Below are 141,480 nucleotides of genomic sequence, written 5' to 3'. Positions count from 1 at the left end.
AGACAGTGCGTTTGGTGGCCTCAAGTTAGGGTCCCTTTTGAGAGGTCGGGCTGAGCTACGACATCCACACTGATGCAGTGTTTCATGTTGAACTGACGTTTATTGTTTGCACATCCATATTTATTCTTTTACAACTTTATTGACGTTACAAGGCACCCAAAGAACGTCCACATTTGCCGCCTTAAGGAGGCCACCGTATAAGTGCTATAGATCTACATGTGAGCCCCCGTTAGAACCCGGAATACTTTAAAAGACAGAGGTGAATTTTTGCTGTGCCACAACCTGAATTTGCACTGCACCACAAAGGCCCACAGGCCAAGGGCCCAGTCTGGAATTGCTCACACCTCATTCCAAATATAAAAACCCCGCAACAGTGGCCCTTTGGGATCTCTTTCTAAAAGGACCTCAAAGAGTTACAAGTAACAGTGACGCATGTCTAATTTTCCTTCACGTTTGTCTTAATTGCGCTGCTGGGATGTCGCCGGGTGTCGGACAGCCCCATTCACCCCCTCGCTGTGGGCACAGCCCAGCGGTCCCCAGCAGAGAGGATTTCCACCCGTGCTGCAGGGACAGTCGCTGCTGTTCAGCCCTACTCAACATCAGCTCCCTTGAGCACGCCCCACAATCAGCTGTCCCCGGTTTAAGCAGGTTCCAGCCCAGCACGGGCTGTTGAATGGATGGAAAGCAGATCATACTTTCCCTTTCCCCTGCCGTGGGAGGGATCGTGCATTTCACCGGGGAAAAAGGCCAACGTGGTGCCAAAGTCCAGGGCTCACCTCGTCCGGGGAAGCAATGCCACGGGGGTTTTCCGAGGATAAAAGCCTGTGTGTGATTAGGAGGTGCTTTACAACGGCAGTGGTATCATCTCCCGGGGTCAGCCAGAGCTCTAAGGACAGAAGGAAACCTTAGAGCTCCTCTCCAAGACACAGAACTGGGGTTACACCACGTTCTGATGAGGAATGGGAGCCCAGATAAACCAGAACTGCTGCTGGAGGGCAGGAGTAGGAGAGCAGGTCATATGCTCCCATTTCCAGCTCTCCAGTGCATGATTTATCAAGTGGTTATGAAAAAACCCCCACAAACAGCCAAAAAAAAAAAAAAAATCCACAACCAAAACCAAAAAACCAAACACAAAAAAACCCCACCAAAAAAACCCAAACCCCCCCAAAAAAAACCCAAAAAACCCCCACAACCCACAAGGAAAAACAAGTAAAGAAAGAAATAACTGGATAGAGGTTGTATAGCCTGGACTCCTCTTTGTCTTCCAGCCTGCTCACGTAAATGTCATTCTGGGAAAGGCTGGAGATCGGATACAACCCTCAAGTTCAGGAGCTCTAACAGGGGATGAAAGAAAAGGCTCTGGATGAAGATAACTGCAGCAGTTATATGACTAATCCTAACATTTTCAGATGTTTTCCCCTCTGCCTGTAAGAGTTATGTGATCTTAAATATCCTCAAGGGAAACAAACCCATTCTGGCTAGCAGATGACTAACTGCTTGCAAATAACACAGATATCTTACACACGACAAAAAACCAAAATATCCAAAATGACAGTGCCCCAGAGGAAGGCTCAAGGCAGGCACCCCAACACTGCTCTTTCCAAAAAGCAAGTGGGAGCTGGGCAGTGCAAGAGCCTGGCCACAGCCAGCATGAGCCTTTTGTTCCAGCGGGCCACTTGCCACCTCGCAGCAATGCCCCCAGCAGCAGGGTTGGGCTGGACAGCCCCAGATCTCTCTGGAAAAGAGGCCCAGTCAAAATTCTATCTCTGAAAGCACTCTGGCTTTTGGAGAGAGGCATCTCCAAGTTGAGCTCAGAGCTGGTTTTCATCTCCACTTACATAGCACTTGTTCTCCAGTTCCACTAGCAACATGTTTATGTGCAGAGCCCATTTGTGCAGGCAGCATAAAGTCCAACTCGCTGGAGACCCCTGGCCAAAATGCATTTTAAAGTGCATTATTAGCCAGACATTACCCCCAGCACATGTGCAGAGGGACGTTTCAGTGGAAGTTTCAGTTTTCCAAAGGCAGAATTCTGTCCTGCATGCCTGAGGTTTTACCCCCAGCCTTTACCTCTGTGAGTAGGGTCATCCTGCTCCCCATCCTGCTCCTTTGCTGGTCCTCCCACAGTGGGAGAGCCAAGTGAGTGGGACTCTTGCAACAGCAGCAGCAGAGGCCAAGGAAATCAGCCTTGAAAGGGATGCTGCAGAGAAGGAAAGGGATAAAGTAAAGATATCACTCCAGCAGCACTGGTTTAAAAGGTTTTAGGTCTGTGTTGCCATTGACAATTAACTGTAAGTCAGCAGAGGAACACTGTTCTCTAACATAAGCCCTTGTATTTTTAGATAAATACATTCCAGAAATGTTTTGTAAAGGAGGTTTCTTTGCCTAAAGGATCTACTTCTTCCCAAGCCTCAGCAGTATGGCATAAACCACGTTACCAGTCACAATTGTTCCTGCATTTGTTTCTGGAACACAGATCACAAAACACAGTTAATGTGGGAGTGTCTGTGTACTCTTCTCTTTCTGTCCTTCTTATTCAGCCTTACAGAGTACAACAGGCAACTGTGAGTCTGGGGCAGGACACAGCCTTGCTCTGGAGAGATTACAGTCTCCCATCAGATAATACACTGCAAATTACACATGGTGAGGCACAGACTTCAGATGAGCAGGAGGGGAGAACAGCTTGGTTTGAAAAGGAAACTAAGAAAAGCAAGTTTTAAGGGAGACATTGAAGGAAAACAAAAAGAAAAATCAGGAGAGGGAAGCCTAGAAATTTCAAGGACTAAACAAGGTAGGAGAGAGGTTGTAGAGCAGAACACTGGAAAAAGGACTGATGTATACACATGAGATCCAGATGCTGAATTTATTCAGATCTTCTGGTATCTTACTTTGGGCAGGTCAGAGACTTTAAACACTGAATACTTAAAATCACAGAAATGCCAAGAAAAAATTAAAGACAACTTTACTGACCTCCAAAAGTTCATCACCCCTAAATGAGTGCTAACAAAATGATCATCCAGCCAGCCTTGCTACCAGCTCTCCAGTGTCACCAGCAGCTACTCTTACCTGCCACCAGCCCCTGCCAGGTGGCCCTGGGACACAGGTGGGATGGGCAGTGCAGAGGGAGCAGCTCCAGTGAACAGTGCCTGTGCTTCTCCCATGAACAGGGCCAGTAGAGCACCTCCCATAGCAGCTCCTTGAGGCTGTGCCTTCCTTGGCAGGCTCAGCCCAGCAGGAACAAGCCTGGAGGTGCAGCAGAGGTGTCAGAGTGAGGACAGGGCAAGATGGAGGTGAGGCAGGGGCAGGGAGAGGGGACATAGACATCGTTTATTAGGTCATTGGGCACACTCAGCAAAACTACACATGATTGCAGGCACATCAGGCTGCTTCAGATCTGATATAGAAGCAATAACCTTAGAGCTAAATACAGGTTGAGCATAGTTGTTCTGTGTTAAAGTTCATTATATTAATGAATTAGGCAATTTGAGATTGGTTTGCATCAAAGGGTGATTAGTTGTTGTTGATCAAAGGGAGAATGCTAGCCAGAGGACAGCTGATGATGTGATTTATGGCACAAAGAGAGAGTAAGAAAGATAGGAATAATTATTGCCTAGGAATGTCTGGTGGTTGCAAAAACAGTAATGTAATATGCAATCAATGTCTATGTGATTTGCTATCCTGGAGTCAGGAATTTTAGTACTTGGATTGCCTTTTGAAGCAGTTCTTGCAGGTCAAGAGAGAGAGGTTGGAGATGCAGTTGATCTCTTTACTAAGTGCTTCTGTCCCTTATGAGTTAGTACAAGTCAGTTTGAGGCGGTTGCCTGCAGTTGTTGCCACCAGCCTGTCAAATCTGTCATGGAAGGCACACAGGCAGGAGGGTGGCAGCAAGTCTCAGTCCTTCTGTGTTACTTAGAAATCTGATTCCATTAAGCAGCTGAGGTTAATTGCCAGCACTTCTGAGTTCATCACTATCCTTTCAATATTGTTTCCTGTGCAGTGACAGTTCTAGGGAAACTGTGATTTCCTAAGGACCTAAATTTTCACATAAATATAAGTTCTTAGTGAACTTGTGGACAGAAGAAAACTCTGAAACCTATTTAACTCTATGCCCAGAAGATAAATTAATGTGATGTGAGGTGGATTATTATTTATGATTACCTCATAATTTCTAAAATATTCTTGGAAGACTGAATCACAATTTGTCAAGTGATTCAGTTTAGCAATGCTGAAATGAATCTTTAAGGACAGCACTGTAACACTCTAAAGGCAAAAGAGCAGAACATCTGTACCCATTACTCAAAAATGGAATAGCAATTTTCTCATGTACTATGTCTCAAAGCAGTTAATAAATACAACATGAACTTCAATATGTAGTATTCATATACCTGTAAAGTAGGTAATTGTCCCAGGTGTTGGTATTTTCAACAGTAATTGGACTTTCGCACTCTTCCACTCAGTTGCAGAGGTGCTGTATGTACCTGGTTAACCCTGAAACACAGATCTCTGGGCTTCAAAAACACATAGCAGCTACCTACAACATCCGAGACTCAGCAGGGAGTTAAAGGCTCAAATATGGGCTTAAAATCACCAAATCTACTCTTGCCCTGTCAGTCTGTGGAAGACTCACACTTCTTAGCACGGCTGTGGCAGAGCCCAGCAGTCCTGTGTCTCTGCTGGCACGTGAGATGAGGATCTAATCAAAATCAAGGGGGAATTTGTTTTAGTTTGTAACATCTGTTTGCAAATCTAATTTTGACCAGCAGCAACTTCAGTGTGTAAGCTGCTGTAAAATTTTCACATGATTCATACTGGAGGAAGATATACTTTCATATCTATAGAAACATCCATAGACATTCTTTTAGAGAATCACAATAGTCAGTATGTGAGATTTCACTGCTTCAGAGGCCTTCTGCTCTGACAGGGATGAATCAGACTCCACATACCATGGACAATGAGAACCCAGTGCCTCACTTTTATAGGCATTCCTTATTTCAAAACACAAAGGTCACCTAATCCAGGTTAAGAGAGAACTGTGTGACAAAGGAGACACTCCAAAGTCACAGAGACTAAATGCAATAAAAAGAGGGAATGGCAGGTCAGCCTCAGAGGACGTTCCTGTGGCACAGAGAAACTGGATGAAGTTCCTTAAAGCAAACAGCCAGGGAAAGTCTGACACTTACTAACAGTGGATTCCAGTGCAGACAGAAGCAGAAACAACACAGAAAACAGCAGTGACTTGCCCAGAGTCAGCTCTGCACCCTGGGGTGCCTGAGCTATCATCTATTACACCATGCTCCTCTATAACCTGCCACCTCTGGTTTCCATCAGTGTGGCTGAAAACTCCTGGGCTGTTGCATTACTGAGGCCGCCCAAGCAGCAAATTCACCCCATTCCCTGGGACTGAGAGCACCTCCTGCAACCCTTCCCCGTGTCCTGACATTCCCAAGCTCTTCACATTGTGTCTTTGAAGTAAAGCCAAGCAAAGCCTGAGGCCAGGAGGTGCTGGGAGAGGGCATCCTGTGGCTGGAGCCTCGAGTGCCGTGTCTCCCCTGGCACAACAGCTCCAGCACCACACAGTTCAGAGCTGAGGTCAGGCACAAGTAGACTCTGGGTGAAGACAGAAGTAGCATCAAAGCCTGGAGCAGCACAGCAAGTAGCAAGAGGTGGTGAACAAAGGGAGCAACAGAACTCAGTCCTGCTGAGGATGCTGTGGAAGGCAGAAAAGCCATGGTTATGGGTGTAGCAGGGAATGAATACGTTCTGCCAAGAAAAGAAGGAGGATTTCCATGCCTGGTTTTAAAGGCATTAGCCAGTTGATAAAAAATTCTCAGAGCAGCTCACAGGAGCACTAACCAACAATAATCAAGGCTTTACATTCTCAGAGTCATCTTTTCTTTCATGCTCTTGGTAATCCTGAAGCCAAGGGGACACAGGAATGCAGCACGATGAGCTCCGTGGCAGACAGACTGTAAATGTAAGAGTGTCCCAAAGCTCAGAGCAAAGGAGCTCTGATTCCAGGCCACTGAAGTGCTAAATCACCAAATGTCAACTACAACAAGTTCCACCAAAACTGCAGCCATTGATACTATAGATTGTTTATAACAAACCAAAGCTGACAGAATAAAGGATGCAGGGATGTCTGCACTGCCAAGGTTTTTTCTAAAAATATTTTACACCTGCCATTTGTTCTGCACACTGATCATATTTTGTCTATGAGGTAGAGAACTCGTAGTACCAAAGGGAATGTGGTTTATGTTCCCGAGTCTTAATGCCTTTTCCCTTCTGTAAGGCAAAACTCCTCACTACTGTCACAAAATAAAGCCAAGAGGAAAAGTCACACAGGCACTGTCATGGTAACAGTTTAACTGTTCCTCTCACTGATCTTTGGAAACAGTCCCTTCAGCAGGATTTTACAGCTCTAGCACTTTGATTTAGCAAACTTTTTTATGCAACTCATGAGGGGAATGCAGCCAACTCTGTGCACTCAATTTAAATCAACTTGCTGATGATATAAAAAAGAGTGCTGAACCACTGGTTTGCTTCATCTGCTCCAAAACTACCAACACAAACCCTGAGGTATTTACTCCTGAAACGCTAATAGAACAGTCTGGGGCATCAGATCAGTACATGAACACTGCTTTGATCCCATGTCAGTCCAAAGAGCTGATTTAACAACTCATTGTTTAGTTACTTGATAGCTCAGAATGCAGCTGGGCTTTTTGCTCCCACCAGGCTTTTGCAGGTTGGGATGCAGTGGGAGCAGCACTGGGGGATAATCTGCCCTGGCTGTGCACCAAGAGATTGTACAAGCAATGTTCAGCAGCTTTCTAATTTTGCATCACCAAGGAAGGATGATCTTCCCATGGCTTAGAGAACCACAGAATGGTTTGGGTTGCAAGGACCTTGATAGCTCACCTAGTCCAACTCCCTGCAATGATCAGACAGCTTCAATTAAATCAGGTGGCTCAGAGCCCCATCCTCACTGTGTATGAATTACCTGAGCTGAAGCTGAGAACTGCACAACTTGTACTCACTGAGCTGCAGTGCCAGGCCCAGGACTCAGCTAGAGAGACTCTGGAGAACAAGACATAACAAAGCACTACTCTGTGAACTCCACCCACGATTCAGCTTCCCACGGCAGAAATAAGCAGATCAGTTTAATTTTGGTGGCCATTCCCAGGCTCCTGATAAGGAGAGAGGCCTGTTCCCTACCCATTCCCACAGAATGAACACAGCACAGACTGTAGCTGTCCCCTGATCCTTCTGTGCAGCCATGCAGGAGCCTCTGAGCAGCTTCAAGGATCCTAGACTGCAATTCTGAAAAGTTATTGACCTGTGCTGAATTAAGTAAACTCTACAGACCAAAAGTACCTTAAACTTGTGCTTGGGTGGGGACCTGGGGTGAGGTGACAGGAGGCACTAAGCAGCACTGAGGGGGTCACATATTTCTGCTATTTCCTTCACCGTAAATTAAAGTCATCTTCCAAGATTTAACTCACACTGGCAATTCTAAGGAAGCAAATTGCATGTTCACATGAGAAAATACAAAACAACTTGCACACCTGAGCAAATGCTTCCGTTTCCCCATTTTTATGTCCTTTCTATCCAAGCAAGTGCATTTACCTGACAGCTAAATACTGAGTGTGCACAAATGACCCCAGCGACTGACCCGGCTCTCGGTGAGAACAGAATGTTGCAATGCAAATGTTTGGTCTCAGAAATTCAGCATGAAACTTCAGCAGAAGATAGATAACTGGGTGAAGTACACTGAACACAAAGCAGCCATCTCTCATTCCTCTCAGAAGATTAAAAAATCATTCATGCTTAAACATTAGAAGTCATTAAAACAAAAAATCTTCGCACTTGCATTGAGAGAACTTGAAGCTCTCTTTCCGACTTGTCTCCTTTCAAAGCACAAGAACCAAACCCTGCCTGTCAAATCTTTATATTGAAAGGTGCTGCAAAAAACGTGAGTTCCAAAAGACTTTTCCTTGCATGGCCCTTCAGACACAGAGCTGGTTACAGTGGAAAGGAACAAATCAGCCTGGGAGGAGGAAAAGCTCATTGACCTTTTAACAAATTATCTCAATTCAAATCACAGGAATTGAAATATTACAGAACACATGAAGAGTCCCCACTGTCAGAGTTGCTTAACCTCTTGGGCATTTTAGGTATTAGTATCATGCTGTAAATAGTAAAATTGTAGTAAATCTTAAGTCTAGGCATTCAAATAGGAGTAATACACAGAGCTGGCATTCTCTGCTTTCCAGCAATTGATCCAGCATTTTTCTAATTCCCCCTAAAAGGAAAATCATCCAGTTAAAATGAGGTACCAAATGATGCGCTTTTAAGGCCGGTGCTGTCCATGGCTGTGCTGAGTGGAAAGATAAAGCAGATGGCAAACTCAATAAAAGGGAGCCAGTTAAACAGAGACAGATGAACGCCGAAAAAAGCCCCTTCGCTCCATTACTGCTTTCGAACTGGTTGTCATGGCACTAGAAATGGATACCACTGTCAGCCTCCCACCTCTGCCCAGCCAGCACTCCCCAGCCTCTGCTGAAAGCAGGGAGCTCACGCTGCTGGGAAAAGCACAGGCTGCTCCCACCACAGCTCCACTTCCACCAAAGAGGGGAATGGAGTCACACCTTCTGTTACGTCAAGCGCATCCAACAGGGAAAGACTGACCTTTGGTCTCAAATTCCAGTGTCAGAACACTGAAGTTCATTTTAATCCTGTGCTCTGTCTGTAGCTCACAGCTCACTGCCAAGGACTAGCCACTCAGCACTGGGTCTCTGTATGGCTGGAGCTGCCGTGGAACATAAACTGACCTTTGTCAGATTTACACATTAAAGCAGTTTCTCTTCCCCTTGACAATGTCCATTAGCAAGGAACACTATTTGCTGAGCAGATGGAAAAGAATAAGAGATGCAACTTCAAAATAGCCCTGGAAAAACTGAGTTGTTTTGTCAGCTTCTGAATTCTTTCCCCTCCCACTTTCATTTGATTTTGAGAATATTCTCAGATAAAACTGGTAGTATCTGCTAAAATACAGACCTTAGAATGTCACAGAGTAGTTGCATTACATTTCTCTTTCTAATAGAGCATATAAAATGTGAGTTTACAATGGGTTTAGTAAGCTGTAAATCAGCACTTTTATTCAGTTTAGCTTCTGAGCTATTAATCCCTAATACAGAGGCAGAATGCTGGTTTGCTGGTCTAGGCCTTCCCAAGAGAATAGTTCCAATAATCCCGATGACGTGGAAAGGAGATGTTACTGAATCACCTGAGTCCCTGCTAGACACATCCCACTGCCTCATAACTCAATGTTCACAGAGCTTAGAAGTCTTAATTATCAAAGAAAAAAAAATAGAATTCCAGTTTGGCTTCAGTGAGCCGCAGTTATAAAAAACAAGTGAATTTGTTCAAATAATGGCAGGCAAATCCCTAATGGGATTCTGCAATCCGTTAGGGGTGTTTTGGGTAAGGAGCCCCCCATGAGGTGCAGCCACAGAGCCACCCCTCCCTTTGCTCCTACGTCAGACTCTGGTGCACCCCCAGCAGTGCCAGCGTAAGGAACACGGTGCTCAGATCATCAGCAGGACACAGAACACACACACCACCACAGCCAAGTTAATTTTAAAGAATTTTAATACAAACTTAATATAAACTATTTCAGTCCCTCTTAACATGTAAGACACTGACTCAAAATACTTTTATACCTTTTTTCAAGTATTGCACAATGTAGGTACAAAATTAATATTTACGATTACATTTTCTTCCATAATATATAGCAAAAATCTTTAAACTTTTAACAGAAAATACAATTTGTGTTTCTTTTGAAAAAAGCAAATATTTCGTACATTTTAATTCCACCACTAAGGAATATTCTGTACACAACTTTTTAACTTTTTTTTTAGAATTGATGTCTTTAAGATGGATATCTTACAATTTCAGTAAAAAAAATACAACATGAAGCTGCTGCAGCTGTCACAGATCACTGTAGTAAAAAGATATAAATGCAATACCATGTTGTAGAAACAATATATATACTCTGATATTTTACAAACTTTGTACTAAATTAAATTATACAATTAGAAAAAGACCAATAAACCCACCTATTAGTGCCAATTTTTGAATATATATACATATATGTCTTAGCACATATATATATATAGACACATGAAAAAATTAGCCACTTCCTTGCTATATCTTAAATACTGTAAGAGGCCATATTTTTGAGAGTATATTTTTGTAATGCACAGTCAGTATAAAATAATTTTGTGCTTGGTTGGCAAATGAAAAAATGATGCATGTTGTATTTATCTAACCAAGCTTGAATGTATTCATACTACAAGCCTTAAAAAAAATCTCAAGAGGTGGGAAAAAAGATACACCCTTGGGTACGTGCATTTTAACTTGTACAATAGTATTTACTTGGATTTCACTTTCGTTTTATTTTTAGTTAGCCATGACTGGCTGGAATTGCTGGTTAGAATACTGCATGTTGTTTAAACTAAAATTCAAGCCATCCACAAAAGACTTCTCATTTAGACCTCCATAGGCTGCAAACATATCAAAGGCATTACTGTACTGGAGAGGACTGAGGTTAAGGGAGCTGTCACCAGGAAAGATGCTACTGGTACTACCTTGACCCTGCATGTTGGGGAAAATGAACTCTTTTGCGTTAGGAGACAGGGCAGAAGTCTTCTGCTGTTGCTGTTGCTGACTGCCCAGGCTGAGCCCATAGAGAGAGTGCATGGAGGAGGAGAGGGATTTCTGCTTCAACAGGTCGTTGACATTCAAGCCAAGGTTGGTGGGAGAGGTGCGCGCGACCTTGTTGCCACGGCCGCTGTTCTTCATTTTGGTTGAGCCAAACTTGGTGGCAGCAAATGTGGCAGTGGTGAAGGTTAAAGGCTGAGTGGAGCGGGGCATGAAGGTCGGGCTCACAGCAGCTGAGTGACCAAAGGGAGGAGAAGGAGAACTGGACACTGAAGATGCTGGGTCATTAATAGGCATGAACACTTGGGCCTCCGGGTTAAAGCTGTTCTTGATTTCCTTATCCAACTCACATCCATTTTCATTATCATCCACATAAAGCACTTTCACTGGTCCCTTTTCACCGATTTGGTATGAAACCTCAAACGGGTCAATCCAAACACTAAGATCCTGAGGCAAGTTGCCACGAACATCATCAATGTCCAAACCACTCTCTTTGGATGCTTGTTCCACGACTGGGTCCACTTTCTCCCCTATGTGAATACATCTAAACCCTGATCCTTTGTATGGCTTTTCTGGATACCAGTGCCCTTCATACTTCTTTTTCAGAAGTCTTTCAAGCTCTTCACCAAAAATGTTGACACGTCGTCTGGGAAGCTTATTGTACAAATATGAAATAATAAAATTGAGTGCTACTTGGATTTCAAGCTGCATAGCTGCTGTGCCAGAGAGTTATAAGTCTGTTTCAAAACCCAAAGAAGAACGTGTTCAAGATGCCACAGGGAAACAAAATTTCATTCAAAGTGCTGATTCGAGTTGATTATTATCCTTCACCTTGAGTGCTCTTGTTCCTTTAAGGAAAAAAAAAAAAAGCAAACACATCCAAATAAGAACAGTGTAAGACCAAGCTCCAAGGCCTATTCTTTTAGCTTCACTTTCTGCAGAAAATAGGTTATTTTTCAAGTGAAAAAATGTGCATCAAGCTATTTCTGTTCCTGCCTGCAGTAGGTGAGGATGTCAGCTCCATTCAGCATGACTTACAGCCAGTACTAGAGAGGATGGGCTTGTGTTTACATATACAGCATGGGGCACTTCCAAATCACAAGAGCTGGGTGTTTAGTTATTCACAAATCAGGAAGGATAATTTTTAAGACATCACAGAACTGCCAAGCCTGTCGAGGGTTCAATTACCAAGCTGTATTTGGATGATTTATAGTACTCAGCTGCAAAATTTAGTACCAGACCATTAGTTTAGCCTGAAAGGTCTTAGTCCAAGGGTCATTTATCACTTTAAAGTTTGGAAACATATTGACTGCAACTGTAGGCTGCAGAATTTTAAAAATGTTAACAATGGCTTTTTAAGGTTTCATACAAATAGCTAAAATGATGCAACGTTTAAGTCCAAGCAAATCCTCTCCCTAAACTCTGCACGGGTGAAATGATGCAAACTGAGGAGAAAATGTCCGCTGTGCACATCCAACAGTTCACACTGAAATGCAGTTAGCACCTACACAAAAGCTGCATGTATATTCTTGTGACTAGGATGGCCAAGACTGATAAATTAATTCACAAATTTTTTGCTCTCTACAAAATATTTTCTATTTTCAGATGCGAGATGCAATTATATACCCAGTTATTGTATTGCACTGTCTGTAGCTCAGATTTCAAAAAGTTCCTGGGCTAACAGGCTTTTGACAGCCTCAAACCGGATTGCCTTTCTCCTTCCCCAAGACTCCATTTTCTATTTAATGTAGTTGTCACTCCTTCACAAAGGACAAAAGAGAAATTAGCTGTCTGAAGTTAGAGAAGGGACAAGAATCAGGTATTAGCACACGAACTGCTAACACAAATCCTGCAGTATCTTGGTATAAACACACACACCCCACACACCTTTGTCAAAAAGTTCCAATACAACAAAATATGGGTTGTTTTTTTTTTTGGCTCAAGCTAAAAGCCCGAAGAGAATTTCAATTAACAGTGGGCTTTTCTGCACTGCATCACTAAGAACAAAATGTAGCGTACCTGTCACTAAACATTAGAGAAATCAAAGTTAAATTAACAACGTGACTAAACGGCTTTTTTAATTCTTGCTCCAAATAATCTCCTTTTAAAGTCTGGAACCCTGTTTCCAAGCCATTTGGTTGTCCCCAAACACGGTATGGGAATACTTTGAAAGGCGGTGTGATAAGGCGACCTTTAAACGTTTGCTGGATCAGCACCGGGTAGGGATAAGGAAAAGATCAAGGGCAAACAGAAGATATTTACAAAAGGGGCACAATCAGTACCGAAAAGCTGATTGGGTGGTTAAACGGGACATTTAAAAATGATTTATTAATCCATCTGTGCTGCTTCCCTTCCCCCATGTCCTTTACGAAAGGAATGTTTCTTTCAGGGCGCACCAGGCTGACGCTGTAAATTTCCCAACGCGAAACGGATCCATGGTACAAAAGCAGCTGATCAAACACATTAGCTTGATCATTTCGAACTTGTTCTTTGCATGTATTTATGGGAAGTCGGCAGTATTTCTGGGGGGGCCGAGCCCATACGTGGCCCGGCAGCAGCCTTAAGCAGTAGGAGTTACATAACCGAGCAGTTGGGTCTCATTAGATTTCTGCTCACAGCCCCGGAGCTCCGGCGGCAGCGGGAGGAGAAGAAAGAGCATTTTCTGAGCCCGTAAGAAAGCGAAGGAGGAGAAGGCCGGGGGCTATCCGGAGGGCGGCGGGAGGCTGCAGGCCCCTCTGGCGGCGCACGGTGGGGCAGGTCCCGCAGGGCGCTGCCGGCGCTCCCGGAGCGGCCCAGCGCCCATCGCTCAGCCAGCGCCGCTCCATCCTCCCCGCCCGAGCTCGGCCCGCGGGGAGCGACCCCTCACAGCCCGGCTTCCTCCCTCCCGCAGCCCTCTCCCCAGGAGCCCCCGCACCCACCGAGTGCCCCCCGGGCCCCGCGGGGTCGTGCCCGCCTCAGCGCAGCCCAGGGCCCGGGCGGTGCTGCCTCACAGCCCCGCCCGCGCTCCCCCGCGCCTCACGGCCGGTACTCACCCGGGGCTGCGGGGGTAGTGCAAACAGGCCCGGCGGGGGTGTGAGGGCGGGTGGGTGCGGCTCAGCACCCGACCCCCATCGCCGAGCGCCGGCTCCGTCGGCGAGGATGGGAGGGGAGAGGAAAGAGAAGACAAAAAAAAAAAAAAAAAAAAGGGAGGGGGAAGGGTCGGAAAAAAAAGGGGGGGAGGGGAGGGGGGAGGGCAGCGCTGCTCACACCCCCACGACGGGCGCACTCGGCGGCCGCAGCCCCACTCCCTCTGCTTCTGCCCCGCCGCCCGCCGCGCCCCTACTTATACCCTCCCTCGCCCCGCCCACGGCCGCGCCCCTACCGCCACGCCCCGCGCGGCCGCACTGCCCGAGCCCCACCCTCCAGGGCACGGCGTCACGGTGGCCCCGCCCCAGCGGCCGAGGCTCCGCCCCCCGCCCGGGGTTCTCCGCTGCCTCTTCCCCCCACCCTGGCGCTGCGCGCGAGGCCTCTCTAACGTCAACGCGCAGCCCCACTGCGTCACTGTCGACGTCAAACCGTGCCCTTGCGCCCCTCGGCCCCGCGGGGAAGGGAAGGGGGGAGCGCTGAACTACATCTCCCATGACCACCGTGGCCCACGGGGACCTCGGCAGCGGCGATGGTGGGGCTGGCAGGGGCCGCCTGCACGGCTGGCACCCCTCAGGCTCTGGAGTAATCCGGCCGGGCTCCTTCCTGAGCGGGGCGCGGGACGAGCCCTCACATCACCACCAGCCTTCCCCCTTCACCGCGCCCGACGGCTAAAAATACTCGCCACAGGTAGCAACGCCCGGCGATTGGCTGCCTGCCCGAACAGCCGCCGCTGATTGGTCACTGGAAGCGGGGGGGCGGAGCCAGCCGGGTTTTGGGGGCCAAGGGGTAGTGGCCGGTAGCGCCGGCGGTGCGAGCCGAGCCGAGCCGAGCCGAGCCGAGCCGAGCCGAGCCGAGCCGAGCCGAGCCGAGCCGAGCCGAGCCGAGCCGAGCCGAGCCGAGCCGAGCCGAGCCCCAGTATTCCTTAAAACATCCTCGGGTTTGCTCTCGAACACCCCTTGGGGTGTTAAGGGTTAGCGCTGGGGCAGTTTCCCTCACGCCGCCAGCAGGGCCTGGTTCTAGAGGACAAATTGTGAAAGGCTTTTTTTTTTTTTTTTTTTTTTTTTTTTTTTTTTTTTTTTTTCATTCTCCACCTCTTGCTCTGTCTGTATAATAATAAAGCATTTTGTCATGAGCGCTGCATGGATCCCGGGAGAGGTTTGGAAATGCCAGTCGGAAGAAACGCAAGGACTTTTAACTTTTAACCCTTTGCAGCTGAGAGTGTATATGAGAATGGGAAGCAATAACCCAAAAGCTGAAATAATAATGGAAAGAAGCGGGTAATATTTAGGTTTTTCCACGGCTTAATTCTTCTGATGGAAGGCTAAATTAATTGTAAAACATAGATTTTATTCAGATGTATCAATGTTGATGCTACTGATTAAGACTCAAAATATTTATGATTTCCCTCTGTATTTTTGACCCATTTTTAAATAGAAAGGGTTGAACATGCCTTCAAGGAAAACTGGATCACTTGCCACTATGTACCCCAAATGGAAAATAATAGGTGAAGATTACAACATTACAAGGGCTGACAACTGGGGGAACACTGGGAACTGCTGTAGCATCTCCGGGTATCTGAAAGAGAGTCCTGGGTGTTTGTTTTGATCAAAAAGAGACAAAGCGAAGCAAGTCCTGAAACAGAGACGGTGCAAAGACAAACAGAGGGGGTGGGTTTGTTTTGCTTTTGTTTTGACGTTAGAGCTCAGGAGTCTCTGTGGAGCAGCAAACGCACACTGACAGGTGACATCGGCCAGCGGTGACCCTCTCCCTGTGCTCAGTTTGGGCTGGCAGCAGCACATCTCCCTTTGAAGTCAGAAAAACTGCAGAGCGCTGCAGATCAGTGTTTTCAGGTGAGATTTCAGAAGGAGCTTTACAAACCTGGAAACTGCTGCTGAGCTGCTAAAAAGTGCCAGGTTTTAAAAGCAGAGACTTTTTTTTGAATGGCTTTAGTGCTACATGAGAAGCGTTAGGAAGTGAATTAAATGTGCAGAGCTAAGACATTGGTAATCAAGGCAACCATGGGGTCCTAAAAATTGAGACATGCTTTTCTGGGGCTTATGGAAAGGAAACTTCTCATGCAGCCCATGCTGTAGACAAATTGGGTGTTACATCCAGCTAGACCAATTTTTAGGTCAGTACCACCCCATCATTCTGTGATTCTAAATGTTAATGACGGGTCATTGGCCCAGGAATAGCATCTTCAAGGATCAATCCCAGTTCTAGTGTTGCAGTGAAAGTTTCAATTTATCCTTTTTTTGTCTGAAAAAATAGCTTTTGAACTGCAGTGATCACAGCGTGGGCCACACACGGCATGTCAGAGGTAGGTGGCCAGACTCTAGTAGTGTTAAATTATTAACACCTAAACCCAGAGCTTAATCCAGGATCATTTGTGTTCTTAAGCCTAGACTGGCTTTTTGAGCCAGTCAAAGGGTCAGAGTTGGGGCTGCAGTGTTTTTCAGTCCTTTTGGTTAATACACAGCAATAACAAAATGTCTGTCTCCCTGCTAGAAAAATCTTTAAAAATGCAATCAAATACAAAATAACTCCAAGCAGCAACATTTTACACGTGTTGCCAATTCTGTTCGACTGGAAGATTAATCTTAAAAGAAAAAAAAAACCTATATATTCTCATCTCTCCTGACAGACCTTGACAAGTCTTCCCAGCAGAGCAAATCAACACAAGTATTTCAGAGCAAGGCAGGAGGCAGGAGTGAGATTAAAAGTAAGACTTTCTTAATCTACATTAAATAAGAAGGGTTTGATCTCATGCCCTGTTCCTAGCCAGATCCTGCAATGCTGGCCAGCAGACAGCCATCAGCAACTGAACTACAATTTCCACAGTCTGTGTGTCTGCAGAATAATCTCTAAATCTAACATCTCTGCATTGTAAAACAACTTCATTACCACAAAACCTTGCAGAGATTGCACAGACTTTACAAAGAGATTTTGTTTTCTGCTGAAGAAACCTAAATTTGGTTCCTCAAATAATAACTAGCACTCTTTAAAAATCTAAATTCGTATTTTTTATTCATCAAAACAATGTCCAAATTCAAAATACAGTTTGTTAATCTTAAAAGTTGTTTAAAGCAGTTATACATAACCAAGGAAATTTTTACTAATTATGTCAACAAGGACAAGAATTTTAAAGCTGCAGGAAGATAGGCTCAGAATTTCCACCACCCATCCTTTTCAAAGAATGAAACCCATCCTTCTCTGCTAAATAAATGTTGCTGACCAGAATATATAGGATTTATCCTGACGGTGGACATAGAGTTTTGTATCATGCATTCCCAAATAGGGTGCTGTCTATTTTTTAACATTTTTCTTTTTAGGATCACAATTCTCCTTTTAGCGTGGGCAGCTGGGCTTTGATCTTGAAAAAATGGAAAGCTTTCCCTGTTCTGTTCCTCCCTCTCTAGCCAAATTTTATCCATTTTCTGATTGTAACATGTGTTCCTTATCCCCACCATCTATCAGTGTGAGCAACCAGGCCCAGCTGCTCTCCAGCAGATATCTCAGCACTGGGTTTGAAATGGAATGCAGATTCTCTTACAATTCACTTTACCAGCAGCGATTTTTCCATAAATACTGATTAGAAAGGGGGTCTGGACTTACCAAGTGTTGCCTGGTGCCAAGAGCTCTCTGACCACAAGGAGAAACCACAAAATCACCTTGTAAGTGATCTTGTTTCAATGGAGTGAAAAATAAGCAGGAGCAGAATTCAGGCAAAGTGGCCAGGTCATGTTCTAGGAGAGCCCCAAGCCTGTGTCTAATCCTGTGACAGTGCACGTGTTGGTTCCCAGCGGTGGAGAGCAGCTGGCAGGCAGGGGCTGGCACAGCTCAGGCTGCCAAGGAATGCCAAGGAATGCTGCACATGGCAGGATGTGTGCCATGACTCTCTGCCTCCTCCCTGGGCCAAAGAGCCCTGGCTGTGTCCCTGCTTGGCCCTCTGCTGCTCAGGGAGCTGAGGAGTGGCAGTAGTGTCCTGGGAACACGCAGGGAAGGGAGGGAGGCAGGAGGACCTGGCAGTGTCTGTCAGTTTGGGCAGAGGGGGAAAAACAGCCCTTGAAGTGGAAGGAGGGAAATATTGCAGTAAGAGGGGGAGAACAGAGGGTACAGGAGTACTGATGGGCTGAGAACAACCCAGCATTGATCACCTCATCCTGGAAACCCTGGAAGTTTGGGTGTCAATTCCTGTGGAGTGTTCAGGGTCTGGTCTGCCCCACAGCTTAGCTGGGCAGGCAAATCCAAACAGCAGCAACAGGACTTGCTCTGCTGTTACACTGATGTTGGTGTCTCCAGTGAAGAAAGTTGGCTACCAAGAGCTGGAGGTTGAATGTCACAGATTGAAAGGCAAGTTCCAGATCTGGATATCTACACCTTTGTGTAGAGAGTACACTAAAAAATCTTCCAAGTTGGTTCTTTCTTAGTGACTCTTCTTAATTAAAAAAAAAACCAAAAATCAAACAAAACTCTCTCTAAATATATAATTTTTCTAGGCCAACATCAGTAGAAGGGACTGATCTGCAGGAGATTAGAGTTCAGAACTCACAAAGACATCACTCTCTCTTAAGTGGAACGCTGCCAATATTGTAGCTTACCTGGGAAAAGTTGATAGAGTCAACTCAGAAAGCAGCTGCTGGATAAGAAGGAAAAATAAAACCAGGAGAAATAAAAACTTTACACAACAGCCTTTTTCTTCCCAAAGTTCCATCCACCTTGAAGGATGGAACTTCAATAAAAATGTGGGTTTCTTGTTTTGCCTGAAGGTGATATGAGGTAGGATCTGTTCTTGAAGAGGAGCCTGATAAGCAACATTTTCTGAATGGGGTACAAATTCTGAGAAGGTGAGTTAAAAAAAAAAAAAAATAAATGAGGAGTAAATAATCTAAAACTGCTGTGAAAAGTAATGGTCACAAGTAGATAGAAACTGTAATAGGGGGGGAAGGGAATGGGAAATATTTTATGAGCATCACAATTTCCTGTAGCTGTGAATAAATGGGCTGAAAAAGGAGGAAGGAGGATTGATTTCATACGTTAGAGAGGGTTGACCTTTAAAGAAAGTTTTATTAAAATCCAATATAGTTTTTTCCTCGAGTTCACCTTTGTGCTGGGATCCTGCCAGTTTAATGTCAGTTAGTTGTGCAGTATCTGTTAATAGATAAAATTATGAGGTGAGGACTGTCCTAGCTGATAGCCATAGAAATTCTTAGTTAATCAGCTTCAAATTCTTTATTAGGCTCATTCCAAACCGTGATTCATAAACAGTTTTAAAGAGACAGAAAGTTGCTTTTTAAACTGTTAGTACTTTCATGGGGATCAAAAATAAGCACTGAAGATGAAGGGCTGATCTTTTGCCCTTTCAGTTTCTGAATAGATGAAGGTAGCTTGAAAACGTCTCACTAGGAATTCACTTAAGAATTTTGTGTACATAGCATTTTCCAGGAAGGCAAGTAAATCTTTTTTTTTTTCCTGAAAAGGGAATTCCAGGAAAACCTTTCAGTCTTATTCAAGTGAGATACTGAATCTGAAAAAAAAATTAAATAGATAATAAAGGGGAAAAAAGTCAGTACAAAGAAATAGCTTTCATTCAGTCTGTTTCAACTGAAAGAAGGAGCAACAGAGGGGTGACTGTTTGCCAAAACAGTCCAATGAACAAAAAAACCTTTTTGACGTTCTGATTATCATCAGCTTGGGCGAAAAAAAAAATCATCTGAGAATTTCCAGGGGTCTCTTTTTGAAATAAATGGAAACTCAACTTTATTTAGGCAAAGATCCAGCCAATACCTTCCCTGACTAACCACAATGTCCTGTAAGCCAAATCTGCACCCTTTGGGTCTCCCAGCAATGCTTTTTGTTTACTTAGGAAGGATCAGTGAAGCCTTCACTGTTTTCTAGTTCTTCAACAAAGTGATGTAGATGCATCTGGAATGAGAAGGGGAGGAAGGATATTTCCCTGCACTGTCAATTTATTGTCAAGATTGGAAGGTGCCTCAATTTTTTGCAATAAAATCCTGAACAAAGTATAGTTTTAACATCCTCAGAAGATCTCCCTTGGTTCTTGCTTAAGAATTTAAAACAACCAGGAACAGTGCAGCTCAGTAAGAAGCCACCCATATTTTAAGCTTTCAGGCAATCCCTTTTCTCTGGAGCATGTGGTTGTTGGCTGGGTTCCTTATGCCTTTCTGCACACTATTCCTATCAGTAACAGTGTTTTATTCTGAGCCCAGGACTTGGAGAGTTTAATTAGTGACTACCAGGTGACAGGCAGAATACCACCTTTAGGAAAGGCACTGGTTAGAATTGTTGATACTGGCTCTGAAGGCAGTCTGATTTGAGAAGTGCTGAGTTAACCTGCTGTGCTGTCACATTGTGACAGTGTGAGTGATGGTGACTTCAAAGTGAATGAGTTCAAATGTCTGGGTCTTGATAATACAACCTTAAAATTGTCCTCATGAGAAGATCATGAAAACTATCTTCATTAAAAAACAAACAAAAACCAACAAGAGCGTTTCTTTTCAGCTGAACAGGAACCTGGTACTTGTGCAGACATGAAGAGCTAGTTGAGTGGAAAAATGTCAGGATATGACAGCTGGAGGTTTGATCCTGAATCTTTTAGGGTATTATCCATGAGGGAAAAAAAGCTGGTGGAAATTTCTCTTTGAGCTTGCTGTGCTACAGAGCTGGTCCTTACTCAGCTCCTGTTAAAGTCCATTGAGTCACTGAGACAGAGTAAAGGAAGGGAATGAAGATTCAAGCTGTGTGTTTGTTCTTGAGACATATAAAGTGGATTTTACAGTTTGTGCATCCTGTTATGTAAGGAGCAGTCCCTGAGAGACTCAATCTGTCACTGGCATTGAAATGATCACTCGGTTCAAATAGTAAATCACTCATTTGCTCCCCAACTTCTGATTCCTAAAGGTGTTATTCCCAACATGGTATATATAGTAAGTCCCTTAAAAGATTAAGCAAAAGGTCATATTAGCAAAACATCTTTCCTGAACTGGTGTCAAAATGCTGCATAAAGCTACACCTTGAAACCCCCCAGGATAGTGCTCATGGGATTTGCCAATAACACAAATTCACAGAGGTTCTTCTGTCTCCCAAGTCTTTACCCTGTGACAGATACATCGAGCCACCCTCGTGTACCTACATATATATGACCCACTTCATCAGAACAAAATGTTTTCTCTAGAACACACTACCCAGTAGGAGCCATTATCTCATGTGCTATTATTAATGCAAAAACTTGAGACAGCCCCTGCACACAGCAGTGGATCTGTGCAGTCTCAAGAGTAGCTGTAACTAAGATCTTCAGAAGCAGGGACGAAACAGCCATGTCACACAATTACATGGTGTTTGGGCATGGCAAGAAGAGATTCCTTCTTGATCCCACATGACAATTATCTTCCATGCTGGGGAAATGAGCACTTGGAGTGACATACTTTTTATGGTAGCTAATGGAACTCAGATTTGTAAAGAAAGTGATTCTGCTGTGTGACCATATTATCTAAATTGCTTTGTCACCAACGCATAAAAAACCTGAATATAAAATTGCCTGAGCATAATTCAGTGCTGACTCATCTCCCGATCAGGGTAAATGGTGCAGTGTTCCAGGGTGCCTTGGAGCTTTCCATAGTCTCACAATCCTGTGTGAAATCTCCTGACTGATTTTTTTTCCTCCTCCAAGCAAACTTATGTTTCGTGCTCCTATTTGAGGCTAGATGCTACAAATCCAGCTGCTGCCACAAGACATCTTCCCCCTGCTTTGTTATCTTGATCAATTTTCTGCTGAAAATCTCATCTTTCATCCTGGCTGGTGCAGTTGCCTCCCTTGTGATTATTCCAACTCCTGGCTCTCCATATTCATAGCCACTCTCTGAGCTCCAACTCTAACTATCTAGTTTGTAAGGCTACATAGTGAGGATGTTTTATCACAAAATGCTTTTCCATAAATTTTCACTATTTCATTTCAGTCTATTCCAAGGCTGCATACGCACCTGACATGGCTCAGAACAGAGCCATGGAACAGAGTACTTTCAATATAAGTACCTGCATACATGAACAAGAAAATACTGACCCAAGTATTTTAAATGGATTTTTTAAAATCTTGAAAATAGCCTCATACTCATTTGGAGGTATAACTGTGTGATTGTGCTTAAAACCAGAAGAATTCTCTGGTTTTAAAATATAAGTATAAGAAGGGCAATTGTAAGAAGCAATGCCAGAGACCTGACGTGAACTGAGCCATGGATACTGGGCAGAGAGCTCAGATTTAGCTGACTGTGGCAATAAGTCAAACCAGCACCTGTGCCTTGGGTGATCTCTGTTTCATCTCTCCCCCAGGTAGTGAAAAGAAAGAGCAGAGGAAGGGCTATGACCTAAATGAATCACAGCAATTCACCAGCAGTCTCACCCACGAGGATTTGGAAAAGATGCCAACCCTGAGCTGGAGGAACTGGGAGTGAAACCAGTCATAGAAGTGGCAGAAATTGGTTTTGTTTCCAGTTCTCTATGAACATCTCCTTTCTGGCTGGCTGAAATACTGCATGAGCAGCTGTTGAAAACCAAGTAAGGAAGAGGCTGAATTTGTTTCCTTGATACATGGGACTGGCTTCATATCAGAAAATAAACAGTAACTTCAGTACATACATTGGGCTTAAATTCTCCAGAAGCACTTGTCACTGCACAGCCCAACCTTGCTCCTTACCAGGAATTGTAACTTTTGTTGTCTGATAAATGCTTTGCCTCAAAGAGGATAAATCCCATTTATCTCCAGCTCCAGAGAGATAATAATGCAATTGTTCCTTCACATCAGGAGATCTGCTCCCTGGAAGTTCTCCTCTGAGTTGGATAATATTTTCTCCAAGAGCTTCCTTCTGTAGAATAAAAAGAAATTCAGTTGAAATTTGTTTACAGAGACAAGCCCTTAAGAAAAGAACTAATTGTAAAAAAACACTATAAATATGGTAAGGAGAAGTAAATCTAAAATTCAGGGCTGATCTAAAGCTGGGTCAGAATCCAGCCAGAGTTAAGGATCTGGTCTCTTCTGGTTGATCAGCACAAAGTCTGTACCTTTGTGAAATAAAGGCACATTTAAAAGATATAATGGAGGAATAAAATGGAATCTCTAATGGTAAAGAAAGCAACACATTCTGAGATTTAAAAAATGCTGTATGAATCCTTCAAAGATAGGAGGAAATACCTAAAAGCATCCATGGCTTCCCCAGGCAGGTTAGTGTTGGTTGTTACTCCCAGCCCAAGCTGCATTTGACAGCTCTCTCTCACTTATATTGCCAGAAGTGTGTTTTGAAAGCCCAGTATTCCTATCCAGATGGTTCTTGCTAAATGTTTGACAGCAGCCAGCCCAAGTGACATCCAGATGGGCACAATTAATTGTTAATGTCCCCGAGTCAGCTGAATCAGGGAAGTGCCTAGATGACAAGGAAGAACATCACTGGGAAGACTCAAGGGAGGCACAAGGGGATTTGCTGAGGGGAGTGATGGATTCAATATCTGCAGCCATTTCAACATTTAACCTCTTCATTTACAGCAACTGGTGGTTACTCAGCTGCCGTTTACTGTTACCTTGCCAGGAGGTGTACGGGCAGAGCAGGAAGCAGACAACCCTTGGCTGGAAGTCCCAGCCCTTTCTGCAGCAAAGATAAGCCCTTGGATAGAAATTCTTCAAAGGATGAGGCCGGGCAGACTGTCATCATGGGCACCTTGGAGCAGGCAGTCAGTCCTCTCAGTAATAAATAGAGATACAAGATGGTCATGGGAAGGTCATGCTTCTTAAATGTGTTAGAAAAACAATGCTGGGACATCTCTCATCTCTGATCCACAAAGCAATGGAGGTTCCTGAAGAAGCAGCAACATCTGCACAATCAAACAGGAGCAGCTCTGCTGGTCCTGCCCTGCAGCTTGTGCTACAAAACTATAACTAATGAGTGTAAAGGCCCTGAGAAAAAAAGCTTACACTGAATCTGCTTTTTAAAGCCTTTGATTTTACTGGAACATGCAGAGCAGTAAAATTCATATGGCCAATGGGAAAGCCATGTCCTGGCCTGACCCTGCCACAGAAAACAGCAAAACGAAAGGGCAGGGCTTTGGGGTCACGTTTGGGGAGGATCCATGATTCAGCAGGTCTGTTTACTAAATCTCCTCTGATTTGTCATGTAATGAAGGAGTGGGGCAAACACCTGCAGCTCCAGGCTGCTGCTTCATTGTGAAAAGCTACAACCCGGGCAGTGACAAGCATCTGAGGAATAAATGAGTTTCAATTAGGACAGTAGGTCAGAAAGAGCAATATGATTCATATCCAAGATGCACTCCAGCCCTCTACAATAATACTCAGCAATTCTGTTCAGCTTTGTTCCTTCAAAGTGCCCACAAACACCCCATCCTTTCCATGGCACTGGCTGGTAACAGGCAGAGAGGCTTGGGTGTGCACTGAGACCTGCTGATTCCTGGAATAATTTAGCTAAGCTGGGGAAAAATGCCTTCCACAGCAACAGGAAGGAATGAGACAGCTCTGTCCTAGTCACAGCATGCCACTGTTTGTTTAGAAATCAGGGAACATAAAGATTCACACCCTAAAATTAATAAAGAAGGTACCCAGAATTAATAGCCTCTTTTGGGGAGCCATCTACATGCAGTTTTCCCAGGAGTAAGGAACAGGTCGTGACAGATGGGGTTTAGGAGTGCTTGGCTCTTAGGTTAGCACCCTGACAATGCCTCTGTTCAGCTGTGCAAATCGTATTTTACTTGCTTGACTGTGAGTTGCTGGGCAGTGGGATGTAATTTTCCATGTTTTCTGTTGGCACTGGGTTTTATCTTGACTTGCATCAGACAGTGCAAGCTCTGTCAACATTGTTTTGCCTCGTGGAAAATAATAATTAAGAAGCCTGAATGATAGGCATGTCTTAGTACCCAAGAATTCATGGCCAGCTCCACTTTAACCTAGTCATGTTTTTTCCAGGTTTACCTGAAGACTGGGATGGAAGAGAACCTTAGGGGTTCCAGACATACATTGGGCTGACTTTGATCTCTCTGAAGACAAATCTTTTAAAGTTTAGATCAAGGAATCTTTTAAGGAAACAAAGAAATCGTGTCACTTGTATCAGTTCCAGATATAAATAAATCTGCTAGAAATTAGCAGGAGCAAGGCAAAAGGAGACAGCCACGCTCTGCAATGTCAGTGCAAAGTGACTGTCTGATGGATGATGATATGGCTGGCTGGGAAAAAAGTCAGACTTTTAGTCTTGCTGCCAGCCATCTGACAAATCTTCCAAAGGATTTTGCTGTACAATGGCACTGAATTGGTACCTGCTTTGCATCTCCTCTATCAAGACAGGCTGTTTACTCCTTTAATGAAAGGAGGATTATGAAATTTCTACTATGAATCTCACCCTAGGGACTCATTGTAGACCTCCCCACAGCCAGTTAGTTCCCTGTTCCTTCCCCTCACCAGTCTGCCATGGATGTGGAATCTTATCCCAGGATCCTTTAGGATGGAAAGATCAAGTCCAGCTTTATGCCAGCACTGCCAAGCCCACCACTGAGCCATGTCCCCAACTGCCACAGCTGCAAGTCTTTTAGATACCTGCAGGGCTGGTGACTCCACCACTGCCCAGGGAAGCCTGTTCCAATTTTTGGCCGCCCTTTAGAGGAAGAAATTTCTCATAATATCATCACAGGATCATGGAACAGTTGGGGTTGGAAGGGACCTCTGGAGATGTCTGGCTTACCCAGGTTGCACAAAGTAAAGATGCTTTTATAAAAGATCTTCCCATAGTAAAGATGCTCTTGGACATTTAGGGCATCAGTACAACACAGGGCACAGCTGACTCCATCTGGGCTATTCCAGACTCTGCCTGTTCACAGCTCAGAGCTCTGTTCCCTTGTCCTGCAGGGGAGGCAGAAGTTCACAGCACAGGCATTTGTAGCATATCCATCCTCCTGATCCAGAAGCATCATTATTTCATGCTTGGAGCTGAAAGGCCACATTTCATACTTCTGAACAGTGTGCTTATTTTCATGACTGAGTCATTTAGACTCTGTGATGCAGAAGGCAACAAGTATACATCACCACTGGCCATTTCCTAATCAACATAAAGCGGTAACAATTTCATGTCATTTCAAAAAAAAACCCAAAATACTTTCCATGAAAACAAAAAATCTCCTAAAGAACAGCTTGTCTGGATGAATATTAATGATTTTTTCCCTGTTTCTTCAGCTCCTTCTGTGTGGTCCATAATCAGCTGCAACTGAGTTCACAACCTTCCTGAGTTGTGATGAAGCACAATGGCTTGAGACCATGGAACTGGGAATACCCATGGATAACTCTGCCTGAGGAGCAGCTGGGTATCTGTGACCAGACACTTCTGGGTTTTAACATGGGCCCAGTAAAAACTATTTTCAGCCTACATGATCTTTGATACTGAACCTGGAGTTAACCTGGATGGGGAGTGTAGGAGATCATCTACTCTGAGAAATAAACCAAGGGAGAAGGGGGTGGGAGAAGAGTGGGAAGATAACAAAGGAGAGGGACTCTTCAGGGACAGGAATTAATTTGGAAACATGCAGTGATGGAAAAAGGAACACATGAAAAACTGACGTTGCATCTCCCCATCACTCCTTCTCAGGTCCCCATCCCCACTCAATTGCCAGCCACATTTGTCATTTGTAATTCTCAGCCTTCTTAAATAGATGGGGCTAAGAAGCAAAAGCTGTCTCAAAGCAGCTCCTCTCACCTTTGCTACTGCCAATTTTAGTAATTTTTAGTCAATTTAGTTTGGTTGTTAATAAGGACTTGATTCTAAATTTCACCATGTCCAGCAGTAACTTGTTAACAGGCTGCTCCAGGAGATCTTTATAGGACAGTGGAAACCAGAGAGAGGAAATAATTACAGTGTTTCCACCTATGGTAGTCTGCTTCAGGCAGGTATAAATAGATCCATAAGTGTTTGTTCACTTAAAAGTTCAGCCCAACTGCTTTCTCAATTGCCAGCAGCAGAATTAATGGACGGGGTTTTTTTTCTTTAAAAATGAGGGCAAAGGTCATCTACTAAATATCACCCCTCCTTCCCTCTAGACTGCAAGGGAGGGTGAGTATTTAAAAAGTTACAGATTTTTTACCAAAACCAGATGTTGGGTGTATAAAAGTATAGGCAGTTTTTCAAAGTCATTCTATTTGTTTGGAAAGGGAAGGACAGTTAGATGAGAAAACTCAATTCAGCTTCAGAACAGAGGAACTTAATGGAGAAAAAAAGGAAGGAATTTACATTTCATTCACTTGGTGCTTCCAAAAATCTCTGGACTGGTGCATACAAAGAGTAACTCCCTTTGGAGCAGCACCACAATCTTTGAGAAAGCAGTAGCTAAAGGGTCTTAAAGCACCCTGTTTCTTGTCCTCTGCTCTCTGAAGAGAACAGGGAGCCCAATACAATGCCCAGATGGGGTGGAACGAGGATCCCAGCAGGTTATGGGGACACTGGTCTTTGAGCTGGGCAGTGGGACACTTGCATACAGTTTGAGCATCCCAGAAATAACCTACCTGACTTAAAGAAGGTTTGGAAACAACTCCTCAGGGCCCAGCACACCTTGGTGCAGGAGGAAAGAGCCCAGTGGGGGTGGCCTGGACCTCTCTCTGGTCCAGATCCATCTACTCGTGGCTGGAACCCAAAGCCCTGCCAACATCCATTTTTCCCTACACAAAATAATTTAAACAAACTTCCCCAGTGTGGGCTCAAAGAAGTGCAATAAACATCGTGTGTGTGGCTCCTTGGGAGCTCAGATAATGGGTTGTCTGGAAGGACTTTCTAGGCAAATGTATTACCTCTGGCTTCCCACACTGAAACCTTGCACTCCATAACAGCCTATCAGTGCAATGCCGTGCTTGGGTCTACTGTTCAAGCTGCAGTTACCAAATTTAACCAAACAACAGCTAAGAAACAAAAGACATTTTAAGTGATTTATGGTGTCTGCTGAGCACCGACTGCCCTTTTTGTGTTCTGCTGTATCTTCGATCCTGATGCTCTGTGCTCAAGTCTCCTGGGTCCCATTCAGCTGCAAAGCCCAAAGCTACAGTGAGAGGGACAATCTAATCTGGTAGAGAAATAAAACAGTTAGTTGATTACTCATAAAAGCAAAAAGGGCAGATATTTGAGAAGGAAAATAGCAGAATGGATTAAAATGTAATTGTGAGTCCTACCACAGGAGTGCCTGGAGAAGTTCTGCTGCTTCTTCCACTTGAGCCCCCAGCCAGCTTCAGTGGAGCCAGGACTCAAACCTGTGCTTCCAGGTAGCCTTAATAAAACTTGGATCTGAATTAAACCACTCTTCTTCAAGCTTAGGAATGTGCTGGCATGTGCCACCCTTGGGTGTTCAGGCTGCCCTGGAGCATCTGAAGGAACCTGTTCATGTCCAAAGCAGTGGGATAGAGCTGTGTGCAGTCACAGGAGCTGGGGCTCTGCTGGAGTCTGAGATAGCCCGAGGGAGAAGGAGCTGTTCACAGGTTTGCCACGGGGAGCTGACTCCAAAATCAACTCTTTTGAAGGCAGCAACAACAGCAGATGACCCTGGGCAGCACAGGGATGCATGTAGGGCTCCAGGAGAGGAGGATGGGAGGCTGAGTCCACTCACCTGAGCACCCACCTTCCCCTGGAGGAGCAGCAAAGGGAGTCAGTGGCTGCTTTTCAGGGGCAGAAGGACCACAGACTGGCTCAGATACCCCTGTGATGGGGAAGGGTGGGATATCATCCCTGGGACTGATGGGACCCTCTCACAGCCCAGCTGTAGCACTTGGGGATGTCACCTCTGTGGGTCCCTTCTCTCTCCCCAGGACAGCACAATGAGGCCAGTGGAAATCTGAAGAAGAGAGATTTCCTTGACTCAAGGATTCCTATCCAAAGCTACAGCTATTGACATATTTTTTTCTATTCCTACACTTGGCAGAAGCTGATAGTATTTATTTAGCTGATCTCAGGCACCAGAGCTGGATCCTGACTCTTGATACGCAGGCAATCATCAGAGTCTGTTGTGTTTGCATAAATCTACTAATCCTGTCTCTGCTTCCTGAATGCAGAAAGTGATGTGTTGGACCACTCAGTTCTGAGAGACTTGGAGATGGCTGCAGAGGGTGAGACAATGTTTTTAATATGGAGAACTCCAAGGCAAGCTATTTTAGTACCTCAGGATCATTAACATTTTTGAATGTCTGAGAAGCTGCTAACATTTATAAGACATTACAACCAAGATTCATTCTCCCAAATGGAGAAAGAGCTCCTATTTTTCACATACACTCTAGATATTGATAATTTTCTCATTTTCTGATATGACAGGGCTTGGGGATTTTTTTCCCCACTGAGACAACCTGACTGACAGATGGAGATAAGAATTTCTCATAAAGAGAAGCAATGCATTTTTACGTAGCTGAGGCTGGAAGAAAGCAATAATTGTCCTAATACATAGGTACAACCCTCCAGAATGGCTGATTATTTACTTCAAGAGTCAGTCATGCCAGGTCTGTCTTCCCAAGCCAAGAGGTGAGCTGAGATCAGTGCAAACATCCCTCACCCCTCTGCTGTTGGTGCTGTTGGGTGATGAACACTGGTCCTGGGTGGTGATATCAACCTGGGATACCCCAGCCATGGGGGGTCAGACCAGCAGAGATTCACCAACACCTCTGTCATGGTCAGCCCAAGTCACTGTGGCATTGCAGAGGTGGAATTTGGCTCAGGCTAAGGTCAATTTTAGGGTCGTTCTCAGCAAACCCTGGGGTGCTTGGAGAGCCCAGGGAACCTGGGGCAGGAGTTAGAGCTGCCACTGCAGAACTCATCTGGAATCTGTCTTTAAAAAAATGACAACAAAACCAACTAAAATCCCCTCAAAAAAATAACAATTAAAAAAATCAAAACAAAAAAATGAAACCTCCACCAAAACCCCTGAAAGAAAGCCAGAGAAAGTGCCTCCAGCTCTTGGGCCAAACAAAGCCTTAGAGAGCAGGAGTGCCTATTCTCAGTGTCACCACCACTTCTGTCCTCCTAGAGCAGCTAGGCAGTTTGGCTTCCTGCAGGGGTCCTCTGGAACCATCTGGCTTTTCCTGTGCTAGACCACATCTTGCAGCCTTGTAGCTGTTGTACTGGTACACACAAGCCAAAATTTGCACCCGTTTACTTGCTTTCCTCCCAGCCTCCTCTTCTGGCTGTTCTCTCTTACTATCTGCATATTTTGTTCAGACCCTGGGCAGAGCTTTTCTTCATTCATCTCTCAGCCAGCTTTTGTCTCTTTGACATCTAGATTCTCTTTGTTTGTGCTTTTCTCTCTGGACCTGGGAATTATTCTGCTTCAGCTGATGCATGGATCCAGGCCCTGATATTTTGTTGAGCTCTGTGGGATATCTTCTGCCTGGCAAGTGCAGTGGTGGGTATGACTGCTCCTGGCATCAGCAGCACCCGTGTTGTTGCAAAGGCCTTCAGAGGCTGAGGTGTAGCTCAAGCAGTAGGAAGCTTACCCTGTGCTAGACACTGGCTTGAGAGAGACATTATCCCTGGCAGATAGCAACTCCAGAGAGACATTTTCCATGGCATCCCTGCCCAGGAATAGAACCTGACTTCATCTAACAGAGGAACTGATTGGACAGGACTGTGCTGCTCACTGGAGGATGGCACAGCCAGAGGAATGGCATGGGTCACCCCTGCAGCTTTTGTTCTCCTGATGCCTCAGATTAGGATCTCAATAAAAAGCCTCGGATCTGAGCAGCCTCTGTCGACAGCAAGTGCTCCCCCTGGAGCACGACGTGTCCCGGAATTATATGCACCAAGCGGATCTTTTATTTGGAAAACAAATGGTATTGACTATGAACCTCGGCTTAAAGTAAAGCAAGGCCAGCCGGAAAAAATGCCACCATGGGGGACTGAAGGTGCTTAGTGAGGAGTAGGGCAGCCCTGAACTACAGGGCAGCAGCGAGCAAGTGACTTTACCTTTTCTTTTTCACCTCTTAATGATTTATTCTGGAAGCATTTCAGCAGGCACTTTGACCTGTTATATGGTGATTAAATCCTGGACTCAATAACTGGGATCTGCTGTCTGGCATCAGAGCAATACAAATAACAAAAAAAAAAAAAAAAAAAAAAAAAAAAAAAAAAAAAAAAAAAAAAAAAAAAAAAGCAAAACAGAGGTGATTCAGGCTGATTTTCACTCATAAAAATATCAGTTATCATTATTACTCACCAGCTCTCCTCCAGGGTACTCTGCTGGCCACTATTGAGGCTGCAGTTGTAGGGAGGCTGTATTTTGCTCAGGTCCTCCTAAAAAAGGCTCTCCCTGGGGTTTTGGAGGGTTGGTGGGTGCATATCTACATCAACAGGACCATGAGTACAAACAGCCTTTTTGCAGACCAAAGGCCTTTTAGCAGCTGAGCCCAGTGGAACCCCAAGGCCGAAGAAACCACACAGCATGGAGAGGCCACAGCCCATGGTGGGATGGACAATCCTTGAGGCCCAGGTCTTCACCTGGGGGCCAAAACCAGAGGAGGGAGCCTGGAGGAGGCCAGCCTGGCCCCCTGAGGCTGGCTGAGCTCACCCATGGGCTCCTGAGCCGTGGCTCTATCATAGCATCATCAACAGCCCTGATGCATCCAGAACACAGACAAGCCGCCAAGTCCCGCTGGAAGTCGATTCCTGCTATTGAGATTTGTATTCATTAATTTGTAGCCCACTTGCTTTCTTTTGGCACCATTCTCTGCAAGTGAAAAACTTCCCCTGAATCACTGTGTCTTATTTCCACTTGTCAAGATAAAGGTTAATGAAATACCAGTAAATGCATCACAAATCCAGCTCCATATCTATCCAGGATTTTATATGACAAGTTATGCTGCACAGCCAGTTCTTAGAAAAGGCTGGGATTAAAAAAACTAAAACTGTCAGGGGTCAAGAAATTCATAGTTAGAGCGGCATAGCCTCTGCCTTCACTCTGCAGGGCAAGGGATAGAAACCTCCTGGAACTGGCACAAATAAGTGTGGGATGAGGTTTCCTCCAGCACACAAGCTTCTGCAGGACTGTGGTATTTAAACAGCATTTTCGCTTGCAAATGTTGGCTGCATCTGGGTAATGGTTACTTGGATATTTATATACTACATAAATAATATATAAATACACAAATATCATAGAATCATAAGTATCTTTAGTTGGAAAAGACCATCAAGTCCTATAAATATATGTAGAATTTAGAAGCAACATGATGCTATAATTGACATGTATCTATCCTCAAAGAGATTTGCACCAGAGGCACGAGGAGAATTTGACATACTTGCTGCAAAGAGGTTTTCATGCCCCAGACGTGAAACCGCCAGGACTGGCTGAAGGACACTCTGTGCCCAGGGGAGCTGAGACCAGTTTTACAGCTGCAAACACCCTTCAAAAGCCACTGGCACAGCCTCAGTCCCCAAGTTAAACACTTGGAAACACAGAAGATGCCCCTGTCCAGCAGCAGCTGGGGCACGTGGGGTTTCAGGAAGGAAGGGAGGAGCTGCTTTGTTTTCTTCCTAGGGTAGGCCAGCAATGGGATAAGTGTTGGGGACTGCCATTTGGGGTGAGTCAGGACATTGGCATGGGGTGTTTTGCATTAATACCAGCTTGAGCACATGCCAGAGAGGATTTCCAAAATCCACAGCCAGTTATTTCTTGTCACAGAGTTAAGAGATCCTGTAGCCTGTTCTTCCACTCTGAGGCATACGATCAAAAGCCTGCAGAAATTATTTCAAGAAGGTTTGTTTGTTCTGTAAATATGTATTTAAAATCTTGAGTAAAGATGACTAAGTTTGAAGAAGAGAAAACAAAACAAAACAATACCAAAAACAACCCAAAACTTCTAATAGAGCAAACCCTCACACAGACAATCTTATCTCACCTTGGAGGTGGATTAAAAAGCATTCTTATGAAATTCCAGTGCAAATTTTATTATGAGATAAATCAAAATGCTTTGGAGTTTATGGAAGTTCAGTGTTTCAGCCCATATGCTTCATATAAAAGTAAGATAAATGAAATTATGTACTTTTTCTTCCTTTTGATATGCAAAGATTCAGATGAAATGCTTATTTTCCAATTTGCTTTTTCAGTAGAAATTCACTAGAGATCCTATCAACATTGAATACTCTATGAAGCCTGAGGAGCTCCTGAAATGATGGATGTCATCAAGAGCCAAAAGAACATGTACAAAGCATCTGCAGAAAGAGATCCTTAATGACTCTGTGAAGCCTGTTGATTTGTTGCCAACTGCTTAACTTAAAGCTTGTGTTGTCATCTATCTAACTTTAAAGTTTAATGAACCAGTTGGAGAGAGGAAATCTCTGTTAAAAAATTCAGTCCCATCCTTTCAGCTGCAGTGTGAACAGTAACACACTTCATTGGATGCTCTCAGCAAGTTCCTCATTAAAACAGCAGCACTAGATGAGATCTAATTTTCCTAATATTTCTAATATCTCTAATGCAATAAGGGAAATATTAGAGATTTTATGTATTCCTGAAAAATAGGATAAAAAACCCCCAAAACCCAACAAAACAGTGAAAGCTGCTCCCCAGGTTATTTGCTGGACCTCTTTCATCTACAAGTATTTTACTACTAAAATTAAATATCAATTTTTAAAAAAAATTTCCCCACTAGATGGCTGTAATTGTTATGGCCATGCTTAATTTTTGGTATCAAATACCCATCATTAAAAAGATCTGTTCTTCCTTTCTGCAATTCTTCAGCACGTGCTCTCACTCTCCAAGGCAGTGTTTGCAATGACGGGATCCTCACCTGGGAAATTTCATCTGTTTATAGAAAGTTTAGGTGTTCAAAATGGCTACTGCAATGGGCTTGTATAACCTACAAGGCACAGGAATCCATTTTGAAGGATAAAGTGGGAATTAATTTTTCATTATTGAAAGAAATACTTTGTTTAGTGCTATTACAAGGAATGATCGAAGACTCAGAGGCCTTTGGAAAGAGTTTCCAATAGTGTGGCATTTAATGCAAGCAGCTTGGGATTACTGTTGGAACACAAAAACGTTGTATATCTGATGAAGGAGAGCCCAGAAGGGAGGATTGAGCATCTCCTGTGTCCTAGATTCAGCAGAGGAGCTGATGTGAAAAAGAAGCAGGATCTGCTAGAAGGAAAGCTCAAATGATGTATCACAGGAAATACAATTTCCCTGCTGTTTGCACGGGCTCTAGTCCAGGAGCAGCAGTGCATCTGGGTAGTGGATTTGTGAAGTGTTTGCTGGCTGTGGTTCCTGCTGCAGTTTTCCATAAGATCCACCCAAAGGGAGGAGGCTCCAGTGCTGAGGGACACTTGCCCCATTCAGCGGCAAACAGGGCACCGATGCTTCCTCTGAACAGAAACGCCTGAAAATAAACATCTACACATCTTTGGCAGCTCTTGACTACAAGATATGAAAGGGGAACTGCCACCCTTGTGTTTTAAGCCAAACACAAGTTTTCAGCAGCATGCAGAGACATTTGTAGGAATTCTCTATGAATCACTGAGGCCTCGCTGACCCTCGGGCGTGGGGCATGGTCCTGCCAGGAGCCCAGAAATCTGCCCTTGATGGGAATGGCTTCATTCCCAGTGAGGAGTTTGCCCACCAGTTCAGCATTTCACCAAAGGGGTTATCAGAGGCCGTCAGGTTTTGTAAGACTTAAGTGCAACTTCATTAAAAGTCTTTGAAAGAGGGTTTGTTCAGCTGGAGTGAGAGCAGCTCGGTCAGGACAGTGCCTGTGGTTCACCTGAGAACAGCCCCCAGCACAGCACCGAGCTTTGTGGATCATCTGGAAGAGAAGAGAGGGCCTCTGGTGAAAAAAGTGCTGTGATAAGATTGAATTCTGAGAAATTCAGGACTGCTGTAGTGCACCAGTTTAATACCAGTCAAGTAGATAATTTCACTTATTGCTCACTCTTCCAAAAATACCCCGCTGAGGCGCTCAGAGGGCCCAGATGCAGTCTGACCAGAGCATGCATCTGCTCTACCTGGATTTCTTCCTAGTTCAGTAGAAGTGGGTACTCTCCTTCTGTTGGCACAAGTAGATCCCTGCCAGCACGTGTGTCCCATGTGCTGTGGGTTTGTCAGCTGAGGCTGTTTATGGTCTGTGCCCCTCCGATCAGCTCCAGGCGTTGTCCCCAGCCCTACCTTGACCCAGCTGTCTTATGGTGGGTGTGGAGTCTGGTTTGCCTTCAGTCTTTTCCTGGCACATGCAAATCCAGGCTACCTAGATATTTAAATCAAGTTCATTGTCATGCTAGCTGAACACATTATAAAGGGATGTTAATCAAGAAAGGATAATGAGCCTTCAAATTCCCCGAAGTTGTAAGGACAAAGTGCTCAGGTAAAACATCCCTCATTCAAAATGGGTCCTTACTTCTAAGTCTTCTGCATCCACAAAACAGGGTAAACACTGAGACAAATGGATGAGAAGAGCTAAGTAGACTGACATTTGTTTTACACTCTCTTCCTGTTGCCTTCAAAGCAATTCATGCCATCATCCTGTGAAACAATCTGAATAGGTCCCTGGAACTCAAGCCATTTCATTGAAATCCTCTGACTCATCCACTTTTCTGTCTTTCTGTGTCTACAGTGAATCTTGCTGAACAGGTTGAACCAAAATGGTCTTGCAAACATTCTGCAAATAGATCAATGCCATATCCTGTATCAAACACCCTACCTGGAGCCCATTGAATAAATGGATGTCTTGACTATGAAATAATAAACCAAAACTTCATGTGGCATCATACCCATATAGATTTGAAATAATTTCACTTTCAGCAGTTTTCAGCATTGCAATAAGAGCAGTATAAATAGCCACAGTCTCTGAGCACTGGAAAGAACAGGGATTAAGGTCAGCAGCCACACTGCAGTGGTTGGCCTTTGAAAACTGTCTGGAGCAGACTACGGAAGGTGTAGAGTACCTGGAGCTCCCATTTACTGTGATGGGGTTGTGGATGGCTTGTGTTTCTTGATCATCGCTCTGGAGGGATTTGAACAAGAAACAGAGGTGTGGAAAACTGCAAGATACTTTTGAATGACAGAAGCTCTCTTGCAGAGAGGACAAGGCTGGTTCAAGACCACAGCACCTGCTCCTGCATGGAGCAAAATTCCCTCTTTGTTCCATTTTGCCCCGGTGGAGCACAGCTTCCCACCAGCTCACTTGCTCAGAGGAAACTCCACACCACGGGGGTTTGCTGGCTAAACAATGAGTCACCCCTGAGATATCAGCACTGGAGAGAAATAGAGGAAGAGCTGCAATGGGTGCTCCTCACTTCATGTGACTCACCCCAAGGAGATGTTTGGGTATTGGGTATTTTTAAAGCTGACAGAGGGCAGGTTAAATTAGGTACAAATAAGAAATTCTTCCCTTGAGGCTGGTGATGTCCTGGCATGGATTGCCCAGAGAAGCTGGAAGTATCCCAGGCCAGCTCAAATATGGCTTAGAACAACCTGGTCTGGTGCAAAGTTGTCCCTTTCCATAGCAGGGTTTGGAACTGGATGAGTGGTAAGGTCCCTCCCAGCCCAAGCCATTTTTTGAGTCTGTTTGGGAAAGTGACGCACATAAGATGCTGAAATACATTCAGGTACCCCAGAGAGTCATCTGGATTGTGCTAGAGATATACCACTTAGAGTCAGAGCTTGAGAAGACCATGAAGGCTGAGAGCACCCCTGGGTCAGGTGGCTGCTCACTTTCTCAGGCTGAGTTGTGCTCGCTCCTTAGGCAGAGCCCCCATGGCCGGGGGAAGGCTCTGGACAGCACACCTAGCATCAGATGGGCCTTGGGGTGGCTCACGTGCTTTCTGAGAAGGCACTGGGTCACCTTCATTAGCCTTATTTGGGACTGGCTCTGAAACAAAGCATTTTGTGAACAAAAACCCTGGGGAGCGCTCAGCGGCGAATTCTTTCGCATGCTGCCTTTTTGTTTTGTATGATTTCCAACGTTTCTGTCAAAAACATTTCCTCTGACTGTTTTCCTTCTAGAAACAGCCTGCTTCCAGACTGCCACTATTTAGCTGGGTAGACACAGGGCTATTTAAAACACAGAGCTGGAACATTAGCAAAAACACTTGTCTCATTCCAAGACAAGCAGGGAAGGGGAGGGTGCACATCACCAAGTCCAACCTCGCTCGTCCCAGGGAGGTCTGTGCCTGCGTCATGCCCATTCGTGCTGAATTTAAGGCTTCTGGGGATGAAGTCTGTGGCAAAATCTGACAAGATTTTTTAGGAGCTGCTCGTTCACAGCCGGGAGTATTTATGATTTTTGGCTGCCGGCTCTCACACACATTGTGGTCAGCAGTTTAATTATTTACAGGCTCTGTACAGTACCGTTCAAGCAGCAACCAGCAAATCTGCTGTTTTGATAATACGAGGGTGACTGGGTAATTGTTTTTATTTCTTCTCCTCCCACCAGCTCCAAGCCCCTATTCTGCTGGGAGATGCAGAGTCATAGCTCTGCTGGCTTGGCTTTCTGCCACCTCACTGCTCCTTTAAAACCCCATACCTCCCATTGAAGGAACTCAGTGTCCTGTTCACCAGGGGGACGTCAGTGTTTCTATGGAAACTCTTCCCAAAGATTCTTGCTCCGCGCTGCTGCTGCTGCTGCGTATTGTATGACTGCCTTTGTACACTGCAATTCATTATCCAGGCTGTGACGAAAAGGGAGCAGCTTTCTGCCGACAGGAAAAAGCATTAAAGGGAAAAAAAAAAAAAAAAAATAAAAAGACCCAAAACACTAAACCCCCTGCACCACCACCATCTTCATATTAATAAAATAAGCCACTAAAACCAAAGGTGCTAAAGTCGTTTGGCATTTGAGCTATGAATGGAATCTGCTCCCTTGTGCTCATTGCAGTGAAAAATACCCTTTCCTGAATAATTAACTCAGCTGAAGAAGCTTATAAATTCTTTGTAAGGTCCTTTTTTCCTTCTGAGTAGCGAGAAGAGAATTTTCCACCCCTCACAATTACAATCCCGATGATGGATGAGTGTCATGTAGGTAACAAATGTGCCTGAGCAGGAACCCTGTGCATGAACTGTGTGGGGAACAGGGGAGGCTCAAACCCAGGGTCAGATTTTGCATTTGAATTAATGTCTGCAAAGGGGATGCAGAATTAATAGGCTGAAGGACAATTCACAGTAATTTCTCATTTGCTTCAATAACAGGAAATTTCTGGGACTAGCAGAGAATGTGGTGACAATGTTTACATACATGTCCCTTACTAATGCTGCCCAAAGTTGGCCAGATTCCTCACCCCTCTGCAGATGAGCTCCCAGTATTACACACTTGACAAGCAAAACAGTATAGATTTTGTTCCCACCTCTCTCACAGATTTCCTGTTGTTTTGTATTCAGACATCACTGGTAACTTTGACAATCTGAATTTCTAGGTGCTGCTCTGAAGGAGCTCAGAATCTGATTTTCTTGACTCCACTGGACCATTGATGGGCTCTTGGCACCTCAGACAACCAGATTTCAGGTGTCCCAAAGCATATACTTCAAAGGTACTCAACTCATGACACTTGCGGGAAGACAACTCCTCAACCCAGAACTTTGAGATCTGAAGAAAAACATTACACTCTTCTACTATGCTGGGAACCAGCACGGAGTAAAAACCTGAGTACAGATGAGGATGAGAGGAGACAAGTATTTTATTTTTAAACCATATTAATTTCTGAGCAGTTCTGCTTTGTCACTTTCCAAGAGAAGAAGATCAGAATTTCAAACTCCCTCCCTGATACCATGCTAAAGACTTGTATTACCTTTAATTGATGTTTCTGATTGCATCCTCATTGATTTACTCCAGCCAGGCTCTTTATGCGAGGAACGTCCTATTCTCAGATCATATTCTAGACCCATATGAAAAATATAGATGTCTCCTGATAAGGTAAGTTAGAAAGAGGAGATATAATTACTGCCTGTGCTGAATGCACAGCATCTCTCTGCTTGCCAGAGCACTGCAAACCCATGACCTCTTTCAGAATCCATACAAGGAGAAAAGTCCCAAATCCTTCATTGTGATTCTCACTTTACCATTTCCATCTTATTAAATATGCTGGTCCTTGTGCCTTTGATTTTTACTTCCTAAGGATAGCTCATGCTGAAATTATTTAGGAGGCTCTCAAAGGGTCTTAGATGAAATTCAGGGATCATTCCTGTGGAAATGTGTCTGTTTGTGGGATGTGGGACAGCAGCAATTTGGGCATCTGCTGCAGAAAAATGGGGAGGGGGCCCAGCAAATTCTTCCTCAGGTAACTTGCTCTTTTAAGAAGTGCAACAAAGCAGGTTCTTGTTGTTAAAGACTTCCCTTAAATACTTGAAGTGGAGGTTGGAACTCATCTGACATGCTCCAAAACCAGTTGACTATCAATTGCTGTGATTGAAAATGAGTAGTTGGAGTGCTTTTGTTTTCTAAATCATCCCACAAGCACTGTGCTTCACTGTCTTCTCTCTGATGGAAGGATATCCAGGGTGAGACAATACAATTCAAATATTCATCTTTAGGATCAAATCTGCCCCAGGTCAGTAATACCTGGAAAGCACTGCTACGCAGTTGGGTTTAATGTGGAATAAAAACAGGTCCCTGCACGGCACAGTCAATCAAGATCCACAGCACAGAAAAAACACCACTTGTAATTGCTCTCTGTATCAGCTGCCTCAGGAAAAAATAAAATAAAATAATAAATAAATAAAAATCAGTGACTGAATTGGCCCTGGACACTGAGTCACTCTCCTTTGATTTAGAGAGTGGTCCCCCCTGAACACTTTTCCACATTGCAAAGCCACCACATAATGGAAAAATTCGCTTCCACTGACAGCTCTAAAATAGCCCTAGAGCAAGATAGGGAAGGTGGTGTAGGTCACTGTGCTTGGCAGGGCTGGCAGTGAGAACCGTGCCCACACTGAGAGTTTTTCAAATTACTTCAGTGAGACCAGACTTAGCCTGCAAGTCTGATTCAACTGTTCAGAGAGAAGCCGTTTTGTATTTTGGATTCATGCTCATCAAGTATCAGCTTCTCCCTGTGCTCTGCAGCAGCAGGTTCCCTGTTGACATCCATGGTTAATGGTCAGGTACAGGGTGGCCCTTGTCAGAGGAGAGGGCCCAACTCTCCAGCCTGTTTCCTTCCTGGGATCTGATGGAGCCTGAATTTAATTTGCCTTGTGATCCTGGCTAAAGTCCCGCTACACATAAAAATCATCTACTGCTTTAAACTCTTTCAACATGGCCCTCAATAGGTCTTAAGAACAAGGTATATCCATTATGATTGTTTAACATTATCTGAATTGGACGTGAGGGCAGCAGGAGTTGAGTTCAGCCACCACTGGGATTAAGAGAGAACAAGAAGACCACCTCTAAGGAAAATAACAACAACTAAACACATATCAAGTGAGAAGAAAACACAATCAAAGAGGGACCAGTTGACAAAGACGAGGCTAAATATCACTGGTACTTAGCATTACTCTTCTTGGTTTTGCCTTGCTATGCATCCTCCCCAGTCTCATGTCTGGTGGGACTGGACAACCCAGAGGATTTGGTTTAAAATCAGTTCAGGTTAAATCTGCAGAATGAACATGGGTGAGACTAAACCATACAGCTCATGACATTACAATATCACTCTGTTCCTGATAAGAAAGAGAATTGAAGTTCAATTTGTTAAAAAAAGTGCCATTTCTAAGGCAGAAAAGCAGCGAAATCTACAACTGAGAGAAGCTAGAGGTGAAAGTTGAGAAAAAGGTATAAATACACTTACTTTTAAACATTTGAATTTCAAGTCACAGGAAAACAATTCAATGTGTGTCCTGGGGTTTCTTTAAAGAGGGAAAGAAGATTAAAATACTAATCTCTGCCAATTTCCCTGTGCAGCAGCAAAAATGAGTGTGGCTCAAAAGACTGACCTATGAGCAAAAACTAAGAGCAGCTAAATTTGTATAGCTCAGCTAAGCAGCAACCATGGGGGACACACTGGCAGAGTGCAAAACCAGAGAAAATGGAGAATTATTTGGAAAGACAACAGAGTCTGGATGAAAACTAAAGAAAGATCAGGCAGAATGGTAAAGTCTCTAAGACTCTGGCCTGTATTTTAAGGAATGAACACCAGAATACTCCAAGCATACAAGTACAAGGATGAACTGGACACCGGTGTGAGGATTGTTGGATGTGACCAGTGACTTTAAGCACGTCTATTCCTGAGTTTCCAAAGAAAATCACCTTTAGAGAAGGGACAGCTCAGCTCATACTATAAATCATTTCTTCTCAAGCTCAGCACCCAGCAGCCACCAATCAGTTCTTAAAATCTTGAGTGAAAAATAAATCACAAGGAACAATCCTGTGCTCTGAGGGAATGGACAAGCTAATCTAATACATCTTTGTCATCTGTGGTTTCCATGACAGTTGCATAATCAGGCATTTATGTAAGTAGAGGTTTCCTCCTTAAATAGCAGCCTATGATCTCATCTGCACCTACGGTATAACCCATTTGAATGGAAATGATGTGCCAGTCATGTGTACAACTAATTTTTTAATGCTTCTCTCTTATTTTTATTTATTTATTGTGGCACATCAGCTTGCAGAGTGCTGCTCACACATGACTAACTCTTCTTGCTGTGGTCTTATTGTGGTCCAGAAATAACCACAGTCCCCAGGTCTGATTAATGGTTGGGCTCACACTTGCTCAGCAATTCAGTGTGAAAAGTGATGGTGTATCCACAAAACCCAGTGCAGCCTCCTAGAAACACAGAAGGGTTTGGATTGGAAGGGATCTTCAAGACCATCTAGTTCCAAACCCCTGCCATGGGCAGGGCCAACTTCCACCAGACCAGGTTGCTCAGAGTCATATCCAACCTGGCCTGGAGCATTTCCAGGGATGGGGCAGCCACAGCTTCTCTGGGAAACCTGTGCCAGGGCCTTTTCACTCTCACAGGGACAAATTTCTTTCTGATATCTAAACTAAACCTTCCCTGTGTCAGTTTGAAGTCATTCCTTGTCCTGCCACTCCAGGCCCTTGTCCATAGTCCCTCTCCAGGTCTCTGGCACTAGAAGGGGCTCTAAAGTCTCCTCAGAGCCTTCTCTTTGCAGTCTGAACACCCCCAGCTCTCCCAGCCTGGCTCCAGAGCAGAGCGGCTCCAGCCCTGATCATCTCTGTGGCCTCCTCTGGATCTGCTTCAGCAGGTCCACATCCTCCTTATGGTGGGGACCCCAGAGACAAAGTATTTTGGGTGGGTGATTCAAGAGTCACTTTCCTGAACCTACTGGGGAATCTTCTTGGGATGCACCCAAGGTGTGGTTGGCCTTTGGGACATGACATTTAGGGTCATGTCCACTTCTCATCCCCCAGCAGCCCAAATCCTCCTCACAGCTGCTCTCACAGCATCCCCCTTCTGCTCTAACCCAGAGGTTGTGGACTGCCCTCAGACCCTGTTACAGATTCTCCAGGAGGTTGGGATTTCTGTGCCATACCTTTCCCCTGAGGGCTGGGGTGAGGACCATAGAAGGAGAGCTCCAGGGGTTTGTCTTGGCCAATTTGGGATTTCTCAGGGTCAGAGGAAATCTCCCAGGACACCTCCACTCCTGCTGCAGAGACTGCCTGGAGACTCCTCTGAACTTATGCAGAGTACCATAAAGCAATGCCAAAAATGTGCATCTCCTCCTATTTGCCATACTAATTGAAATTAAGAAAAGCAGACCCAGTCCATGAAATCTCACTCCTACTCCCATCTAAGTTCATGTAACAAGAGTGAAGCCAAGCAAACATAACTGCAGTTAAATCTGCATGCAGAAATTCTCAAAAACATCTTAAAAAAACCCCCAGCTACCTGGAAGGAGTGACTTTTATTTAAAGGCTGCAGACATCAACAGTCTAGGGAGCTGATCCCAGCAGGCTTAGTTCTTAATATGGATGTTCAGGGGTATCAGACATTTTTTAAAATCTGTCCAGAAACTGTGTCCAGTGAGTTGATCCTGAAATGTAAGCGGTTCTATTTAGACCATCCTCTTAGTGCTTTTTTGCATCACTCTGCATCAACCACTGTGCACAAAAATATGCCCCAAGCAGAGGAAAACAGGCAAGAACAGAAACCTAATCCAAGCTGGCAGCTTTTGCAGCCTCAGATTTGCAGGAGTCTTGCCAGCCTTTGGATGTTGTAGCACCTTCTCTCAAAAATCCCACTATTAGAACAAGTATATTATGCACTATTGTTCCCAACATCAAACAATTAGCAAAAATATCTCCTCTTTCTCTTCAGCCTGATCTCTCTTCTCCCACTGAAGCTGATTTAGTGACAAAGATAGAGAGAAATAGAGTGGATTGTGGTTTGCAGGCGATTGTCAATTGGATTTTGTGAACCCAGCAGTACCTCAGAGCAGGCTTTAATTTTCCCTGAACTCCCTACAGCTCCTATTAGCCTCGATAACTGCTTCTAATTTTGGCCAGGACATTTGCCCAGATTTTGGAAGGAAGGAGGGTGAGGGGGGTGTCTTTCCCTGGTGCCGAGAGACTCCCACCTCTCTGCAGCAAATGTGGGCTGAGTAATGACTTAATTACAGTGAGAATTCCTGCCCTGTCCAGCCAGGCTCTGACGCACGTTACGTAACTGGATTGTTAATGCTTTTTATATGTTGGCGGAACTGATATTAAAAGAGGAAATTATTCTCCTGATGCTCAACTCTAATCCCCATCTGTCTGTGTTTTTACTTTTCTGCACTTGCAAAGCTCCCTGATCAAAAGGTCTTGAATAGATTCCAGGTTTCCAATTTAGTTTGCTTATGCAACCCAAAATATTATGGCAGCCTTTCCTGGGGGCGATTAAGCATATATTTTCAGATCCTCCAATTCTCTCTGTTCCAAAAGTGCTAAAAATGGCATGAAGCTTTAGCTCATTCCATACCATTAGCACCACGAACAACTTTTTATTTTTTTAAGACTTTTTAAGAAGATAGGAATAGTCAAGAGCTTTGCAGGGAAGGAATATATTCTGGGAAAAAAAAAAAGGGGGGGGGCGGGAAAGGGGAGAGACTTATTAAATGTCCCCTGTGCCTTGGTGAAAGCAAGCAAGGCATACAGGGGCACCAGACAGGTGAGGAGGGAACTACATCTTCTGCCAGGGTGGATTCCTGAATCAAAAAATCCTCAAGAGCTCTCTGGATCCAGACTTTTGCTTTGTCCCATCTAAAGGATGAGCTCCAGCCCCAGCTTCAGCTGGACAGCTGGGAATAGGTCTGATCTTTCCTGTGTTACTTGGATCATCCCCATCTGAAAACTGACACCAATTTTTTTTTTTTATCCATTTGCTCTTTTTTCCCAATCCTTCCCCTGGTGCTGGAACTACAGGATCAGCAGCTGGTTTTATTACTGGGAACAAGGAGGCTCCCAAGGAACAAGTGGAAAAATGAAACTTTTACCCAAATCACCAACAAGTGAACCCCAAGTGGTGCTGTAATAGTTGTGTTTCATCGTTTCTTTGGTTTCTGAGTGCAGGATGGGAGGCAGCACTCCCAATGCTCTCCTGAATCTTCATCACTCTGATGATGTCCCACTGGAGAGAGCAGTGGGGAGAACACTTGGCACCACTGCTGGTGGGCTCACTGTTCTTCAGGATATTTTTAAATTTTGACTACAGAAGGAAAGTCTTTATTTATCCACAGCTGATGTGTACCTGCTCACGTGGAGCAGGCAGCAACACACAGGATGGGGCCACCTCTTCTGGCCACTGGTCCTGTGTTTGTGGCAGTGCGTCTCTGGGTCAAAAATCTGAATGGCACTTTCTCCAAATTTGGATTAGGGAAGCTGTGAGTTCAGGCAGATGCTGAGTCCCAGAAAATACCGTGCTCTGGCTCAGTCAAAGCTTGGAGCCTTTCTGCTTTCCAGGATAACTTGATCTGAGAGTCCAAGGGTTTGTCAATCTCCCGTGTTTCAGAAAAACTCAGCACGTGAACCAAACAAGTGATTCTGGGGGAAGCCCTGCTGATCCCAACCTGCCTGGTTTTGCTAAACTCAGCATCAGACCATTTCTGCTGACTATTTTGACAAAGTGCCAAACCCTACCCTGAACATCTAAGCTTTCCCTGGCTGAGTTTTCCCTTCAGTGAGGTCCAGTCTTAAATACACCAACACACTTGAAACCTTAGAGCAGAAAGGGTGTTGGAGAAGCCCCATCACAGCCAGCACACCCAGGAAAAGCAATAGGCCTTGGATGTACTCAGCAAAGTGGCTTCTGGCAAATCACACGATTTATTACCTGTATTTCAGCATCACCCACAGGATTCAGGCAGGGCCCTGCACTGTTCTGTACAACATCTAAATATAGAGCAAGGCAACAGCACAGGCACAAAGCTTCACTCACTCCAGAGCATCACCCCCTTCCCTGCCCTTAAAAAAGTCCTTCCAGCCCCAAACTAGGGAGGAGCTGCTCTTGCTTTTACCAGAAATATCATATTATAAAGTGCTTGGGTTTTTAGTAGTGTGACAGATCCACCAAAGGCAGGAGGGTGATCATCTGCCAGAGCTGCTCAGGTTCGAGGTTTGAGGAATATTTAAGCATATGCTCAAACTCCCTTGTCTCTGGTTAAAGCCAAGCACGTGTTTAAATGCTTTGCTGAGCAGAGGAGGACTTAAGGACATACCTTGCTGTAGGCATGTGCTTAACTACTTTGTAAAATTAAACTGAAGATAATCAAGTGCTTTTGCTGAATCAGCCCCAAGTGCTTTGCAAACCCCCATCCTCTTAAGCAAGGCAGCTTTCAGCAACATTTAATTTGAGAACACGCTCAGAAAATACCATTAAAAATGTTAAAGGGCCAAGAGCCTATAGAGAGTGGAAATAAATAACTAAAAAGATATCTAAGGAAATCATTAAACTGCACAAACCAGCACTGGGGTTTAAAAAAAGAAACTTTACTTGTGCCAGTTCAGCATTTGCACATAGATGAGAGATGCTTCAGCTGCAGGGACCTGAATTGTGTTGGATTTTCCCCCCAGCTCATGCCAACAATGCTGCTACCAAGACAGGCAAGTTCAGCCTCACACATTTGCCCTTCAGCCCAGCCCCAAAGGGGGTTATTTTGGAGAGGATGGGAGAAACCCTGCTGGCAACAGACACACTGTGGGTCAGGCTGTGTGTGTCTCTGAGTGCCCAGGGTTCCATCCAGGAGAGGTTCCCAGTCAAACATTTCTGCTCTCAGCCATGAGTACCCCATGTATAAATAATCCCATATTCCCTTTCTCCCTGACCTTCATGTCTCAGCCCTGCCAAACCAGTTCTGTGCAAATACAAACGTATCACAGTCATACCTGTGTCCCAGACAGGCATCCCTGGGGCTTTTGGGCTCCCATCCCAGCTTGGGGTGATGGTGATGTCCCCTACATAGGAAACTGTGGCTGCTGTTAGGAGCACGAAAGGACGAAGCAGGCAGCAGGAGGTTTAGCAGGAAAAGCTCTACTTTATTTTTCTGACTCCGTAATATACAATTTTACCAACAGGCCATGACTGGCTACACAGGTAGCCTCCTGTTCGACCTCACTGGTGAACATCACCATCAATCATCTTCCTCCTCCCAGAGGAGAAGTATGAAAACAAAGATAATTTTCTAAAAACACATAGTTTACTTGAAGCTGCGTGAGAACAAAATGCAAACAGTGAAAAGCAGGCAAACTTGAGGCAACAGGGAACCAGGCCCCACCAATGACAACATGGCAGAGTTGGCCCCAAATGACCACAGCTCAATTGGATTCGGTGTCTGGCCTTTAGGGTAGCTTGCCAGATTTTTCATGGAAAAAGGAGGGTTTTCATGGAAAAGCTTTGATAAAGGTGTTTACACATTCTCAGATATCTTAATACAAACCAGCAAAGTTTGGGTAGAAAGGGAATGAATTTAGGTAGAAATTAAATGTTCTTTGCTTTGCAAACCTTTACCTTTTTTTAAGTGTTCCTTTTGAACAAGACTCACTGCAAGACTCACTGCAGATAGAATTGTTGAAACTCATACAGCACAGAGATCCTGTCCTCTCCCCTCCCAATACCTTTCATCAAGAGATTTCTGAGTTAGACTTAGAGTTGCAAATCTTAGGCCAGATTTGCAACATTTCGAATCAACTTGGGCTGGTTTGGAGTTTAGGTACATAAATGCAGTGACCTGAAACAGGAGAAAATGTGGCTGTTCCTGTCTTGGTCCCAGCCTAAAGCTACTGACCTGGCCATGGAGCTGTGGGCCAAACTCACCCTGAACATGCACCCAGGGCATCCCAAAAACCTCCCAGCCAAATACCTTCCTTACACACACAGCCTTCTTGTCCTTTATGGTTCCTGCAGCATTCCTCAAGGGCTCAAAAATAAAATGTCATTTCTTTTGGAGAGTTACATTTCCTGTTAACTCTAGTGTCCCAAATAAACCTCAGATATTTCCACATCTGATCTGGGCTTTTTCCTTGCCATAAAGTGTCTATTACCAAGTGCTTTCCTCAAAGTTTGATTTTGAAATTTTATCATCAGTGAAAAAGAATGGCAAAGAATTCCTTCCTGAGTGACTTGGTATAAATATTTAAAGGGTTAAAAAAGAAAACTCAAAGTCACCACTGATACTGCTGAAGCTCACAGTGCCCTGCTGTCCCACTGCTGGAGTGGCATAATCTGTTTTCTGTTGGGTTTTTTTCACAGGTGTTTGGGGGAATGGAAATTTTTAGGATTTGCTTGATGCCAGCATTCCCAGCATCAGCTTTAAAATTGTCGGCAGCACAAGGTTTTGCAGAAGGCAGGTGACAGGGAGCCCTGTGCTGCCACTTCCCAGCACACTCTGGGATGGAGATCCCTTCCTGCTGGGACTGCTTGTCTCCATGAGCAGTGGAACAAATGCTCAAGTGCATTTTCACATTTCCCACCACAGGAAAACCCCATTTTGAAGTCTCAGTGGTGTCCCATGGAAAACCTTTTGAGAAATGTGCTGGATGAAGACAACACTGCTTATTTTGGGATGACAGACCCCTGCTTCAGTGGCTCTTCCCATACAGAACATGGGCTTAAACATCAAGTCTCTGGTAAACCCACTGGCCATCAGCCCTCCAGCATCCAAATAAATAAGAAATGTGCTGGGTAACCACCTTCTGAGGACATGGAGAAGTGAAATAGCCAAAAAATGGCCTTGCAAAAATGATGGAATTTGGGGTTTGTACCTGCACACCAGACTGTCAGGCACAGCAGGATCAGGTGTCTGGCAGGGGGCTGAGCCAGGAGCAGGGATGAAGCCAGCGGGGCAAGGTGGGTACCTACACATCCTTCAGGGGGATTGAAGTTAAACCCTAACACTAAAGACCGGAGGAAGAGCAGATGCTGATGTTTTCTCTCTGTCAGCAATTCTTGAAGGCTTAAAAGCTTTGCTTTGGTTTTAAAATGCTTCTTTCAGCACTGATAATGTCCAGGGATGGTTTTTAAATTAATTAAATAAGTAAATTATACATTATAAAAGTTAGGGCAGAAATTCCCTTCCTTCATGCACATTTTTTAAATTTTTTATGCCAGTTTTTAAATTTATTTTTTTCTTTTTTAATGGAATGCTCTAAGCACAACAAACTATTCAGAGGCTGCTTGCTCACAGCCACAGCTTTAGGGCTTGGCCTGTTTAAGAGACCAGAGTATTTGGATGAAGCCTGGGTTGCTCACTATTTATTTGGAGAAGTAGGTTTCAAAATGAGGTATTTTGCAATTCTTTGTCACCATCAGTATAGGGCTGAAGCTGTGCTGTGGTTTTGCTGTACAAGAAACACCAAATGGATCTGGGCAAGCTCCAGAAGGATTCTAAACTCAACTCATCTTTGTGGGGCTCTGAACTTCCACAAAATTGACAAAACCTTTAATTCTGATAGCTCAGTGCTGCAGCTGGATAAGGAACAGCTGAATGGGTTTTTGCTCTGCAGTGTCAAATTCATTTTAAATAGAGACACTGCCTGTGCTATTTAGGAGCTCAGAGGGAATCCCAGCTTATCCCAAAAATATTTCCATCATTGGCTCTTCCTGACCACCCTCTGAACCCATGAGATGTGGTAGTCCAAAGGGGTTTGTGCTGGTGCCAAAGCAGAGAAAGTTCAGCTCAGCAATATCTACCCAGAGCTTGGGTATTGAGCAGCAATATTTAGGAAAATATTGTCCCTTTTTCCCCCCTTCCCAGGTAGATATTCAAAGATCTACTAAATTGGAAGCTGTGACCATGCTTGCTGGTTCAACTTCTCTGGTTTTAGATCAGCACCATAATATTAATAATATTACAAAAACCGGACAAACAAAGTAATTGAATCTCAACCACTATTAAGTGTAACCCTCCCTTTAGGAATCTTGCATCATTATTAAAAAGTGCATAATAGCAATATCCCAGGTCAGACTGTGACTACCAGAAATAGTGTGCAACTGCATTTCAAGCAATTAAAAAATGCTTATAGAAATCAATATATAGGATACTGAAACAAGCTATGAAACTTCTGATCAAAAAACTTCCTTTGTTTTCCCTTTTGCTCTTGATACCAGCACTGTCCAAAACCACAGAGAGGACAAACTCAGCTGTCAGTGTGCCATGGGCACCTCTGCGTTTCCAAGGAGGGAAAACCTCATCTCATCCCCCAGGGACTTGCCTTGGGAGTTCTCTGTTTGAAATGGAGCCCTAAAGCAGTGCAACCCCTTGGGTAAATACAGTTTTGTAAAGATTATTACTCTCAAGAGTAAGTGAAGCTGCAGCTGCCCTGGGGACTTTTTATGGATTTCAGCTCTGGATCAGCCCTGTGGATCTGGTTGAATGGAACATCACCTCAGTGCCTGGGGAAAATCTGTTATTTCCCAAAGGAAAAGCACTGATCCCTCTAGAAGAAGCTGATCTGCTTCACACACACTTTTTCTATCACTAGAAACCATCAGAGCTGGACAAGAGATATTTGTCACTGGTTACAGTACAGACCCTCCCATGCAGATAAAACAAATTCCAAACACACGGCCCTTCCCTGCTGCAAAATAAATATATTGCTATAAGTCTCTCCACTTTCTCCCAATGCCCACTGCCATTTGCACACAAGGGTTAGCAAGAATAGCTAATATGGAAGAACAACAAACTCCTCCCCTCCTTTCTTCTGGAATTAATTTCCAATGAATTGGCATTTTAAATTTTTGATAGTAAAGCCTTAAAGAAATATGTCTGCAGTACGGCCTCAGTGCAATCTAATGGCACAGTAAATCTATCAAAAACCATGTAAACTCTCACTTGTGATTTTCTGTGTTGGTAGGAAAAAAATTACATAGTAAGATAAACTGAACCATTCTCTTTGAACCTTCCCTTTGTTTGAGTTAAACACACTGCAAGCCACCAAGTTAATCACACTGCAAAACCCATCAGGTTTCCAAGCTTAGATTATTTTTTTTTTAATGAGCAACTGTTCCTTGTGATAACTTGAATTATACTTTCTGAATGGTGGGAAAATACATAGTTGTGTCACATCCCCCCAAACTAAACACCCTATTCAGGAATCACAACAAATAGTTCTTCTTTGCTTCTGTGCTGGAGAAATTCATTTGGGGATGATAAATCCTTTTGAAATGTTCCTTTTTAATGATGTCGCTCCCATTAATGTTGCTTTTACAGCATTTTCTGAATTGTTTTCAGTGTTTGGATCTGATTACTTGACTTGAAAAATGTATTTTCCTGCTTCTAGAGTAACACTAGATCTAAAACCCTTTCTGTTCCGATGTTATGAAGTGGATGCTCACAATATTAATTGTGATGCATTTAATCATCTTGTTTCATTTCCAAGGATAATTGCTATTTATGCTACAGTAAATCACTCCTTTGCATTGACTGGCGGGTCTTGGGAGAACTGCAGGTTTCTGCTCTCCAGTCCTGATGCACAGTCCAAGGCTCAGCACCACAAAACTGAGGCCTCACATCCCCTGAGCTGTGCAGGAGGAGACCAGAACAGTAGTCCAATCTCTTTCAGTGCCTCTGCCTTTAGTTTGTACCCTTTGGGCAATTTCCTACAGAATTTTTCTCCATAAAAGCCTCAGGAACAATGCAAGGTACACACAACCTTATAATTGGCAACAATTGGGGCTTGAGTGGGGCTGTGGGAAAACAGCTGAGCATCTTCTGCAGAGCTCCCTGCACAGCAGCACTTTTGTTCAGCTTTGAATCCCTCAGATTAATTTTTCCAGCAAAATTTATTACGATGGGGTGTTTTCCTGTTGCAACAAAAAGCCATGCCAGCTTCAAGAGAAGCCAATCCACTCCAACTGGAGGAGAAAAAAAACCAAACCATGTGCAAAACGCAAAACATGGCAAGTTTTCCTGGATGGAACGAGCCCAGATGGATTCTCCTGTTCCCCTTGCCAGAAGCAGAAGTGACTCAGAGCTGATATGTTTCATGGAGTTTCATATGTTTCATAGTAGGGGCTCAGCGCCCTGCAACTGCCCCAGGAGCAAGCTGGGGACAAGAGAGTGAAGGCAGGTTCAAAAATCAGACTCTTTTCAATTCCAGGGGACCAAAGAACATACCCCAAACACCCAAGCTGAAGGATGTGTATAGCACTTGTTGCTCATTAGGAATGTCCGTGTTTTTCCCAGAAATTTGTCTCCTGGTTTTCTCAGTACCCCTCTTGGTAGAAGCAAATGCACCTTAGCATGGGTTAGCAGTTGGAAGGTTCTCCATCCATTGCTCCATCCTTTCCCATCCCCACTCAGTGTCCCCAGGAGCACGTTTTGTGTTGCCCCACCACTCACTGAGTGCAGACTGAACGCTGGGGGAGGAGCTGCACTTGGAGAATGAGGAACCTGCTAACCAAAAAGTCTTAGCAAAGAGCAAAAATAAACCCTCACCAGTCACTTCTTGCAAATGTTGTTCCCAAAGGATGGGAAGGGGGGGGGGAGAAGAAATTTGTACTCCAAGATGTACACGAAGGAGCTGCCTACGCCGCTGCGTGGGAAGGGGTTTAATAGGGAGCCGAGAAAGAGCCTGCACGTAGGAGGAGAAAAGAGCAGATGTTAGCAGTGCCTTTTTGTTTTCCTGGATGGCATGGGAGGCAGGGAAGATGGAAAGAAAAGCTCCCCTTCTTCAGAAATAGAAGCTGAAGGTTGGTAAGGCTTTTTCCACTTGTCCGGGCAGGCCTCAGAGGTGGTTGCAACATCTGTAAGAAGAGGATCAGGGGCTCACTTACAGCACCACACACTGACCATCCTGGAGCACCACAAAAAGAAAAAGCCTTGTTGTGAGACACCAGACTTGGGAATGACTCCACTGTGCTTATGAAGGCTGGAAGAGGGCCTCTTCATCCTCCCCCACGCACTCTGGAGCTGGAGACAGTCAAAGGCTGCCAGGGGCATCTCCCATCAGGAACACACTGACAGGTTGCTGAAAACATCAGTGATTCCAGTTCCACTAGAAAACTTTAGTGATTTTCCAAAGAATCATCTCTCTCCCCAAAATAGCCCTGTGACATGCAAGTGCATGCAATGTGATGTGTAACACACCAAGCAAAGGAGGGCTGGGTAATTCACCACATCAGACATGCATGTTCTGTTCCCAGGCCGTGTTATCGCACTTAATATCTTGAATTTTTATGCCAGGCAATTTGATAATCTCCAGTAGAGATTCCAGGTGAATAGCAATGCCTGCTGAGCTACTGGACACACACAAACCCTGCTCCTTGTGTGAACAGAGAGGCTTCTTCTCAGGAGAAAGGACTTGCAGGTAGGATACCAAGTGGAAAATTAAGCTAGAAGAGGAGCAAACAAGTGTCTACAGGACAGGAGCTTGGGAGGACCAAATGTCTGTACTTACCACAAACATCCTCTGTTACTTGGTTTGCACTGTCATAGGTCTTAGAAGCCCTGAAGTTAACCTCTGGCACTGCACTGCACAGAAGATGCCTTCTTGGAAGACTTTTGACTCAAATATTTGACAGAATTTGTTTTTCTGTAACTCAGAGAAGGGCTGGGACTGCACAGATCCTTGAGAAGTGCCTCAGCTCTGCATGCAGAGACCATTTCAGTGTCCAGCTGACTGGTTTGTGTGTGTTTTTATGTAGTTTTGTTTACTGGCAGAGGCTGCACAGACTGCTCACTCCTTCTCCCCACATCTCCCCATTCTGAGCAGGGCACACAGACAGGGGCCCTTTAAACTCTGCATGAATGAGGCTCTCATAAATTCCATATTTGAGAAACTCTGGCTTTGGTCATAAAAAGAAATCAAAGCTGCATATAACATACAGTACCCTGTAATCCTGCTGCACAGCCTTGTGCCTGCATAAATCAGCCTCTCATGAATATGGCACTGTACCTGCAACTGCCTGACCCAGGAGTTTAAAAAGGATAAATCAAAGGGAAACAAAGTGACAGTCACAGAAAGGCTTCACAAACAGCACCTGCTTTCTGAGAGCCTTAGAGGTCATGAAAAGCAATCTGAGAAGTGCACAGATTTCAGGGACCCAAGCAAAGCTGCAAAAGGAGGAGAGAGCAGATATTTTTCCTCCTCTCTTGCCACAGTGAAGCAAACCTTGGAATACACAGCAAATCCTCTGGCAGGAGTTTCCTGGTCATGGAGAGGGACAAGTTGTGGAACACCCAGAGTGTGGAGAGGAGCAAGGAAGAAAAGTTATTTTATAAACCTTGGAGGCGGAGGAGGACCTGAGCTTCAACAGTGCTTTTCTACCAGGAATAACTCACACAAACTTAGGATTTCAAATTCTGTCTTGGTTAAATATAATGAACCACTGCATGTATTTTTTTTTTAACTTAAAATAAGAAAAAGTCTATTTTGTCCAGCTCAAAAAACAGAGAGCAGCAACAGCTTTTATTAACAACTTCCTCAGAGACCCAGAAAACACATCACAGTGCTCAGAGGGAGTTTTTTATTGCTGAAATCTTCAGTAATGGGAAAGAAAAAAAATTCAGCCAAGACATCTCCCTCTGTCCCCTCCATCCTTCCCAGTTTATTTGCAGCCCAGCAGGTCACCCCTCACAGAATTTGTGCATGGGAAGAGCACAGTGGCAGGAAAGGGACAGGGAAAAATACAGTGTGTGTCCACTCTTCTGAGTGGATTCAGAGACCACGGGCTCTCGGGTTGGGTTCTCTTGGCTCACCCCAGGTTCAGGTGGTGGTTCCAGAGAGTCTTTTGCTTCTGAAGGTCCTGAGCCAGACACGAGAATGAACAGAGTCTTCAAGGTCTTGGTTTTTTCTTGGTTTCTCACGTTGTTTATTAATTCTTATCTCACAATGTTCTCTGTGCCCAGCTGAGGCGTTCTCTGCTTGGATACAGGACAGCTCCCCCTCGATGGGAGGTCACTGCCCTCTTATACAGATAATTCCGTGTGTTTTATTGACAATGATGTGCCAACACCTGTCACCTGGACTAACAGGGTCACCTCTGCTCTGACCCAACCCCCTTAAACCCATTTGTGCCACCATCACAGGAGATGGAGGCCAGGGGAGAAGAAGAGGAACCCAGGGCACCACCCTAAATCCCCCATCTTAGCTCCATACTAAGAACCCAAAACTACAAAACTTTCCACCCTGTGATACACTACACTACTGTCTTCACACCTTTGTGACTTGTAATTCTTCTCTCAGTGTTAGAAGCTTTTTTCCACGGACTGAGATCAGAGGCTGTGTCTCCCTGGGCTCTGTGCCAGGGTCTACAATCCTCCTGTAGAGATGCAAGACCCCCCTGTACAGATCTCAAACCCTCTTGCTCAGGTCCCTGACCTCTCTGCTGAGGTCTGTGACCTTCCAGGGCATCCAACAATGGGCCAAGATTGTCACTCCCTGGCCATTAAGTTGCTTTGCAACCTTTACCAAGTGAAGCACTCTGCCTCAGTTTCCCCACTTGGGAATAGTAAAGTTTTGTATTTCAAACTCCATGGTATCCACCAAGCACTTTATGAGAAGCCACTTGAACTTTGACCTGCAGAATTTTACACAGGAATTTGCACAGATTTGCTGACTGCCACCTTCCCTCCAAACTGTGGATTTTTTCTTTCACAGCAGCATCCCCCTTTCAGCTCCTCTGCACTACTTATGTCAGCCAGAAACACAATATACCTCGTGCTCCCTGTTCCTGTGATTCCAAATCCTACATCTTAAGACATTCAGAAAAGGTTTGTATTGCAGCCAACAAACACTGTTAAATGGTATTGAAAGCTTCTTCCATTGCCATTAATTGAGTGAAGAGAAAACAGATTTTGCTGCTGTCATAGCACATCAAAATAACTAGTTCAGCTATAAATAGCTCAGCTTACTCACTTTTTTCCTGTTCCTCTTTTTTAAGGTCAAGGCTGCAGCCAAAAGGAGTAGCAGCACATCCCAGAGGAGCATCCCTCTCTTCTGCTTGAATTCAGGCAAAACAGCAAGACAAGGAGTGCATCTGTAATCAATGATCCCATGGCTACACAATTACATCATAATTAGAGGAATGATTAGTCTCATTTAGGTAGGAAGAGGGGGGAAAGAGTATTAGCAAGCCCACATATGTGCAAATTTACCTTAGCCTAATTAATAAGTATTTTCAAACCAATTTTAGCTAAACTGGCTTTATTTTTGTGGGGTGATGCTTCTGTACTGACTTAGCTTTATTGTTAATAATTTCTGTATTATGTAGAGCTTCTACACTAGAAAAGCCAGTGGAACAATCCGTGACACCAAGATGTTTTCATCGCCTTAATTAAGGGCTTTCAAACCTCCCCTTGTGCAAGCCCTGCTCTTCCATTTACTGCAGCTGACCCTGTCCAATCTGCTGCTTGTCAGAGTTGATAACCTGAATATCCAGGCACTCTGATAGCACTAGATCAAGACACCCTGAAGATCAATAAGAATAAGCAGTTGTAGCTACTGTGATCCCAGTGCAGATCAGGTCAGCATATCTGCTCTGCTCCTAGATGTATATAATAGACACTGCTTTAGAAAGATGTGCATTGCTTGGCACAAACAGCAGCCACACCATGTCGCCTCCACTTCACCTTTCCTACTGGATTAGTTTTGCCATCATTTCAGAATTGTCACCATATTCCAGTGATTAACACCTTCAGTATACAACAAATCAAATCTACACTAGATGAATATGTTTTATAGTTGCATTAATTATATCTCTGAATTTCTATAAGAATGCTCCAACAGAGCTGTTTGTGTGAGGTTATTGTTATCCCCAGGGAATATGGGAATATTCCCCTGATGCTCAAGGATGCACTTAGGTATTCAGCTACTTTTGGGTGATCTTTGTTTTATGCAAGTCACAGCCTCAGTTCCAGACCATGAGCTGCACAATGGTGTATTTAGATCCATCTCTAGCAACTGCATGAGACCTAAAATATTCCTTTTCTTCCTTCCCAACTTCTCGACTCTTAGTAACATCATCAGTCACAGAACCCTCTTTCCCCATCCTCACTCAGGCCTCTGCAAGTGGAGGCTGGAGTCTCTCTCTGCTGTTGAAAGCAACAGAAGGTTTTCTGCAATTGTGGGGTTTTCAGGGGAGCCAGTGAGAGTTAAACATCCAGCCTGAAAAATTTATTTGCACTCAGGCAGGTCTGGCAAGCCTTCAAGTGGATCCTGATCTACTGGCAGATGTTTTTTCCTGCCTAGTCTCACGTGAAACCATATTTTCCAGGCACACTTATCTACCTGTCACACACAGTGATGTATAACCCTGAAGAAAGCAAAGCAGGTGATTACCTTCCCCAGTCAGGTGCAGTGGAAAGGTCAGATTTAATGTGAAGCTGAGGGGCAATGAAATGACACAGAAAACATAGAGAAATAGAGATTAGCCATGCTGGGAGGGACGCAGGTCTGCTCATCCCAATGGAACAACCAGCAGCACGGACACACCATTCATCTCTGCACAGGCTCTATATTTCTCACTGGTCTTTGATTTGGGACTTGGCTCCACTATAATGGAAGATATATTTTTGGGAAGATGTGAATTAGGCAGGTGAATAATTTCCTTTTGCATGGCCTCCAGCCCCCTGTGGTGGCTGCCCAGGCTCTGCACAGACCACTGACATCCAGCACCATTAGATCCTTGAGTCTCCCCAAAGAAATTGGATTGCTCCAGGCTTTTATGATGGAAAAGATATTTTTCCTCAATCCCACCCTTCCCATGGCTGGGGAGCTGTTCCATGTTGTATACACAGTCACGCAGTTACTTGTTTTAATCTTGGAACTGTGTTTGAGCACTGCTGGACTCTTACAAAATCAGCACCTAAATGGAAATAAATGCACAATGCTGCAGCTCTCTGCATTCAGGGGAATTCAGTGCAGCCCCTTCCCATGTCCTAAATACAACTGGGCATTTCACAACTTCTGTATAAGGTTTTTCCATGAACATTTTTTTTCCTCTGATCCTGCCCAAAACCCAGAGCAAATTCCAAAGCAAAATTCTCCTTGGACCACTCACTAGGGCTTGAGCCCCACACCCAAAGCATTTAGCCTGAAGATCAGCTGCAGAAAACAGAAGTTTCATCGTTTCGCTGTTGAAAACAAGGTTCTGCTTTTACTCCTCCACGTAATTTTGAGTTCAGGATTCCAGGTGCCTTTCTGCACTGTTCAGGTCCATGCAGACCCATTTGGATGGATGAACGCCTTGAAGGTTATGGGCAAGACCTCAAACCTGGAAATGATTATTCTCAAAGCTGAGAAAGGAAAATTCCTGAAGGTCTCCATGATAAGATGATAAGAAATAATGGAGGATTGTTTCATTTCAACACAAAGAACAATTCAGCCATAGCATGACTTGTGATGGACATTGTGGAAGTTATCAGATGAAGGTCTGCATGCTGAACTTTTTTAATATTGAAGAGAAATGTAACTATTTACTGTCCATGATGAAGCCTGGGCTCCCTGGAAGGGTACCCTGCCTTGCTGCTTCTTCATGTTCCCCATGTCTGCCTCTGCCTTTCAAATGAGTGCCATTAAAATCACCGTCTCATTGCAACATTTTAAAGAACTACTTCTTCTCAGGGAGTCAGAACGATCCCACTTAAAAGTGAATTCTGTGAATGTGCCAAATATTTAGAGAGTAAATCTCAAACCCAGGAGTGATCTGTTTCCTTTACCTGAAGTCCCTGGGTGTGATGCAGATACCAGTACTCCCAGCATCTCTTGCAGGCCCACGGTGTGAGCTCATGAGGGGAACTAAGAAGAATTATATATAGAATCAAGAATAGATTCAGAAAACCCCCCACCAGCAGCTAATTCTGGCCAGCTAAACAAACAGTATATCATCTAAACTAGTCACCTAGACCTTTCCTGTTGGAAGTTTGCTTTCCTCACAGGGCCCCTTTGAGCCACTCCCTCCATCTGAAATGCAGCACCACTGACTGAAGAGCTAGTTTCAAACCTCTTTAGGACCCATAGGAAGAGTCTGTGCCCTGCAGCAAGTTTGGCAGTCGGCACTTTAAAAAATAAACTCGGCTCCAGAAGGATGATTTGCATAGTGCATGGTGACTAAAATTAGCCTGCCTCGACTCCATTGCAGGAGGAAGTCTGAGTTGTCACTGCAGTTTCAGATTTCTTGGCTTTCAGAGAAATTTGTAGCATCCGAGGAACACAGACATGTCTTCTGTGCAGCCCTGCTCCTCTTGGCTGGCACTCTTCTCTCAAGCTGCATCTCAAAGCTGTCCTATGGCACCAGCAAAAGCCTTGTCATTCCTCACATGGGAAACCAGAATGTGCTGAAACCTATGAAAGCCTTTTTTCCAGTGTGAAAATGTTTGAGAGATGAATTAGTTAGGAGAGAACACACTGCAGGCCACAAATGGTCTGTCCTAAGGGTAGGAAGGGTAAAACCTCGAGAGTTAATGATCACATAAGAAGGAGGTTTCTCAAGGCAGAGGTATACTGGAAGGTGCTCTGCAGGACATATACACCATGTAAAGGTGAGTTAGGACTGGTAGTTTAACCTTCATTAGCTGCTGGATGAAGGTGAGATCCTCAACTTGATTCTCAGCCACTGCCCCACAATATCATTGCCTAAGAGCTTGTGTTCCTCTGTCATAATTTAATATTATCATTTGACTGGCCAGAGAGCTCACACACTCCCTCAGCCTCGTTTTATTCTGCAGATGAGCAGATATCCATAGGAGGTCATGCCAGTCTACCATGGATGTCCCTGTTGAACTTAAATTATTCAACAAGTCAGACATTGGCTAAGTGCTAAACTGTTGCAGCTTTTTTGGGTTGGTTTTTTGGGCTTTTTTCAGCTTGAGATGTGGCTATAGCTTCTAACCCCAAGTTATGAAGTGGGGTCACTCAGGACCTGTGTGAAGAGTGCTGCTGACTCAGATCCCCCTGTCACCTACTGAACAAACCCAGCTCAGCTCCCTTCCATCATTCACTGTCTGCCGTGGGTCAGGCCATGGGTCCTCAGGCCACATTGCACAGAGTTTGGATTCCTCTATCCCTGCAAGATCCCAGACACCTTTGAATCCAAGATCACAGCTACCAGAGCTTAATATTTGTAGCAAATTTGTACAAAATAAACTTGCCGTAGCAACAATCCAGTAAAGTTTTTGGTTTTATATTTTATATGGACACAAGCCGGCAAGTAATTTCATCTTCTGCGGTGTTGTAGAATTGAAAGGTAATAATTCACCCTTAAAAATGTATTTAAAGTTATTTTGTAACTTCTCTGACTACAGTACATATCTTATGGAGGGATCCCAGGGTGAAAACTCGGTGATATCCAGAGTCCTGGCTGGATGGGATTAGGAAGAGTGCAGACCCATGACATGAAATCTGATGATACATTGAACTTCTGACCTATAGGAGAAATCTGATCGTCACAACCCACCTCCTGCCTCATTTCAGCTCTGTTCAGGAAAACAAAATCTTCATTCAGCATGCAATTTTCTCCCCCCTCCATCACTGGAATTTTTATATGAGCTGTATTACATATGCCAGACTTTGAAGGTAAATGTCCTCAGTGGTTCAGTGTTATCCCTGATGTCTTTCTGTTTCTTTAGCCATTGTCATTAAGCCTCATTTGGTTCTGATGAGGGCCTACAGGAAAGAGAAGTGCTCCTGAGTCCTGCTTCACTGTGGTTTAGGCAGAATAAAATACTGACTCTACTACTACTGGATTACTTTTTGTCTGAGCTGGAGGCAGTCACTGGGTTTTGCCTACTTTAACCACATTCTCTGCTCTGAAGCTACTAAGTCTTAACCCTGAAGTCCTTATTCAGGATTTCCACCATCCAAGGCAAAGTTTGAGCCAGACACAGACCACACAGAGTTTAATGACCATGAGGAGATGGTGAGTCGGGGTGGAAACACCCAATAACCTGCGGTGTGTCACCACCGTGGGGCTGACATATCTGCAGTGTGGTTGGAGATAATTAGGCCTTAAAAGACATGGCACCATGGCTGGATGGAGGCCAGCTCAGCAGTGCTGCTTATCTGAGCTCCTGCTCAGCTTCAGGCACACAGTACTTTGCTCATCCATGCCTGAGCTCCCCGGGCGTGCGTAAGAGGACAAGGGCTCTACCCAACCCTGCTCTGATAAGCTAAAAACAGATTGAAGGTCTAAGTCAACTACACTTGAGCATGTGATAAAATTCTTTGCTAAACTGGGGCCTAAGTCAGTGTGCTCTTAGGGTGGAACTCAAATAGCTGCTCTTGGAGGAGAAAGAACAGGCACACAAATGGAGCCAAAGGTTCTCCTGGGGTGATGGGCTGGGGTGAGCAGCAGGAGCCCAAGCAAATGGGGAAACGGCCTGATGCAAGAGGAGGAAGGATTGTGTGGCTGGCTGTGTGGCTGTGGCTTGGGAGGAGGAATTTCCTCGCAGGAATGTTGCCAGGAGGGTGAGGAAATTGCTTGCTTTTCCACGCTGAAGCAACTAATGGAGAAGCGGTGAGAACAAAGGTTCTGTGCTGCTGGCAGTGTCACTGAGACACAGCAGGAGAGGTGATTTGGGTTGTGGGCTCCAAAACAGCACATTGGCTTCAGACCTTGAAAACTCCAAAAGGGTAAAGTTATAGAGCTCTTCATCTGTGGAGTGTTTTCAACCACTACTCAATGTAATCCCCAGGGTCTGGCCTCGGCAAGACAGACCCCAGCTCCCCCTCCTGCCTGAGGGGATGCTTCCAGTGTGCTCTGAGCACAGTGGTTTGGTCGGTTCTGTCTCCTCTCAATGACCTTGGCCTTGTGGCTCCTTCCCCCTCGGTGTGTCCCCAAAGGCTTCAGGTCAATGTCCTCACCTGCCCTTTGCCCCCAGACCCTCCACTTAAGGGGAGATGGAGCTGCAGTTCCCTCTGCCACCTGTCTCGCCTCTTGCCCTCTCTCTTTGCCTTCTCCTCCCTCCCTGGCTCGGGGTGAGGGGGAGAAATAAAATGGACCATCGTGCTTAAAGAAGAGACCTGGCTCATCTATTTCCCTGCTGGTGCCTGCACCTCCCTGGACACTGCTGTCACACGATGCGACATTCAGCCCACATAAATATCTGTGGTAACCATTCAGGAGGTCTAGGGCAATGGCTTGTGTAGTTGAGGATATAAATAACCCAGGCCTAAGATACCAGCTTCAGATTTCATCCAAAGTTCTGGAGACCAAGTGTTAGCTGAGCCCCTGGAGCTCCTCAATACACAAGCTTCTACTGCTGGGCTGCTTGTTCTCTCTGTTTGTGCTTCCTTTGGGGCTTTTGGGCCACCTCACAGTTCCTTGTCCTAAAATGTACTGAAACTTCAACAAAAAATAGGGGAGAGCTTCTGCCCTTCTGGAAGAATTTGTGGAAAAGGCATGGAAGGTCTAGAAAGAAATGGTTCAAGGTTTTGTCTCTTTTGGAAAATAAGTAAATTCTAATTTGGGTGGAGGGGACCATAACTTCACAGGAAAATATTTCAATACATCAGGAACTACACTCTGAAAGTGTTAGAGCTATGTGTGCAAGAACCCAGCTTCTCCACTCACAAAGAATCTTCATCTACAGCCAAAAAATCTGTGAAAAATAGAACCAACCAACCTCCCCAAAATGCATTCACCCCAAGGGAGGCTTTGGGCACTGTGCTGGCTGAGAAGAGGCTCAAGAGCTGTGTAGAAAAGCTGTTTCTGGAGATATTCCTACTACACAGAGGGAAAGAAGATTTCATGCCTGAAGGATCTCCTTGATTGCATCTCCATTTCATAGGCACCATCTACAATTTGTTAGAGCAATTTCTTCTGCTTAGAAGAGACAGCAGCCTCTTTTCTCTTCTTATACCAGAAAAAATATTGTTTTGAGCAAACCCTTCTAGATAAATAGCCCATAGAAGTAAGTGTAGGGCTCATGATGAATCTCATGTAGGGATTTGCAGTTACTTTTCATGCCACAGATCACAAATTAATTAAGAAAATCTTGTCTCTTGGAAACTCTTCACAGTCACATCAAGTCGCTGTAGCAGTAACTTGCATGGAAAAATAACATTAGGGATAATTTTATTTTTAGCTGTCTTAATGAAATATAGCAGATGGAAATAAAGAGGAGAAGCCCGTCCTATGTGACTAGCCATCTGTCTGGGGATCAGCAACAAGTGTTTCATGGATCACAGCTAGAAAATTAGTGGGTAATTAACGTCAGTCTTCAAGCTACCCTACAATTCTTCACACTCATTATTCTGCTCTATAGAGTTGCTTGCAAATGCCACCCAGAGCTTCCCCGGTTGTGAGAGATGTGCTCATAGCTCCTCCCCTGGCTTTAGAGCACTGAACCTTGGGCTGAGCACCAGCAGTTCCCTCCCATCTCACCCTCCCTCTCACACAAAGCTGACAGTGATCACATAAAATCCACTCTCCCAACGACCAAGATCCCAAGGACTATTCCACTCAATCTAAATTTGCCTTTAAGGTGTTCCTATCCCACCCTCAGCTCTCCAGCACACCAAGCACTGGGATTTGCACTGGGCATGCCACACAAACCAGGTTACCAACTTGAACACAGGGTAAAGAGCTATTATACTATTTTTGTGTTGGGTTTATTTCTGGCATGTGGATTTTCCAAGCCCATTGAGTAGCTGGTCTGGAATCTCACTCTCCAAGCCTGCTTCAGTAACTTCCATGAACTTCTCTGCTGGAGGAAGCCTGCCTTGTTTAATGACATCCTAAACAGACACACAATCCTGAGCACTGCTAAAGGTCAGGCAGCCTGAGCTTTTGGGGATGAGATACTTACTCAGTGTTGTCATCATTACACCCTCTCGGTGCCCACACATGCTGCATTTACATCTCTGGATTGTTCTCGCTTTCCTTTTTGGAAAAAATCAATGCCTTCTCACAAGAAAGGTTTTGTATTTCACCATTAGAAAGTAATGCTTATTCTTCTTTGGTAACAGGATATTTTTATCAGGCTGTTTTAACTTTGTTTATTACCTCTGTTCCTCCAGCTGCTACAATTCACTTGATGCTGGTTTGGTTATTTCTATGCTTTGATTAAAGAACACTGTGCTCCAAGGCTGCACTTAAAGAAATGCCCAGGGAGTGGAGCCAAGGGAGTTGTCAACTTATTTACTGGACTGAGCTGAGCCCAACATGATGCCTTAGGAAATAACCTCTCTTTCTGGAAATTCATGGATAGCTGTTAAACTCCACTGTATGGAATAAACATAATTAATCTTCACAAAACCCTTGGCACACAACATCTGAACATGACATAGCAGGTGGAAATTGCGTTGTTCTTCATACAGGGAAAGTGGCCCCACTGACAGAGCTTAAATCTTGGGAATCCTCTTTGTAGACCTACTTGAGTTTTGGCTGTGTCTATTACTTTTATGGCCTTTTTTTCTCCCACTTGTGAACAAGTAAGCAATCAATCACAGTTTGCTGGCAAATGACAAATATTTGCAAACGTCTTTCAGTCTGCCCTTTCCAAGCTTGAAGGAAGATTTACAAGCCATGGAAATGTTCCCTCCACTCTACATCGATGCCATCACCATCTTCCCCCTCTTCCTTCCAGCCCATCTCAGAAGAGATGGAGGAATCAGGGCTGGGATGGGACTGGAATATCAGTAGAGGGATGCCATCCATCAGCCCCTCCCTTCCCACTTTTCTCTGAAAAAGGAGAAACTTTACCTGTAAGGAAATCATTGATATGCATCCCAGCAGATCCCACCCGGGCTCATCTACTGAGGTGTAAATTAGCAGAGCAGATGTGGGGGTTGAGTGCCTGCTGCCTTTCCAGGTGAACCGTCCTCCCAGAGCCATGGCCCTTGAGGGACAGTGGGGCTCACCCTTGTGTGCTCCTGGTGGGTGGGATAAGTGGGTGGGGTGGTTCGTTTTCATAGAGTTGATCTGCCTAAAACAATGGAAACTGTAGAGTTTCCTTCCTCCATAAAAATATCGTGAGGATGATCCAATTAACACACAAAGGGTTGCTAGAGAACTGAAAATGGAGAGCTTATGAGATGTAAAATGCCATTTGCTTTTTAATGAAAAAAAGGATAAAGAGATGATCCTAAGAACAGATGCAGTATCATGTGCCTTCTGCGCATCCTTTGCTGTGGCCTGGTTTCTGTTTCAGTTGCCTGTGCACATCTGGGCATGCACATCCGGAAGGGAGATGGACCTTTTCCTGCCTTTTTACTGCCTAGACACTGAACAGACTCAAGAGTGAGTGTGCAGAGGTGCTGCTGCCCAGAGAAGGGTGACCCCCACTTTCACTCGTTTGCTGCACTCTTAGCTACACTCTGAGATGTACAGCCAGAAGATTGACTTCCCTGGTACTTTATACCCAAATTAAGGTAGTAAAGACAGCAGGAAGGTTCCAGATGTCTCCTCCATTTCATCTTCTAAAGTTTTGAGCAGCCAGAAGGTTGCTCAGAGACCAAGAGGAAGGGAACTTCTTCATGAGCTTTACCTAAGCTGAATTCCCCAACAGCAAACCCAAAAACTATTTTGGAAAAGCTCTTGGCTCTTTGCTGTCGCTTCTGTTTCAACCCCAGGAACAAGCCTGAGCCTTTTGAAGGCAGGCAGCTTCCTCTTGCCAAGAGGGCTCCAACAAGGAGGGGAAGCTCAGACCTGGCCACATGTGGTAGAGTCACCACACCAGAGTAAAAGCCTGAATCCACTGGTTTGAAGCTATCTGGGGGTTTGGGCAGGTACATACTTGGGGCCCTGTGGTGTGCACATCCCCAGTTTTTTTCTACCTGCTTTTTTCCACCCATTCTGGCCTGTTGTCAGTACTTGTAGCAGCAGAGAACACAGAGCTCATTTCAAAATCCCCTCTGCTCACGTGGCTGAATTAACCTCTGTTATGATTAAACAGCTTAAACACAGAATAGCAGAGGGAATGAAGTCTCTGCAAATAAAGTGGCTCAAACCCAGAAAGGTTTAAAATACAACCAAAAAACATGATGAAAACGAAACGAGGTTAGATGTTGGTGCCAAAAATTTGATACCTTTAGTTTAATAGTGGAAGAAGCAAAGGAAAAGAAAGAGGAAGGAAGGAAGGAAGGGAGGATTGAGAGTGGCATGACATGACATGGTGTGGTGTGGCAAAGTATGGCCGTGGCAGCAGCAGGGGACCCTCACCACCCAGACCAGATGGAGGGGAGCAGTGAGAGGTCGTTGGGACCCCCAGAAGGGTGATATGTTTTTACCTAACCCCTGTCACTCTCTCCCTGTCCCCCTGCCCCCCACGCACACATCTTTCTTTTTTCTTTCTTTTTGCGTCTTTTACTATTAAACAAAACGTATCAAATTTTTGGAACCAATGTCTAACCTAATTTGGTTTTTATCGTGCTTTTTTTTGGGTACATTTCTGGGTTTGATTCACTTCGTTCACAGAGACTTTGTTTCCTCTCCTGTGTTTGAACTTGTAGGATTGTAACAACCTCCCAGCTCTCCAGGAACTGGTAACCAAGCCTGGTGTCTGCAAGGGCTGGATGACACACAACAAACCATCCTCCCTCTCCACACTGCCATCCTACAGAGGAACCTAAGCCTTTTCAGGATGTATTTAACCTGCAGCTCTATCTCCCTGTAGGGTTAGGGCTGGGATTTTTAAAATGACACCACTGGGAATTTGTTGCTCAGTTCCAATTGTGTTTCAGGGGATTTGGCAAATAACAGCCTTTTTTTTTCAGGCTCTCACACAAAATGGCAATGAAGATGAATTTGCAGGTTGTTCACAGAGGCAGACTGCTGAGGTTCATTATAGCACAAGTTAAATGTTATTTATCTAATTCATTGTCTCATTCTAATTATTCATTTCTCCCAGAAACCCAAAGGACACATGAGATGGCTGGACAAGGTTCTTCTTTCAGCTCTCATTCTCTGTTTAGGAATAATACCTAGAAATACCTTCTCCTGCAGAGTCATAAGCCTCCAGCCAGGGCAAACTACAGGAGCTCAGATCCAAAGTTTGCCACTATTCATGGGGAGCTGAGTCCAAGGTTTGGGGTTGGCTGATGATAAAGAACGGCGAGCAAAGCTGAGTAAATCCAGACCTGAACCACTCCCAGTGCCCGTGGCCAGGGACTGGGCCGCTTTCGGCTCGTCTTCACAGAAACCTGAGCTGCAAAATCCATTCTGGAGCACCAGAAGGGTTTGAGTAAAAACACATTGCTGTTACACTCACTCAATACATTAAGTGAGAGGTGCTGCGGTGAGGAAAGCCGCGGCTGAGCCGTGACCTTTGAAGGCGGAGCTGTGCCCTCAGAGCTGCGGCCTGGCCTTGCCGAGCGGCCGGGCCCAGGCCCTGCCAGGAAAGCCGCGAGGGATTCCCGGGATGAAACACAGCCCAAAGGGCCCCGCTCCCTGCTCTGACAAACAGCACAGCTGCGGGGGCTCGGACGGCTCCTCTCGGGTCATTCGATCCGAGGAATCCCAGCCCAGGCACCGGCGAGCCCCGGCAGCGAGAGGCCTCGGGCGCAGGAGGTGACCTGACGGGATGTTCCCGCAGTGACCCTCCTTCCCAAATCCTCCCCCTGATCCCTCATCTCACTGCCCGACACAAACACACACTGCCCCTGGCAGCTGGGGGAAAAGGGCAAGCAGATTCCTTGCCTCTGTCAATCCCATCCTGACTCTCTGGTGTTGGGAGTTCGAGATCCCCGGTATTTTTTGCAGGGTGCTGAAGTGCAAGTGCTTTCCTGCCTTTACCTTTTAATGATAACTTTCCAGGACTGCTTTCATTACAATAATGATGATGAGAAAAAAAAGGAAAGAAAAAAAAACCAAAAGCCAACCCTCAGCTTTTTACTCACAAATGGAAGGAGGCGGATATAGAACAGTGACTGCAAGCCCTTGCCCAAGATAAAATTACAGAGCAGAAAACCCCATCCTACTCTTCAGCACTGAAGGTCTCTTCTCGGGTAAAGTGTACCTCCTGAGCTGGGCTGGTTCCCAAATGAAAACAAGTTTCAGAGCCATGGTTTTGGATGCCATTCCAATGGGCACATGCATGAATGCTCTTCTGAACCTCTGCCTCCCGAAGCACCCCTCAGCCAAATACCTGGCAGCTGCTGGAGCTGACAGCAGTGGGGATCCCTAGGGAACAGATCCTTCATAAGGCCCTCCAAAAAGAAAATATAAGCAAGCCAATTCCTGCTGGTGTTGGTTTTACCTGCCCTTGCCAAAATATCACCTTCAGTTTCCAAACATGCTGCCCTCTTTCTCAGGACCAGGATGATCACTGGGCTTATTGGGCTAGAGGATCAAGAAGTCCAGCTCTTATCCCTCTACGTGAATAAGGGAATAAAAGCGATATACCTTATCCAAATTCCTTGTGCCTAGTGAGGCACCAGGTGTGCCATGTGCTCTGCTGGCTGTTTGGGGTTTGGCTGCTGTTTTTCTGGAGCTGTGGGGTGCAGTGGGTGCCCTTGGTCACCCACCCCATCCCAGGTGACAGGCTTGTGCAGTAGTGCCTGCTGCCCATCAGGACATGTGCATTTTGATGTTCCTCATGGCTCAAAAATAGCCAACCTGCTTTATTTTCACATCTACTTCAGCAGCATGGGGCTTTGCTTCTGTCTCAAAGGGCTGGAGACCAGCCCAAGTCTGAAAGGTTTTTGGGAAAAAAGGTGTTATGGGGTGAGAGGACAAGAAATAATCCAGGAAAAACTTGCTGTGCTTCTAGCCACAGCTTAGACCAGACCCTTCATGAACATAACCCTTTCCTCCTAATATTTTTCCAGCCCATGAGCCCAAGTTGAAGCTGTGTTTCCAGCCTAGAGGAGACGTGGAGTCAGTGCTCTCTGCTGCAGAGCTCCACATCATCTCACCCACCTGTTGGAGCCTGGTTTTCTTATAGAGATGACATGTTCAGGGACACAGGGACATTGTTACTGGCAATCCTCAGACTGCCTTGTGCAGAAGGCCTGATGAACCTCCTCATACTGAATGAATACACACAGAAAGACCTTACTACTGCCACCCAAATTAGTGAGGGGGGAAGGCAGTGTGTGTATTAAATAATACTTAGCAGTACAAAGGATTAAATGCCTGTTCATGTAAGGGAGAGAATAAAAGGAAGAGTAGAGAAAAATGAGCTTTCTAAAAGCTTAAATTTGGGGGCCATCACTTTGCTGAGCAGCTGGGCCTCCCACACTGTCTGGTTGGAAGTGAATCTCTCACACAGGGACTCTGTGTGCTCAGAGCCCCCACTATCCACAGGCAGATATGTGTGGGTGTGGGTGTGAGTGCTACACACCACCAGACCACTGGTCCCAGTTAATTAGCAGAAATACCCTGGAATTTCATTTGGTCAGCCTGTCAGTCAAGGAGAATCCCATAGTCCTTCCTCATGTCCATCCCAGGACTGCAGCCATCCACTGTCTGCTACTAAAATCTAAGGCCATAAATGCCCATGGAAGCATCCAGCTGGTAACAACTCACACCAAAGCCCTGGGCAGTAGGGGGGATACAACAGAAAACCAGCACCAAATAAACCCAATCTTAGCACCAAGGCTGATACAAAAAGCCATAAAACCCTGCAACGATAAAAAAAGAAAAAATACATGGCAAAACCAAAGTTCAGACACTGATATTAAGGTGGTTGGTTTGGAAGAGGCTGCCTAAAATTCTCTCTCCTGAAGCCTGTCACGTGTCCTGTCCTAGCAGGATTATGGCTTGCACACACCAGCACACATTAGCTTGTATTCACAGCCCTAAAATGTTCCTGTCAGTTGTACACCCCACAAATGCCAGCAAGAGCTGAGATACTGCTTCCCCCTGCCCACCCCTGTCGCTGTTTCATCTGCCTGTTCCATCCATCATCATCCCATCCCCAGCTCCACCAGCATATGTTACAGGAGGAGAAATATAATTCAGTGCAGAAGATTCACTTTGAAGTAACCAGCTGTCTTGCACCACCTTGGATATGTTTCCCATGTCTCAGTTAGCAGAGGGAAAGGGGCAGCACTGATGGTGGAGGTCTGGCAGCCCCTGCTCCACTGCAGAGCAAAATTGGATTCTCATTGACGTAGGGAAACATCCTCTCCAAGAAGACATCCTGCAAAGGCTCTTGAAACACTGCTATGGATTTGGAGAAGACAGCTCCTGGTGCTCTTCACCTGCTCACATCCTGATTGCCTGTACACAGGATTAACCTGTGACTTGACTTTGTTTTGCTTCAGGGCTGCAGACTTGTTTTATTATGGTCAGATGAGTGTGGCTATAGGCTCCTACACCAAATCTGGGTTGTGAGTCAGTGCTGTCACTTCTGGATGCTGGCTGGGGGACGTGGTGGTGACAGTGACACCCGTACAGGGGCAATGGGGGCACGGGAGCTGCACACACAAGGCAGGATTAGCTGAGTGCCTACAGCACAGACAGCCACCAAACCCTGTGACAATAGCATTTCCAGACTTCTGCTTCACAGGAAATGCCTTGTTATTCCATAAAATAACAGGACAGAATATCCCAGCCTGTCAGTCAGGACCCAGACTCACAGCCCAGCAGTTCACACAGAGTAGCAGGGCTGGTTTTATTCTCTCCAAAACTCCTTCACTCCTCTGCTAAAAGCTTAAATCCCTCTGATGGCCTTCAGGTGAACTCTTGGCCTGCAGAGAGGGCAGGGATTACGCAGAGGGGATGGAGTGAGGTTGGTAAACCAGGGGGCAGCAGCTGGGAGAAGCAGTACTGATGGAAGCCAGACACTGTCTGGGTCATTGCTCCAGGGGTGGGTTTCCCTATGGAGGCCTGTGCTGTGTGCCCACTCCACTCTCCAGGGAACTGTGCATTGGCTATTTTTGTCCCCCTGTCAGCAGCAGGGAGCCCAGGGGTGTTCCTCTCCCTGCCCTGCTGTTTCTCCCAGGGCCAGGTTTCCTCCCTCTGTCCCATCCAGCTCGCTGGGTCCCTGCCAGACACCCTGGTGCCAAAGGAGGGATGACACAACTCCGGTCTCCCTGAATGGAGCTGAGAGGGACAGGAGAGGGATTCGGAGTTATCTGACTGTGTGCCTGTCACCCTGCTGCTCCCTTGCCTCTGGATGATCCCACTGTGGTGGGAGAAGCTCCTTGGTGTGGGATGTGCAGCAGGGACGTGTCTTACCTTGCTGAGACCTCACCAAGCTTACACCTCAGTGCTGCAAACCACAAACCAAGACCCCCAGACCAACACAACACCCCATTTCTGTATCCTCAGCTGTGTTTGGTAACAGCTGAGACAGATCCACCATGGGCTGGGTTTCCAGCAGGAGTGACCATGCCTGCAGTGCTGCCCTGGGATGGGGCTTCGATTTGGGGCTCAGCTGCCAAACACTGGCTGCAGCCCTGGCTGCATATCAGCTGCTGAACCACCAAAACTGTGTCTGTCCCCCACAGGAACAGGTTCTGTTTCTTCTAGGCATCTCGTGCTGCCTGCAGACAAAAATACCTCCCCAGCTGCTGCCCACCTGGTGCTGGAGACGAGTTTAGGAAATGGCAATAAGAAACTGAAAATAAAAGGGTGAAAAGAGAGAGATACAAGACTCATACCAGAAGTGAGAGCACTAAAAATAGTGGTGATATGATCCATCAGAGATATAGGTCATAATTAAGCACTTGAGTGTCTTTGGGCATCAAGCAAGTACTTCTCCAGCAGCAGGGAACTCTCAGGGGTTTAACAGGAGAGACAGTGTGTCCTGGGCTCCCAGCTGAACACAGCCAGAAATAGAGAATGTATGGACATTTCTCAGTGCCCTGGAGGGCTGATGCCGAGCACTGGTGGGGCATTGCCCCTCTGCTCTGCATTAGGCTCTACCACCCTCCTTTAACCCCCAGCCAGGGAGTTGTTGGGTTTTCCTGGGGATGAAAGGACTACTCCTGCCAGGAGAGTAAAGGGGAGGGAGGAGCAGCAAGGCGTGGTGACCCCTGGGGACACAAGCCCACTGCTGTATCCCCAGTAGCTCTCAGGAGCTGCTGGGACATGAATACACCAACAAGATGCAGGAGCAGCTTGCATGAGACTCAGGCACATCAGCACCTCCTGCATGGAAGGTCTTTGGAAGAGCTTTTTTTTTTTTTCCCTTTGGAAGGAGAAGCCACAGTTCTGAGCCATCCTCCAGTCTGGAGATGATCCGTGCTTGCTGGGCTGCCCCACCCCAGGCAGCTGCATCTTCCATGGGGAGTTCCCAGCCCCTGAGAGGTTGGGATCTTTTATCCAAACCCTCGCTGGTGCTCAAGTGATTTGAAATGATCAAGGCAATACACCTGGATGTGCCCTTTCCTCACTGATGAAACCTCAGCTCCATCCCTCCCGACACACCAACGTTGTGCAGAGCATGGCAGAGTCATGGCAGTTCCAGCAGGAACTGCCTGTTCCTGGGGTGCCCCATTTCCCCAGAAAAGGTGTTTTTATGCCAGTAAACTTCACCAGGGGATGAGCAAGAGTGGTCTGTCAGGTTTGGTTCCCTGCTGCTGTGCCCACCCCAATGCCTGTGGGTCCAGTGTCTGGCCGAGTGCCCGTGCCAGTGATGTCATGGTCAGCTAAAAGGTGCCTCTCGAGTCAGTTTATGCTGCTCTTTAGATTCTGTATAGAATATCATGCATGAGATTGAGTGGAAAATGTCTTCTTTAAGTCCTCCAGAAGCAGGATTATTTAACTGAGCTGTTCCCTGGAAACTTTTGACTCAAGCATTATGACATTGCAATACAGGAGAAATTCAATACCACAGCAGCCCTTGGTTTATCTGTTTTCTCTTCTGGGACCAGGAAAGCTCAGACTAGAATAAGGAAATTTAAAACCAGTTCAGCTCTAAGAAAGAGTGGTAGTTAAAACCAGCATGAAATAGATGAAGATTCTGAAAACAAACACATGGCTCAATCAAACATGATCCTAAAAAAGTTAAAGCAGCTACAACCTCAGTGCTGCTCCAGCTTGGTGTGTACAGTGTGTGAACAGGCTGAAGGACACAGCAGCCAGCAGAGGCTGACACTTAGGAGAACATGGCACAGACTCGACCAGCAGGAGCACAGCACTGGGACTGGGAAGAGGAGACTGATGTCCACTGTGTGACCACGGCTCAGTGTCCCTCCCCAAAGGGTGCCCCCAGCAGCTGCAGCTGCACAGCTAGACTGGGGTTGAGTCAGAAGAGCTTGAAAGTCATCATTTTATTTTCTCTCATTCTCCCTATTTTTGGCTTCAGATTCTTGGATGTCTCCTTCCTACTCCCCAAACATGTGACAAGGAGTAGGTTTGAGATAGTAACAATATTAAAATAAGTCGAAGCGCAGATTGAGCTGAAAGTTCACACAAATGCAGGATAAAAACCTCTCAGCAAAAAATAAGAGTCAGGTAGGCAGCAGATCCTCAGGAAAAGACTGGGGAGCAAGGGAGTACTGCAGGCTCAGTGGAGTCCCCAGTGCCACATGGTTTAGGACACCTCACAGGGACAGTCACAGTTCAGACAGACCCTGCTCAGCACTGCGCAGGCTGAACCCAGGAGGCAAAACCCAGAGCTGAACGGGAATGATCCCAAAATGCAGGCTCTAAGGAGAGAGAGGGAGATAGCCAGCAAATAAACAAACTCCAAGATATTACATAAGTTCTTGCACCCTCCACAGCCATAAAACTTGCAGAAATAAGGATGCTGGATACTGACACCATTTAAAGGGAGGGTACAATATTGTGTCACCATATGGAGATGTGGCACTGGCCAGGACCCTTGACTGCAGTATACACACACCTGGCAATGCCTCATTTTTCGTTTATGCCCATCTTTCCTCTGGGGACATCCCCTGGCTTCCTGCAGGGTACATCCTCATGGGATAAGGGGCTTTCTCCAGAACAGAATTTATGTCAAGAGATGATCAGCTGGTTTATTCCAATCACAAAGTATTTTTATGTTTTTTAACCAGAAGCTATAAAAATCCAGGAAATGTGGATTTATGGACTATAAAAGGTTTAGCTTAAGCTATGACCTACAGTCTTATGTAATTTACTACTGGCCTTAAAGAGGACCCAATTCCAGCACCCCAGTGAGCTCTTTTTGGAGCATTTCTTGATTTGGGCTCTTTCAAAGCCCAGTTTGGCAGTCAGCCAGATATGGGGCTTGGAGGGCAGCTGGGCACTTGCCCCAAGGCACAGGAGAGCCAGGACGTGCCAACCTTCAGTTTCTCATGAGGACTGTGGCTGTGCCAAGTTGGAAAATGCCACCCCAACCTTGGCCCTTGGCGTTTGCCCTGGAAACAAGTTGTTTGCTGGTGAGGCTGCTCCTTTCTCAGCCCTCTCCATCTCTTTAGGTGCCAGCAAGTCAAAACCTTTGAAGAGATGAATTGAACAGTGGGTCGTATCCACGTCTTGGCTTGCAGAAGGACCTGCCCCAGGGCTTGGCAGTGTTTCTGCTGTGATGCCAGAGCTTGTGGGGGTGACTCTGGAGCATCTTTCCACCACAGCCCACTCTGATGCCATTACTGCTTCCCTGAAGATTCAGCCCCGGCACGTTCTTCCATGAAGGAGCAGTGTAGAGTCATGGAATATGCTGAGTTGGAAGGGACCCACAAGGATCATCAAAGACCAGCTCTTGGTCCTGCATAGAACACCCCAAAAAGCCCACTCTTGTGCCTGAGAGCACTGTCCAAATGCTTCTGGAGCTCTGGCAGCTTTGGGGCTGTGGCCACTGCCCTGGAGTAACTTCATAGCCTGGAGAATATCTCTGGGTGATCCATGTCTGGAGGGGAAGGAAGGTTCTGTAGCATCATTTATTTAGGTTGTGATGAGAAGTGACGAGAGCTGCCCAAGCAGGGTGTGAGATATATGTAGAGAATGGGATCTGTACAAACAAGAAAGGAAATAGCTGCAGCTGTGGAGCAAAGCTCCTGTGTCTCTTGTCCAAACACCGAAGCTTCCCTGCAGGAAGGTGTGCTGCACACTGTGCCCTGAGGGCACTATTTGGGTGTAGAACAGCTGGAGGACCAAATATCCCCAGCCCTGAAGAACCTCCAGGCTTCTAGTCTGATCTGCAGTTCTCCTGAACCACAACTTTCTCAGCTGGCTTTTTTTGCTTTGATTTTTTTGTTTTGGGGACCAGTCTGAGAACAGACCTACATTTTATCATGGTTAGACACCAGCCCAAAGCAATACTGAGCAGTAAGAAGCACAGTCTAGCTTGGTATCATGCAACCCAACTGCTCGAGGCACAAAGAGCCCAGCAAAGTCTGCTTGAACCAGAAGAGGAACATGAAAACTGCCAGTCCATCAGCAGATGAAGCCCTGCCAGTGCTGCCTCCTTCTGAAAGCTGTCCTTGGGACCTATTCTCATTTCCTTCACCTTCTTATGTCTGATTGCAGATCACACCTCACACTGCTTGCAAAGCCCAGATCACAAAACAAGAACAGTTTAACACCCAAGTGCTGCTGCTGTCAGCCTCAGAACACTGCTGGTGGCTCAGCAGAGCTTTGTTGAAGTCTCTTGATCCCTCCAAAACGGCTCCTCCATGCTTCCTTTTGAAGGTTTCTGACCCGTTTGTGTGATTTCCAGGTTGAGTGATGAATCTCCTCTCCTGACCCTTTATCTGCTGTCAGCCAAGAGGGGTACCTGTGCCTTTAGCCCTTCTGATGGCCCAGGCCATTTGGAGAACCGCCCATTTCAGGCCACTTGCAGGCATTTCAAAGAGATTCTGACCAGCAGAGCCCCTGCAAAGCAGGATGGCAGGAGAGGCTGGACTGGAGGGGTGTGAAGAGCTGTAAGTTCCCAGGATGAGCAGCACCACAGGGATCATGGTGTAAACTCTACGTCAGCCTGTGCCCAGAGCTGCACACCCACCTCTCTGCTTACAGCTGGCTGCAGTTCAGCCATGGCTTTGGCCCAGACGTGACATTTAGGGCTTTATTGCAGGTGCAGGTTGCTAAGGTAAAATGACCTTCTGAGCACCCTGAAAAGTTCAGAGAACAATTAAAAACGCTTGCAAAAGCCAGTGATTGACTTGCTGTGCCCAGCTGATGGCAAGTTGTTACCCAAAAGAGCAGCAAGGCTGTTTCCTCACCCCCTTTGCATGAAACTTTTATTCTGTCCTGGTTTTCTCCAGTGTTGGTACTGCCAGTCAGATGGTTGGGAGGGTACTGCTGGGATGTTCCTGGTGCCTTCCTTCCTTCTGGAAATGTCCTTCCTCATTTTCTCATCCCACATGTGGATGTCTGCACAGCCCTGAGTAGGGCAAGGGTGGGTACCTTGTGTCTGATGCTGAGTTAGCAGTGCCAAGGTGGGGGCTAGTCCTGCATCCCCCCAACCTCTGAGCCTGGCCTGGCTCAGCATCCATCCTTCCTCCCTCCCCTCTCAGGGGGAAGGAGACAAGCACATCCTCAAAGGGCAGAAGAGCTTTTTTAGCTCCCGAGCACCCACACAGTGTTTATTTGCAAGTGAGTCAACCGACCTCTAATGGGTTTGTGGATTCTGCACAATTCACCTCTCTCTTATCTCAAGGATTTTCATTACCTTTTGGGCAATTTTGACAAGGATTCAATTTTCCCCACCCACACACACATCCTGCTGTTCTCTCATTGAACACATCAATTAGCAGCCAAAAAAGCATCTTTTCTCCCCTGGATTCAGCCTCTCGCAACATTTCCTTGTGCAGTTACCCACCCCAAAACAGGTCTGGCCTGAAAAGGAACACTTCACACCTGATCCCACAGATATCTCTGTGCCATCCCAAGAGCAGAATCCAAACACCCCAAGCAGGGACAGAGCCATGTGTGGCACCTGCATCTCTGCAACAGCATCTGCCAGGAGCACACGAGCAGTGGCAGAACAAGTGTAAAATACTCCCATCATTCTCATCCAGAGTATTCCAGAGGTATTCCAGCTGCCTTTGCAAACCAGGGAGCTCTCTGATTTCCTGATTTTTAGTCCTGCTGGGATACAGACAGCTGGACCATTTTTCATCAGTCCAGGTGTTTCTACAAGGTAGAATCATCCAGCCTGGAGACACAGCAGGATCTAGGGTGACCTGTGGGACATCTCCTCAAACTCCCACTCCTCCTCCAGGTGTTGCTTTCAGCCACCACCAGCCAGGACAGCAGGATGTGTGCTCTGACCCAGGGCAGCACCATCAGCTCTCCTTTCTCCTTGAACTCAAAGCAAACATCAGCCAAATTTAATTTTAAAGGCAGACCCCAATATCTGTCTGCAGATCTCGGCTTTGGGAAAGTCCAAGGATGACACTGGGAAGAAGCTCTGCTCTCACCACCACAAAGGGTCTAGCTCGGTGGCAGCTCCATCCCTACCAGCCCTGAGCCAGGGGCTCAGGGACACCAAGATATTGATCCCATCTCAGCCCCATGTGCCAAAAGGTGGAAATGAAAAGCAGATGTGATGTCTGGGAAGGTTTCCAACGTGACTTTTGGGGGTTTTTCGCTTTTCCTCTTTATTTAAGCTCCAAATCTGAGACAGCTTAAAAGGCCCCTGGACACAGCAACATTCAGGAGCAGGAGATGGCAGCACCCCCCAACATGCCTCAAATCCCTGGGCATTGGAGGTGGGCAGGAGAAGGTCTAGGGTAGATGTAAGGAGCATCAGCCCCCTCAGCCCTGCAGCCACACGTGCTGTTGGGTTTAGAACTGCTGTTCTCAGAGAATGAGAGAAGAGGGCCTTTAACATCCCACCTGTGAACTGGAACAGAACTGCCCCAAAGGCTGGAGGAGCAGCAGCAAGGGGAGTGCTGGGCAGCAGCTGCTCAGCCCTTGCAGTGCCAAGAAATGCCATCTCCCTCCCCCTGCCTGGCTCCACCCCAGTGCTCAGCAGGACCTTTGTCTAACAAAAGGAACGCTTTCCCTTTCCCAAGTGTTAGGTGAATTGGACTGGAGGTCCCAGCTCCGGAGCAAACAGAGACAAATCCCAGCTGGAGCACTCACAGGGGTGAGGGCAGGGGAGCATCTCCTGAACCCCAGTGACCAAGTGCTTGGGTTCCTCTGTCCTGCCTTAGACACAACAGCTTCACGTGGGAGAGCTGCTTCAGGGAAGCTGTGAGCCTCGGCTGCTGCAGGAAGGCCGGGAGAAAGGAATGCTCCAGCAGAATGTGTTTTCACTTGGGCTCCACATTGTGTTTGAATTGTAAGAGCACCATCTTGTGTCATAACTCAGACTGCTCCTTGCCAGAAGCTCAAGCAGAGTGCAATAAGCACCAATCCACATCTCTTCCCATCAGCTCCCTTCCCACCATCATCCTTAAGTGTTTCAAAAAGCAGGAAACTATTTGCCCTCAAAATATTGGTTTTTGAAGTGTAACCACACAGAATTACAGCGAGTCCTGCCAGGAGTGCACTGGTCCCTGGCCAGAGGCTTGTTCTACAGTAGAATTAAGGGGCACTTGTGCATCAGGCATCAGTATGTTCAGTACCAGCTCGACTGTATTGCTCAGACAGGACACTGAAAACGGGAGGTGAAGGCAAAAAGGAACACCAGAATTTTGGCTTACTATTTTTTCCATTGTAGTAAAAGGGAAATAGTCTCCCTCAGTAAGTCTGAGGTTTAATTTCCAGCAAAAAAAGTATTTTTCAATAAAAGCATTCAAACTGAAAAAGCTTAACAGTGTGTGTATTCTGCCCTGAACATCTCTTTGTATAGGAGACTGATACAACTGAGCGAACTTTTTTGAATCTACCTCAGATTTCTAAAGTAGAGTGAGTGCTTTTCCCATGATCCCATGCCCAGTGCAGACAGCTGTGTTATTTCCAATGGCTTCAACCTTCAGTCTCCAAACACCACTTGTAACACCTTAGTTTAATTCACAGCTCTATTATCACATCTCTCTTGACACCAGGCTTGAAAAATTCAATTACTTACACACAGACCTGAGGGGCTCCAGGGCTGCTGGAAGAGCTGAAACATTCCCAGAATAAAGATTTATGATTTATGTTCCTACCCTTTTAATGCAGACACATTCTCCTTTAGCACAGTGCAGTGTGTGACCTGCCTGAGAATGGACACGGCCCCAGAACCATCACTGTGAGGACAGGGAAATGCATCAGGGCATCTGGAGAGGAAAAAATTCCCCAGGAAAACTCCACTAACTGAGCAAAAATTGTGGTGGGTTTGTTAAGCACCAGGTTTATAAAGCTTCAAGGTGGTACAACAGTGGTACCAGGACATTTGGTGGTTCACATCCAGAGATGATTCCAGTGTTTGTACATGCATTTATGCAAACAAATCTGAAGCATTCTTGTTCTTCAAGTTGTAAACCACTTCCTGTGGGCCCTTCACCAGGGGCCAAGGGCAGCACTAACAGTTGCAGTGACACTCACAGGGAGGGCAGGGGCCTTTGTGTCCCCAGCACAGCTTTCTGCACCTCTTTCAGCTCCAAGAGCGGCTCCCCCAGCCCCTGGGAATAGCCAAAGGCTCTCAGGCACACTCCTGCCACACTGATCAGGACACACAGCTGGGACAAACAGGTTTAGAAAGGGGCAGGTGAGCTGGGAAAACATGAAACCCTGGCTCTGGCCAAGTGTTCTGTTTCTGCAGTCACCACGTCCTCATTCTTCTGCCTTAAAGAAAATGTGTTTTTGCTGAGCAGGAAGTAGCCAGCGAGTGTTTGAGCTCTGATGAAATGGTGCTAAAATAATTTCAAAAATAAATCTCAGTGTCAGCATCTATTTCATCCAAGCTGCATTAAGCAGATCTCCTTCAGAGCTGTATCTTAAGAGAGGCACAGAGATCACAGGTTTTCTTCCCAGCTTTTGTCTGGGCCCACTATGAGAGAACAGGATAACACTAGTCTTGGACTGACTCAAACACATCATTGTGTCTTCAGACGGCACCAAAATTCTGCAAAATTAACACGACATTACAAAGAACACACTCAACCCAATGCATGTTTCATATACATATTTATATATATTTCATGTACAAAGTTACATTCTGAACCTCATGGATTCAATAATAGAAATAAATACTGAAATAACTACACTGCTATACGAGCTCTTCTGCTCACAGAAAAGAAGCCTCAAGTTTTAACAGACAGCAAGTTTAACGCTGTAGAATCCATCTCAGATTACAGAGGCAAGTAAAATTCAGCATAATTGTCGAACAGGCAAAACTTTCAAAAATTACAGACCATAAAATGTTTAAAATATATGTTTAAAATGTTGAGAAATGTGCATCAACAAAATTAATAAAGGAAACTTAATCTTGTTAGAGGGTGGGAGAGACATTTAGTGTATAGAAAAATGCTTTGAGGTGCAATATAGATTGTTACAGTATGGCATAACCCTGTTAGAAAAGAACATTTAATTTCTCTAAAGAAGAACTGTATTTGAGTTTACTGTGTCTCGTTTTACAGAGCAGGCCTTCACAAGGCCTGCCTCAACAGGGCCATTTACAGAGTGCTAAGTCAGGTTTAATCCTTTGGTAACTTTTATAATACTCACATGGAAATAAATATTCAGTTACACAGCATTTTTTAAAGACACACGTTCTTTAGAACAGTTAGTATAATAAAACAGATTTAACATTTGTTTGTTACTAAGGCAGCCTATGATAAAGTGTCTACGCTCTGTCACCTCAATCCCATCCAGTACAGGAAAACTTCCCCAAGGAATGGACAATGCAGCCTCGCCCTCACCATGCAAACACCCCTACCCAGGCAAGTCATGTGCTGCATATTTTGTGCTCAAAATGTTTCCAAACTATTAACAAGCTGTAGCTATCAAGAGATTAGTTCCTATTTATATGATGCTTTAATCATGAGTGTAATGCATGAAGACATTCTTGAGAGAGAATTGAGCGTGTGTTGTCATCCCCGTGCCTGGAGTTTGCATGCTTTATTCACCTTTCAGAGTGACCTTAAGGGGAGTTAATGCAGCCCAGCACAATGTGATGGCAACAGGGACCCAGTTATCTACTGTACCTTAGGACAGGGGATAAAGTTTTTAAATGAGAAATACAGAGAAGTGCACATGCCTTTATCTACACCCATAGTGCTTAGACAGTCCAACTACTGTCTGCTTTAAAACCCTTCCACTTCTGGACAGAAGCAAATCAATCGTTCTCTGAATAATTTGCAAGGGCTGGCCCACTGAGGTGACTAAAATGGCCCAGTGGGCCAGCTCGTTTTGGCAAAAGACCAGGTACACACTTGCCAGGTTGCACGGCTCCAGCTGGAGGAGTAACGCCACTCAGAGGAAACAGCTCATCTCTAATAACAGATTCAATCCTACACAGAACCAAGGAACAGAATTGTGCGCTTTTTTTTTTTTCTGAGAACATGAGAATGTGACAATTACCAGTGAGTAAAAAAACTTTGGAGACTCTGTTTTCCAAAGAGAAAAAAAAAATTCAAGAAAATGGCAGGAAAAGCAATGAAATTGCACCACTCACAGTGAAGATTCTGCACAACAGTAAAAGTTTAGACAGCATTTTTCTTCAGACATCCAATCCCATTAGTTAATCGAGATATGCTTTATGTTCAGCATACATGCCTATAAGTTTAAAATAGGTCTAAGAGTGTTGACTCAGGTTACTTTTGTATAATTGGTATTTGTATAATTTTAAATAAGCTTCCAGACTTTATATTTAAGCCAAAGTACTTTAGGAGTGACATTCAAGATGAATATGGAAAGCAAATTATGAACAACATGCTCTCATTGCTTTTGGCATTCTGAAGAGAAAAATACTACCAAGGTATTAAACATCTTTAATAAGGATTTTTACTACATAGTTCATGTCCTAAATACATATTTACGAGCGGAACAGCTGTGTACAAAATATGTCACTTAAAAAGTATTTATACATTTAAGTCTAACCAATAGACCTGAATGGAGATTTTCTGGTTTATCAGCTATGATATGCACTTGAAAAAGCTGCCTAAATATATATTTACACAATAGACCTCAGCTAAATGTGTTCATTTAAAAAATTAAGAAAATATATAAACACATGTTTGCCTGATAGACCAGAACTGCTCCTATTACATAAAAATGTTTAGGCAGTTTTAAAAAAGTGTTTCTATATTTACTCCTCTGAAACTGTTCAGTTCTCTCACATAATCAAGTTACTAAATTTCTCTGCTAATCTGAACAGCTCCAGCTATTTGGGGGTAAATGCTGAGTGTTTATTAAAACCCCTCAAAACTTTTACTTTCCAGAGACTAAATTAAAGAGCAAATCTGGGTTTTTTAAATCTTCTGAAGTACAGAAATCACGAAGTGTTTAACTTAGGTCTGAAACTAATGCAGAAATTTCAATGTAAGACAGTCTTAGACTCACATTTATGGTTTAAAAAAAAAAGATTGAGTAGACAGAATGTCAGCCTAATATTAGTCTCCTGACTTTCAGTAATTTTCTCTGTCTCTGTGTTACCTGATAATATTGTTGCTATATTATTTTATTATTTTTTTATTAAATTGGGATGTGGAGCTACAAAAAAAACCCACCCCATTTTGCACCTAATTATGTGGAACTACACTTCCTTTACGATCTCACTTGAGCAGAATTTTTTCCTGTACACTCTCAAGTCTTTCCTCATGCTTTAATTGAGGTCTCCAACCTTCCTACACATAGTGCCTTCTGAGTTTGACCAGCTAGGCAGAGAAGGTCATTCTAAATGCTTAGGACATAGGGAGTTAAGACAAGAAAAGAACAAAGCATATTCCCTGTTTGAGAATTTTACCATTATTTTCCAATTTATATCAACCTAAGAATACCCCCTGGAAACAGAGTTGTTCCATGTCACGGAGATGGAAAACCATTATGCTCAATATTGCTCATTCCTGAGAGCAGCAGTTCTCAAACTTTAAAGTTCATTAGTGAAAATATGATTTTTATTTAAATATTTTCATTTTAATTCCTATACAGTCTTCTCTTCCCCCCCCCCAAATTCTGAAGAATGTAACAAATTAAACCATGTACAGTATATGAGCAAGATTTTCCAAGTTTGAAAACAAAAGCTAAAACATACAGTTTACTTCAGCCCTCACTGAGTATTTGGATGAGTGTTAATAATCCATCTTCTAATTTGTCCATTTTTTTCACAGTCTGGGAATAACTTTGCTGTTTGACCCAATGCATTAAACAGTGAAATGAAGCTCAGTTGGAACAAAGCTGAACTCAAGTGAGACTATCAAAGAAGTGAACACATGAGATTGGTGTGGTACAGTAAAACTGTCTCAGCTGCTTACTGTGGTGTGACACCAGCTGGAGAAACATCTGATTTCCTCACACTGTTCCATTTAAAATGGGTGCAGTAAAACAGCACAAGCTAATTCTGTATAGCTAAAGGTATGACAGATTTGCAATATAAAGTTAAACAGCAAAGAAATGCTTCAACATCATGTAGTGAAACAGGTTCACAAAATAAAAAAAAAAAAAACCATGCAGAAGCTTTTTGTTTTGTTTTTTTTTTTTTCTTTTTCTCCCCCATCCCCCCCCTCCATTTTTAAGGTCTCCAACTGCATCCTACAGGCTCACTCACTGCCACACATGACTTGCCACACTATCAAGTGACTCCTCTCAGCTTTGGCTACAGAAGGTTCAAGTGGTAGAGCTTCTCCCAGAAGTTCAGATTCTCCTCCTTCATCACCTGGAAAAAAACAGTGTTGTTTGAGGCAGCCAATAACCAGAACAGCATCAACACCACATGCAGCAAGACAAGAAAAACACTAGAAAGACAGTGCTGCCATATGCTGATATAAAAACATATTAAAATCTGTGAATGTAAACAGTGTGTTGCATAACCATTTCAGAGCCCAGCATTCTGCTGGCCATATTGTTTACTTCTAGCCCAAAAAATAATGGCAGTTTTCTAAGTATCCATATTCTACATGTTTCATTACTTATAACTCTTCAATGTAGAGAGGCCTAATCTGCAAACTACCAGGCAGACACAGAGATGGTTTTGCCTCTAGAAAGTGTTCTGGGACAAACCCAAACCTCTAAATGCCCTTGGACAAGAGCTGTAATTGAGCACCTGTGAGACAACACAACATTCATGTCTATGGTCAAACTTCCCCATTCTTTCCTCCTGTTCCAGTTATTCCAGCTTGTCACAACTCTGCCCACAGTGGCAAAGACAATGGGCGTATTCTCCACTATTGCCCTTCAAAGAGAAGAGCAGTTTTGTACTCTGGGTGACAGTAGCTGCCTGGGACCACAGCTGACACTGAACTGCACACGGACAGCCAGGACATCAATCCAGGAGGTCACTTTAATCAGAGGAAACAGGAACCAACCTACACCTTCAGGAAAGTGCCAAATCAAATTCTGGCTGGTTTTCTGATTAGACTCCTTTAGAGGGCAGAGGGAGCTAAACACAGAGTAGTCCCAAATTGCTCTTGAGCAGTTTCCTGGGCTCACGTGGCACTGGCTGGCCTAAGGCACCACTGGCACTCAGCTCATGGCTTTGCCATCATGCCACAGGGACAGCAAAACGAGCATTTGGAATGTGGCTGTTCCAGCTGCCCTGGAGTGACTGCAGCACTTGAGCCTTCATTGAACTGTGCCACAGAACTGCCTCCAGCTCTGCCTCCCACAGAAATCCAGCACAGTCACCCCAGGAACCTGCTTGTCATTGATTAGTGGAATGACAGGATTTGGAAAGGCCTTCCTGGGTTTTCCTTTGTAATAGTTTATGTGGGTTGTTTTGCTCTTTAGTTTGTTTTGAAAGACTATAGACAGATCCAGGCAAAAGGTCAAAAGCAGAGTTGTGACATCTTTTTATGCATTTTTTTATCAAGGTCTCAAGCTGCAGATTATAAGCACAGAATCACAACAGTTTTCACTTTATTTTCCCAAAGAGGTAAATTAAAAAAGAAGATAAATATTTACACAAGAACTCTTTTATGGGCTAGATCATGCAAAAGTGCAATCCAAGAAAAGCAGTGTTCAAATATAATGGGCATGCAGAGATAAGTGATCTACTTTACTCCTTCCTAGTTAAAAATAAATAGATTTTACACTGAGCATTCTTTACTTAACACAACTTGTTTTCACTCAGTCTGCATATTTAAGTAACTAAGGACACGTTTTCCAACAGTTTGAGACAGAAGATTAACCCAGCAAAGAAAGACTGAAAGCATAAACAGGCAGGTGGTACATGACTCCAAAGCAGAGCTTCAAATAAATCTTCTTATAGAGTCATCCCAAAGGTCATGGTTTATTGGGAGAAGGAGGAGAAGCTGAAAGTGTGTGTCACAATAAAAATACTTCTACCCCTGCAGTGCATGGTAAAGACTGTATGTACTGACCACACAAATGCACTCATTACAATTACAACAGCAGTTATTATGTGGTTAATATCCTTTCAGTATAAAGTATGACTCATTTAAAGCTCAGATTTCTTACCCATTCTGAAGTCAATGTATCCTTCTCCACCGCTTATCACCAACATTGATTTTAAGGGACTCTGGTTGAAGGACTCTTGGGCTTGTTTATCAGCTGTGAGCTCTGTTCCACCACTACTCTGAGGGCAAACAACCTGACCTGGGTGAAAAACAGAACACTTTTTTATGTCTTATCTCAGAGCAAAACCTTCTGTGCTTGGTCATTAGATGACAAGGCCTAAAGCAATTGAGTGCCTCCTTAACAGGCAAGTGCTCATTGAGCACAGCACCTTTTTATAGAAGGAAGCAAAGTCCTTGCTTGTGGATCAAGCCCATTTCCTCCCACTAAACAGGGCTGCACTTAGCAATCAGACAAGTCTTGTAATTAAAATCCAATATATTGTTTCTGAAAGTATGAATTCAGAGTCTTGCTATCTTTGTCTAAATGCTGTGTTTAACTAAGTGAATGAAGGAAGCAACAATGAACAAACAAAAAACCCAAACAAATAAAACCCCATTCAAAGATGGTAACAAAACCTCACCTGGTACAGCAACGAAGAATTTGACAGCATCCCGGTGGCCGTGGAAGCAGAGCTGTGCATGTGCCATGGAGCAGTAGGGGATGAATGTCCCTGGAGTCACTTTATCACTGTGCTCATCTCCATACACACGGATCACACTCCCTGGACGGTTTCCAGAGCCTGCTGCTGATTTATTGGCTGTAAAAGAAGAGTTGTTGTTTCCTACTTCAAAACACAAATTGCTGTAGTGGATATTTGTTAAGAAACCTTATGGGTACCATCTAAAAGCTAAAGCCAACTTAGATAAAAATGAAACAGGAGGGCAGCAATGCCAATTCAAGACAGAGCTGGAAAGAAAAAGATTGCATGCTTCGTTATTTTAAGTACATCAGAAAATGGAGCAGGATTCTTATTAGTCTAGCATAAACACCAGATTTCAATATCCTACTTTTGGGAAAAAATAATTTGTGACAGGACTGTATCTTTCATAGAAAGTAAGTACCTCTAATGTGTTACAGTATGAGCAAATTCCACATACTTAAGCACGTAATTAAAGACAGTTTCATTTCAACTAATCATAATGTATAACCTTGCTAGCAAAAATTCTCTAGAAATAGCCACCTGTGGGCACGAAAGAGCTACCCTATTATCGTTCTACATCTAGATTTTACTGAGAAGTTTTAAAATACATTAAACCAGAGAAGTACTCATGCTAGACACACAAGCCATCTCCATTCCAAAGACTATCAAAGTAGTGAAAGAAACAGTGATTTGTAACAAGACAGCAAATGATGTGGATTAATGACAAAGTTATAAGGTGTGGTATCACATTGGCTGGAAGAAAAACAGTCTATATGAGAGTTCAGCTGCAACACAGATGATACGCTAAACTGCTGAGCAGACTGGTGGCCATTTAGCAAACATAAAACTGCTGCAATGCAGTAACTGCAAGTGGAAAAACATTTAGGAACATACAAAGGGTAAATCTATAAGGAGTGGGAAACAGCCTCAAAGTGGCTATTAGAAGCCTGAAAATAGGTTTTGGTTCAGGATCTGCACTTACCCCGCAGCCCCAGTAAACGTCCCTGGTGGAGGATTACAGCTAGTGAGAAAGGAGGAAAGGGGAAATGGATAGGTATGACAGTAGAGGAGAAGGATTAATGAGAACCCACTACTCATATTTTGGTTTTTGATAAGATAGAGCTTAAAATTTTAGCTCCTAAAAAAACCAATAGATATTTAATTACAGAAGATTCAATCAAAAGTCACAAAGAACAACATCTTATTATAGAAGTTTCAGTACAAAATAGACCACAAAAGCACTGTCAAATATTTTTAAGCTTATAATTGAATAGCAAGAAACGTTTCCCCTTTCTCTCTTTCCTTGGCAGGAGGCTCCAGAGTAGTATATAATGACTCACATTTTCAAGTACCCTTTTGGAACATCATCTGCTGCCCTGCTACCGAGACCCAGGGGACTGAGATGCCACAGCTCATGCAAGGATGTGACTGCTTTTAAAAACCATTAATATTTCTCACCAGGGTTCTCAGCCCCACTATCAGGCTACCCCCAAAAGGCTGCTCTGACCCACAACCAACCAACAGAACTGAAATGAAACTGAACAGCTTTAATAGGGATTTCTTCACGTTCACTCCTGGTTTAAAACAAACTTCTCTGGAAACATTAAATTAAGCTTGACACAAATTAAGAGCTATAATTTTTGAAAGCATGATTTAAAGCGTCTCAAAATCCATGACAAGCAGTCTGTCCTTCCTTACTACATTCATGCAAGGCAAAAAAAAAAAAAGACAGTTACTGAACAGATGGACAATGCAATGGAACAATATGAGAAACAATGCATGTGTTCGCTGTTCAACAAAGATACAACATGAAGAGTTTTCACTATTAAATCACCCTAAAACTTCACCTGTCAGACTGCACTATTTTCTAGATAACAACAGTACAATTAGGACTATCAAAGGTCTACATTTTATTTTCTGAAACTTTAGTCCACATGTTATAATATCAGTCTCAGGCACAAGGGTTGAAGCTTTTTTTTAAATTGTTTAAATGCAACCAATTTATACAGAGATTCTTCCAAAGCTTTACCTACTTAAAATCTGGTTTGCACTTCAGCGGTTTTCTCCTGAGATTCAACTGCCCTCAATTAGTTTCAGCCTATGACAAGTGTCTGGGGTCTGTTTTTAAGCAAAAACCAGGATTTACATGATTGGAATTTGACCTGGATGTTAGTGCCCTGTTTGAAGAATGTGTTTACAGCTCCTGTAACTCTGAATGTGCCCTTTAAAGCAGTCTGTACTAATTCCATTCCAGTCCTTTGTACCCACTTTGTGATGAACTCTCAAGAACTAAAGCAAAGCAAATTGCATTAGCAACAACACCCATGTGCTCAAATCAAAAATCTACTTTGTGATCATATGGAAATCAAAAATAACATCAATCAGAAACCTAATGATGTTCCATATAAGCATTAAATTTCTATCAATGCTGCTAGTGCTCAGAACACCTCTAAGGCTTTGATGTGTCCCTTTGATTGAAGCCAACTCTGCTCAAATGGCAGAACAGGAGATTCTGGGGATGTGTTATTTTCTCAGAGTAATTGTTACCACATACACAGATTTAGGTACTAAACATCACACAGGCCTGATCTGTTACAAACCTTAAAGAACCAGACCTGGCAGTGAAGCTTTCTATCCATTAGCAAGCATCTGAACTGTGTTTAATACTCTTTAATGCCTACAGCATATTGCACAGTGCCATTCGTTGATATTTTACTTACTTTCTGTTAATGGAATGGAGATGATGACACCATTTCCTGTTCCTACCCATAAACGATTACAAGACACCATAAGTGCTGTGATTCTCACAAATGAGAATCCCAGTTTACCAGTACCTAAAAACAAAAGATGCTTTTCATCAAAAATTATGAGCAAGAGTAACTTTAATTCTACAACACAGAGTATTAAATCCAACTCCCAAATCACAAAGACAAGTAATTCCCTCCCACTTCTGAGAGAAACAAAGTAGAGGAACACATTTAAGTTGTAAAGATAACCTAGAAGGCTACAACACTAATTAAATTGAGAACCTATACTGCAAGAGTCTAACATTAGCTACGAGAAAGCAAAAAAGGTACAACTGCTCCTTAATGCTGTACAGTAAAACCTTTTGGGGCTTACCAGCTTTTAAAACAAACAAAAAGTGAGTTTACAGAGGGAAGATAGTAGTTTGTCATCCATTAAAATTAATTTCTCATTCGTTAGCACGATGAGGGGAGCAGGAGGCTGACCAGCCATGTGCAATGCACAGCAGAGACTTGTGAAGAATCTCCCAGAGCCTGATTACCTGTATTTGTTGTGTCATGTAGGTGGTCAAACTGCTCTTACACAGATATTAATGAAAAAAAAAATTAAAGAAAGCTTACTAGGTTCAACAGCAATAAAAATCTGCTATTTTGAAGGCTTTTTTTGAAAAAAGAGGTAATTTTTCCAGGCAGGTAATGGATTCTTCCTGGTTTTAGCTATAAAAAATGTATCAGTATAGAAAAAGAGAAAGATGTCTCTACTGGTGCCTGACCACGATCTTTCTCATTAGCTCTGAGTTGTTAAGGACACTTTACACTTTACCAGGTAAGGTCAACAGACTGCAACAGATGACTGTAACAAATGACCCCTCATGCTTCACAGACTGACTTAGGCTTCTACTGCCAGATACAAGTTTGCACAAACTGATTTTAGCTGCCCTTTTCACCCACCCTCACCCCAAGTCTGCAGTGAGAACTGCCTGATCCCTGGCAGGAAAAGGGAGCTGCAGACAGCAAGAACACAGCAGTTTTCCCTGGGAACTCACCGAGCATTTTGCTCACATAGGGCTCGATGTCCACGTCCTGCAGGTGCTGGTAGGTGTGGGCGTGGTAAAGGCGCAAGGTGGAGTCCAGGCGGATGGACACCCACACCCCGTCCCCCACCCACGCCAGCTGCCTCACTTGGCTCTCCCTCCTCGGGTGGGCATCAAAGGACTTCTAAGAAACATGGGGGTTCAAATCGAAAGGTAAAACAAAGGGGAGAGGAAGAGAGGTTTTTTTTTCCTACTTTCATACAGTTGGAACTGGCAATTTTAAATCAAGCACAACCCTCTGATTTGCAAGATCACAGACAGGGTTTAGCTCAGTTACAAATAGCATGTGATGCTCTAAAATTGCTGATTCTTTTCCCTGAGTGGGATCTCAAAGCTGTAATTTCCCACTCTGTCCTCACTCACACATCTCATCCCAGCCTGCTCCAGCTTCTGTCTCCTTTGAACCTTTAGCCTTTTTGGTCTGAGATCCTGCTGCTACAGCACAAGGTACACGTGCCCAAAAAGTGTCTTTCTTCCTTGTTACTTCATGACTGACTCTCATAAACAACCCCACCTGTGCAAAACATACACTATCCACCAACAAAACAATCCATTTCACTTTATATGAACTTCATTTCAGTTTTCCCATATATATTTAGTCTTCTTCACAAAAACAGATTATTAGTGGGTGATTGGTATTTTCGAAGAGCTGAGCAGTCACCCTCAAAGGCCTGGCCCATGTCTCAGGCCAATTAGCAGGAACTGAAGCACTTGTATTGCTCAGGGCTTGCAGAAACCTTAGCCACTTTCTGCTCTTGAGATAACAGACTGAACACTGCAGATAAAGCACCAGCTCACACACCTTGCATAAGCTATTCTCTAACTGGAAGGAGAGTACATTCCAAAATAACACAAACCTCTGCATCTGGGTGGAGAACAAAATAAAGCACACAGTATAAGCTGGGAGCTGGCCTTACAAGGACACTTTCCAGTTTCTGACCAGCTAAAAGTAGATAACTATATCTCCCAAAAACTGGTTTCTATAAGTGAGAACCATCTCATCATAGCTTTAAGTCTTCCAAAACCACTATTTTGTAAAACAGATTTGCTAGGTAGCCTGTTTCCCTACTGATGAAAACAGATGTTTCTCGAGTTACTCTGGAGTCTGAGCTGCAGCATTAAAACACAACATTTCATTATTTTAGTCACCCTCGTGAACTTACCTCTATTTTCATGGCCTTTGGTTGAACAACATAGATTTTGTTCCTGTAGCCACACCAGACCTTGTCATGTACCACTGTCATGCACCGGATCGAGTGGTGCGGCCGGCCTAGGTCCAAGAGGTGATAGTTTGTCAAATCCCACTGACCATCTGCAAAAACAGGAGGAAAAAGAAAAGCAAAACTCATAGGAACCTGTGTTTAGTTTAGGGAAAATTGAGAAGTACAAGCAACTACCTTAAAAATCTAATTTTTTTAAAGCATTGTAGTAATCTGGGTAAGTCAGTACAAGTTTATGGCTAGGCTCCTCATTCAAAAAACAGCAACTAACAAGCAAAATGTAATCTTTTTTAAAAATAGAGTTGTACAATTATTCAGGTTAAAAATCCAGCAAAACATCTTTAAATCAGGCATTACCCAGTACTACAGGCTCTGCTTGACTAGGAGCAGTACCAGTGAAAACAGCTTTCCACACAGCACCAGGCACTTGCTGCTTGGCTGAACATAGAAGTGCTCATAGAAGTGTTGGGCAGTGCAGATTTTTTTAAAATATGCTGCAAGACCTTAAAAAAAGGCACCTGAAATCTACTAAAACCATACTAAATTTGGTCATTCAACAGAAAGTAAAATGCTTCTGTAGACTGAACTAAGGCCATAGATCATCAATGACATTCACTAGAGAGGCTCAGGTATTGTAAGCCACTGCAGTGAGTTTTAAAAAAATAAACAACAAAACCACTAAAACAACTTCATCCCAGATGCATCTTTTCCAGTATTTGCATTAGTGTTGTGCAACCTTTTTAATTCTTTTAAATGCTGAGCACAAAGATTTAAGCATCACAAGAGAAAGATGAAATGAATAGGGTGGAAAAACAAGCTAATAGATAGTTCCAGCTGCTCATAATAAGACCTTCCCCTCTAGGTCCTATTTCTGGAGGCTGAAGAATGGAGCTGGTTCAGGAGCAGTTTGGGCAGAAATTCTGAAGGGATGCTTACAAAATTCTCATTGAAGGACTTGCCCAGAGACCATTTTTAACAGTAATAAAACAGAAGACATGACTATAATAAAAAAAGTAAGAAAAGATAATGATCAAACTGGACTTTCAGACTGCTTTTCTCTATTTAGTTCAGATCTATCCCATTCTCCAATTTAAAGTAAGAAAATACTCCATGAATGCATCACAACAGTGCAAAAACAGTACTTGAATTTGCAACTGAAATAACAAATATTTCTCATGACAACCAAACAAAAAGTAATTGGGGAATACATTATCAAAACATTACTTGTAAATGGCACATTTCTTTCCTGACTACTGTTAAATTTTCCCTGGTTTCCAGATGCAAGAGAATCCTTACCAACTCCCCGGTGAAAGATCGCGAGTGTCCCGTCTGCCAGTGCAACCAAGACTATGCCTTTGACATGTCTGGGGAAAAAGGAAGCAGAGCAACATGCTCTGTTAGACTGCTCTACTCAGGAGGCAGCTTTAAAGCTACGTATACACATTTGCTAATTCAGCATATTTTTATAGTCACATTAGCCCCAGTGTTTTGATTTCTACAATATAGCTCAAGAGAAGGGATGTAACAAGGGGTCAAAATCCAGTTCAGAGAGCTTGAAATATATCTGGCTACAATGTCTGAAGAAAACAGCAAAGACAGCAACCTGTAAGACAGCTACAGCTCATTGTTTGGGCTATGCATTTCTACTGGTACAAGGTTCCTTTTATTTTCCTAATTCCCCAGAATTTTTCCACTGTCCCCTCAAAGACCATGCAGGCTGTTATGGCAACTGGCATTCCCAATATCTGAGGAGGAAATATAAAACTACTCTGGAAAGTACTTTAACAGAAATTCATTATGATTTACATGACATTCTTTTAGGACTTACACAATACTGAGAATAGAATCTTTAAGTTTAATGGCATGAACACATTTCCTCCACTGGGCCACTGACGAATGAACATACAGGCTGCAAAGACAGATCAGGAGGGATTAAAAGCACCACCAGACAAAAACAACACAAGCAAAACCCTTATAAACTGAAATCCACAATCAAAGGGAAAATAAGATTTCATCTTCCACTGGAAACTATGTATTCACTGAAAGGAAGAACTACATGAGCAGCAGAATGGCTTTTTCAGAGGTGTAAAGCGTTACAAACTCCCTTGCAGATCCATCTGCAGTAAAAATTACAATACATTTTTCTAGCATACTAATATTGAAAATTATAGAATTAACAGACCATAACAATTTCTTTGACTTCACAAAAATCAGAGAACTTCTCTGCATGAAGATGAAGTGTTATCTAACAAAAAAGGACTTGCTAATCACCTACAACACTTCCTTTGAATTCTATAATGCCTAAAAATGAAGCACAGTATTCAAGGTTTTGGCTCTCTTGAGATCATCCTGTGCTTAATCTTGACTTGAGATGGTTATCAGGCCTGCAGGCACAAGAAGCAAGCTTAAAGTAATTATTATACATAAATGTAACAAGATTAGCACTTCCTTACCATCCATTCTGTGCTCCAAGCCACATGGTTGGTAAAAGGCTACTCATTTTCTGTGCTTCTTCTCTCACTAGATCTTGCTCACTTGGCAGAACTGCAACATCCTTATATAACTCTGACTCAGTACTAGAAAAAAAAACCAGTTAAAATACATTTAATGGAGTGCACAAATTACTCAAGCTATAACCCAGGTGTTTACTTCACTACTGAGAGTTCCTACACTGGCTTTTGAAGCACGTGAAGTGTTTAAAAAACACAGTAACCACACATGAAAGTACAATACAGATGAAAACCTCAATAACAATGAATTTCTTCAAGTGGACATTTACTTTTACAACGAAAACTAGGTTCCATTCAAGCCTGTCAGTATTATTATCTCTGGGAAATGGCAGAAGAGTCACAAAGCACAGTCTTGTACCAAGACTACTTATATAACCCTCAACACACTTTAAAAGGAAAAAAAGAAGTAGTCATTTTGTCTCTATGCTATGTTCCTACAAACATTGTATTTCTTTTTTAAAATACATTTTAAAAGGTATGAAGACTGAGGCTAGGTACTTAGGCTGATAAACTGGAGATGCCTCTGTTGTATGCTGCACTCCCAAGGGATCTGTAAAGACATGCTCTGTGTAGACTCCAGTTTGTGCAATATCAGCTGTGTCTTCTCCTGTCCCTGCACTGACTTCCGTTGCTTCTGTTGCCTCTTCTGCTGTTGGAATGTTCTCATCTACTGAATTATTTTCACTTGCAATATCTATGAAACAAACAAATTTGAAAAGCTTTTTAACAACTGCAATAGAATTTGCTGTTGTTTAGAACAGCCAGAACTTGATACTTAAAACTGAAGTGAGTAGTTGTTATACTCAGACAGTTCCTGTTTCCACATGAGAATCAAAAACATCACATCAGAAATGCCCGAATTTTAGCAGGTTCCACTGTACAAACAAATGTCAAATGCACTTTAAGTATCAACCCAGTGACTGATGGCTCAGATTGGCCATTAAATGATTAACTAGGACAGCAGTGAACAGGGCCAGCTACCACACATCCATTGACAATCCTATCACCATACAGATCTGCAGGGCATATAAAAAAAATAGTATGAATGTTTCTGAAATAATCAGTTTCACTTAAATCTCTATTAAGACTTGACGAAATCCAAGGCATTTATTTTAGTCACCCTTTGGCAAGATCTGCATTTCAAATATTACATTAAAATCTCTCTAGAGCAGGCACAAGAATTCTCTCAAAAGTACCTGCAAGAAGCAGCTGCCAATTCCCATTGCATGTCACCTCCACCACATTTTTAGCTACAATTTACACATTTACAGAGAGTTTGTGCTATCACGGCTTACATGCTGTTAACCCCAGTAGTTACACAACTTATTTTCAGCTGCATCTGGAGGTGTTTGGCCAGCCCTGACACACCTGCAGTATTTCTCACATACCTGACTGTTTCTCTGCCATAGGTGAGGCCCCATTGATGTCATGGGCACCAGGAACCCCCGTCAGACCCTCAGCAGTGCAGCCCACCACAGTGATGCCCCCCAGCAGGCTGTCGGTCTCGGCAGAGCTGTTGCTGGTCATACTGCCACACAGGGAGGATTTGTCCACTTGGCTGGAATCTGCTTCCTGAGACCCTTCTTCTCCTGCAGGGTAGTCTGTTTCCCTTGCCCCTGAAAGAGATGAAACTCAGAATAACATAATATCCTGAGCTGGAAGGGACCCACAAAGATCCAGCCCAATTCCTGGCCCTGCACAGATACCAAACAATCCCACCTTTTTTCTCAGAGCATTAACCAAACACTCCTGGAGTTCTGGCAGCCTTGGTGCCATGACCTGGGGAGACCTTTCAGTGCCCCACTACTCCCTGCAGAAAATTCTTTTCCTGATTTCCATCCTAAACCTCCCCTGATACAACTTCAGGCCGAAATAGCTTATTTCAGGCTAGAAATAGCTTATTTCTACTTAATTACATCTTCCTCTAAAATTAGATTTCATAACAGTGCATGTATTCAAGGGGACCTATCTATATCTTTATGAAGAAGTTAGGTGCAATAGATCCTTTGTTCTGGAAGAAAAACCATTTTTCTCATGTTCAGTCCTCTTACACTTTCAAGACTTAAATTACACTCAAATGTAACAAGGATTCCCTCTACAGGGAGTTCCAAGACTTGCTGCTTATCTTCAAGAGGTTGAAGAGGTAAAAAAAGCAACCAACATATTATTCTTTTTGTGACATTCACAATTCCATGAAATATTGAAACTGCTGCACAGTTTATAGTACATCAACCTAAACAGTTCCCCTTGGCTGCTGACATCTCTCTGACTTTTGGTTAATTTTGGTCAACAGCCAACTAAAAAGTGAAACAGTAGGGTAGAAACACAATAGTTTAATGTACAACCAAACACTTTCTTATTGCTGTGTTACAGTAACTTTTTATCACACTAAGTACCAAATCTGTGGATTTTCATTGCATAAGAAAAGCTGAATAAAAAACAGTTAAAAGAGCAGGAGCTGAACCAGCCCAAGTGTTTACCTGGTACACTGGCAATACAAAGCACATGAGAATTGCAAACAATGAAACTGTCCAGAATATTCCCTGGTTGATTTGCATCAATAATGATAACTTTTGTAGCAGAATGTGTGCTAGTACAGATCCAAACTAGACTGGATAATTCTTCCTGATGTTTCAGTTCCTTCTGCTGATCCTGAGGGAGAACAAAGGCAGAAATGAACAACAGAAAGTGGGACAAGAATATAGAATTGTTACCTTTGATCTTCTATAGTCTTACATTTTCACCTGCAGAAATACACATAGATATGTGGGAAGTTAAATATCTTCAATACCATTGTAAAACTACACATAATTACTCATTCTTTATACATCTGAAGCATAAAGTTGCCTCATATTTCATACTTCTATTGAAATATATAAATTATAATTACACTGCATAATTATACAGTTAGACCAGTATAAAATAAAAACATTATTGACATGAAAACTGCCATACTCAGTATCTCCACTGGTTAATGGGATATTCCAAAGCACTTCAAAATTAAGACTTTGTTTTTATGCCCTTAATATGAATTCCACTCGTGGCAGTTAGAGCATGAACGTTCTGTCACAAATGTTTTTTAAACAAGGCAGCACTGGTACAAGCAGTACATTATTTTGATATCAAGGTGATCTGCTCCTGAGATTTACCAGCAAGGGAAAAAACAAAGTATTTAATAGTAGGATTTAATAGTTATTCAATCTAACTATTAGCCCAGTCATTGACATCCTGGGCCAATGACTAACCAAGAAAAATCTATTTGTTACCAATGAACTCGATTAGAAAATTCTTTATTACTTTACAGTTATACAGAAAAAGATGCATAACTATATAATTTATTAAACGTGCCTTGCAATGACCTTACCTTGAGCTCCTGGTCTAGTTTATCTAAGCTACTCTGGGATCCTGTTTGCTGCTTGTTGCCATCTGCATCCACACCAGTCACATCATTGTAGAATACACTGGCACCAACCACAGACCCTCCATCTCGTGTCTTCCCTCCTGACAGGTTGACCCCTACAGCACACCACAGCTTGGGAGAAAAAGAAATACTTCACTTGAATCACAAACTAAAAAGAGACACAAGCATTGTTAAATATGCTAAGTGATATCAACATTATTATATATCTGATGTCCATTTTAAGTCATTAATTACAATTAAAGTAATCCACATTTTACTGAGACAAATTCTTCTTCACTATGTTTAAAAAAGAAACAGCTTAATGTGAAAAAGAATGTAACTGAGTTCAAAATGAAAGTATTCAAGCAATGGTTTACCCAAGTCTAAATATCCTACCTTCATAGAGCTATCCTTCTCATCCAAAGGCCTCAGGTAAACAGGTACAGGCAAGTTCTTCATTTTATTTTCACCCTGTCCACCATTTGCCACCTAGGTAAAAAACAAACAAACAGGGGAAGTGGGAAAGTTTACCTTTAAAACAGATTTACAATCTTTATAATCAGTTGCTCAGAATTTATTAAACACAATTAAAAGTTTTGCATTATTGTTTTCTTTAGAAAGATTCTTTACTGCTTAGTTCAAGAACAACAACAAAAAAAGCTGGAATCACTCAAATCCAAGCTGTGAAAACATACCATATTCAAAAGTGACAAACTATGAAGCTGTTACCATTACATTGAAAACATCATACCTGTTTGTACTTCTGAGGTAGACTCCAGCCAAAGGCCTGCACTCTGCCATCCTCCTTCTGGACGTGAGCCTTCACTTGGCGATACTGCTCCCGCTTCTGCTCCCGGCGAGAGGCCAAACTGGCCTCAGTTCTGGGCAAGAATCAGGATTGAGGAACTTCTTACTTATGCTCTTTAGAATCTCTTGTGTAATGGGAATTGCTGTTAAACTCAATAACCAAGATCAATGTGGAAACACTGGGTTACCAAGGATATCCCTAGTTTTTTTCACCTATCAGAACACCAGGTTTTCTGTGGGATATTTTTAAGGGATTGGTGAAAAACAGGCAAAACCAGAAAGTCTATTGCCAGCATCCTTAAAAGAAATGAACTTGGGTGGTGTACCTCTAGTAGGAGCTTTAAAAGTTGTAATTCAGAAGGATATATTGCCAGAACAAAGCACAGGAGAAAAAAAAAAAAATTACAGATTCTTGTCAGCCTGACTCTAAAGTGAACCTTAAGTACCTGTACAGTTATTGCCCAGCTACAACATCTGCATATAAAAGTGTACCAAGTGTTGCCTCTTATGCCTAAATGCACTTTTTTGAAAGACAATGGTATTCACCGAGTCAAATATTTCAGCCAGGTGCTCAAGGTATTTACCCACTGCTGCACATTTCACTCTGCACTATCTTGAGTCCTTATGAATCAACACTCACTTCAGGAGAACATTGTACTTCACTTAACCTGCATGCTAGTAATCTCAGAGGACTAAAACAGTGAACACTTGATAGAGCATATCTACAGCATAAAACAAAAATGTCTTACTCTTCACTGAGGAATTCAAAGGCTTTAGATTTGTCACTGGGTAATTGAGATAAGGTGCTGCTTCTTTTCTTGACTGACGGAGTAATGTGCGAGGTTGGAGCATTATATTTAACATTGACAGGAGGTTCTGGTTTCTTTGCTGTATTGCTGGATGAACTGAAGAGCCTACTAAAACTAGAAGAAGAGAAAAAGACAAGAGTCAAGATTTGTCAGATACATCCAAATTTGACTGTGCAGGCAAAACACACCATATGCCAGCCTGCTCAAAACAGTTAAAGCAAGAAACTGGAGCCCAACATAGCAGCAGCCATCATACACTCAACAACACTCCCAAAGCACACAGACTCATGTCTGTAAGAAAAATTTTTAAAGGATTATTATCCCATTTATCAAATCCAATGGAAATTTCACCTTGAATTAATATCTACAGGGAACCAAGAAAATTAGGATCTGAAGAAAACACCTGGAAGACAATTCTGTGAAAGACATTAGTTCATGCAGAGAAAATTTTAAAAACCCCGCTATTTTCTATGCAACAAGATAAAACAGTTATCAGCAAATCACAATATCAAAAGGATTAACAAATATCTTGTTGTGAAAAACACTGGTTTAGATTTAAAGAGCTTGTTTAAAGAGCTTGAAGTCAGCAAGGAGAATATGACAATCATTAAGCTGTACTTCACAGAGGGAAAAGAAGCTGAAATAAATGCAATCCACATGTGCTATTCAGGTTTCTATTTTTCATCATAAAAATGGATCCAGAAAAAATGTTCAGAACAAGAATCCTGGTGCATATGCAGCTAGAAAAGAACTCCAGCACTTCGGTATTTAACTTTACAAAGTGCACAGCCACTCACCACATGCTGTGGCTTACAATACATTTTGTCCTCCAGACCAGTCTCACCCAGTTGGCATGCTGGGCAATAAGAGGAGAAGGATTAAGATATCTTCATCTGCCAAAAAATAATTAGCTAATGTACACAAATATGCCCACTAATTGGTTAGGGTCTTCATCTATTTCTGCCAGTGAGTTGTGTTTCCATACTTACAATTGCCAAATGCTTGATCTTTTCTTCTCTTGCATGGCTGGATTTTCTCTGGATGCTCTACAAGAAATGAATTCCAAGTTTACTGAGTAAGTAATAACTAAAAAAGGAAAAGGATGGAACAGTGTGTAACTCTTATTTTTTAATAAAGTATAGTATCTTGAAAATAACAGAGCCATTTTTTTCACACTGCTACTTCTTTACTTATCAGAGAACAATATTGAAATGTCCACTAGAGGAAATAAAGTTACATAACAAACTTCATCCACTTTTCCTTGCATCCCAAACAAACTGGCAATTTTCAGACAGAAGAGACAAGTCTGTATAATACTTTGTAACAAAAAAAACCCCAAGAAAGCAGCAAATCATTTTAAATTATTCTGCCTCCTATTTAATATTTTAACCATTGCTTTTTGTTTTAAAGCCTATTAATCTTCAATACATCAGTAAATAATTGATAAAGTGAGTGTTCCTATAGCCACAGATAAGAGAGGATTTCTACAGCAGACAATAGCTACAGAAGAACAAGCCACGGTTGTTGGGAATGTGCACTTATCCTCCCAAACAGTCACAGGCATGAGGATAATGGGAACAATTACATGTCACTGCTGCCCATGGCCAGCAGGCAGCACCACAGCCTCTGGTACCTGTGGCCAGGCACAAGGATGAGCTGGGCTGAGGTCTGAGGCAGAAGACTTTGGTTTTTAAACCATACCTTCCAAACAACTGAATACTGAGGATGCAAATGAGACCAAATCACCATCTTTATCGGTTATATTTAACACATCTTGCATAACTTTAAACTCTTTCATCTTGAACAACTGAAGTCCCTCCAAATGAATTATGCTCAGTCTGAAGACTACATTATCCCTATTTTGACACCACAAGGTGTGTGTACACACACAGAGTAAGTTTTACTGCCCACCCAGATTAATGTTATTTACAATTACCAACTTCTGTAACTGTTCCAAAATAAGCATCCCTTGAAAAAACATGTGTATTTCACATCACATGAACAAACACATCTTCACTGAGGTCTCTCCCACAAAGAAGCATTCTGACAAATTATATGCCCACAACTTAAAAACGATGTTCCTCATGGGCATGGGGAAAACAAGCAGAAGGCGATGAACCTGCTGACCAGATCACTCAACAGCTAAAAATCACAAGGAGCTCTGTGAAGGATTTTGTAAGAGCCCTTTCACCTTATCATCTCAGTCCATCGGACAGCCTCCTGCAGCTCCATCAGCCTCTCCTTGTACTGGTTCCTCTCCATCAACACTCGGGCCATTTCCACACGTGTGAAGCGTTTCCGCTGCGCCGTGGGGACGTCGCTCTGGGGGCACAAGGAAACAAACATGGCAGGGACAAAGGAGCATCACAGAGCCCCCCTCTGGCCCCTGGAAACAGCCAGCCAATCCCAGATTTCAAATAGTGGCACAATTCCAGATTTTAAATAGTTTGGAGCATTGGAAATCTGAGTTTTACCTTCCTCCCCTCCCATCCTTTGTATGCAATATATTGTGAATGAAAACAGCTCTTCAAAAAAAGAGTGTGGTAATAGAGGGCAGAGAGGAAAACAAGCAAGCTAATCACTTTTAATTTAAGTTTAGTTGTGCTCTTTGGATCTTCTGTCATTTTTATACAGGGATGAACTTTACCCCTCCTTATTAAGCAGTAAGCTTTTTGTAGCACTCACTAAACACATGGACTTCTAACATCCCACTGAATTACACACACATAACCACATACACATATACACCTACATCATCATCCTCTTTAGCCTTCTGTCTTGCTTCCTCTGCTTCTGCACGAGCTCTAAATACAAAAAAAACCACCTGCATTAAATAACACAGTAGAGTTTTTCTTCTTTTCTTTTTTCACAACCACAGAATGAAACTTACTTCCTCAGCTCTTCTTCCAGTTCTTTATTCTTCTCTTCTAGCTTTTGCTTTGCTTGTTTTACAGCCTCTAATTCACCTTGTAGTACATCCTTTTCACAGGTCAATTCATCCACCTTTGCTATTAAATCATTCTTCACTACATTCAGTGCATTTCTACACAAACATTGAAAACACATGGTTAAAAGGATGACCATGATCTCACAGTTCAGCTTCAGCCTGGTATTATTTTTAAAGACCTACACATTTCTTACAGAGAGCTGCTGTAAAACAACATAGCTTTCTTAGAGATCAAACCATGTCCCCCCAAATCTCCAACATTCAAACACATTTACGTCCTCTCTATCAGAAGACAGTACCAATAAATCAGTTTGCTTAGAATAAATTCCCAAACAGTAGATTTATGCTCCAGTGGATTTGCCTCTGCACTTAAAAGCTGTTTTTTTGACAGGGAGTTGTTCTCATCAGCACTGCATTTCTTGGAGCCTTACAAGGATAAAAGCACATTTTGCTTCTTAGGTCTTTAATTTCTAGAAGATGATCAACTCAGACAAATACACCTACAAATTCAAAATACTCACACCCCCACTACTCTTAGAACTGAAATCACATTTGTATAGCTTCAATTCTGTATCAGGATTTTGAAGTTATAATGAAATAATTGGAAGTCAGTATTTTTAAATAAACATTCTCACTTACTTTGTCTCCAGCAGCTGAGTGTTTTCCAAAATAAGGTTTTCAACCTCACGGCCCATTCCTTTCCAAAGGAAACACACACATGGAATTAGCATTTAAAACGGTCGTTCTTACAAAACTTATGTTTAGTCATTGTCTAAAGTCACTGAATTTTAAGCACAACAAATTTGTCAGAAGAACTGTGAGCTATCTGAAGTTTCAGGTCCAACCTACCTTCTACAATTAGCTTCCCCCCACCTTCTCCCAGTCTGACATCAATTAAAGCACAAAGACATCCCTGACTAAGCACAGGCCAGTGCTGCTACTCTGCATATTTAGATGTTACAGTACTAAGTCAAAAACCAAACACAGTATATGTTGCAAAAGTATTAGACCACAAAAAGTTAAGTTTAAAACGCTCAACTGTCTTTTACACCATGTTAGATATCAAAGTGTATCAGACACAAGACATGCTGAATAAAGTTCAGACTGTGAAAGCCCTGCAGATTTCCCCAGAGCAAATGATACCTTACCAAAGAAATTATGGTCTTTAAAGCCCATGCATTCCATGTAGAGCAAAAACAAGAAGAAACATTTCATGTGAGGTGCAGTATGAGCGAGGACCAATAGAAGATTTAGACTTAGGAAGTAAGACAGAATTAAAGCCACCACCAAAAATCTGAAGTGGGATATGATGTGATTAGAAGTAGGATTCATAGAGAAGACTGATGTTGAAGAATTTAAGTTTGTCACAACCATTTCCATTGGCTAAACCTTTTATAAAAATCAGCAACTTAATAAAAGTCTCTCATTTTCTGTGAAATAATTTAAAAGCACAGCCCTTGGAAGAAATTCTAAGCCATTCAGAAGTTTCCAATTAAAATGCAATTATGGAAAAAAGTGAACATAACTTTTCAAGTAACTCCAGTGTTACTTAAATTTCTGGAAATGAATTTTTTACCCTGTTTTTTGCATACCTTATATAATTTTCAGAATTTAAAAAAAGGTTAATTTCAGGAGAGAATAATTATTTTGCATCTTGCAGAGCAAAATAATTACCACACATAACAGCAGAAATTTGTTAATTCAAGATTAACACAATGAATGAAAAAGGTATCTTAATGGTGGAGGCCTTTTAAAATACTTAAGGAACACAATCTTCCAAGCAACTTTGGCAGCAGAAGACTAAAAATACTTGGATAACAAAGAAAAAAGGTATCTATAAACAGACATGCAAGTCAAAGTTCCCTCTTTTGACATTTCCCTCTCTGGGTTTTGGATTAAAAGTAAATGTCCTTTACTGAAGTAACTCAGATCAGCCACGGTTAATTTACCAATATCTGGAGAAATCCCCTATACTACAGCCATAAAGAGATTTTATTCAAGTTGCTATTGCTTTTTAAATGTTTTCAGTAGTCACAGATAAAAGTACATAGGATAACATCCAACAAGTTTCAGGACCTATTATAACACAAGAACAAAAACTAGAAAGCCAGAGTGCAACAGCAAAAAAAAAAAAAGATACCAAGCAGGGAAAAATAGAGAGAACATATTTCATGAGAGCAGCAGCCAAGAATGCCTAACTGGAGGAGCAAGAGATTTCAAGGGTTTTTTGAAAAAAGAAGCATACACACCAGAATATTCCCCTTGGTATGCAGCCCAAGAGAAAACAGATTGGAGAATCCCAATTAACTATTTTTACACAACTCCATGCTGAAGTTTAATGCTCACTTAGAAGAGGTCCAGATGTTCTAAACACCTGGATGTAGGTATGGCTTTTCAGATTTTGGACTATGGTTGTCCTCAAAGTTAAATGACAATTCTAAAATAAAATTTTCAGACCAACACGTTCTGCATAACAAACACAGGTATAACCCTAGGCTTAGTTTGCACACATTGGTGTTTCCAGCAAGAGATTTACAGAAACTAGCAATAAACTCACTGGCAAACCTTTAGTACATTATACTAAAAACATGTTATTTTTTGCCCATTAAAAACACAGCATTAGAATCAGGATATCCTGACAACAGTTTGATTTATCAATTTATCACAGCTAAGGGATGGATGTTGCTTCATGTTAATACTTCTTCAGTATCTGTATTTTTGCATGCAGAATGTGTGAGTAGTTGTCCCTGTGACAATGGAATGACATCCAGCAGTTTTGGATGGAGTATGCTGCAGTAAGGATGTGGACAGCCTCACTGCTCAGAGCAACAACAAAGGAAAACCATTTCAGACTGGAGATAGGCCCATTACTGCTGGTAAGTAATACCTACAGAAATGTCACCTGTTTGATGTAAAATTAGTTTCTGGAGGAACACTGAACAACCAGAAATCCAGACTGCACACAGGAGTTTTAAGTCCTAACAATCTGCATTTTTGCAGGGTCAGAGGACAGAAGCAAACGAGCTTCTCTCCTTGATTGTCTGCACACAACCCATTTCAAAAGCATCTGAGAGTGACATCTGCATTTTATACATCTCACAGTACCAGCTTTCATTATTTCAAAATGAGGCTTGAACAATCATATAGCAAAAAAATATCTTGCTGTATGATTTATAGAAAGATTATTCTTCTCCTGACCTTTTTCATCTTGGTCAACTCAAAACTCAATTTTTTTCAGTCAGCATAGAAGTAACAGCAAGCTGCTTAGGGGAAGGAGAAATGTGGGTTTCCCCTCCCCTACCAATTAACAGTTTGATTCTCAAATTGCCACCATTTCATTTGCTGCAATTCTCTTTCAAGTTAAAATCCCTAAGGAAGTGATAAAGCCAGGCTACTACAGATCAGGCACGACCTGAATAAAACTACCTAAAACTAGTTCAAGACAAAAATCCTTCCTCGGGACAAAAATCCTTATGTAAGAGAACATCCTGGGAAGAATGGAGAACTGTGTAGAAGTGCCCCAAAATATTAAGATCGTTATTACAGAGAGAAAGAATCAACACTTTCTTCTGGTTTTACATTCCAATGACTACGTTAGGATGCTACTCAATTTTAATGCAAATGAAGCCTAACAATAAATCCAGCAAGAATAATTACACACTTCCTAAAAAGGAAAAATTGCTGTATACAGCATCTTTAAATAACCTTTCTTACCCAGTAAATCTGCACCTTCATCCACATCTCCAATTAGGCCAGAACCAGCAGAGGACAGCTCTTCAAAGAGTGACTCTGTGTTACGGTCAAATGCTTTGTTCTTGATGCCTTTGGTGGGAGTGCTGGGCAGAGAATGAAACAAGACATGAAAAAGCAGGGAGACAACACTCCCATAACGAAGAAAAGCTTTCTCTGTATTTTTTACCAAGAGTTTATTTGTTCCCTCAAACAAATTCCACAAGCTTTCAGTTGGCTTACAAGTTCTAGATTATATTTTCAAATGCTGCTTTGCCATCAAGATCCCAATCTTGAAGCAGCTGCTGATACCGAGCTGGACACCATTTTAATAAATTAAAGCATATCAAGTTTTGGCCTATAGAAATTCAGTTGTGTCAGGACTTAGCCCAAGTGCCTGAAGAACAGGCAGCTCAGCTAAACTGAAAGTCATTTAACATAACAAGAATGAAGGGAACTGAATAGTAGGAGATCAAAATATTCTTCTGGTCAGAAAAGGGGCTCATTTCATACAAAGCTCTTACACCCTTAAGATACAGGGTAATTTTATCCTTCTCATCACAAGAATGAAACAAAGACAAGAAAAGCAAAATTCCCATAAACAGCATCTTTAAATAACCTTTTAAAATTTGTCTTCTTCCTCAAACCCAAACACACAACCCACCTGGAACCCTTATATCCACTGAGATCTTTATCCATATCCAATTCTGGAGTTGACTCAATGATTGCCTGAACTTCAGATTTTTCTTCATTTTCATTTCCTCCTGGGGCAAAGCAAGTGGTACAAGCCCATAAACAAAATCATCATGACATATTAACTACATGTAGTAGTTTCTTAATCAGTTGCCAACTTAGGATACTGCTGTTCAAAGATTATCAAGGTAATAAGTGAAAAGATGCACAGATTTTGACACTCTAGTGTAAACACTGAATTTCTAGGTCTCTCCTGAATTTAACACAAGTTGTCCAACAGCAGTTATTTCCTACTACTTCTGCAATTAAAACCAAGATGTCCAACGTTTCATGACTCTTTGTGCCTTTTCTACTACCAAAGAAATGTCATAAACAATTCTGATTCTGAAGAAAAAGGACTAAAGTCACCAACAAACAACAGAACTATCTCTGACCAATATTCTGTACTCCTTAAAACATTGAGCAAAAACCCCATGCTCATTTGTGGCACAACAAAAACTAATTAATAAGTGATCAAATATGACATCCATAGTAACCCTACATTAAGAAGTTAAAGCAGCTCACCAGTGCACACATTTCTTGTTTCTTGAGCTACCTGTACTTGACTATTCTTGCTTACATCCAGCTTCTCATTGAACATCTCTGTGTCCTTTGCAAGCCCTTCAACATTTTCCTTTTGAGGGGTTTCAGGAGGCAGCACAGGAACATCTGAAGCAGCTGTGGATGCTGGAGTAGTACATTTGGAGCCTGCTTGGCTAACATCAGAGAGCTCATCCTAGAATTGCACCATTACCAGTAAAAAATGAACAAAGTGTTATTAGAAGAGTTGGGCATATAAACCAAGGAACAGACAACAAAACCACTGTATTTTACTGAAAATTATGCAAATGCAAATATAGATTAATAAAAATAATATTTTAAGCCAATACAGTAATCTTTAGCCTATGGCTCTTTCACTCTTGTTAAGGCAGTTATAGCCACATAAAAAATGCCTTTATTTTTAATGGTAATGTTTGATCTCAGCTGATAATTTTAGTCACTACTTTTCTATGAAGTCTTCCAGAAAACAAGCAGCATTCTCATTCCAAGAGTCCTTCTAGCTGCACAATGAACTGTTTAATCTTCCCAACGCTGCTATAAAATTACTGGTTCAGAATATACATGGTACCTTAAAAAGCAGCCACCGAAGCACTGATGCAAACATGGATTCAACTGATTCGACACCGTGGTAATCCACAGAATCGTAATCACAGAATGGTTTGGGTTGGGAGGGACCTTAAAAATCATTTTGTTCCTACCCCTTGCTGTGAGCAGCAACACTTTCCCCTAGACCTGGTCACTCCAAGCCCTGCCCAACCTGCCTTGAACGTTTCCATACCTGCAAGCACTTCACTCAGGTTTTATGTGCCTCCCAGTCTGAACTGGGAGCGCTGGCTGACACTGGCAATGAGACATGGAACTGCAGTAACTACTTGTCCAGTCAGATTTCAGACCAACCAAGGAACAGCAGCTCCTCCTCAGAAGCTGATTCCTGTCAACAATTTGCAGTGACATTGTGTCAAGACCCACAATTAGGGCATTAATTATGGTCTTAATCCAGCTGCTGGACTCCAGATTGGGACCATCACTCCGACAGAGCTGCATCAGGCACTGGGTGGGAGGGCAGAGTAGTGGACTGTGTGTGACACAACCAGAGGCCACTACCTGAATATACCAACAGCCCTTTTTTGGCTCTTCTCTCATTCTTTCATTCACAATTTACCTCCCATTCATGGCCAGACCCACATCAGATGTCTGATCTATGACTTAAACAGCACATGACAGTGAACAAGAGCTCACTGCAGAGAGGAAAACAAGTCTGTCTGTTTAGGCCAATAGTTTCTAACACACACCATTAGAGGAATCTTGCTGGGGAAAATAAAGATGAAACTTGAGGTTGCTGTGTGCAAAATGAAGGCAGGATGGCAACTTTTTATCCAAAGTTCTTGTAGGGTTTGTTTGGCAATCAGAGGTGAAAGCAAGGCTCCTGAACAAGACTGTGACATTTTTAAAGAGATTGTGACTGAACTTGTGAAGAACAAAACAGGTTTAGATTTTGCAAAGCACAAATTCACTGCATGCCTTTTTGAGGAGGAAATTAATCTGAATTTTAAGGTCATTAAAAAAAAAAAAAACCACAGAAGAGACCTGCATGTAGATATACACTGTCTCACTTGTACTTAGCATAAGACTACTATAAATTGTAACAGAGATTCTCCTTTTGGAACTTACTAAGGCAAAATTTTTATTTGTCTGGGGACAGGGAGCAAAACACACATTTATGTATATCAGCATAAATGCAAACCTTGCTTGATAGTAACATCTCTGTGCTGAATTTGCATGTCCTAGGAACAAAAATACAGCACTAATTGCCTCTCAATTACTGACAGTTCTCATTGTTTTATAGAAAATTGCAGAATAACCAATTATTAATACTTGATTTTCTGTCAAAAGTATTCAGAAACACAGACACCTCTAAGGGAATAAAAGAAAAGAAAAAACCACTCTGCAATTTACCCAATTGCCTTTTGAATGGGTGAAGTTGAGGCACTGGATAATGGTTCATACTTGAGCAAGCAGCTACAGAAGGGAGGAAGTGGTGCTCCTTACCAAGGGCATCCAGAACTCTCACAAATGAGGAATAAAACCTCAGCAGAGCTGCTGGCTCTGTTTAAACATTCCTACATCTTTGTATTCCAAGAGCATCCACTAACTGATGCAGCACAAACTGATCACTGACTTTCACACACAAAGCTCAAGGAAAATAGCTTGATAGCACAAGAAAAAACAGGGAATAAAATGGTCCTTTCCCGAAGGGAATTTCAAATCATCCCACCTATTTTGTATTTCTGATTTTATTATCTATGGTATTTTTTAGCTTACTCTTGGAAACCACACAGATTAAACTATTATAAATATTTGTTCTAGAACTAAAGAAAAGCAAAAGCAATTTCATGAAGTGACACTGAATTGATTGGAATATCTCAAAGCCTAAACATTTGAAAGTCAGTGCTGTGTTGACTTAGCAAAACTGACTTTTTTTGTCATGTTGCCAAAAGACTTTTCCAGAAAAAAAAGAAAAATAGTTTGAAAATTCAGTAATTAAATCTGAAGGACTAACTCATCTGCAATGCTGTTCAGGAGTAGAAAACGAGTAGAAAAGAATGACTGGCACATAATTGTTTGTCATCTTACAATGATATCCAGCAATGTCACTATGGCACAAGCTATAAAATACCAAGATTTTTTTTTCATCTCTGCCATCTCCTCTTTGTGATACTTTTGGAGAAAACACTGACCATTAATTAAAGTTTCAGGTATGAATGGAAAATAGATGCTAGAAAGCAGCTGAATCATGTTTGTGCCTAGTACTGGATGTTAAAAATATTCAGAAGAATAGTATTAGAGAAGAAAGTTTCAAATACTGGTTTTGACTTCTATACATAATGTTACTCAACAGCTTTACTTCAGAAGTACTTTACATTCACAGCTACAAAGTAAAGATGTTCCTTTGGACTCAAGGAACTCATTCTGAATAAACAGATTTGAATAACTACGGTTTGTGCTATTTTGTGAATTCTCATTTTAGCAGAGCATTATTTTTAGAAGAATTATAGCAAGAAGCCTGTTTTGACAATATGGATTAGTCAATTTTCTGAAGGGAAAGATGGAATCAGAAGCTTCCCTTTCCACCTCATCTCCACCTACTCTTAGTCATAACTTGTATTTAGTGTACATATTTCAGTCAGCTCTCCTAAAATCTACCAACTTACTCATGTTAATAGTGTAAGACAAAGGGAATTGGACATATTCAAAATCCAACCTCCTGACTAGCACCCTTTTAAATGACAAATTTTTAGAAGCAAACTCACATTGTCACTTTGATATCCCTATAATTAACCACTACTTACTCTTCCCATTACCTCCTTATGACCTCCACGATAAATAAATAGATTCCTATTACCTCCAAATAGTTTTTGTAGATCTGATCAGTTAATATTCCCCTGCCAGGCAGGTATTAAGTTCACTTAAGAGGAAACTCCTCTCAGCTGTATGCCTTTCCAGAAATAACAGTACATCCACAGGCTTCCAAAAAAACCTCATCAAGAAATATCTATTGGGAAGATTTACACATTCTGGAGTTCTTCACCCTGCAGATCCTTCTCCTGCTGTGCTGTGAGTGCACCCCAGACTGCCAGACTCACCATACTCCAACACCACTCCCCCATTCCTCCACTCCTGCAGATTGTATTCTTCTACCCTCTCAGAGGTGGAACACAGAACAACTGCAGGAATTATAGCCAAGCTAAAAGTAAGGGAAATCATGATCACAGAGTAATTTAGGACAGCTAGGTCGTTCTCAGCTCTGTGGTCTATCTGCAGCATGCATCTGGTAGTAGAGAGAGGCTGCATGAAGAGCACTGCCCATGCTGTAGCCAAAGCTTTCCCTCTAAAGCAGCACTAATAAAATTAATCAGACTGTTCCCATTACCTATTAACATATCTAGTGTGGAAAAACAAGTTGGAACCTTTGGAAAGGGCTCTTAGTCAGAAAGAAAAGACCCACTGCTGAGAGTAAGAAGAGAACTAACCTGTATTACCACTCTTTTGGAAAATGCCCCCAAAACTTTGTTTCTTGTCCTAAGAAAGTTCTCTCAAAGGTCACTGGAGTAAGCAACGTACTTGGCTTATACAGAGACGTTTTATGGGTCTACCTCCTCTCTTTCAATCTGGTGGGTTTTTTTGGAGTTTTTTTTCCATCCTCCCAATGATCAACTATCTGTTTTGGGAGTTTTTCCTGCCACACAAGGCAGCCAGGCTGTGCTCACCTTGAGGCTGGTGTGGGACCGTGGCTGGCTCAGCTCATGGAATTTCCAGTGCTCTGCAGCAGGTGTTTCTGCCACCTCCCTCTGAGCCTCGGGTGTGAGGAGTGCATCTCCTGCAGGTAATGGGAAGATGCCCAGGGATATTGGACGCTCCTTCCTGTTGGAAAGACAGGCACATTCATCAGCCATCTCAGAAGTCCCACAGTTTATTTTCCTGCTGACCTCTGAAATCAGCAGGAAAGTAGTGACATTGCAGGTTCAAACATCCAGACACTGCTCCATTAGATGCACGGTGCAGCACACCCAGACTGTGCCACAGCACCCAATAATTCCTCATTTCACAATTGCCAAGTCAATCTCACAGCTTTAAATAGCAGTTATTGATTTACACTACAGCTAATCTGTTGCAAAGAAAAGTTTTACAGAAATGAAACACCAGCAGAAGTATAAGACAAAAGTGTATCCTTACTTCAGACTGAAAATAGTTTTCAGCAACCAGTATTAAAAATACCATTTTGCACCTTCACAAAGATACAGCCACATAATTTCTACAACAGCAAACAGCTAAATCATCAACTGAAGCGTTTGCAAAATTGTAAATAGTAAGTCTCAAGCAACTCTTCTCAAATCATTGGGGATTTTCTTTCTGAAGAGCACAGAAACTACATGGATTTATGTAAGAGAAAAGAACTGGGTCAAGGAATTACCAATGTTACAACTGGCTCAGCTAAAAATTGTGTAGTTTTACTCAGGATCAGTTCAACACTCTACTTCATCCTAATGCTGCACAAAAACAAAGTATCTCATCCTAAATTTTCACTTCTTCACTCTTTCTACTTCCCTATGGCAAATAACATTTGAAAATTCCAAAGGTTTATGCAGTAACCCTCCAAAGAAACAAAAAATCCCCAGGTCAGTAGTGTGCCCAGTGCACAAAAGGATTCATTCTTCCTACTAGCAAGAGACAAAACCATTGTGTACAATGCCATTCACAGGATGCTGTGGCCAGCCCCGAAAAGGAAAAATATCAGCCAGGCCTAGAACTGAGATAAGCAAAGTGTTTGTTCAGGCAGAACAATGTAAAGCAGAAAAAAATGACTGCAGCCAACTAGCACAGCTTTAAGTATAGTAGAGGCAGAAGATAAAAGTGTGCACAAGTGATGGCAGAGTTTTCATATTTTAGCATTATAAAAACTCAAGTCACAAAGACACGTGCCTTTTTTCATGGAGCCCTTCACAAATTAAACATAACCAGGGCAGAATTAATATCTGCATACAAAATACTGGCAAATATATGGCAGGAAGTGCTGACAGGCAAAAGCTAAGCACTTTTTGACATATTTTTGATTTTGTTTATTTACTTTGAAGAAAGTTAATGAAGAAGGGATTTTATTTGCCAATTAATCAGTAAATTCTCTTTGGTAAATTCTACATTGTCAAAATCAAAATGTTCAAACAGCAAACAATTCTAATTGGCATGAACCTTTCCAGTCTAGGTGTAGAAAGATGCTCCTGGTTACAAAAACCTCTGCACCTATAATTCTCACATTAGAGCTATCCTGGCCTTACAGAAATATTATTACAAACTAAGTCATTGATTGTGAAGTAATTCAGCACAACAAAGCAGTCAGCAAAGTGAGTAAAGCAAAATCAGTCTGGGTTACAAAATTCAAAATACCAGATAATGTTCCAGCATCTGCATATGCTGGAATGAGAAACCCCACAGTGGATTCCAAGGATTCCCACTGCTGTAACAGGTCCTGCTTTACTTTAGATTTCCCACAGCTCTCAGGCATGTGGGGAACAAAAGAAAGGCCACAAAAGCTGAGATTAATGTCAAAAGAGTGTCTGACGGCATTTCACTGGATAAGAAGTGCAGGAACAAAAAGGAGAAAGAAAAGCTGCCCTTCAGTGGCTGACAGTGATGCCTTGGGAAGGCTGACCAGAAACAGAGACAGGACAGAGCCAGAGAGTAAAGATATTTACTGAAGGGCCTTTAAGGGTACACCTTGGGCAGGACAAGAGCCTGGCCAGGGCTACACAAAAGGTGGACCTAGAATGGTCAGAAAATGGATGACTGGTCACAAAGTCTTACACTTTTATAAGTTTTGGTCCATTTGCATTTTGGGGTTAAATTATCCAATTACAGCTTCAGGTTGTGAGGTCTCATTCTGCTTCTTTCTCTCTTCAGTCCACTGTTGTGTGTGCTTTTGGGCCTGAAAGCTCAGGCTCCTTGTCCTTGGTCTTCAGCAGGAAAAGAACTTGTTTCAGCTACCTACTCTGTGAAGAGAGCTTACTAGCACTTAATATAAAGCTCAGAACTACACCCCTAGGCAGCACAGAGTCTGAAAAACATGAAAGCTAAAACCTAAGGCATCAATAGAGCTGCATTGTGAGGGCCTGGCCTCAGGCAGAGGGTCCAGCACATTTCATTATTGCAGGACTTGCTACAAAGCTGATCTGCTTTGCAATTCTCAAAAGAAAGAATATTAAATGGGTAGCAAAACAGTTCACACCTGGCATTGCTATTTTTTCCAGAATAGTTTGAAAGAAATTTTCTAATCAACATATTTTGATGTGTTAGAACAGAGGTCAGGTGCATTGCAAGTCTGTACAGTAAATGAAGTTTGTAAAAGAGGCTGATTTTGGAAATGAAGCTTACTATGCGAGTGTCTGCACTAAAGAAATGTCCCAATTAGACTGAAGCAATTTCAATTTATTTCACTGCTTGTTGAGAAGAAAGCAAAGAACCTCTTCTGCTTCCCCAGTGCCCAAAAAATATCAGAAAAACCACAGCAAGCAGAATGGAAACATGTATTTTAAAAGCCTAAACTAATCATCTGAAATGGAGCACTGAAGCACTTCCAGGAACCTTTAGGAACTTTGAGATGCTCAGTTCTAAAATCTAACTAGTGTCAAAAAACAGAAACTATTCTTCTACAATTAGATTCCTTCATCCTATATTTTTATCTCTTTTTTAAAATTAAAAAAGACTAAAAGTGAATTCTAATCCGTGTAATTCCTAAAGGAAATTAGAAGGGCAGGAAAAAGCATAGCTTCCCCAAATCCCTCAAATCCATTAAATACTCCAGGAGAGCAAAAGCACATTATCAAAAAAACCCTCACAAAAACTATTTCTTAAACCATCTGTTTAAAATATCTTGAAAGTCACTGGATATGAAGTTCTGTTTAGGTTTGTTTGGTTTTAGAGTTGGGAAACATTTGTTCTGCCTTTGGGTTTCCTCCTCTTCTAAACAAACATAGCCTTACTAACTAGACCAATCTATCTATAGTTACACCTGAAATTTATTTTATTTCTTCATATTTAAATATTCATTGAAGTATTTTATCAGCTACCGATATAAATTGGTATTTCTTTCATCTACTGATTGCCTTTAACCCTTGGAACAACACTTCTGTGCTCACAGACCCAAGTTAAAAGTATACCACCGTAAGAAGTCCACATGCACCTAGCATTAAGGAGGAAGAAGTCACATAGCTGCTCAGAAAACACTAATTTCCAGCATTTTTCCCACTTAAAATAAAATTTATTATTAAATTTATAACCACAGGTAAAACATGTCACGTGTTCAGGCCACAAAACTGCATTTTAAACCTTTCCAGCTGTTTTCCATCTGCAATTATAGTACTAAAACATGTCAAGACTACTTTTGGCCACAATATTCTAATGCATTTCTGTCTGCTCCTGCTCCAGGCATGTAGGACAAACGGAACATAACCTGAGGCAGGGTGTGTGTGTGTGTGTGTGTCACAGACAGCTGGCAACTTGCCATACAAGTACAGAAACAGAGCAGAGGGTAACATTTTTCTGAACAATAGTGAATAGGCCTTAGGAGCTCTAATGCTTAAATCATGACAGAATTTTTTTTTCCCCACCGAGTAATAATCAGATTTTTTGAAAATAATATGATCAACTATTTACTGTGGTTTTAACATCAATTAACTGACCTTACATAAGCCTTTTGATTAAAACAGGTGCAGTCTAATAGTACAAAGCCACAGACTGCATACATTTATTGCACACAAGATCAGCCAAGGACCTGACAATACCATGAATGTGAGCTTTATCCTTGACATTAAAATTGCAGCTTTTGCAGCAGGTTACAATAACCTGATGTTAAGACCTTTGCACAGCAAAGAGATACGTAAACTGATCTTAAATAAAAGGCAATGAAAGAAAGAGATCGCATCTCTGTACGTAAACACATTTTCAACAAAACATGACATTTATACATCATTTACTTCTCTAATTTGTCCCTGTTTGAAAAAGCAGAACAGAAAGCAGGGGAGGAGCGAGAGCAGACGAAGATGGGGTTCAGTGGGTCAGAGTACCTGAGGATCCTTGGGAGGTTCTGAGTCAGAGCTGGCACCCCAGTGGAAATGGAAAAGTGCACGAGCAGCAGAACAGAGAGCGACACCAGGATGGCTGAGTTAATGACCACCGCCCCGCCAACGAAGCCAAACACAAACAGCAGCATGCAGCCCGGATTCATGGCGCTGTGCTGGCATGGTGGAACGCCGGCTCCAAGAAGGCTATGCAGGGGCCAAGGGGGGATCTTTGTAGGCAAAGTCTGTCATTCAGCCGCCACCACAAAAACAATGCCATCAGCAGCGGCGGCGTTCCACTCTTCTGCAGCAGCTCCAAAGCAATGACATCACCACCCTCCTCCCCCTTGCCGCTCCTCGCAGCATTGATGCAGTAGCGCAGAGGCACAGCCAGCCCAAGAGTGCTTCTCCCTCCCTGCACGCAGGGTTCACAGGCTCCAAAGCTCCCAAATCTGCATAATCTACTCCCAGCAAGCCCTGAGGACGAGCGGGTACCACGTACACGCCTCCATTGCCACACACACACACAAAGATGCAGGCACGCAGCAGCCGTGCAGGGACACACGCTGACATTTTCCCTGCCTGTCCCAACACAAACACTCCAAAGAGCTGAAATTGTTTAAGGCTAATTAATGGATGAAGTATATCTCAACGCTTAGCGAGCACAACAGCAAAAGCCTCTTTTCTACGGATTTCTACACTGTTCTCTTACCACATTCCAATCATACAACAAATCTTTCTGATTCAGCCGAACCGTTGTTGTGGGATTAAAGAACAAAGTCTTGCAAACACAAATGAATGGAATTTTTTTTCTCATTTCAGGGTGAGAGACCAATAAATAGCTTACCTAATTCTACTGTGTGTTGTGGATTCTAGCTGATCACCCGTTGTTAGCTGATGATGTTTGGTTCTTTCCAAGTGCTCCATATAATTGTGTATCATCTGTTTAAAAGGACAGAAACAGCAAGAAATACTCAGTAACATTTACTTGTACTACACACAGCTGCACAGTTCTTGGCCAATATATTCTCCTCCTGTAATGCTAAATTGTAAAAGCATTTAGAGACATTAAAGAAATAAAGAAAGGAGCAAAATTATAGTGTTATTAACCAGATTAACCAGTGTTATTAACCAATTAAACCAATAGAGAAGTCCATAATACATTAAAAATACTGGAGAACATTCTTTTATATTCATGCACAGGAAATATCCTAAGGGTAAAGAAAGTGCATGCAATATTTCAAACATAAATTTAAAAAGAAGTACCATGTTCAAATCCATTTTGGAGTCTGAGACCTCTATGTCCAGCAGATCCTAGCATTTTTCACATGATACATAATAGGAACTATAGGCCTAATTGCAAACTACTGTGAAGGTCAGACAACACACTCCTCAAATATTAAACACTCTGAATCCACAAGATAACAATCAGATTATTGCTGTAGGCAGAAATATGAAGTCCCATTTCTTCTCCTTTTTTCTACTTAAGTACAAATAAACTTCAGCTTTCTACAAGGGAACTTTGGTTTTAAATTATCTAGGCTGAGATGTCATTAAAAGGACAGAGTGGCTGTGGATTTTCAGCACCCGAGATGAGCTCTGCTTGCTCTCTCTCACAAGAGACAAGCACAGGCCAACATGGTACACCTGCAGTCATGACTTATTTATTGAGCACTGACTCCCATGGCCAAAGGCTGCTGCTCTCAGCATGTAACTGATCCAGGACATGCATGGGGAGGGATCACTGCATCATTCCAAGGGCTTCATTTGGACACACATCTCTGAACTTAACACTGGGAAAGCCTGAGGAGGAGCCTATGTGCAATCTGGTATTTTTAGCACTTCCAGCATTCACACTCACAGATGAATAGGGCTCTAGGAACAATAAAGGAAGAAAAATCACAGGTGTACTGCAGAGGAATTTAATGTACTTTTTTTCCCTGAGATGTATTCAAGTCACATCTAAACAGCTTCCTCTAGAAAAAAATCAAAACAGAATAAAAGAACAAACTACTCTTTAAAACTAATTTCTTTTGCTATTCTACAAAGGCTATACAAAGGCTTCAGAATAGTGATATTAACAGGCACTTGTACAACCAGTTATATAATCTTTTCTTTTGGGGGCAGCTGCACACATGAGTACTGAACCCAGCAGGACCTGGAAACCTACATTTATGTGTTACTCTCAAGACAGGTTTGATGTATGCGACTTTGACCTTCAGATGCCACCAATCTCAGCTAGTGCCAGCTTCTCTTCAAACGCTTCTTGCCAGCATTAGCTACATAGGAATAAATAGTTTCAGATTTTTCTGATCAAACAATCTGGCTTAAGACGGCCTGACTGATGGATATTCTACAAATCAGTAACTTATGTGCTGGTTACATAGAGATGTCGGTTTTCCCAGTATTCACCTGAACTAAGACAAATAATTCAGACCAGAATAAAATATGATGCTGTTGGGGGTGGGGTTTTCTTTCCTTTTCTTTCCTTGTTCCTTGTGGAATTTTTCCCACTGTGCTAAGAAGCACTGATGGCAGGATGCTGGAGATGGGTTAGCCGGCAGTGGGGTCTCATCGGCCTTCGGCAAAGGACAGTGGAGCTGCTGCTTTGGGAACTCACTGCTGCTGCGGGTGCCCACCTCGCTCCTGTTTCTTCTGCGGTGGGCTGAGCCTCTGCTCCTGGGAGCAGTCGTTGAAATGGCACCTTGTTACCGCCCGCCTCACTAAAAGAGGGGCCTGTCACTGTTTCCTTGGCTGTGGGGGATCCTGAGCCTGCCCCTCTTTGCCGCGCTGGGAGCCGGGTCGCTGCTGTCCCGCTGCCTCTTCGGCAGTGCTCTGAGCTGTTCAGTACTCTGTAGCCCACACCCCCCGCCTGCAGACACCTCCTGAGTCTTCAGCCACAGCTCTGGAGTTTCTGACCCATCCCTCCCAGCCTTTCCCGTCTCGCCCACAGCCACCATTACTGTGTTCCTGAGCCTGCCCACAGTGGCCCCTGCAGCCGCGGGGCTCACAGCACCCACAGCACCCACAGCACCCACAGCACCCACAGCACCGGCCCCACGGGAGCCAGCAGCGCCCCCTGCAGCCGCAGGGCTCACAGCACTCACAGCACCCACAGCACCCACAGCACCCACTGCACCCACTGCACCCACGGGAGCCAGCAGCGCCCCCTGTGGCCGCGGGGCTCACAGCACCCACAGCACTCACAGCACTGTACCCACGGGAGCCAGCAGTGCCCCTGGTGGCGGTGCGCGGAACTGCACCACGGGGAAGCGCCTGCGGTCAGGAAGGTGTTACTGTGGCCCTGGCTCTGTTTATTGTTAATACTGTAGTTATTGTGGTTTGCTGCTCTTGTTAAACATACTAGAAGTGTTATTCCTATTCTCATATCTTTGCATGAGAGCCCCTTAATTTCAAAATTATAATAATTTGGAGGGAAGGGGGTTGCATTCTCCGTTCCAAAGGGAGGCTCCTGCCCTCCCTAGCAGACACCTGTTTGTCAAAAAAAAGATACATGCTTTTTTCAGAGAAACATTATATAATATACTTGGAGTGCGGTCAAAAGCTTACAACATTTATCTTCCAACAAAACGCAGTGTTTCACCAGACCATCCCATTTGTTTTCTGGTTTTTAATGCTTGCTCACACACAGAGACAAACAAAAGGACTGAAAGCTCCACCTTCAACTATCCACGGTTTCTTCCATTTTAACCAAGCAGCCAGAACTAGATGTTCCAATTGTTCCTTTGCATAGTTTAATGCAAATTTATTATAATGCAGATAGTTTAGAAATTCCAGGAAGGGGGGTGTGGGGTGGTGGGAACCCCAAGAGTGCATAACTTTGAAATGCACATCAGACCACTCTGCATCCTTTTCATGTATCTCTCATCACAGGAGGAAGATATTGCTGACCCGTCTACAAACACTCCCATTTGCAGCACACCAATTGGTTTCTCAAAGTAAAATTAGAAATAGAACAACTGTTGTGTTTTCAGCCAGTGAACAGAAGATAAGTGTCTAGTACCTCTCCAGGGAACTGCTAACACATGGGAAAAAATAATAGGGTCAGTAAAACCCACACAACTTTCATGTTTTGCAAAAGACATGGTTTTAACCTACTCTCTTCCCTCCTCTCAGTCTGTTCTTTTGTTACTGAAATGTCTCATCACATTTATTACCCACAGAGGCCGGAGGGCAGGTCAATTTAAAGGACTGTTCAGCTTATATTGTTCTGCAGCTGAAAATGGTGCTGATAATAAGCAAATCTGTAGATCACATACTTCAGCACAATGCAGATAAGCTATAGGAACCCAAAAATAAAATGAAAAACAAAATGTGCAGTGCTGCATGGCAACTTAAGATCCACAGAATCGTAAGGTTCTATGTGCATGTGCAGTGCTACACAGCAATTTCTCCACAGATCCAGGCTATATGTGCCTGTGGTGTCCAAAAACCCCAACAGTGGTACCACCATGTAAAGTCCACTTTCTGCCCCAGGGTCCCAAAGTTGATAATTCTGGAATAGTGTCCACAAGGAAAAGAGTCCCTCACCCTTGCTCCCCACAGGATGGAGAGCTCCACAGCTCTTGCTGTAGAGTCATAAAAAATGGTGTGTGAATGCCCAACTCTCAAAAACTTAATTTGAAGGTTAAAGTAATACATACTGCAGCTTCTTGGGAAGTAAGCCCACTCTTAACTGTGCAAGACTCACTCCAAAACCACTGGGATTTGAACCAGATGACATTCAAAAATCTTTAGAATCTAAATGACTCTTGAGCCTTGGCACATCCATGAAGATCCAAAAACGTGTAAGGAATTAATTCACTAGAATTCTGAGGGCTCAACATCTAATTAGAAGTTCTGCTGTTTTGAGATTATTCAGCTGTTGAAATAAAAAGGATTTAATATTACGGACAATTTAAAAATAGACTTAAATGGATTGAATTGCTCTCCATTCAGCACAATTTTTACTGAAGTTATGCTGGAGGACAGATGATAAATAATTAACTATGTCTACCCATCTTCTCTTCAATACAAGCTGCAGTCAATATTTAATCATCCATAACCTTTCACTACGGACAATTCACTCTGCTGCCCACAAAGTCCACAAGCATTTTGAGTACAACCAGTTTTTCCAAGGAACACACATAATAAACACAGAGCATTTCTGCACTGTTGTAATTAAACACATTGCTCAATTATGATTAGCTGAGAGGATTAAAGATAAACTCAGAACTCGGAAGACTTACCTTAGTTAACAGCATTTCACAGTTCAGGTGTTAATGATTTTAAGGCACATGCACAAATCAACTACAAAATGCTTTGCAACACATTACAGCATGAACGTGAAATCAATTGAATGCTCGTAAAAATACTCAGATTGGTTTCCTCATATGGCATGTGACATGTTTTCAACTGCAGAAATGTTAAAGGCTTTTCTATATCTTAAACTTCAGCACTCAGTAAAGGACAATGAACATCCTGTCACTCATTTCTATTTCTGCCCTCACAAATACAACCACTCCCAGTGTACACAAGTCTGGCACTTGTCACAAATGAATGTGAATATGTCATGTTGAGGATGTTGTTACCTACACCTTTGCCTTTATCAGGTTGAGAGCATCTCCTTTATACATTCCTTGCTCTTTCACTCCTCCTTCCTTTTTGTGTCACTGCTTTAGCTCCCCTGGGCACGTTTTAGTAATTCTTTGGATGTCAGACCAGACTCAGTGCTACAACCCTGGCTGCTTATCCTGCAGATCCAATCAGGCTGGGCACAAGCAGCTCCTCCCTTTGGGAATGTGCACCCACTTGTGTGTATATAGATCTTTCTCTGTCCCACATAATCTAGATTTACTGAGGTAACAGATATTTTTAGAATCTTTTTAATTCAGTATCAAAGTCCTAAACATACTTCTACGTAAGTACCTTTTTTCTTTCAGGGTTTGTGGTGAGTTTCTCACCTAAGTAAAAGCACCATGCTCACCAGAGAGCTTGATGCATCTTTAGCCACATACAAGATGGTGTTGCTGGCAGATACATTAGTATGTAAAGACACTAAATCCAGGTTTTATAGATCAAGCTGTTAATGCTCAGCATAAGGCTTTAGAAAAACTGTTGGCTTGAACTGATATCCAAAGTCTAATCTGTCTAATGTGACAGCTGCCCATGCTTAGCTATAATTGTAAATGGACACCTCCACTAGCCTTCTCTTCTTGCCCAAGGACTTGCTGGGGATATGTTCATGCTAATGAACCTGACAAAGTCCATTCCCAATGCCAGAGCCAGGCTCACTGTTCTGTCACATTGTATCAGTGCAGAACATTGAGAAACTTCCATGGCCCAATTATGCTTCATTAAACTAAGCCCATATTCTGTGTGGCAGGGAAAGATATTGAACCACCTCAGCCTGGTGTTTCCCAAAGGAGAAAAAGATTAAGTTTCTTAAATAGAGAAAAAAAGAGGTTTATCTTGGAAACCTGTGCAGAGAGAAGCCACAGGTATCAGTCTTCTCCAGCAGATCTCAAGTATTGCTCTCAGTTTCCCAACAATAATAAACATAAAAGCCTTAGCCAAACCTTTGAAAAGCCAGTACCATAGTTACGAAGTTATGCCCTTTAGCTCTGCAGAAAAAGGAAAGTAAGATCCTTTACCTCCTACTCACAGTCAAAACCACCCTGAATGGTTTGCTCTGAAAGAGGCACCAACAGCAGATCACATCATCTCAGCAGCAAAGGCAAAAAAGCCCTCACAGGTATAAAGAGCAGACAGGCCTGCTTCTATCCAGCCATGAAAATAAGCCAGATTCTATTAAACAGAAGATTATTTGAGATACAAGAGACAACTGACAGAATTCCTTTCTAAGTCAAAGAGCAAAGATTTGAAGATTTTTGTGTCAGACCATTGTGAACCATTCTGCTTTCCAGCACTTGACTGTATGATTGCTTCCTGCATCTGGTCCTTTACAGTCTGAGAAAGATGGTAACAAGACCTTACGTAGAAGTTCCACCTCAGGAACTCCAGCACACTGCTTTGTCCCTCATCTGAGTGTTAGAGCAGAGTATGATCAGCACAAGATCAAAACCCACTGCAAGCACAGGAGAGACAAGGAACCAGAGCAGAGAAGTTAGAGTATGGTCAGGCTGTTGCATCCATTCTGTTCTGACCAAATATTTTATCCTCTTTACTACCTGCTACACCCCCCCCCTTCCAATCTGCCATTTCAACTGCTCAGGTTCTCATACCCTAATCCATTTAAAATTAATCCAGTTAGCCCAAGTACAGTCTTAGTGGGAAGGAGGCTTAATGGGATATCCTGCACCCACACCAAGCAGCCCACCTCTCTGTCCAGAGAGCAGCAAGACAGATGCTGATTTCACAGAAGGGTAACAGAGGGTAAAGCCTGTCCCCAGAGCTCTTCCCAGCCAAGGCAGCCCTGCTGCCTCTGCAGCCACAGACATTGCTGGGCAGGCTGGTGCTGGAACTGCAATGCAGACCCCATCTCTGACAGGCTGAGTGAGCTCTAACCACACCACACACACTGCGGAGAGGGACTGATTCAGCTCTCTGCTTCACGTCCCTGCTAGAACTCCCCAAGGTGACTCAGTTTCAGTAGTTTCAGTTTCATTGCGATTGAAAATGGGTGACATTCCCTGGGGTGCTGAGCCAGCACCTTTTCTGTGCAGTGAACTCCAGCAATGGCAGCCACAGACAGGTAGGGAGGGCTGAAAGGTGGGTATTGTGAAGGACATGGACACAGAACCTCACGCCAGGAGGTGGAAGAAAAAGACATCCAACTCCTCTGAAACATGCATCAATGAAATAAAGAATGAGGGGGAGTGGGAGGTGGAAGGAAACATATAATGAAGACAGAAGAGAGAAAACTTGCTAGAAATTAAGATTGCACAAAATGCAGTCATATTGCATCTTTAACATGAGATCTGTCAAAGATAGCATCTTAGAGCTAAATTTAAAAAAATATAAATATTTCTAAATGATCTGTTCATTGTTTGGTCAATTGAAAGAAAAACAATTGCCATTTTTCAGCAAGTACCAAAGATGGATTACTTGTAAAGACAACTGTGAAGTGGACTCAGAAGGAAAGAAGTATCCCTTCCTTGTAGAACGTGGATAAAAAAACATTTAAGAACCAAGTATTTGATAGAAATACTTGATCCAATAAAACTGATAAACCTAAATACTGAAAGGAAGTTGGATATCTGCTAAAATACCTTGCATTCAAAGAAAAAACTTACTAAACAGACCTAAAGTGTTAGAATTTGTTGGGAAAAAAGGGAAGCAGGAAATCACAAAGAGAATGGGGAGTTGGGCATTATTATCAGCCAGTCCTTTCCAATTCCCAGGGGTTTCCATCCTGAGTCTCAAACATGCACCAGATACAGCATTAAAATGCTAAAATGCTCTATCCTTTAAGGAGGTACATCTTTGGAAAACAAAGAACCAAGGAAGCAATCCTATTGGAAGCAAGGAGCACAGAAAACAGGAGATCTGGTTTTAGGAGAACAGAGGTATGGATATACCATGATACACTACAAATTATTTCTTTATGAAGAAAGGATAGTCACCCCTGTAAGAGTAAAGTCCAAGGAAAAATCTCTCCCTAGACAAGATAAAAGAAAGTGATATTAAGATGTAGAAGTATTTAATAAGTTGGAATCAAATCAACAGAGGCTATTGTCTATTTTGGAGCAAAACTTAAGTAAAAAGATATTCAGAACATGTCATAGGCAATTCACCGAATTAACGGTGTCAAATACATTGAATCCTGAACTCCACGAAACAGGACTCAGTAAAAATCTGCCAGTTCTATTGTGACAGAACCCACAGGTTCTAATTACAATAACCAGAATGCTGCAAACACCTAACACTCTGAAGTACTTCCAGATCAAAAGGATCCCAAACCTCAGGGGCAGCATTAAGATTTGTCACTTCTCATTTTACTTAGATTTCCAATTTTCAACAGATGTGCCATTCTAAAGCGAGTACCTAGTAACAAATGTGATTTTTAAAGTGCTATGATTTCAGTAAATATGTGAATATTTTGAAGAGCTTCAGAAGTCTTGTCACATAAGCACTACAGACTGGTCACGGCTCCAAGTCACTTTCCAGCTGCTCTGAGCATAAAACACTTCAGGTTGCTGAAAGCATTTAAGGTAACCAAATCTGATACCTGTATTGCTTCTCCTTTCTTTACATGGGTCTCTTGGACTGGGAGCAGTCAGTTTGGCTCTCTTTGGTTAGCAAGGATCTAAAAGCAGACCTCTGACCCTCCAAAAGCAAAGCAAGGAGGATAAGGAGAAGAACTGTGCTCAAGTGGGACTCCCCATTAATCAGAATAATTCAAAGGACCTAGTGATTTCCTCACTAAAATATGTATATGACTTAGGCAGGAGAATATCCCTGTATGGGAAAGACAACCTGCAACTGAAAACTGAAGCATTGCAAGTCCTGTTTTATGCTTTAGACCCAATGTAAACAGTGTGGCTCTTATTTATTTAAGTTAACACATTCAGACTTGTTCCACCTTCATCAGCAAATCCCATTTTCAACAGCTATCAATAAAGTATGGCAGGGAACTCTTTTAATCACAAATCCCAGTAGGCCAGATTTTGAGAGGATTTGTTCCTTCAACAGCAGAAATAAAAGCAACACAAAAAATTGACAGAGTATGAAAACGTAATTGCATTTCTATTTATTTGAAACTTATTAATATGTTTTGAAACTTTGCCTTTGAAACATGGAGGAACAAATTCCTTTTTAAAACTCCTCAATATCTGACAAAGCTATAGAAATGACAGATGTGTAATCAAACACAGAGAAACAGACACTTAGATGTGAATGAGGAAAACTACATCACCAAATGAAGCCTGGTTACAGCTCAGTGTACAAACCAAAATATTCAATAATTTTCCCAATTGCTCACAACAAAATGTTTTCCACAGACCTACGTTTTTACAGATATCCCAAAATCATCTTGATGCAACAACCTACCTCTGTATGTCTGGAATGAAGTGCATTGTATTCCTTCTTGAGTTCTGCCTCCCGCTCCTCAAGTCTGCTAACTGGAAGAAGAAAAAAAAAATTAAAACTAAATTCAGAGTTGTAGTAAGTGAGACTGACTTGCCTGGGACCAAGCAAGCAGATCAGAGTATTCCTAGTAGTGAACAGCACAAAAAATACGTCAGTGTTTGGGTTTCTAAGCTCTTATCACTGAGCTTTCTCAGCACATCAACAGCAGCACAATCTTGCAATTTACATTTGCCTAAAGAGCCCAAGTCCTGTTTTCCCCTGCTGATTGCTAGGCCAGTGAGAGGGGATTTTTCTGTTCAAGGCCAGCTTACTGCTCACTCCAATCCAGATTGTTTCACACTGAAACTGCAGAAGAGGCAGAGGCCACGTCACCCAACCCCAGATGAAGCCATTGGCTCCACCTAAGGTCCTACATCAGTTCCCTAAAACACATTCACACAATTTCCAGAGGTGTTTAACCACGACCAACACAGACAAGGTATTTGTTAAAACAGGTTCAAGCCCTATGTGGTACAGAAATTAAGGTTTCTGCTGCAATTCACTCACACTTCACTGAGCATTAAGGCAATAGATTTAAAGACAGAAAACACTTGAATACTTCTGAGGGAATTCCAAGAAATTAAAAATACATCTAGCAGATTTAGAAGAACTTTAGACAGTAAGTTCTTATTAGAGGGAGATGAAACAGACTGAGCAGCTCAGCTCATCTGTGCTGTTTCAGTTCAGATGAAATCGAGCTGAAACAAACTGTGATATCCCAATGCAATTAATTTGCAGAAAAACTAAGAGAACTCAAACCTTCTACACACAATTTATTGTGTCATTCAATTCAAACACAAAATATATTTTGCTGCTTAGATGTGAATTCCATATTTTTATTCATGTATTAATCACAATATTTATGTGACATAAGCATGTGTATCAAATTGTGTAACTGAGCTTATTCTACTTGCCATGCTTAAATATCCCTGGGAAAATTCAAATTTATAGTTCCACGTTTCCAGAGTCATTGCCAGACATACATTATCTGAAGACAAATGCCAAGATCTTCTCTGCAATTTGCATATTTTTATGTTGCCAACTAGGTCTCCTGAAAATTAATTCTCAATATACCATTTCTTTTTGATCTATAGATTTGTATTTTGGCACAGTATGTTATCAAAACTATGTTTTAATGGAAAGAAGTCTTTGCCCGAGTCAAATGCTGGAACCAAAACACATAACTGTCTACTCACTTGAATCTGTCTAAACATTCTGAACTGATTTAATCTTGCTCGTATAAGAACGTTAAGTTACTTGACACAACTTTTTTGCAGTCCACCTATAAATATCTGGTCAAAATAATACACCAAATATTATTTCTAACACTGCCAGATTGAATACTTCCATTTCTGCCCTGTTATTGAATGGAATAAAAGCTCTTTGGATCAAATAGCAGCAGGGGAGGCAAAGCATCTATAATACAACATAGAGAAAAATGTATTTTACACCACAAGGCATGTATCTAAAAAATACATATTTTTGTGATGCAGAACACCACTGAAGGGAAGAGTTCCATTTATTGTTTTGAGGCACAAGGTGGTTTAAGTCTCCTTGTACACTTGAAATGTCAATTTATGGAACTAATAAAATGACAACTTTTAACACCTTTGGTAAGACGTTACAGAAACGAGTCAGAACTTACAATTAACAAAGCGATGATGTGACACACCCTATTTTATCCACTATCTTTGCCTGATTGACATCCTAGTCATGAGTTATGAGATGTTAAACAGCTGCCCATCAGAGATACTCAGCAGCCCCCACGTGAGCACATCTTGCCCAGGCTGTGTCACCACAGCTTCCAGAGGGTCTGCCTTGTAACCTTCCCACTGTGCTAAACCTCCTTTGGGAAAACAGGAGACTGGAAAGTGCAAACTGCACGACTGATAGGCTTGTGTTTGCTGAAACCAGCTCCCTCTCCAACAAACAGTGTCCAAGGAGCCTCCCCACTGCTCTGCTCTGGGTGATGAAGCCGTGGCTCAATGCAGCCTCGCACGGAGCTCCCACACAAACCAGGGGGATGCACCCAACACTGTCCAGGGAGCTCATGTCTAGACACTGCAGCCAACTCCAGGGATGAATTATGCAAGTGGATTCTGGGAAAGTACTCAACAGTACATTTAATGAAGATTAACATCACATCAGGTGTTACCAACACCCTTCTTTGCTGCTGCCCAAAACCAGCCTTCAGGAAATCCACAAAAGCATTTCCCACTGTTACAGATACAACACACGCTTGCACTGGGGCTGAGGTTCCATAAAGAAGCACACCATTTTCCTCTCCATCTGTGAAGAAAGAAATGCTTGAAAATGTTTTAAAACTTTAATGGCCCAGTTATAATAAACAGTTCCTTCAATCAAGTCACTGAAGACAAATGTACACAGCTAGTGATGCTGCATAGTCAAGGGGGATATCTCCATTAGATCTGACTGCTAGGTCTTTTCATTAGATTTTCATTAGGTACAGAGGTTAAAACAATTAAGAGCCCAGAAGATAATACAACTGACATAAAGCACTTTCTTCTGGAAGTCATTTCCAGCTGTGCAATGCACTACACTCCTAGAGCTGGAAGTTTCAGCCAGAAGAGCACTAATTTATGTTACCCTCAACAGACACCACAACAGTCCTCAGACTGTTGGTTCTTCCAACACCAGCAGGACAAGAGACAGCACCAGAAATCTACTCTACCCAAAATATGCCTCCCATCAAGATAAGATCTTGCCAAAACAACCAACAGAATACACTTTCTTTTGTCCAATTAAACACTGTGCAAGAGATCAGATATTCCCCAAGGAGCAGAGATCACCACTGACTTGATCACAGATTCAGAAGAATTTTGAGGAAGACTACCAGATCCTCACCCCAAAAACTTTGAGAAGCTTAAGTCATTATTAAATGGAAACTAAATAGGAGGGCAAAATGCCTTTCACTGGCACCCAGAAACATATTTTAAACTCAGTTGTAGCCAGTTCCATTTTAATACATCAATGTACAAAGGAGTGGAGCTCTGGCCTTGATAACACCACAAGAGGACTGGAGCTGTGTGCTGGCACTGCCTGACACATGCTGGGCCTGCCAAGTACCAACCAGACATGGTTCCTATCAGTTTGACTTAAGTAACAACACAAAAAGTTTCTCTGATATTTCAGCCTCCAACTATTTTCCACTAACATGTCAAATTCTTATGGGTGGATGATAAAATTAGTTTGATTATATACATCCTAAAAGCAAAAGTGGCCACTGTCTCTGTTGCCATGTGTCTTTACAAAGCCATTACAAAGCCTTGTTACATCAAGGAAGACCTCACATTGCAAGATTACACTGCTTAAGATAATACATGTGCAAAATATAACATGCAACAAAAAAGTTGCACTAGTCACTCTTAGAAGCTTATGCAGACAAAAAATATAAAGGTCTTCAAGCATCATAAGTATGAGCATAAAACACAAATATTCTAGTGCTTTTAGGCTGATGAGAAGGCATACCCCTGAAATATCACCACAAACTCAAACCCAAGGCCTAGTGCAAACTTCTCCAGCACTGTCAATGTTCTAACACCTTTAATGACCTGAGGTACCAATCTTAATCAAAGTTCTCTTACAGAAAATCAATTAAGCCTACAAATGGAGATCAAATGTAATAGTAAACTAGAGAAGCTGGAGTTTCTGTCTCCTGACAGCATTATGAGGAATTAGGCAGCCAAGCTGCCCACCCTGCCTGTTCAAAAGTCAGAGCTTACCTCCCAAGTCTGATGGCTTTTACCAAGTTTGGAACCCTTCATCTGTATGTTGTCCTCTGCCTCAAACTCCTGATAAGCCTGAGGGGGAGAAAGAGAAACAGACCTACTAGAATGGCAAATCCAACCAGTGTGATGCCTTCAAGAGGAATTACAAGTTCCTCCTACACAAGCCAGGACAGAGATCCAGTTCATTAACGAGCCCCTCCTGGCACCAGGACTGTCTGAAGACTCTCCTTGGACAGCTTTCATCTGGCTCTATTCTTTAATGCAGGTCCCACACCAAAGTTAAGATGTAGATCCAGAAGGACCTTATGACCTCCTAAGTAGCTGCCAAAGAGCACACACATCACTTATGGACTGAAAAGAGGACTGAGCTACCAAACAAGTGTTTACCCTGGAAGTGGTAAGACCTGCAAATCAAACCAGCACAGAAAACTGATTTGTAAAACAAGTGAAAAATTCAACCCCTTGACAAGATCACCTTCAAGTAGCTCTTACACTGTGAACTACAGCTCTAGATCTCAGTTTAATAAGTAGGGCACTTGAAATTATGACAATAATTTAACTGTCAAGAATGTTCTGTTGATAGCAAATATCAACACATGCAGCAGCAATGGTCTGGCACTTCCAGACTGTTCAAGTTTGCACTATGTCTCAGGCACCCCAAATCCCTGCAATTTGTTACCAAAAACCCAACAGAAAACTTAAAAAAACCCAAACCAAACCAAACAAACCCCCACAAATCCCAAAACCCCTCACCTCTTTAAACATTCTGTTACAACATTTAATATGAAGACAACCACATGGCAGGACATCCCTTACACAGACTAAAACTCAAACAATCAAGAACATATACAAGAAACTTCCACACAAAATCAAGTCAAAAATCCAACTTCTTGCCCGCTCTGCACAAAGAATTGTTTCAGTGAGAAAATCTATGATTAACTGCTTTGTAAACAGTGGGATGCTCCACTTATAAACTTAGCTATTGAAGCAAGTCCCTGTCTGAGAAAATCTACATGAAGTAAGTCAGTGTGGACACAGAAGTTTGAGCAGACTGGATTTGTTTTAAAAGCCAGTGAAAACTCAGGAATGTAAGATGCTAAGACACATTTAAAGTCATTTTCTTAATTACCGCAATATTTTGAGCAACATAACCACTACAACAACCAAACTCCAGCACAGACTACAATACTGTTAATTTGAAAACACACATGAGCAGTTAAATATAGACCAATAGATCTCAAGCTCTTCTCACCATTTATTTTTGCTCAGGTATATTAACAGCTAAGCTTAAAGCAGGCCAATCACTGCTCTAATTTCGTGCTCCATTTTATTTTAGCCTTGAGGCCTGTAGTTTGGCTTGGTGCCTGTTCTGGAGCCAGCTGTACCCCCTGCTCCATCTAGTGGGCTGCTGGCTCCCAAAACCACAGAGAGACAGCAGGTCTTTGGGAACAGCACTGGGCAGCCAGGAAAGGCACTGGGAAATGCAGAGTCAGGAGGAAAGTCTCCCTTTCCAGCACACCCTGATACTCTTCTTACAGAAGGACTTTTCAGGTGTAGTGACTGATATCTGAGGCACAGTGTAGCAAAGGGCAGGGGGAATCTGCCAGCTTAACAAACATGAGATAATGATGGACATCATCAGAGATGAGGAACTGAGAACACACTAGCAAACAGTTCAGTTCCACATCTGCTATTCAAGAAATACAAGAATTCAAGCCATTCTGTTCCTCCTTTGCTGGAAATCAGATTAGATCTGCTGCCAGTCTGTGAAAATGAAGTAGGAACAATCCAGACCCCCAATGAACAAATCTGAACTTTTCAACTTCTTTCTAGCATCTATTGAAAAGCTTTCTTGTATTCTTCGAGATAAACACCAGTTGAGCCATCCCCAGAAGCAGCATTTACTGACAGAGCTGTTTCACACCAGTTTAGTTATTCATATCACCATCTGTGCAGATACACAAATCAAATCTCAAAACAATTTTCTGGGAAGTTTCTGTTAAACTTCACAGCTGAAAGTTCACATCAGAGTCTCCCTGTTAACTACAGATCAACATGAGCTGCATGATATCCCATGTGTAGAGATCTCAGATATTGGATGCCTTCAAATTATCCATGAGCGGCTGTCTGCCTGGATTTACATAACAGCAATGCTGGTGTCCTGAGAGCTCAGAGGAAAATCAAATAACATTTGCAGAACATTCACAACAAAACCTGGTCTTGCATCTTCTCTTGAAGCCAATGGAAGCAATAATTCTGTTTAGCTTCTGAGGAAAACCAATGTTTTTAGGTCAGCTTCCAAAGCATTTGTCTCATATTCCAAATAAAACCTTCAGCAAGTAATAGCTGCACAGAGTCACCTGACATGGGAAATACCATCATCCCAAGAGCTGTGTCGCAACATTTACAGCTCCAAAACCCGTGAGCTTGAGATACTTGTCTGGGGTTTGTTTGTTTTGTTAGGTTTCTTTTAAAATGTAGTTTCCCCTCAGATGTAATCTATCTCGTGCACAAAGCTCAGGTTTGATAAACTCAGGTATGCAGATATATCTGTTGTCTTGTCAAATGCAGTTTGTTATCTTGGTTGTTCTTTAGCACTAGGCAGATCCAGAAAAGGAGCCAATCTTTCAACTCCCACAGCCTACCACCTCCAGCAGAAAGCACTTCAGTCATGCAGACATTGTATTTTTCAGACTCTCTAATAAATAAGTTACTCCAAGAATGATTCCTTCAGAAAGCTTATGCCAAAGCTGTTCAATTCCTGTAGTAAGTCAAAATATACTAGTCATTCTTTCACGCGTAAAAATTTAATTAACTTATAGCCTGTAATACATAAAGAAAATTGACATTCCCAGAAAGAGAGTCAAGGAAGGAAACTAAAATAAACCTCTGTAGCCCCTCCCCCAGAACTCCATGGGGTGTTCCATGAAGATCATATCCCTTCCTGTAACTGGAGACTGAGCACTATCAGTATCCCAGCAGTATCATGTGCCTTCACAGAGCACTGCTGGACAAATGAGCTGTTTATTGCTATTATAAGTTTTTAACAACCCTCTATTTTCCAGGTCCAGGGTTGACATTTCAAATATTTTAATGCTGCAAATTACAAGCAGAACTAGGGGGTCTCACAGCAGCAAAGGCTTGAAATAATGTGGAAGTCAGGTATTTTCAGGTTCTTGTAAGAAATATTTAAGATTATATCAAAGACTGGCATTGGCCTCAGACACACCACTGCACAACAGAAGAATGTTATTTACTGAACACGTGGCATTATCGTGTTCACAGGTGCCCTCTGCTGCTGAGAAGGAAAAAATGACATGAAATCTAGATAAGTCATAAACCCAAAAATAGATTATTTTCCATCACTCAGTAAAAGTTTACTATAGATCCACAGCGAGAACTTCTAAAAACTGCCTGTACCAACATCATTCCTAAACAAATACCCAGGAACTTTGTACTATTTAACTTGTTTGACATGGCACAGACCCCAAGAGCACAGGCACTGCCCGTCCTCCCTCTCTGTCCAGGTACTGCTGAGAGCCAAGCCACACAAGGGACAGGGACAACCCAGGGAAAGTGACAGCCAAGAGCAACAGTGCAAAACAAGGAGAAAAGCTGGATCACAAGCCAAGGAGCTCCATCAGTGTTGCACGTTCCTGTGCTCAAACAGAAGCCGCAAATCCTTATGCCTCTGCTCTCTTTATGCAGTTGTAAAGTTTAATGAATTTTCCCAGGCTGCCACATATTGCACCATTTTTTGGCAGTAAACTTGACTTAGGCAACCACCACACCAACTACCAGGGCTGAGTGCTACACATCATGCGGGAGTGGTAACTCCAGAGCATCTGCTCCCACCACTCAGGGTTTCATCACTGCTGGGCTCACAGTCCGCCCAGGAGTGTGCCTTGCTGTCATCTCTGCTCTTTCCACCTCCTCCTAAGAAAGAGCAGAGCACTTCAAGGCATCAGGCATCTGCCAGCAACTGTTTCAACTTCTGATGGGAGGGGAGAGGGAGGTGAAGAAGTCAGTGAACAACAGGAACTTAGCAACTGGTTGACAAAATAACCTCCTGATTTCACTTCTGTAATTTCAAAAGGCACCTTTATTCCAACCTACCTGGTAGAATACATGGCTATGGATGCAATCCCACAGGATAAATTTAAGTGCAAAGAAATGCCTTTTTTTTTTTCTTTTGATTTAGTATGACAATCACTTAGACTGCACAAACAAGCACTTAAAATTCAGGACATAACAACCATAACCTCTTGAGCAATTTTAACTGGCACACAGGTTTAAGCACATACAATAAAGCTGAACTCAACCATGTAACATAAGAGCTGCCCCAGCTGACAAGCCTTCACCAAATGCCCAGCACTGACAGTGTTCAACAGAATGAGTCAAAACTTTTTAACAGACAAAACTTGTTCTCACAGGCTTTGCTTTTTTGAGGAAAAACACACAGAGCACAGGCAGTCTACAAGAAGCAAAAAGTCTTGGAGGTAAAGTATGACACAGAACCACGTTTTACCTGTTTTTCATTCTAATCTATTACTGATGTCACAACCTGATGTTGTGATTTCACTCAGCACTCCAGACCCAGGTTTTATTTGCTTATTTGCACTGTGCCAGACATTTGCAACTCCCATTACCAGTGATAACACTGCCACTGTTTTGAATGTTGACGCAGTAACACAGTTGGCAATACCAGAGCCTAATTTAGATGCACAGGCAGTACTATAGGAAGTAGCAGAGAAAAAGAAATATAGCTAGAAGACTTGGAGCCAAATTAAAGTGACATATTGGTGATTGGGATCATACAATGTGCCAGTTGCCTGGTCTATAAAACAAAACAAGGTAATACAGTAAGGTTAAGTTGCCTCACGAATACAGACACTTGTATGGTTTTCATACTTTAGAAATTTAGAGCACTAAAAAAACCAGTTTACTTGCATAATATTCATCAGATGTTCAACAAATGTGCTTATGTCTCCTTTGATCTTGGTCTACATCAGCAGAACGTCAAATCTTCCCAGCAGCCTTTCATGTTGTCCTGGACAGCTTATCAAAGCCAAGCAGGAGCAAACTCAGGGTTTAACCCAGCCCTATTGTTTCTCCAAATATCAAATTTTGCCATCACAGAAGGTTTTCCTCCACCAAAAAGATTTGTTTTCTCCAGTAAGTAGATTTTGGAACTGTCCAAAAATCATTGCTCTATCACTAGAGCCTTATATGCAGTTACAGCAACTTTTTTTAGCCACATTACTTCTAACAAAAAAAAGTAGTTCAAGCAACTTCTACTGAAACAACTGAGTTTCTTGGGCAAATACTTTCACACCAACAGACTCACAGAGCAACATAAAATGGTGTTACCAATACATGGTAAATGTAATTTCTATCAGAGAAACTCCAGGTGCGTTGCCACACACACTGCCAGAAATCCAACTGATTTTTCTTTTTCGTGGAACCACTCTGTCCTTTGGATTGCATTAACAGAACAAAGCCACGGCCTATAGGACATGATGCAAACTTGAGCCATAATCTTGTTGTCAGAGAGCACGGTCTCCCATGAACAAACTGTTTGGGCTGTGTGTTTAGAGCACAGACCTTCTAGAAACAGTGTCTTAGTTACCAAAACAGACCACCTAACTCCTGCCCCAATGTTTTCTTTTCACCTCTTGTGAATAAATACACACACAACACCATTTCACAAGAATCACAGGGTTTCTGGCAAAGGTCTCTACAATTACCCATTTTAGCCTGACTTCATCAACAAAGAGAATCCTAGGAAATAATCACCCTGGTCTTCACTGTGAAAGATTACCTGAAGTGCTCCTTCATCCCTGCCTGTACAGAATCTGGGAATATTTGAACAGGGGATAATGAAGCAGATGATGCCTCTAAGATTTGCCAACACCATTCTGAACTGTCAAATTCTAGTAGACTTCTGCCCTAGATGCCACCTATATTCATTGCAACTCTCACACTAATACTTGTGCCCTGCTTTAGACTCAGTCATGCCACTGAAAATTAAACTTTATAGAAAAAGTGTCAGAGCTTCAGCTGGAAAAGAGCTGTAACTTCCTAGGGGCAGGAAACTTGTGTTAGGGGCAGGAAATGTGGCTGAAAAATGGAGGAAAGAATAGTGAAAAGGGGCTATTTTGACAGCTGGCCCTGCCTTTAGAAACTGGTCATCTCAGCCTTGCAACAGTCTCATTTTACTCCCTGCAGAGTCCACCAACAAAAGCTATACATTAACTGATGAACACACCAGTCTCACATCAACAGAAAGTAGCATAGAAGCTCAAAGTATAAAGTAGAGAAACTTATGATGAAGATGATGATGTTTCATTCAATGACTCTGTGGCTGGATAAGAAGCAGCCCAGCAGAATGTCTAAACTACAATATATGTAACTTCAAGTGTTTCAAGACAATTGATGACTCTCATCTTTTTCTGAATTTTCCAGAAGTTTTTTTTTTTTTTAAATTACACAGAACATCTCTAAAAAGGAAAGTGTTCTCCCTAAACTTTTTTCTATAGAAAGTAAATGTCTCATAGAAATAATTCAGCAAAAATTATATGAAAGTTAATGAGAAGCAGCATCAATGCTCTTCTCATCCCAGCTGGGCTTCTAAACCTGAAGATAACCTTTGTTTTAGCACAGACAACTGTTTAATAGGAAGAAAATAGCTTATTTTATCATCACTAACAAGGAAGTAATGTAACCATCTCCTGAAAAAGTTGCTAAATGTTAAAACAGCACTGTCTAAAAGGCAAACAATACAAGCAGGATACCAAAAGAATCAGATTACAAGTCACAAGCTTGTATCTGACTTGTCTGCCTTAATTCTAAAGAAGACAGACTTGCACAAGAGTTACTAAATACAGGAATCAGAGGGCGCAGATATTTAGCATATGTATTATCAGTTTATAGAACAAAAATTACAATGCACTAATATCACTTACAGGGAGTGCACCATGTTCTACTTACTTTGATCAGCATAGTTTTTTGCTTTTAGTTCAAGTTGCCGAGTTTGTGACTCTAATGCTTCCACTCTGGTCTGTAAGTCCTTTTTCTCTTGCTCTTGAGAATCTTCAAACTCAATGAATTTCTAAACAACAACAAAATAGTTAAGTTAGAACAAACAACTAATTACAGGTTTTACAGCAGGTAGGAAGCAACACGATGGGTCTTCACAGCCAGGAAGGTGCAAGGTGGTTTCCAAAACAACTGACTAGATCACACAAAGATCTATTTAAACACAAAGAACTATTTCAGTCCAGGTCCATCAGTCAAGCACCCAGCCTAGGTTATACTGTGTAACAACTTTCAACTAAGTGCCAGCTGCTCTGGAGAACCTGCTTGTGATTAACATCAGTATGAATTATTTCATTATTGCCTAACTTAATGTACAACAACTGCCAACAGTTCATGTGAACACAGGGAGTCTTGGCATCCTTGGTTTGAATGATCATCAGTGAAGTTATTTTCATCCCTAAGCCACAAAGGCAGAGACACTGCAACACGGACACACCCGCAGCATCAACCAAAATTATTTGGTATCTTTTCCATTCCCACCCAATTCTGCTATAAATTCTCAGTCTTCATCAAATTCTTAATAACCATCTACAATCTGTCAACTGCACAGAAAACTCCGTGCTGATCACCATCACCTTCTGTTTCCTTGGTTTACCAGCTTTGAGATTCTCCATATTCTGGAGTTCACTGTGAATGTATCAGTGTTTACATTCCCTAGCATAAAAATTACCAACAGACAATTATAGCCACTTTAAAAGCTCATTTTTTGGCTATTTATCTTATCCCAAACCCCAAGAAATTCAGCATGTATTGCTAGCACAAAGAATGCTTCCAAAAGCCAGAGATGTTCTAGGCCGTGCAGTACTCTATGCTCTGCACTGCAAGAAGACAAGGTCATCAACACAAGTTATACAGAAGGCTCATGGAACAGGGAGGAGAAGCAGACCAGAAACCTCTGCAGGAGAGATTCCCTAACACCCACGACACTTAAAGAGGCAAAGACACAGTGAAGGCAGCAACTTTAAAACAGTAATCTGATTGGAATATTTTTCCCTATGTATTGTTAGGGAAATACAGTGGGAAAAAGATTTCAAATGGTCACACATCAACTGTTAATGAACTATTACTACATTTTAGCCATTGTGTTTTAGAGCTTTTACAAAAGCAGAAATTCATGACCTAATGAAAAGGGCTTCAGTTGAACAAGGTCATCAGAAGAAGTTCTGACAAAAAAGTACTTCAGATGTAGAAATGCATCAAAACCTATGAAGTGAAACAAGAGTTCCTTTCAGACAAGCTCTGCACAGCTATCACAGGACTGGGCATGGTGTTCATATGACTGCTTGAAGCTAAATCACAACACAATTGGGGAACAGCTGACATAGCTCCAGGTAGCACCTATTTTCATCGGCTGCTGCCATCAAAAATCCCTCCTCAAACACAGATGCGCGGAAATCTTTCTACTCCCTCCACACAAAGTTTGGGAATATTAATTGGTCAATGTAATTTGAAAACCTCAATGTTTAAGCTTGTTTCGTGTCTTCTGTGTAGTAACTGATGCAAGACTTTTTCCCCTTTAACATTCAAGTCATGTCTGGCCTATTCTCGGCAGATTCCCTTTTCGCAAAGGGCTTCAAAGTTTGACGCAAATTTGGCACTGGGGCCAACGACCAACACAGTTTGTTACACCAAACATGGGAAAACATGAAAGGAGAATTATAAAACTGTAACATCTTTGTTTAGTTGTTTCTCTGATGATTTCCCAAAAATGTGCCATAGCTTGCTAAAGGCTAGGGACGATTATAGTCATGAATAATAAACAAGTCATTCAGAGCCATTATTGTCATTGGTACTCACAAAACTACAGATAGATATAATGTTTTATTTCCTCTCAAGTTCTTCAACTGCAAGTGGTAAAACTGGTCTGGCCTAGAACAGTTCTGTTACTTTCCACTAGTTTACCTCCATTTTGTTAAAGTTCAAAAAAAGTTCTACATTACTATAAGGAAAAGCATTTCTGTAATTACCCTTCTTCCCTGCTGTAAACTATACCTGATCGGATCTTGGCATTGAGAACTTTGGACTTTGAATATTTTCACTTGGTTTCATTTCTTCTTCTGGTGATAGTATTATCACTGGCACAACCTCAGCAGATTGATCATCACATCCTGACTAAGCCTGCACAAGTATGACAGAAGAACTAGTTTGACAGTTTGGCAACTCCCATTTAATCTGTCCCATTTTTTCCAGGCAGGATCAAGTGTGTCATTTCAGACCTTTATCCTGTCCTTAAAGACCTCATGTAAAAAGTGTGAAAAAGTCCCCCACAAACTAAACTCAAAAATCTTTATGTAATTAACTTTAAACCTACTTGAAAGCTTGCAGAGATATGTGGAATAAATAAGAACTGTGACTACACAACAGCCCAGCACATTAAAAACCCTCTGTCCTGCACACAACCACTGAAGCACTCAGTAGCACATTATTAGCCAAATGACATCTCTCTTCCTATATTTATGTCATCTTGTGTCTCTTTACATCTTGCCTTGTTTTCCGGTCACAGGACCCAGGCGCAATGCTGAGCATATCTGATGTCAGGCTCCCACCCACTTGGAAATCTTTATTAGTCTATGATGTGTCCTTCAGCAATGTGTATTGCACCAATGACAAATTCTCAGCCAATGGCAAGTTCTTCTTGGAGCAGGGAGGAAAAAAATCACCTAAAAAGCCAGTTCAGATGGACGTGGGGCACAGAAAAACACATGAAAATGAAAACAACCTGATAGCTGTAGAGTGAACGTTTTCTGTAAAATGCATCTCTGTTTTCTCCTCTCAAATTAAAAAATATCTGAACTCTTACGGCACAGTGTTTACTCAACATATAAACCTAAAAGAAGAAAGTTACCTCTGGGAACAGTAAGAAAAAGCAGACATCAAAGTTCATGCTATGACTTAAACCAATTTTAGTGGTGGTAAATCCTTTTTCACGGTTGCCAAAGATTTCAAAAACAACTTAATCCCATCAATAGGAGAAAATCTAAAATATATACTAATTTGGCATGGCTAAAAGGAGTAGATTTTATCCTCTTTCCAAGTGCACACAAAACACATGCCAGCTACAAGTGCAGGTCTGAAACAGCACATTACTGCAGAAGTAACTCTTATCAGGGCATGAAATAGAGAAGCACAAATGCTGTTTCCTCTCCCACTTCTTTGGGGCAGGAATCGCTACCTCACAGTCACCCAGTGGAAAAGGAAGAACTAGAAGCAGAACAGCAGTGCAGCTGGTTCCTACATTCCTTCAGCCATATCAAAAAACCTGCCATGTTAAAAGTCAAATTATTTTGCAGCAACTACAAAGATCAAGACTGTACTCAGAGTGTTGTGACATAGGCCCAGAACTTCTGTCAAGATGACTTTAAAAAAAATTATTTGAGAAATCCACAGGTAACAACTTTTAAGATATTTCTTTAGTAACACTTTTTGAGCACAGGAAATTAAGAAAGCAAATTACAAAAAATGGGGCAAGGAGACCTCTTCCCAAATAGTAAACTATTTAATGTTCATTAAGATACTACCGCAAATAAATTTCCTACAACAACAAGCAGAAAGTAAAAGAAGGTGTGTTAATTGTCCAGAGAAACTGTGGTTGCCTCATCTCTGGAAGTGCTCAAGGGGAGGTTGGACAGGGCTTGGAGAAACCTGGTCTAGTGGATGGTGACCCTGCCCATGGCAGGGGTTGAGTGACATGAACTTTAAGGTCCCTTCCAACCCATACCACTGTGTAATTCTATGAACACATGATAATAAATATGGAACTCAGCAGCTCAAAATTCTCCATTTTGCCACCAGATGACATAGGCAAACTCCACAACAAAAGAAATGTACGAAGCCAGCAACTTTTTGTCCAAGGAAAAATAGTGTTAAATTTCTGTTCCCTCCTTGTATTTCAACAATATTGTACCCATCAGGTAATCTCAGCAGTGAAAAAGTAATTCAACAACCATGCCTGACCAACACATGTGCCTCTCCTGAACACAGCAGGCTGTACCTAACACTTTCACACCCGTACAGCACAATGACCTCAGCACATCACAAAAATTACCTTTGTGCTTACCGTGAAAATACAGTCTTTGGTCTAACTGCACTTTGGAAAGCATCAGCCAGCTGTCTTCGAGAATGAGAACTGGTTCTTCAACTGCATAAAGCCTGTCCCCTCAAGTTAATTTATCATGACACATGAAGTGGAGATGGCAATGAAGGACACTATCAATACAGGCACATACAGTTGGTGAAAAGCTACAACATCATTAACCCCATGGTCTGTTTCATCACTTTGGTACAGTTTCTGTCCTGCTCTCAAGGCCTGTTTTTTTCAATCTGGCAAATGCTGCCTGTGCTTCAAGCCTGATAGATTATCTCACGAATTAGTTCAGGAAGTATTTATCAACCCCTTCCTGTTACTCTCAATATAAACATATTTTCTGAAAGACCCTTTTACATCAGCTTGTGTTGGAAATAGTGTGGCAACTCGTGTCCATTGACTGGAGTCCATAAGGCATCATAAAAGCACTCTGTGTTTGATAAGGAGGATGAATGATCTATCACTCCAAGAGTTGAGGGGACACCATTTATACCACAGCACTTCATAACAAACTGAGTCCTGGAATAATCTGCAGACAACATTCTGCACTCGCTTATAACAGAAACAAAAAAGTATTTGTACAGGGCTAATATTTTTTTAATCAAGCTTTCATTGTCAATATTGTGTTCACTCGCAGTGCAGTTGTTCTCATTTCTGGAAAATTTAGAAGGCAAGCACAACCAGCGAGATTAACGCAGGACAAGGGGGCTGGAAATAGACTTGTAAGATCGCTTGTTCTATCACAGATAATGCTGCCAATCCAATTTCCTTCAGGAGTCTGGCAAAACAAAGAGCTGCAGGAAGTTATCCTGCACAGCTGATTCCTATTGTATTGCTTTATAATATTACATTAGATAACGCTTCACAAGCTTATTTATGCCGAAGTGATTATTGGTACAAAAACTGAAACAAAACCATCTAACATCCCAAATCAGAGACGATGTCACTGGAGAGTCCACACAACCTGTTGCTCCCTGCAGCTTCACGTACCAACTCTGAAGAGCTTCAGCCTAGACACTGCATTTCCACGGTTTTTGCAAGGCGTTGTCACTGTTTTTGCCAAACCGGCCACCCGCCTCTCTCTGCGGGAAGCATCCCGCGGGACCGTGACAGCGCAGCCAGCGCACGGTTCCGTGTTTGCTCCGCTCCTGTCCCAGGGCCCCGGCGGCAGCGCGGCGCTCCGCGGCGGTTACCGGCGATCCCTCCGGGGCGAGCGGCTCAGGGGACCGCGGGCACACGGAGCCGCACGGCGCGGTCCCGCAGCGGCCAAGCACGGCCCGGGAGGGACTCCCCGCCCTTCTCATCCTCCTGCCGAGCCCAGCCTGTCACCGCCGGCTCCGGCTCCGCGCCCGGCCGGGAGGCAGCCCTGATCTCGCTGCCGGCGTCGCCCGCTCTGCCCCGGGCGGGCCCAGCGCGGGAGGTGCGGCCGCCCCCCGGAGCCGCTCCGGCCCCGGCCCAGCGCCGCGCTCACCTCCTCGGCCTGTTTGCGCAGCGCCTTCTCCCGCTCGTACTGCGTGAGCAGCTGCTCGTTGTCGTCCCGCAGCAGCTCCAGCTCCACGCTGGTCTCCTGGCTGTGCGCGCACACCGAGTCCAGGTTCTCCAACACGGCCACCACCAGCGGCATCAGCTCGGCCACCACCTCCTCGTCGTAGCGCCCGATGAGCCGCTCGAACTCGCGGTAGATGGAGCCCGCCAGCCCCGACACCCGCTCCGACATCATGGCGGGGCCGGGCCCGCCGGGGTCCTCCTGGTACACCACGCCGTCCGCCAGCTCCATGGCGGCGGCGAGGGGCGTTGCGGGGCCTGGCGAGGCCCGGCGGGTCCTGCTCGGAGCGGCTCCTGCGGCGGCGGCGGAGCGGCGGCGGGCCCGAGCGGGGAGCGGCGCGCGCCTCTGACCTCACACGCCGCGCCGGGCGGGGCCTGCCGGGACGGCGGCGTGGGGCGGGGCTACGCGCGTGACGTCAGCGCGGGGGGCGTTGTGCGTGGTGATGTCATCGAGGGGCGGGGCCTGTGTGGCGTTACCGGGGGCGGTTCGCGGAGATGATGATGTGATTCGGGGAAACACATTCGGCGGGAGCGGGGGCCGCCGGGGAGGGATGGGAAGGGCCGGGAAGGGCTGTCGGAAACACGTCAGGAGGCGCAGAATCACCGAATCGTCAGGATTGGAAGAGACCGGTAAAAAGG

General features: G+C 43.1%; 2 protein-coding genes across 9 annotated transcripts; both read right to left on the bottom strand.

Moving 5' to 3' along the window:
• Positions 1-9,630: 9,630 nt before the first annotated feature.
• Positions 9,631-13,913, bottom strand: TOB1 (transducer of ERBB2, 1). Its single transcript, XM_066331883.1, has 2 exons — positions 13,752-13,913; positions 9,631-11,567 (listed from the first exon to the last, which is right to left on the bottom strand). The coding sequence occupies exon 2, from the start codon at positions 11,428-11,430 to the stop codon at positions 10,459-10,461; it is 972 nt and encodes a 323-aa protein (XP_066187980.1). The 5' UTR covers positions 11,431-11,567; positions 13,752-13,913; the 3' UTR covers positions 9,631-10,458.
• Positions 13,914-79,066: 65,153 nt separating this feature from the next.
• Positions 79,067-141,211, bottom strand: SPAG9 (sperm associated antigen 9). 8 transcript variants are annotated; one of them, XM_066331874.1, is made up of 30 exons: positions 140,768-141,211; positions 135,105-135,225; positions 124,288-124,358; positions 115,124-115,218; positions 109,933-110,086; positions 105,629-105,839; positions 105,036-105,135; positions 104,357-104,478; positions 101,282-101,339; positions 100,586-100,738; positions 100,448-100,499; positions 99,887-100,017; positions 98,685-98,741; positions 97,636-97,809; positions 96,831-96,960; positions 96,476-96,568; positions 96,044-96,211; positions 95,160-95,331; positions 94,068-94,295; positions 93,145-93,373; positions 92,623-92,745; positions 91,998-92,078; positions 91,466-91,533; positions 90,113-90,261; positions 88,902-89,073; positions 87,832-87,945; positions 86,094-86,132; positions 85,052-85,228; positions 84,532-84,669; positions 79,067-82,771 (listed from the first exon to the last, which is right to left on the bottom strand). In XM_066331874.1, the coding sequence occupies exons 1-30, from the start codon at positions 141,071-141,073 to the stop codon at positions 82,656-82,658; spliced, it is 4,002 nt and encodes a 1,333-aa protein (XP_066187971.1). In that variant the 5' UTR covers positions 141,074-141,211; the 3' UTR covers positions 79,067-82,655. The 8 variants fall into 8 exon arrangements, with proteins under 8 accessions (XP_066187971.1, XP_066187973.1, XP_066187974.1 ...); XM_066331876.1 differs by having other exon boundaries at positions 93,178-93,373; XM_066331877.1 differs by lacking the exon at positions 86,094-86,132.
• Between the last annotated feature and the right edge of the window lie 269 nt (positions 141,212-141,480).

Source organism: Sylvia atricapilla, chromosome 18 (genome assembly GCF_009819655.1).
Source record: "Sylvia atricapilla isolate bSylAtr1 chromosome 18, bSylAtr1.pri, whole genome shotgun sequence".
In the NCBI taxonomy this organism is placed as follows: domain Eukaryota; kingdom Metazoa; phylum Chordata; class Aves; order Passeriformes; family Sylviidae; genus Sylvia; species Sylvia atricapilla.
Note: the sequence above shows the minus strand (reverse complement) of the source record. Positions and strands in the feature narration are given on the sequence as shown.

Excerpts from the sequence above, each read along its gene's own strand:
- TOB1 (XM_066331883.1), bottom strand. The coding sequence starts at position 11,430 with ATGCAGCTTGAAATCCAAGTAGCACTCAATTTTATTATTTCATATTTG.
- SPAG9 (XM_066331874.1), bottom strand. The coding sequence starts at position 141,073 with ATGGAGCTGGCGGACGGCGTGGTGTACCAGGAGGACCCCGGCGGGCCC. Across the intron at positions 100,500-100,585 it reads CTGGAAGAAGAGCTGAGGAA|AGCTCGTGCAGAAGCAGAGG; the intron begins GTAAGTTTCATT and ends TTTTGTATTTAG. Across the intron at positions 87,946-88,901 it reads CTATGTGAGCAAAATGCTCG|GTACTGGTAAACTGGGATTC; the intron begins GTGAGTTCCCAG and ends TTTTGTTTTTAG.